We start from the raw sequence: 144179 nt of genomic DNA on the forward strand, positions 1-144179 counted from the left end.
AAGGAAGGGACAAGGAGAGGACCCTCACCCCATGCTGCAGACTCCACTTTGGGGCCAGTGGTAAGTAGGGGCTGCAAGGCCTAGATCAGAACCAGGGAAGACATTTGGGAGAAGAACAAACCAGGGGGCTTTACAGAGCCCAGCAGTTCAGGCTCCCCGGGAAAAGGCCCAAGGTCACTGAAAACCATCTGAGAAGAAATTTCCAGGCCCAGGGAAGATCTGGGGTACCTGGACTAGAAGGAATGTATCTCATGTGGTCTTCTTTTGCATTTTCCTGGATACTGATAAGGTTATCGTCTTCCTATGCTGATGGACTCTATATGTTTTCTCTTCTGTAAAGTGCCTCTTCATATTTTTTACCTATTTTTCTATTGAACTGTTTGACTATTTCCCACTCCCTCCACTTCCTGATATAATTGTGATTCTAGTCATTTGACACTTGGATGTTACTTATACCTTTCCCAGTTTGTGGTTTGTCTTTTTAGTTTTTTTAAGGTGTCTGTGATGAACTGAGGCTCTTAAATACAACGTAATTAAAATTAAGAATCTTTCATTTTATGGTTTGTGCTTCTTTGTATTTTCTTTGAGAAATTCTTCCCTACCCTAAGGTTAAAGAGATATTTCCTCACATTTTCTTCCAGGCCAATGTCCCACCCACAAGCATACTGATGCTCTTATTCAGGGCCCTGGGCCCCAAGGCAGGGAAGGGCAGCTCCAAACATGCCAGCTTCCCCCATGTATGGGGGAGACCACCGTGTAAGGGCCCTGCCCCGTCTTAGGGGTGCTGTTCCTGTAAACCTGCACAACTGTGTGCTATAGCCCTGGATGCTAGCCCCTGGGGCACTGGGCACAAACTGTGGCTCCTGTGCTACTGCTGACCCCTGCTTAGGGGCAGCACAAAAGCTGCCAGTGAGCCTGAGGCTCCAGGGATACGCAGGGAGGTAGAGGCAACACATCCCAGGCAGCCTTGAGGGCCCGGGGTGCTGTGTCCAACTGGGGGTGCTGGCAACACTGTGACCAGCACGGAGCTATCTGCTCACCACATGCCAGGATCTGCCAGGGACCACCTCACAGTGACTGACAAACCCTCCTGTCAGGGCACAAAGCAGGGCTTTGTTGCGCTGTGTTAGCCTGCTCCTCCCAGGGCAGGGCTTGGGCCAAGCTGGTCAGCCCAGGCCACCTCAGACAATGGAGCCACAGTCGGGCCTGGGCCAGCAGTGGAAGTCAATGTGGAGAATGGCAAAGAAGCACAAACTCCTGGCAGCGGCCAGGTCCACACACGTCTTTTGTGAAGGCAGGAGGCGGGCAGGGCGTGACTGAGCAGAGGAAAATGGGCAACTTGAATCTGTCAAGTCTGACCAGCGCCCAGGCCAGCTGCACAGACACCTGCCTGGGCCTGATTTTCCTGTTCTCAGTCTCCCACATCTGCCAGGAGGCACTTGATACATATTCAATAGCTGTGGCCTCTGAGCCCACTTCTGGAGGACATTCTTAGGCAGTGAACTGAAGAGAAGCTCAGAGGAAGCCTTTAAAGGAACACAAATCCCTCAGCCTCTCCTTTCTGTGGAGGGGGTGAGGCTGGTTTTCAAAGGGCCCAGGGAATCATGACCTGTGGGTCTAACCACCTCAGGTCCATGTCTGGGTTCTCAGAACCCTGCTCTCAGAGAGGAAGAAGGGGAAGTCAGGCTGAGAAAGCAGCCAGAGGAGAGAAGTAATACTGGGGAACATGGTATTTAATTGTATTTAAAAATACCAATACCAAATCAAGCACTAGCAGGGACTTTCTTTTTAGAAGATGCTGAATTAAAATTTTGCATCTTTCCCCACCAGAGGAGCTCAGCTTGGTCTACTTCAGTGGTTCCACTTGAGCAGCCCCCCAGGCCTGGGTCTCACTTCTGCCTTCATGGTTGGCCTGCTACCTTCCCCACTTCCTGTCCCTGTGCCAGTCCCCTCTTCACTTGCCCATTATGAGACGTCTCCATACCAGGGTCTCACCACAGACTGCGGTTCCAACTTCGAGTATAAAAATTCCTGTTAAAGGTCAAAGTATTTCACAGACCCCACCCCACTATATTGCACTTACATTGAGCATCCAGTGGGTGAGAAACAATATAATGATTTTAAAAAGAAAAAAAGCTATGAATTCAGTAACCATATTAAATGAAACTACATTTTACTTATGACAGGAGTATCTAGACTTTGAGAAACAACAGTGCATAGATGTGCAAAGTATGTTATTTATTCAGTGTGCGTGTGAGTTTGCAGACCGCTCACAAGTTCTCTAGGTCCTTGAAGTAGGGTCCAGTGGTTCAGGGCGCTGTCTGCGGTTTACGGATCCAGCTCCCCAGGGCTCCTGGTAATAACATGGACTTGGCTTAGGCTGTCTGCTGCTAAACAAGTTCTTGTCAGTCCTGGCCTTGGCTGGAAAACTGGTTGGAATCAGAGGTTCTTCACCCCCTTGGAGTGAAGCTTTAGAAGTCTCCCCTGAAAAGTGTGTTTTGCAACCCAGAGCCCTGGGGACCACTTACGGTATCATGGACCCCATGTGGCAATCTTTCTGGATTGAGAGTTCTCAGAAGTTCTGATTCTAAGAGTCTATGGTTATTTGCTTAGAGCCTGCTAGACTTTGATTCCCTGGGAGAGGATTTTTGGGGGGCTAGAGGATGTGTCTTCTCCTCCCTGTCTACCACCAAGTGTGTGTAGTCAATGGTGACTGTGAAGAGTATCATGGCACCACCTTGTGCTTCTGTACTGAAACTGCACCTTCTCTGGGGTGAACTCAAGTCCTTTCATTACCTGTCCACCATCCCCTCCCCTCCCCCACCTTAATTCTCTGATCTTGTTTCCTACCACCCCCCTTCACCTGCTTACTCTGATTTAGCCACACTAGGCTTTTTTTGTGTTTTTTAGGCTCCTTGTGGAAACCCTGGTGGGGTAGTGGTTAAGTACTATGGCGGCCAACCAAGAGGTCAGCAGTTGAATCCATCAGGCGCTCCTTGGAAACTCTGTGGGGCAGTTCTACTCTGTCCTATAGGGTCGCTATGAGTCAGAATCGACTTGACGGCAGTGGGTTTTTTGGTAGGCTCCTTATACTCTTGCCTCAGGGCCTTTGCAATGACTGTTCCTGCTGCCTGGAGGTCTTGTTCTGAAGCTGCTTGTAAAAAGTGCAGTTTGTACAGTCATATGTTAAGAATCAAGAAATAGAAAATGTTTTATGAAGATACTTTTAATCTCATTTGGATTAAATTGAAAAAATATCAGATGATTACATTAAATCTTTTTTTTTTTTTTTTTACTTTAGAGTGACTTTGGGAAGATGTTAATGAAGATTATAGAGGGCATATTAGTCAGCTTTCACTAAGTTTTGCTGCAGTGATAAACAATCTCAAAATCTCTGTGGCTAACAGCAACGACAGTATTTATTGCTCAGGTTATTTATGTGCCAAGGATCAACTGTGGCTCTGTTCCATGAGTCTTCTTCATTGCAAGATCTAGGATGAAGGAGCAGCCCCTATCCAACCAATCAGTTGACTCTGTAGGACAGAGTGGAACTACCTCATATGTTTCAAAGGAGCAGCTGGTAGATTCAAACTGCCAGTCTTTTCATTAACAGTCAAGCTCTTAACAACTATGCCACCAGGGCTCCATAGGTCATGACACTCTCAGGGTAGAGGGAAAAGATCAATAGCAAAACCACTAGATGGTGCTTAAAACTTTTGCTCAGGTGTAGCATGTTTCACTGACCCAATCAAGTCAAAGCCAAGCCTAATGTAAGTGGGGTGGAAAAATATAATCCTTCAAAGAGGTAGGGAGCAAGTAATTGGGAACAGTAATTAATCTACCATGGAATGGGAGAGCTAAAAGCCTCCCCTGTCCCCAAGCACTGCCACGTGTTTATCAGACAATGTGGGCTTTCAAAACCAGGACCTTTGTAAGTGATGTGCCATATAACTCACCCTCTTTAAGCAATCTTGAGTGTTTTTTAAAGCTGGAACTGTGCTTGTTATGAGGGATCAAGAAGTTGGGGTAACAAAGGCCCAGTGTCAGTTAATTGGGGAAAAGATACCCTTTTTAACAAATGGAGCTGGCATAACTGGATATCCATTTGAGAAAAAATTAAACAGGACCCATACCTCACACCATGCTCAAAAACTAACTTCAAGTGGATCAAAGACCTAAACATAAAGACTAAAATGATAAAGATCATGGAAGAAAAAATAGAGACAACGTTAGGAGCCCCAATACAAGGCATAAACAGAATACAAAATATTACCAAAAATGATGAAGAGAAACCAGATAACTGGGAGCTCCTAAAAATCAAACACCTATGCTCATCTAAAGACTTCTCCAAAAGAGTAAAAAGACCACCTACAGACTGGAAAAGAATTTTCAGCTATGACATCTCCGACCAGCGCCTGATCTCTAAAATCTACATGATTCTGTTAAAACTCAACCACAAAAAGACAAATAACCCAATCAAGAAGTGGGCAAAGGATATGAACACACACTTCACTAAAGAAGATATTCAGGCAGCTAACAGATACATGAGAAAATGCTCTTGATCATTAGCCATTAGAGAAATGCAAATTAATACTACGATAAGATTCCATCTCACTCCAACGAGGCTGGCATTAATCCAAAAAACACAAAATAATAAATGCTGGAGAGGCTGCGGAGAGATTGGAACTCTTATACACTGCTGGTGGGAATGTAAAATGGTACAACCTCTTTGGAAATCTATCTGGCGTTTTCTTAAAAATTTAGAAATAGAACTACCATACAACCCAGAAGTCCCACTCCTCAGAATATACCCTAGAGAAATAAGAGCCTTCACACGAATAGATATATGCACACCCATGTTTATTGCAGCTCTGTTTACAATAGCAAAAAGCTGGAAGCAACCAAGGTGTCCATCAACGGATGAATGGTTAAATAAATTATGGTATATTCACACAATGGAATACTACGCATCGATAAAGAACAGTGACGAATCTGCGAAACATTTCATAACATGGAGGAACCTGGAAGGCATTATGCTGAGCGAAATTAGTCAGAGGCAAAAGGACAAATATTGTATAAGACCATGATTATAAGATCTTGAGAAACAGTATAAACTGAGAAGAACACATACTTTTGTGGTTACAAGGAGGGGAGGGAGGGAGGGTGGGAGAGGGTTATTTACTGATTAGTTAGTAGATAAGAACTACTTTAGGTGAAGGGAAGGACAATACTCAATACACGGAAGGTCAGCTCAACTGGACTGGACCAAAAGCAGTTTCCGGGATAAAATGAATGCTTCAAAGGTCAGCGGAGCAAGGGTGGGGGTTTGGGGACTATGGCTTAAGGGGACTTCTAAGTCAATTGGCAAAATAATACTATTATGAAAACATTCTGCATCCCACTTTGAAATGTGGCGTCTGGGGTCTAAAATGCTAACAAGCGGCCATCTAAGATGCATCAATTGGTCTCAACCCACCTGGATCAAAGGAGAATGAAGAACACCAAGGTCACAAGATAATTATGAGCCCAAGAGACAGAAAGGGCTACATGAACCAGAGATTTACATCAATCTGAGACCAGAAAAACTAGATGGTACCCGGCCACAACCGATGACTGCCCTGACAGGGAGCACAACAGAGAACCCTCGAGGGAGCAGGAGAACAGTGGGATGCAGACCCCAAATTCTCATAAAAAGACCAGACTTAATGGTCTGACTGAGACTAGAAGAATCCCGGCGGTCATGGTCCCCAAACCTTCTGCTGGCCCAGGACAGGAACCATTCCCGAAGACAACTCATCAGACATGGAAGGGACTGGACAATGGGTTGGAGAGACATGCTGATGAAGAGTGAGCTACTTGTATCAGGTGGACACTTGAGACTGTGTTGGCATCTCCTGTCTGGAGGGGAGATAGGAGGGTGGAGAGGGTTAGAAACTGGCAAAATTGTCACGAAAGGAGAGACTGGAAGGGCTGACTCATTAGGGGGAGAGTAAGTGGGAGTATGGAGTAAGGTGTATATAAGCTTATATGTGACAGACTGACTTGATTTGTAAATGTTCACTTAAAGCTCAATAAAAATTATTAAAAAAAAAGAAGTTGGGGTAGGAGGGCACTTAGGTGTAAATGTTACAATGTGTAACTGAGACAGGCTTCAAGGCAAAGAGGCCTAGTTGCAGGTGGGTTACACCATCAGGGGCGGGGCCATCAGCAATTGGAAAGCAGAGGAGCTAATGAATCTGCCAGGGCATCTTCTCACATTCAAGGGGAACTGTGCCCTTGAATGAAGGAGCCAGGAGCCCATGCTTCCTTCATATGAATAGCCTTATGGGGAAAGGAAGGCTAAAGTGTTGTAGAGTGAAAGCCACCTCTATCTATAGAAATACCAGGCTCTCTGCCTCCCCAGAGCTGGACTGGAGCTGCCACCACTCAAAAGCACTGCAGCAATGGGGGAATGGATGGCCAAGCTCAGGGACTTTCCCACATGGACCCAAAAAGCCTCTCTAGTCCACAAGAGGGAGGAAGAGGGCTTCTGAGTGCTATTAGAAGGCTTCAGGAAAAACAACAAGGAGAAGCAGAGGCCAGGAAGAAGGAGAGGAAAGAAGGGGACATGACGTGGTGGGTGTGGCGCTCACCCCACCCCAGGCTTCTTGGCACAGCGGCTTCCTCCTTAAATGAAGTGTCTTCTCACCCTCCTAAAGGAAGCCTCCTCCCACCTGAGCCTCTTCCCAGATCGAACATTCGAAAGGCCCACCTGGAAGACTGATGGGTGATTTGCTTCCTCCCCTTGAAAGATCCCTTTCCTCAGCCACAGGAAAACAAGTTTCAAAGTTGATTGGGAAAGAGGGTGGGGTTCAGATATGGAAAGAATGAGGAGGGAACAGATGGTGCCTGCTAAAGCGACCAGATTTTTCCCCCAGTTAATCTGGGAATGACCTAATTTACATAGTATTTGCATAAATTTCCATTTCAAATTAAAGCTGTCCTAACTTCAAGTGTACAGGAGAAAATAAATGTGATCAGGCAATCTCCCTGTAATTGAACTCAAGCTGGTTGGGCTGACTTCTATGCAATGCAAGTCAGGCTTTTAAACCCTGGCCGAGGAGAAAGGAGAAAGTCAGCTTGCCCATCCATTAACACGAGGGAGGCTAGAGAGAGACCCCTCTCTTCACCACTCACATTCAGAAAAGTTACCACAGGGGTTTGGACCAGAGGTGTGGGGAAGCAAGGAAACTCAGCTCTCCACTGTTCTGCTACTTCCATTGTGGGGCCTTTTTTAGGAACAACCAAAATTAGGGATGCAACAGAAAGAGCAAGGACTTTCTCCTGAAGTCAGAGTGGCCTCACTAGCATGTCAGAGAGCAAGGGGGAAAGCTGGCATCTGGCCCAGCCTCTTCCCTGCACAGCAGACCCAGCACTCATGTGGAAAGTGGACTGTTCTTGTTTGCTCCATCCCCACATCTTCCAGGCTACATAGCTTCCCAGTCACTCATTCTGTCTGGCAAATCACAACACACATAAGCATATGTGCATGTACAGGACATGCGCATACGCTTGTACACACACACACCATGGGGATTACCTGGCCTGCCCAGTCACAATCTGGCAATAGAAACAGTGGAAACCTAGGATATGTCTGTCATCTTGACATACCAAGACTGTCCGTGTCACTGGAAGTCCCAGCTCAGGGAGAATTCCCAGGTTGGCTCTGGTTCATGAAATGTCCAGACTCTTCTGTCTAGTTCTTGGACTCGTTCAGATCCCAGAAGGTGCTGGGGCAATGAATTCTAGGGCTGGTCAGATGGGGACAAAGCCAGGGCTGGAGGTGAGGATGGTGTCATGCCCTATAGAAGTCACCCAGTGAAGTGCTGGCTGCTTCGAAGGAAGCTTCCACCAAAGATGAAGGAAGGCCAGTGGCCGGCCCTTGCTCAAGGAGGTCTGACGGGTCACAAGTGGTCTTGAACATAGCCCTTCTGCATGGCCTTCTGCTGAACTGTCCTGTGTCTTCAGACCCTGAGTCTCCCTCCCTCAGCCCCACTGACCTCTCTGCACACACCTCTCTGTTTCCCCATCCCCTTCAGCCCAGGGAATAGTTCAGCCTAGACAACAGAGGTGGGGGGAGCCTTTCTCTCTAGCATGATGTTCCTCCGAAACAATTTTATTTTTTGCTGCGAGTCCTCAAGGCCACTGTGTCACTGAACTCAAAGCTAGAAAGGGTCCCTGACCCCCAACCTTCTCTCCACAGAGACAACAGCACAGAACAGCCCAGCTGTTTAATTAGGAGTGGTGGGATTTTCAAGGAGAGGAGAGGGGGAAAGGACCAGGGGAAAAAAAGGCATTCATTAATATTTCCAAAAATTGTCTTTGCCACATACTTTGTTGGAAAATAATACTCCAGATGGAGACACAGTGGCACAGTGGTTAAGCACTCAGCTGCAAACAAAAAGGTCAGCAGTTCAAACCTACCAGTCACTCTGCAGGAGAGCGATAGGGCAGTCTGCTTCTGTAAAGACTAAAACCCGTTAGAAAAAAAAAACCCCATGAGTTGATTCTGACTCAGTTCTACTCTGTCCTATAGGGTTGACATGAGTTGGTCTCTACCCTGCTGCAATGAGTTTGGTTTATGGTAATGCCCCAGAAGTCATACAAACCTAAACGCAGATGGAAAAAAAGACTAGAGAAAAGTGTGGCTATGAAGACAAGAAAGGGAAGAAGGTCAAACGGAGAAGACAGACTTCAGTGATGGCTAATTTTTTCCACAGCTGCAACCTCTGAGCCCCCGGGCCAGGCCACGCAGGGCCTGAGAGTGGTCGGGGCCTCTGGGCAGCTCACTCAGGCCTCTGGTTAAGGTGAGTTAGTTCCCCACACAGCCTTTGCCATCTTCAGCATAGGAAATACCAAGCTGTAAGCCAGCGGTCAGCAAACTCTTTCTGTAAAGAGTAAGACAGTAAATAATTTAGGCTTTGCAGGCCACCCGGTCTCTGGGTCACAATACCCAAGGCAGCTGTTGTAGCACAAGAGCAGCTACAGACAACATGTAAATGAACTGGTGTGGCTGTGATCCAGTAAATACAGACAGTGAAATTTGAGTTTCATGTAATTTTCGTATGTCATGAAACTATTATTTAGTTTAGTTTAGTTTTTTTTTTTTAAACCATTATTAGCTCATGGGCAGAACAAAAACAGGCAGTGGGCTGGATTTGCCCGCCAGACCATACTTGGCTTTAAGCAAACCCAAAGGCAGAACATTGGGTCTTCATAAATGCAAATTAAGAGTTGACTGACTTGATTTCTAGGAGAATTTACCTTAGTGATATACACAGAGGGTTCCTTGAGTACATCTAAAATAAAATTTGATTGTAACTTCTTCCTGCCACACACAGTGTTTCCTTGCTTCTTTTCCCTCATTCACAGTTTTTCCAACTGACATTTGCCATCCATTTTGTTGGTGGTGTTATTGGGTGTCATCAATTTGATTTTGGCTCATAGTGGCCCCCATGTGACAGGGTAGAACTGCCCCTTAGGGTTTTCTAGGTTGTAATCTTTACGGAAGCAGATCACCAGGTCTTTCTGCTGAGGAGCATCTGGGTGGGTTCAAACCACTGATCTTTCGGTTGGCTGCAAAATTCATGAATAGTGCTTTAAATAGAAATAGAGATATAGAATAGATAGAACAGAATAAAAACATAACAGACGTCATCACTTATAAAGGTTGGTAATGCCTTGTAAAAACTCTTACGTATACACTTATATACCTACAAAAATGTACTGGATTATAAGGTAATATATTTTTTTTATGGTGAATCATGATGACAAATTTGAAAGCCACTGCTCTGATGGATACTGGGAAAGAGGGGTGTTGCATTTTCATTCCTCCTCAATTGTCCCCCAAGTCTCACATTTCTCCTCTCTGCCCCTGTGCCCCTGTGTGTTTCTTTGCTGCTGGGGACCCAAAGTCAGTTGCCCTCACAGTGATGCTCCAGCAGACGGGCACCAGTGAGGGTTGAAGACAGGCAGGCCACACCTCACCTCACTGTTGCCTCCCCTCATTCCCCACCCACCACCCCACATCTGTGCTCTTCACCCAGCTCCTTGTAAATAGAGTGTCTGGTGTATAAGAGATGCTCAGCAAAGATGTGTTGAGTGAATGAACGACTGAATCCCAGGCAGTGGCACTGCATGTGCAAAGGCCCTAAGATATAAGGGAGCAAAGCACAGTGCCAAATGAAAAGGAACGCAGAAAAAGAGATCCTAATGGCGCTCCCCTAGCCACAACACCCGGCCGACGCTTACCAACACTTTGTTAAGGGCTTGGTCAGGTTTTTAGACAAGACACTCTCCTCCCCCCTAGCCAGAGAGCAAGGGTTCATTGTCTCAGGTACATGAGCTACATACAAACTTTTGGAAGAACTCACTTTTGGCATGAAGACAGGGACATTTATATTACAGAGATACCAGTTATCTTAAAGGCCACTTGCTTCGGAAAGGTATGGAACTGTACTCTAGCACCCTGGGATTATTCATTTCCATGGGTCTTTGAGAGAAGTCAAGCAGGCAGTGAGGAACTGAGTGCTGAGGTCACACGCAGGTGCCCTGGGCCAGGGAGGGGCTTTCAGAAGGACTGTCCCAGGAGTGTCTGACAGAAGCAGCATAGCCCTTTTCCTTATGCGGTCACCACTCACAGACATTATCCCCCATGGATGCTCTCCAGTGGCCCCGGAGCCCCTTCAGGAGCTAGCTCTTCCTTGGCGTTGTACCTCTGCACCCGACGGTGGGTGGCATTCATGGTGCTACTCACAGCCACTGAGGCCCACTGGCCCAGAGCCTGTGGTTCTAGATGTGCCTCTGAGCTTAGGCACAAAGGTCATTGGGCCTTTGTGGTTCTTGTGTGATATAGTGGCTGGAGGCGGTGCCTGCACGGTGACTAGACACCTTGTTCAGGGGTCCTGCTCTCATGGCTTTCCTCTCCCATGCACCAGGTTCAAGACAATTCTGTGAAATCATGTGGCATGTGTTGAGGAGTAAGCTCTGTGGGGAAATGGGTGGTAAACTCATAAGGCCGTGAGAGTACAAGAAGAAAAAAGAAGGCACAAGTTTCCCGTTCTGACATCATTTCTGGAATCGGGTGAACTGGGCCTGCAGTGGAGGTCTGTATTCCCCTCCCTTCCCGCACAAGTCTCCATTCTATCGGGCGGGGAACCGCAGAAAGCAGCCTGGTTGGGAGGAATGCACAGCTGCTTGTCTCCAGGGAGAGGGCGCTCTGGGACTCACGTTTCAGGTGTAGTCTGGGAGGTTGCAGTGCTCCCTGGGCATGGATGGGGAGTGGAGAAGTGGGCCCCAGTCCCAGGGGAAGGTGAGCATGGTGCAGTTCCTCCTGCTGCGAGAGGGGGCCTGGGCCCAGCCAGCTCACTGTTCAAGCAACCAGAGAATGCTCCCCAGGCAGCCAGTCCTCTGCCCTACCCCACGGCAGGGAAAGCTGCAGGGCCCTCGGCCTTTGGATCTGCCTCTGGCTCAGCTCTCTGACCAGTGAGCCTGATATCTGAGGGTCTTTGATGTGCGCCTGGGTGCTTCAAGATTTTGAAGGATCTGTTGTGTATGCATGCTAATTGCCTAGGTCAGGAATGTGTAGCTTGCACAATGAACTGGGCCTCTAGGATTGTCTAGATAATGTCACTAGACCCATGGTGGCCTCCCAGTGTGCCCTTGGGGTGAACCCTGAAAAAGAAAGTGAGAGTGGAGCCACCAAACTCTCCCTTCCTATCTGCGGAGAGTTTTTGGTTGCACTGATTTGTTCTATTTTATATTATTTTTATGAAACAAACATCTGGTGCCTAGGTCTTCATACATGCCTCTCCAGTCCTTCTTGGGGTGTTGTGCCCCCTTCCCTCCCCATCCTACCTTTTAATTTGAATGTGAGCTTGATGAACACTGAATAAATCCGCAAAGATGCTGTTTTTAATGTGGCTGAACAGGTGTGTTTCTGAGAAAATATGCTTGAACGGTAACGTCACCCAAAAGGCACAGTCAGCGCCTCCTACCCAGCAAGACCTCAAGACAAAACACGTGGCCCCCAGCATCTCACCAGCCATGGAGTCCCTGGAGGAGAGTGCAGGGCAGCACCCTCTCTGGGGAAATTAAATAGGAGCCCTGGGTTAAGCTTCCAGCTGCTAATTGAAAGGTCAGTGGCTTGAACCCACCCAGTAGCTCCTCAGGAGAGAGACCTGGTGACTTACTCCCATAAAGATTACAGCCTAGAAAACCCTATGGGGCAGTTCTACTCTGTCACCTGAGGTAACTCTGAGTCAAAATTGACTCGATGGCACCTAAGGACAACACGCCACCACATCTCACTTCAGGATCCACATCCTGATGGTGCTTCCTCTTCCTTCCACTCTCCTCTCTTCCTTATGCGGCACCCTTAGCCTACCAGGTACTGTGCTAAGGACTTTGTGGTCCTTCAACTAGGAAGAGGCAGCCTGACCTCGCATTGCCACAGACCAGTCCAGTGCTGGGAAAATAGTCTGTGCGCAACAATTTTCATGGACTGAAACCAGGGATAAAGTTCTCAAGTTCCACCCTAGCCAAGTTCAGAGCTTTAGGGCATTCTGGGAAAGGCAGGGCAGGCCAAGGAATGGTCAGCTGAGCCTGGGTTGACTCATCCTCAGGGTTAGAGAATTTGTCCCAGTTCTGAGACTCCCAGTTTGAGACTTGTAAAGACTCAGTGAGGTGGCTTTAAGGCAGCTGGAAGCTGGAGCAGCTACCCAGGCTGGGTTTGCAACCCCCCAAGGACTGTTCCTGAAGCTGTACAGGTAATGGGGACCTTGGCCAAGGCACAAACAGCCTAAATCTGCCTGCTGGGCTCTCAGGACAGGTGTCCTCCTAACAAGCAGAAGGCTCCCTTGCATCTCCGTCAGAAACAAGGTGGTGTGGGAGCAAGAACGAACGCCCCAGATTTTGGTTCTAGCGTTGCTCTTAGTTAGCTGGGTGACCTTGCTCTCTCTGGGCTTTGGTTTCCTCACCTGCATGACAAAGAGTTTGAAGCAGATGATGGAAAAGCTCTTTGCAGAATTAACACTCCATGAGAGTTTTCTCATCTCTAAACTCTGCCCAACCCACATCCTTGTTACAAGGATTAGATTAGATGAGGTGTGTGAAAGCCCTTTGCAAACTGAAAGTACTGTGTACATCAGCCTGTGAGCCCTGGATCTGCCTGGGGCAGCCCCTCCCAGATACTGTGTTTAACAGATTTGCCAGCTCCTTAGATCAGTGACTTCACGAAAACCGGGCTGAAGCCAGATTAGGTCTCTTGGAGCCTGGATTTGGGAGCCTGTCCTGTTGAGCCACTTTCTCAGAACCAGGTAATGTTCACAGACCAGGTGGTTCCTCCCCAATCCCCATTCCCAGCATGTACCAGAACAACCTAGCCACGTGACATCAAATGGCAAATGCCCTAAAAGAAGACCTCAAATGCAAGAGTTGTGGGTTATTTACTCCAGTCCTTCCTCCAAAGCTCAGCACACTTGGTGAGTGGCCCAAGTGCAGATTTGCGTGTCCTAGATGTGCACAGCCTGGGCTATCTTCTCTGTGGGACCTGGAGAGGCAGGAGGAATAGAGTTAGGGGAGAATCCCACTGGGCCCAGCTATGACGTTTCTGTTCTACTCACGTGGAAAGGCCCAAAAGTGCAAGTGGTCCCACCAGGTCTCTAGGAAAAAGGTCTGATGACATCCTGCGGAAATCCCACCTAGCTAGTAAAAACATCAAATATTCACTGAGTTCTTATGCCCACCACCGGTCTGTCGGTTTGTTGTACTGTGATAGCTTGCATATTCCTATGATGCTGGGATCTGTGCCACCAGGATTACAAATACCAGCATAGTCACCCATAGTAGATAGCTTTCAGGGGAGCTTCCCAACTAAGATAGACTAGGGAGAATGACCTGGTGATCTACTTCCGAAAATTAGCCAGTTAGAACCCTATGGATCACAACAGAATATTTTCTGATATAGTGCTGGAAGATGAGCCCCTTAGGTTGGAAGGCACTCATGAAGATGGCGCAGGACTGGGCAATATTTCATTCTGTATACATAAGGTCGCTATGAGTTGGACGGTGACAAACAACAATAAAAATTGATAACTTCCACAGAGACAGCCAGTAAGTGTGAGGTAGGAAGAATAGAGACATTGAAGGTAAAGTAAATGCTTGACAATTATTATCATCCCCATTCCCATTATTATCAGGATTTGATTTTATTGCTTATAAAATAGGAGAAAGGACCAGACACACCATCATACCCACTACTCCTGGCTAAGAAAAATGGCCCCAGTCATAGCCCCCCAAGAAAGGCAGTGTCTCTCCAGGCTGTTCCTCATATAGAATTTGCTGTGTTTTTGTCGTATGACCTACACCCTCCTTGACCACATGTCATTGGTCAGGGTTGGGTGCCTCGCCCAGGACCCCATCCACAAACTGGCTAGTACTGATTAACGCAGTGACCTCAACCAGCTAGGACCAGATGAGAATTAGAACTGGCAAATAGACCAATCTAATTTTCTTTCTCTCTCAGGGAATTCATTTTGGAAATAAACAGAAAACGAGCCAGTTGGTAGCAGAATGAGAATCATGAAGCTACATTTGAAAGAGAAGATGGGAGTGAAGTGACTTGAGTCACTGATGTCAGAGCTCCCAGAGAAGTGGTTCTGAACCCAGATGCCCCCGCACACTGGCCAGCAGCGCATCCCTCACAGGTGGCTGCCACGTTGGTTCTGAACCCAGATGCCCCCGCACACTGGCTGGCAGCGCATTCCTCACAGGTGGCTGCCACGTTGGTTCTGAACCCAGATGCCCCCGCACACTGGCTGGCAGCGCATTCCTCACAGGTGGCTGCCACGTTGGTTCTGAACCCAGATGCCCCCGCACACTGGCTGGCAGCGCATTCCTCACAGGTGGCTGCCACGTTGGTTCTGAACCCAGATGCCCCCGCACACTGGCCGGCAGCGCATTCCTCACAGGTGGCTGCCACGTTGGTTCTGAACCCAGATGCCCCCGCACACTGGCTGGCAGCGCATCCCTCACAGGTGGCTGCCACGTTGGTTCTGAACCCAGATGCCCCCGCACACTGGCCGGCAGCGCATTCCTCACAGGTGGCTGCCACGTTGGTTCTGAACCCAGATGCCCCCACACACTGGCTGGCAGCGCATTCCTCACAGGTGGCTGCCACGTTGGTTCTGAACCCAGATGCCCCCGCACACTGGCCGGCAGCGCATCCCTCACAGGTGGCTGCCACGTTGGTTCTGAACCCAGATGGCCCCGCACACTGGCCGGCAGCGCATCCCTCACAGGTGGCTGCCACGTTGGTTCTGAACCCAGATGCCCCCGCACACTGGCTGGCAGCGCATCCCTCACAGGTGGCTGCCACGTTGGTTCTGAACCCAGATGGCCCCGCACACTGGCTGGCAGCGCATCCCTCACAGGTGGCTGCCACGTTGGTTCTGAACCCAGATGGCCCCGCACACTGGCTGGCAGCGCATCCCTCACAGGTGGCTGCCACGTTGGTTCTGAACCCAGATGCCCCCGCACACTGGCTGGCAGCGCATCCCTCACAGGTGGCTGCCACGTTTTGCTCAAGGTGGAGAATGTACCTTTTGTCGCAGCTGGAGATCTGTATTGTTATAACAGTGCTTGTCGACAGAGTGTTGAGAGGAGCACTAGCTGTAGAATGGGAGACAACCCGATGCAGGTTGGAGGGGGAGGTAGAGTAGAATGGCAAGTGTGTCCCAACAGAACCGTGGGCTGCCGAGGATGTTTGACAACTTAGTCTTTGGGTATGAAAGAGCGCAGCTGGGGCCATAAACAGCTATCCTCAAATAAAGACATGCGTTGAGGAGTAACCAAGTGCATAGTATGATAAGTAGAAATGTAATGTAATCCCTTTTAGGGTATGCCGATAATGTAGTATTTGAAGATGTGCCATTGTATTAGTTGGGACCCATCTGATTTCAAGTGACAGAATTTCAGCTCAACTAAGGAATTTGATGACTCTCATAATTGAAAAAACCTAGGGATAGAATTGACTTCAGTCATGTCTGGGTCCAAATGTTCAATATCATCAAGAATTAGTAATTCTCTTTTACTCTGCTTTCCTTCAAGCTGGATTTATTCTTTGGGTGGCAGGCTCTTCCCACACATGGCAAGGCAGCCACGATTGTCTTCTTGTCTTCATTCTTCATACTTATCCGCACCAGTTTAGCAGCCTCAGCATTTGTGGCATGTATCCATCCCGGACCAGTCACAGGAGCCAGTGAGAAACGGCAGCCTGATTGGCCTGGTCTGGGTTGTGTGTCCAGCTCTAGATCTAGGACAAGAGTTCAACTCCAGCAGAACACAGAGCATAACAGTGGAGAATGATCGTTACCTGAGGGATGTTGGTCAGGCAATAACAATAGATACTCATCTTGGCTGCAAACAAAAGTTTGAGTACAACCTCTCTGGAGCAAAGATCCTTCTGCTCCTCACGCTGACCTCCTGTACCTGCCTTGAATGCCTAATGACTTTCTGCTTCCAGTTTCCATGAGGCCTGGCTGTACTGTTGTGACAGGTTTATCAATCAGAGTTCTTATTTACAAACACAGGAGTCCCTGGGTTGTGCAAACATTTAAAGTGCTAGGCTGCTAACCAAAAGGTTGGAGGTTCAAGTTTACTCAGAGGCACTCAAAAGACAGGCCTGGTGATTCAATGCTGAAAAATCATCCATTGAAAACTCCATGGAGCACAGTTCTACTCTGACACACGTGAGGTCACCACGAGTCACAATCAACTTGTTTATTTTTGTTTATAGACAACAAAACTCACCCTGGCTTGTTTATTTTGAAAAAGAACTTATTGAAGGATATTAGAGCCTCACAGAGTCTCTGGCAGGGTCAGAGAATTGTGCTTGGTGCTCCACAACCATGAACAATACCCAAATCTCCACAAGTCTGGTCACAGGCCTGACTCCACTGCCTTCAGATCATGCTACTGTGAGCACCTCTGCCCCTGCTGCTCAGTGACCCTCTGCCACGATCCGGCCCCATCACCAGCATGCAATCCCATGTAGCAGCTGCTCCCCTGCTTTTCACTCCACCATACTAAAGTCTGCTGTTGGCACATCCAGTTGGCAAAGCCTGGGCCACCTGCCTGTGTCCCTGCTGCAGATGAGGCCGGGAAACTGAGTTCTGATCTCTCCCCTGGCAAAGTGGCAAATTTCCCTAGTTCAGAAAGACCATTCAAATGATTCTGGGTTGCCACCAATATGACCCACATCCACTACGCCATGTCTCAGAGTCAAGTCTTCTGCCCATCCTGGGCTCTGGAGAGACTGAGCAATGGGGCCAGGGCTCTTTTTTTTTTTCCTTCTTCTTCACATTATTTGGATTTTCTTAACTATTTGTGTATGTGTGTGTGAGAGAGAAATACATAGGTAACAAAATATTTGCCATTTCAACAACTTTCACATGTACACTTCAGTGACATTAAATATATTCATCATGTTATTCAAACGTCATCATTAACAGTTCTAAAATTTTTCTATCACCCTTAACAGAAGCTCAGTGTTCCCTCCTTCCCGCCTACCACCAGTAACCACTAATAAACTTTGATCTCTATATACTTATCTATTCTAGATACTCAATATAATTGGGATCATAAAACATTTGTCCTTTTGTGACTGACTTATTTCACTCAGCATAACGTTTCCACATGTGGCCTCAGAATAAATCTTGAGTCTCTGGTCTCCGCAAGCAAAGGAGCCCAGTTAACACAGCATGATTTGGCCAACATAATTTGGATCAAATTTAGCTTGGTTGCAGTTTCTTTCCCAGCAAGATTGGCCCACAGAAGTTCCTCATTTCTTGTTTAAAAGGAACGTTTCCAGCGGGGCTTTTGAGAATGCCTGTAAAACATGGAGTCTCCCAGAGAGTGCCAACCCAGAGACATTTAATAGGCCTTTTTACAGAACCCTACAAATTCCACACTGGGATACCGTTTAAGCACAGATCGCACCAGCCACTGACAAAAAGCTTACTCTTTCCAGCCCCTCAGCGGGGGGCTCCCCAGCAAGGGTCTTCCTTGTCTGATAAATTCCCTTCGGCAGCAGCGGCAGCAGCAGCGCTTACCAGGGCTTTCTATTACCTGGCCTTCCTCTTGTGGCTTCCCACTGGTTTTTCAGGAGTAGTGAGGTCAATCAGTAAAGAAATAATTTTTGAGCATCGACTATGTCCCAGGCATTGTGCTAAAACTGGAGATGCTGAGTCCCAAGGGAGCTTTCAGAAAAGCAAATCAACCAAAACCTAAGTGAAATGAGGAGAGGAAGGTAACAAAAATGTTAAGGTGCTATTATTCTGAAATGGATGCATATTTTCCATTTTTAAGCAGACTTATTGATCAGGTCACTGTGGAGGCTGAAGTCTTTGACTTAATATAGAAGTATGATCATTACATTTTCTAAACACGAAGTCTGACAAAGACATGTCTCTGATTGAGGAATTCATTTGTGTGAAAGCCAACCGAAGGCATCACCTTTAAATATGCTTAGTTACATTTAATAAATAGAATAAAATCAGGGGAAATAATGACCACCTCAGAATATCTAGACAGCGCAGAGTTCGTTGGATACACATAACGGGCTACTGTAAAAAAAAATATATATATATATATATATTTTTTTTTTTTCCCCAGGGTAAACAGCACAAGTCCAGGCTTTGGCCATTGCCCCCTCCACGCCACCCCCGGAGAAGTTTGGAACTCCCTTCAGGATATTGGCCTTTTCCACAAAGGAGGACGTGGACACCCATGCAAAATTTGGGCCTTGACAACAAGAAAAAAGGAGAAAGTGTTTGCTCTAACCTCAGTATTCCGTTCAGCGTAAGAACGTCGCCCCGTAGTCCACAGGCCACTCCATTTCCACGCAGGCAGCAGGTACCCAAGGTGACCACTGGGTGTCGCTGTGAATCCGTGATAGCGAGGCCGAGGAGTGCCGGCACGCAAGAGCTCGGTCTGTTTTCAATCAACACGTTGTAAGTTTTTCTCCCAGAGGCCCCAGGGGTGTGCTAGGAATTTTTATTTCTTGAGAAATCCTGTGATTCAGCTGCCCTTTTTTTGGCCCAGCTTGAAAGAATGAAGGCTGTGCTTGCTCTTTCCAGCACCCCCCCCCCCCCCCCCAGCCAGGGAGCTCCCAGGCAAGGGTCTTCAGGCCACCGGCCGCAGAATACCCCCTGCCTAATCCTTGCTTGCCCCACCCTTTCCTCGTCTTCATTTCCCGTTTGTCTTTCTCTCCCGGTGCCCAACGAAACCAAAGAGCTCCCAGCTCATCAGTACAAAAGTCCCCCTGCTGGAAGCCTCCTCAAAGCCAGTCTGAATTTCAAGGCCCCAAAACCAGCTGCCAGATAAACCAGCTTGCAAAGCTGGGCCTCCTTTCCCCATCTGATACTGGCCCCAGACTTGCCCTCTTCCTCCAAAGCAGCCACAAGATCAAAGGCAGTGTTGGGGTGGGAGCAACAAGAGGTGGTGCTCTTCCACCAGGAATTTCAGACCCTAGTCCTGGCAGGTTGTTGTTGTGTGCTGTCGAGTTGATTCCCATCCATAGCAATCCCATGTCCCAGGCTGTGCTATTTATGGGAGCAGATTGCCAGTTTTTTCTTTCGTGGAGAGGCTGGGAGGGTTTGAACTGCCGACTTTTCGGTTAGCAGCCAATACTTATCCCCTGAGCCTCCAGAACTCTTTACTGTACACATGCCATTGCCATTGAGTCAATTTCAACTCATAGCAACCCTATAGGACAGAGCAGAACTGCCCCATAGGGTTCCCAAGGCTGTAATCTTTAAGGAAGCAGATTGCCACATCTTTCTCCCACAAAGCAGGTGGTGAAGTCAAACTTTCAGTTAGCAGCTGAGCGCCTAACTACTGTGCCACCAGGGCTCCTTCACTAATATTTTTATTACTAGTGTAACTATACTTTGCGGGCAGTACTGGTTCAGTGGTAGAATTCTCATCGTCCATGCTGGAGACCCAGGTTGGATTCCTAGCTGATGCACCTCAAATGTAGCCACCACCTGTGTGTCAGCGGAGGCTTGCATGTTGCTATCATGCTAAACAAGTTTCAGTGGAGCTTCCAAACTAAGACAGACGAGGGAGAAAGGCCTGGCAATCTACTTCCTAAAATCAGCCAATGAAAATTCTATGCATCACAATGGTCCTATCTTGTACATAGGGTCACTGTGAGTCAGGGGCCAACTCAACAGCAAGTAACAAAAATGGCAATAGCTATACTTACACTAACACATCAACACACACTTGACCAAATGAAGGCACAGAATTTGGGACTCTTATTCTCTTGAGCCTGTGGCAAGATGATATGTCAAGGAGGCAGGACTTTGTTCAGAGATGTGAAGTATCACCACTGACTAGAACCCCTTTTTACTTATGTCAACAATGATAAAGTTGTTCCAAACTCGGCTGGACTTTGTCTTGGTCAATAGCCATAGCTGCCTAGGCAAAACACCATGGTAGTGACTTTGGGACCTTCCAGGAAAAGATCACTTGCGGGTGGAGCTGGCTGCTCACTCTTTCCTCTCGCAAGTTTTTTTTTTTTTTTTTTTTGGTGCTGCACTCCCTGATTTCCAGCTAGCACGGTGCTGCTGTGTTTTTTTTGTGGGTGGCCACAAAGTAGAATGCTGACTATGGGTGCCCTGCGGCTTTCTCCACAGCCACTGAGGCCAGGTACACTGGAATGCTTGGGGTAAGGTGGGAAGAGTGAAGCAATGGTGTTTTACCAGAGGATTTCAGGATCACTGGAAGATAAATGCCAAAAAGAGAGGCATGCCCATACTCCACCACCCATCTGTCAGTTTGTTGTACTGTGGTGGCTTGCATGCTGTCTTATTGCTGGAAGCTATGTCATCTGAGTGTCAAATGCCAGCAGGATCACTCATGGTGGACAAGTTTTAGCAGAGCTTCCAGAGAGGCTAGAAAGAAAGGCCTGATCATCTGCTTTTGAAAATTTACCAATGAAAACTTCATGGATAACCACAGAACACTGTCCACCTTGCTTGCTTTGGACACCTCATCAGGAGGGAACAAACACTGGAGGAGGACATCATATTTGGAAAAGTAGAGGGCCAGAGAGGGCATAGGAGACCCTCAGTGAGACAGGTTGACATTATAGCTGCAACAATGGACTTGAACATGCTGGCGATTGTCAGGATGATGCAGGACTGGCCAACACTTTCTTCTGTTGTACATAAGGTCGCCGCCATGAGTCAGTCAGCTCCATGGCAGCTGATGACAACAAATGCCCCTACTGGCCAACATTAGTCATCACAGTCCCTTCAGCTGAGTGACCTGGATCTTGGTTACATCTTTGGAAAAACATCTTTGGAAGGCTCTTGAAAACTCACAGCCAAGTTGAAACTGTTTTCTTTGAATAGCAGACAGGTAGGGAATGAGTGTAGGACAGGGAAAAGAAGAATCTTTGCCTTTACAGGACCCAAAGCTATGTGTGCTGGGCTTGGAGGGCTGTGGAAGGCCTGTGGCTGTTTCAGATCTCAACCCAAGCCACAAAGGAAAGGACGCTATCAGAGCACATCTGCTGGTTCAGAAGCTGGTATTAACTCTGCGCCTGTGAAAGTCTGATTCCTGCAGCCAGAGAGGCCTTGAATTTTCAGGGAAGAGAGCTATTCAGCCAGAGGATCCACCTGGGGGTTGAATCATCTGACATTTTTTCCTATCAGAACACAGACCAAAGACCATAGCTAAGATCTTCCCGCATAGGCTCGGAGGTGACAGACCCAGATTGGTGTCCTGGATCCTGACTTGTGAGTGAATTTCCCAGTCTCTCCTACCCTCAGCTTTCTCATCTGTAAAATGCAAATAATCAGACATTCTCAAATTAGTGCTGTGAGGATTAGAGGTTGCAGAGGTAGAGTGCCGGGCACATGTCAAGCTGGCAATTGCAATCCTGAGGTCCGCAGGTGCCAATCTGTGGACTGCTCAGGTGCAGAGGAAGCTGCCATAAGGAAGCTTGGTGATGTCACATCAGTAGACCAGCTCTCCAGTCCATGCCCAGTCTCCTCACTTGGAAGCTGGCAGGATCCTGGGAAGGTTAAATGCCCCGCACAGAAACCTGAACCAAGGGTGCCCCACTTGTCTGTTTTAAAAGACTGTTCTGGACCCCTGGTACACCGCTGGTGGGAATGTAAAATGGTGCAGCTGCTGTAGAAAACAGCATGACAGTTCATCAAAAGGGTGAACACAGAATTACCATATGACCCAGTAACTCCACTCCTAGAGGTATACCCAAGAGAAATGAAAACATATGTCCACACCAAATCTTGTGCACGAATGTTCATAGCAGCATTATTCGTAAGAGCCAGAAAGTAGAAAGAACCCAAATATCCATCCAGGCTTGATGCATGGATAAACAAAATGTGAGATAGCCATACAATGAAACATTATTCAGCAATAAAAAGGAATGAAGTTCTGAGACAGGCTACAACATGGATAGGATGAACCTTGAAAATAATGCTAAGTGAAAGAAGCCAGTCAAAAAAGGCCATCTATTGTATGATTCTATTTATACATAATGCCCAGAATAGGCAAATACATTGAGACAGAAAGTAGATTAATGGTTTCCAAAGGCTTGTCAGGGTGGGTGGGGGATGACTGGTAATGGGCACAGAGTTTCTTTCTGGGGTGATGAAAATGTTCTGGAATTATGTAGCGGTGATGATTGCACAACTCTGTGAATATACTAAAAGCCACTAAATTTTATGATATATGAATAAAATTCCAAAAAAGCTTCTGTTGAAAAGGAAAAAAAAAAAGTCATTTATCCTGACAGTTGGAGTGGGCACTGACTGTGAATGACCAAATGAAATGGACGGTGCGGGAGTTAGGTCTCATGAGCTGTGCCTGTAAAACAGATTAACCGGTTTCCCACCCTCACCTGTACCTGTTTCTGAAGAGGCCACTGAAGCCACAGGCTGTTCCCAAAGACTGGAGGAATTAAAAGCCTTCTGGGCATCCCGGGAGCCTAGAGCTTGGGCAGTGGGTGCCAGCCTCCCAGCCCTGGGCAGCCTCATCTAGTGGGCACCACACTAAAGAGTCAAGGCTCATAAGCATGCTTTGCATTGGTCTCAGGCTTACAGGGATCCTATTTTCCAAACCAAAATTTAGGACTGATCATTATGGTTTGGATACAATATGATATACCATTTTAAGAGGTAATTGTCTCCAAAACTCTGATCACAAGGTTCCGGTTATCTAGGACACACCCGTCCTGTTTGTTTCCCTAAGCAGACACACTTCCTAAGAACTTAGAGTCTTTTGAGAGTCACAGAGAGCAGTTTTCTTCCTTTAACTCAGGTCTCATCCTGGTGAAAGGCATTGTGGGTTAAAGAATTTAAGTTTACCTGAAGAGTTTGGTCTTTATCCTTGGTTTCTGAGAGACAACCTCTAAAATCCTGGAATTTCCCCAGTGTTTAAAGTGTCCTTGATGAGGCCTCCAGACCATACCTGAGGGTTTATGTTAATGGATACCTCTTGGGTGAGGGCTGGGCAGGTCAGAAAGACCCACTAAATGATATCAGCTGACCTCAGGGAAGGGGACATGATTCAATGAGGTCCCAGTAAAGGCCCTGGACATGAAAGCTCCGTGCGCTTCCTAACTGGTGAAAGACATCTATACATGTGAGAGGGTAGCATGTCCCTTTTTGGGAGGTGGAAGCTCTGCATTGGGAACCCTCCCAGACTTCACCCTATGTATCTTTTTGCTGTAATGAAACTGTAACCATAAGTATAGAGCTTTCCTGAGCTCTGTGAGGAAACCCTGGTGGTGTAGTTCTGTGAGTGCTTCTAGCAAATTATCAAACCTGAAGGAGTAGTGGGAGCCAGGAGGTAAGAACTGAGGGTTTGTGGGGACCCCAATTTTGCAGCTGGCATCTGAAGTCTTGGGCAGACTTGGCAGTCTGGAGGATCGTGCCTTTTAACTTGTGAGGTCTGACCTAGCTCTGGTGGTTAGGGTCAGGGAAGAAGGGCTGCATGTGTGGTTGGAATAGGAGCTGATATAGTTAGAAATAAGTTGAAATTGATCAATATATCTGGTGTCAGAGAAGTGGGCTTTAATTTCTATACTGGCATTTAATCAGAATGGTACTTTTTCAGGTTTATAGTTAACATAATGCATTGCTCAAGATGAATGAGGTGCCGGCAAACCTTTTAGCAGTAGAGCATGGGAATCCAGACCTAGAAAACATGTCCAGGCCTGCTTCCTTGGAGGATTGTTTGGAATCTTGACAGCAAGTTCAGTGGGACAGAAATATTGAAGGGTTCTCCTTACTCCTCCAATACATTCATGTGCTCACATATAACCACCATCCCCAGATCAGGCTTGGGTGGTCATACTCAGGAAGAAATGTTCGGTGTTATCTAAAACAACTGTATCTGGTATCTTCCACTAAGTTACAGTTTGTTACCTTCCAGTGAGGGATTGGTGCTGGTCGCTATACCCTGCTGAGGCATGCTTGTCTAATATGGAACACAGGGCCCAAGAGAACTCAGGACCTCTTTTCTATCTGGGGGACTCCTTCTAAAAGGGGTGGTAAGGTTTCCAGGAAAGGAGATGCCAGGCCTGGTTTAATTTATTTTTTGGATAGAACATGTAAGGAACCAAGAAACAAATAGCATGACCTAGGTTCTGGTAGCCCAGGATGGAGGTGGAAATAAAACCCATTGGGATAGCATATCAGTATGCTGCATTCAACTGTAGCCAACAGAATGTAAGCACCACAAGGGCAGAGATTTTGGCTTTTGTGTTGATTAATGAATCCTCAACACCCTGCACCCAGTGGATGCCCCATCAATAATTATTGCATGAATAGGAGGTATAAACATACATGCTAAGTTTGAAAAGAGTAACACCAAGTTTCAGTAGTGATCAGTTTCAATGCCCATTCATTTTGTCGCTTAATTTTCTCACCCTCACAAAACACACTAAATAAAAAGGCAAACAATAGAACCACAGACGTGAAAGGGGGCTCTGAAGAGCTAGAGTGTAATTTATCAGGTATTGTTTGGAAGCAACAAGCGTTTTAACAAGGGCGACAGAGAAGTGGATCCTGCTTTCTCCTCAGCACAAAATTTGTAAAACTGAAACTTCAGAATTTACAACACAGTTTTAAATTCTTCCCCAATTATGGGTCCTTACCCTGGTTGTCGGAAACCCTGGTGGCATAGAGGTTAAGTGTTACGGCTGCTAATCAAAAGGTTGGCAGTTCGAATCAACAAGGCGTTCCTTGGAAACTCTATGAGGCAGTTCTACTCTGTCCTATAGGGTCGCTATGAATTGGAATCGACTTGATGGCAATGGGTAACAGGTAGGTAGTACCCTGAATGTCAAAAAGAACATTTCAAGATCTATCCTGAAGTACAACCCTGTCAGTGATAGGATAATATTCATACACCTGCAAGGAAGACCAGTTAATATGACTGTTGTTCAAATTTACAAACCAAACGCTAATGCCAAAGATGAAGAAATTGAAGGTTTTTACCAACTTCTGCAGTCTTAAATTGATCAAACATGCAGTCAAGATGCATTGATAATTACTGGTGATTGGAATGTGAAAGTTGGAAACAAAGAAGAAGGATTCGTAGTTGGAAAATATGGTCTTGGCAATAGAAACAATGCGAGAGATTGCATGATAGAATTTTGCAAGACCAAGAACTTCTTCATTGCAAATACCTTTTTTCGACAACATAAACAGTGACTGCACATGTAGACCTCACCAGATGGAATACACAGGAATCAAATCGATTACATCTGTGGGAAGAGACAATGGGGGAGCTCAATATCATCAGTCAGAACAAGGTCAGGGGTTGATTGCAGAACAGACCATCAATTGCTCATACACAAGTTCGAGTTGAAGCTGAAGAAAATTAAAACAAGTCCACGAAAGCTGAAGTATGACCTTTAGTATATTACACCTGAATTTAGAGACCATCTCAAGAATAGATTTGATGCATTGAACATTCGTGACCAAAGACGAGATGAGTTGTGAGACGACATCAAGGACATAATACATGAAGAAAGTAAAAGGTCGTTAAAAAGACAGGAAAAGAAAAGAACAAAATTTCACAATCTGAAACTTCCTCTTGAATGTAGAGTAGCTAAAGTGAATGGAAGAAATGATGAAGCAAAAATGCTGAACAGAAGATTTCAGAGGGCAGCTCAAGAAGACGAAAGAAGGTAAACATTGAACAGGGAAAACATTGAACGACACAGGAAGCACCAAAGAAGATGGAAGGAATACACAGAGTCACTGTACCAAAAAGAGTTGGTTGACGTTCAACCATTTCAGGAGGTAGCATATGATCAAGGACCGATGGTACCAAAGGAAGAAGTCCAAGCTGCACTGAAGGCACTGGTGAAAAACAGGGCTCCAGGAATTGACAGAGTACCAGTTGAGATATTTCAACAAACTGATGAAGCGCTGGAGATGCTCACTTATCTACGCCAAGAAATTCAGAAGACAGCTACCTACCTGGCTGGCTAACTGGAAGAGATCCACATCTGTGCCCATTCTAAATAAAGATGATTCAAAACAATGGGGAAATTATCACACAATGTCATTAACATCACACAAAAGTAAAATTTTGCTGAAGATCATTCAAAAACAGTTGCAGCAGCACATCAACAGAGAACTACCAGAAATTTCAGCCAGATTCAGAAGAGGATGTGGAACCAGGGATATCATTGCTGATGTCAGATGGTTCTTTGCTGAAAGCAGAAAATACCAGAAAGATGTTTACCTGTGTTTTATTGACTATGCAAAGGTATTTAACTGTGTGGATCATAACAAATTATGGATAACATTGCAAAGAATGGGAATTCCAGAACACTTAATTGTGCCCATGAGGAACCTGTACATAGATCAAGAGGCAGTTGTTTGAACAGAACAAGGGGATACGACATGGTTTAAAATCAGAAAAGGTGTGTATCAGGGTTGTATCCTTTCCCCATACTTATTTGATCTGTATGCTGAACAAATAATCTGAGAAGCTGGACTATATGAAGAAGAACAGGGCATCAGGATTGAAGGAAAACTTGTCAGCAACCTGCGTTATGCAGATGACACAACTTTGCGTCCTTAAAGTGAAGGGGACTTGAAGCACTTACTGATGAACATCAAACGTTACTGCCTTCAGTATGGAATACACCTCAACACAAATATCCTCACAAATGGACTAATAAACAACATCATGATAAACAGAGAAAAGATTTAAGTTGTCAAGGATTTCATTTTACTTGTATCCACAATCAATACCCATGGAAGCAGCAGTCAAGAAATCAAACAATGCATTGCATTGGGCAAATCTCCTGCAAAAGACGTCTTTAAAGTGTTAAAAAGCAAAGACGTTACTTTGAAGACCAAGGTGCACCTGACCCAAGCCATGGTATTTTCAATTGCCTCATATGCATTTGAAAGCTGGACAATGCATAAGGAAGACTGAAGAAGAATTGATGTCTTTGAATTATGGTATTGGCAAAGAACGTTGAATATGCCACAGACTGCCAGAAGAATGAACAAATCTGTCTTGGGAGAAGTACACTCAGAATGCTGCTTCAAAACGAGGATGGGGAGACTTAGTCTCATGTACACTTGGACATGTTATCAGGAGAAACCAGGCCCTGGAGAAGGACATCATGCTTGGTAAAGTAGAGGGTCAGTGAAAAAGAGGAAGACCTTTAATGAGATGCTTTGACACAGTGGCTGCAATAATAGACTCAAACATAGTAAGGATTGTGAGGACTAGGTAGTGTTTTGTTCTGTTGTAAATAGGGTGGCTATGAGTCAGAACTGATTCAACGGCACCTAACAACAAAAGCAACCACCCTGATATATTTGTCCCAAGTTTGGGATGAATTAGAATCGGGAAAGTAAACATTGGCTACAACAAATTCATGTGTTTAAGGTCTGGTGAGAAGGCATTGGCGGTTCAGTAGTATACTTCTCACCTTCCATATGGGAGAACTAGGTTTGATTTCCAGCCAACGCACCTTATGCACAGCCACCAGCCACCTGTCACTGGAGGCTTGCGTGTTGCTGTGATGCTGAACAGGTTTCAGTGGAGCATCCAGAGTAAGATGGACTAGGAGGAAAGACCTGGCAAATTACTTCAGAAAATCAATGAAAAGCCTACGGATCGCAATGGTCCAATCTGCAACCCATCACAGGGGTGGCATAGGACTAGGCAGCGTTTCTTTTTGTTGTGCACGGGGTTGCCATGAGTCAGGGCCCAAATCGATGGCAGCTAACAACACAACAACAAGGCCTCGAGAGAAAAATGTGAGAAATTTTTCACAAATTCACAAGGGTTCCTGGCTTCATTTTAATCAGATAACTTTTTTTTTTTTCTCCCAAACCTGGTAAATGTTTAAACTGAATGGTCTCAGCTCTAATCCTCAGTCTTCTGGATTTCTCCAAATCAAATAGCGAAGGATGCAAAAGGAAAGAGGGTACAGGTTTTCTCTCAGTCATAGCCTCCTTGCCCCTCTGCTCCCATTTCTCGGGCTCCTGAGGGGTGGAAGCTCCTCACATCTTGGGGCTTGGAAGATGACCAGCTCTTCCTACCCATCAACAGGGAAGACTCTGGGCTCTTCAGACAGACTCCAGCCTTCAGGAAGTTCCTCCTTGCACCTAACTTAAATCTCTTCTGGCCGTTAAACACTATTCTTTCTTGCCCTGTCATCACTGGAGAAGGAAAAACAGCTCTTTGCTGCCCTCCTTTTAATCATCCTTAATGGGCTTATAAACAGTTATTAAGTTATTCAGCCTTCTCTGAGCCTCATTTTACTTGCATTGAGGCTGAGAGCTTCTCAGGAAGGCATTTTACTCAGGGCCCCACACACTAAAAAAAATAACTAGCTAAGTCTTAAATGGGTAATCAGCCACTTCGCCCACTTTAATCTGTACAAATGAACAGCTCTGCCTCCTTTTGGAAAATTAAACCCATTCAAGGGAGGTCCCCGGTAACCTAGACTTATTAATAAATCATATCTGATCTAGGCCAGGATGGGGCATTTTTTCAATGCTTCTTTTTCTTGAGAGAAGTCACGTGGGTGCACAGACATACAACAAACAAGCAACTGCTCTCTCCAAAATTCTTCAATTGCAGGACGGACCCTGCCCACTCCCCCCACCCCCACCCATGGGCCACTGTTGACCTGTGAGTTCTCATCTGTCTCCTCTACTGGGAAGCAGGTGCTGATCTAATAGACTCTCACTTTGTCCCTTCTTGAGGTTATTGGACTGTGTTATAGACTGAATTGTGTCCCCCCAAAGATATGTTGAAATCCTAATCCCTGGTTCCTGTAAATAGGGTCTTTGCAGATAAAATCAAGTTAAGATGAAGAAGTCATTAGAGTGGGTTCTAATCCCATGTGACTGGTGTTGTTATAAGAACAGGAGGAGAGACACAGATACAGACATACAGGGAGAATGCCATGTGACGATGGAGGTAGAGATTGGAATGACGCTTCTAGAAGTCAAGGAACACCAAGAATTGCCAGTAACAACAGAAGCTCAGAGAAAGGCATGAAACAGATTCTCCCCTAGAGCCTTCAAAAAGAACATGGTGCTGCGAACACCTTGACTTCAGACTTCCAGCCTCCAGACCTGTGAGAGAATAAACTTCTGTTGTTTTAAGCCACCCGGTTTGTGGTAATTCATTATGGCATCCCCAGGAAAGTAATACAGGCTAGGCTTGAAGCTGCTGGGGAGAAGACAGAGGGCTAAAGTGAGGCAGGCATTGGAAAGTTTCATTTCCTAGTTTGTCACTGTGCTGTGTATTTTCAGCTCATGGCTCACACCAACAGGTGAAGGTCCTGGTTTGGTACAGCTGCCCACTGTGTCTTCACTCAGATCCCGTGGTTTCTCTAATCACAGGAATTAGGGAAGAAGTAGGGCAGAGGAGTTGAAAGGTTAGTGTTATTTTAGCTTTCATAAAAAGAGTGATGTCCCTCACGAGACTGGCTAAAACAAAAAGGACTGGCAATCCAAGTGTTGGCAAGGCTGTAGAGCAGTTGGAACTCTCAGTCATTGCTGATGAAAGTGTAAATTGGAACCACGAGTTTGGAACTCTTTGGCAGTAGCCAGCAATTGCTCCAGCAATTTCACTTCTAGGTATATGCTCAGAAGACATGAGTGTCTTCCCAGAAGACATGTACAAAATTATACGTGGTGTAATTCGTAAGAGTAAGAAACTTGAAGTAACCCAAGTGTGTTGTTGTTATGTGACGTTGAATCAATTTTCCACTCATGGTGAGGCAGTAACAGAGCAGAACTGCCTCGTAGGGTTTTTCTAGACTGTAATCTTTATGGAGGATCCCTGGTGGTACAACTGTTTTAAGCATTTGGTTAGGCTGCTAATGAAAAGATCGGCTGTTTGAACCCACCCAGATGCTTGGCAGAAGAAAGTCCTAATGATTTGCTTCCATAAACATTACAGCCAAGAAAACCCTATAGGGCAGTTCTACACTGTCACCTGGGGTTGCTACGAGTTGAAAATCAACTCAATGGTACCTAACAACAACAACAACAAATCTTTATGGGAGTAGATGGCCAGGTTTTTCTTCCATGGAACTGCTGGATGAGTTTGAACCACCAACTAGCAGCTGAGTGCTTGCACCACAAGGGCTCCTTAACCCAAGCGTAGAATGGATAAATCATGTTATACAATGGAATAAGATGTAACAATGAAGAAGACTGGAGTATTACTATATACGCAGATGAGTCTCACTGAAAGAAAGAAGCCAGACACAAAAGAGTACATTTTGTATGATTCCATTTATATGAAATTCAAGACAGGCAGAACTAATCTATGATGATAAAGATCAGAATAGTGGATGTCTCTGGAGCAGAGTACACATATCATCGAGCTGAAGACCTTAGATCTGTACACTTTATTGAATATAAATTATACCTCAATAAAAAAGAATAAAAGGTATGTATTATGTTTTCTCCTTCCCAGATATAAAACTCATTATTTATTCATTCATCCATTTTTCTACTGTTCTGCTACTTTTGAGAAAGATTCGAGGTGACTTACAAAGGTATAGATTTTATGTTGCTGAACTGAATTTATAAGTGAAGAAATCTGGGTGATGCTGTTTCTCAAACCAGAGGCGAGGGTAGGCCTCAGCTGACTGGAGCTTCCTAGCAGTCAATGCAAAGAAGAAAGCATGATTCTGCATCCAAAAGCTAACAGTCCAGCTGGTCAACAGAAGCACAGCCAGTCCTGAGACCTGAGAGAAATTTCTACCGTGCAGTCTCAGAAAAAGGTGACTGTGTGATCACAGTTTTAAGGGTTGTCAAACATCCCATCTCTGCGTCCCTTTAGCCCACATTTTCGCATCTACTCTACTCCCACCCCTGCCCTCATAGAATTTGGGGTGAGGCAGCACCCTGCTGGTAGTCAATGCCTCTCCTCTGTCTGTGCTGTGGGCCTGGCCACCAGACACCATTTACTTTCCCGGGTGTGGTTTAGGGGAAGCCATGCTTGTGGGGGTTGAGCTTTTGTTCTTGGGGGTGCCAGTATTGCCATCCTCGCTTCTGGAACCTACACCTGCATCCTCAGCCTGTCCTTTCCCACTCAGCCTATCTCCTTCCTTGTTGGTGGTCCTCAGTGGCCCCATCCCCTCACCAGCAGTGACCCTGTGAGTAGTAGTTCCCTGGGGGCTGGATTCTTTCCATTTTGGCGTTTCAGTTAATGGAGCTTTCCACTTCCTGGCTCCAGTTTTTGAGTTGAATTCATATATTTTCCCAGTTACTAGAAAGAAAAAAAACAAGGGCAATCACATAAACCAGGAAATTCAATGATTCTTCCCCTCTTCCATCTCCACCCTGCTCTACTCCCACTCCCAAGCAAAGATGAAGCATGCTAGAAGGTATGAGTAACTGAGAGATAGAACGCAGGCTACTGAATAGCACAAACAATCTTCACCGGCCTGCCCTTTCCATAAAAGATAAACTAAGGCAACTCAGGTAGCAAACATCAGGCCTGTCTGGACAGAAAAGTTTAGGAGAGTCTCCTGGCCATCTCAACTGCTAGGTGTGAAGGAGATTTACATCTTGAATTCCATGCGAGCTTAGGATAAATTAGGCTCAGTATCTAACGGGATTGCCAGTTACTTTCTGACTTATTTTGTTATAAAAGGCCCCTGAATCCCTGCTCTTAAAAGAATTCACCATGTGAGGAGAAAAAGAACTTGGTTTTTATTTACATTCAGTTAGCTTTGTAGACACAGGCGCACAAATCTGGCCCAAGTTGAGATGATGCGAGGGACCCATTTTTATTGTGTTGAAGCCAACAGATGCTAATTGGTGTGTTTGTTCACATTAGTCCAGTTGGACCATTTCTTTCTTCCTTTTTCCTCCTCTCAACAACACAAACCCAGGATAACAGCCTCTCAGGTCCCTGAATGTCACCCAGGAAGATCGAGTTTCAGGTGAGCCCATTTGTGCCCTCCCATCCAGCCTGAGTGGCCTCTCTGCTGCGGATCCCACCAGCACTTATGCTAATGTGGGCACATTATGGTAACAAGTACCTAATAATAGAGGGAAATTTCATTGCAGCGGCAGCAGCAGCCTCCCTGGAAAGGAGCCATCCTTCAGAAGAGGACCAGAGCGTTTTGCATATGAGACTGGCAGGGAGCCAACACACTTGCCTCCTGAATTTGGTTTCCTTCCCTTTATTCACATCTATAATTGAGCCTTTGTGAGCAGAGGGATGTGTGTAAAGGAGCTAAGTTTGGAGCTGATTTCACAGGGGTGATGAGAACTCTCAGAAGCCAGCTTCACCTTATGTTCCTCTTGCTGACCAAGAAGAAATTCTTGGCCATGATCTAGGGAAAAAAGAAGCCAAACTCGCCATTTCTCGGTATCTCCCGCTACCAATTAGATGGTGTTACTTGCACTCAGGGGTGTGGGGTGGCCCAGAGTGTCCCAGTGAGCAGGAAAAACTGCATGTTCTTGTGTTCACAATTCCCTAAATTGGTTCATGATTTAGAAAGGGAGGTAAGAAACAGGCATGATCCTTGAGTGAGAGTTTTTAAGGGGAAACTTGCTGAGGCCTCACACACACTCACACTCAACGTCTTTGCACATCTGCACGCCAGCCGTGCTCAGAGCAGGCCTCACCTTGTATTTCAACCTACAGTCCACACTGTAGGTGCAATGTAGCCAAACTGATTAACAAACTGAGTTAAGAGCAGGAAGCTGGATGAGGTCTTCCGTGACTCTACCAGCCTGGAATATGAAAAACTAAGGATACTTCCTTATGGATGGCATTGCCACTTCCTTACCTGGGTCTATGGCTTCTCCGTCAAAGACTGTGTTCATCTTGATTGTTTCCTAAGGTGAAGAAAAAAGAGCATCAAGCACAACCCCACACTCCTCCTCCCAGGCAAGGCTGCTCTCTCTCACAGGCCAAGTTTCTTTCTCATAGCCTCTTGACATTTATTTATTCAACAAGCACTGTGCTAGATGCTGGGGACACAGTGGTGAATAAAGTAGGTGTGGTTAGTGCCTGCACAAAGCTTGCAATCAAGTGGGAGCCGCTGACAAACAGGGGCTACAATGCAGTGGTAAGGCTATGATAGGGGGAACCTAGGAAGCTATGGGAGCGTGGGGGAATCTAATCCAGACTTGGGGGTTAGGAAAGCATCCTGGACAGAAGGGAGAGTAGAAGTGACATGCAACCCTGGCTAAGATCCACATTACCAAGTGGAATCACTGTCAGGCAGACTTGCAAAGCAGGCACAGCTGAGTACCCATGTGCTCCCACCTCTGGGCCCTGGCACCCCTGTCCTCTCCAGCTGTCTCCCCTTGCCTAGGCCAGTGCACTGTTGCATGTGAGCCTGGCCTTCCTCACCTAAGCTCTGTGCTCCTGACCTAGTCCTTCCCCTGATCCGTGCTCTATGCCACACTTCAGGACCTAGTCTTTCCCTAATGTATCTGTCCCCCATTCCCATGAAAACACACTCTTCTGTCTTATGGGGCCAAGGTCAGATTGTTTAGTACCCTGATAAGGAAGGTGTCTGAGGCTCAATGGGGCCTTTCAACTCCCAATTTTACCATATAAATGAGCACCTACATACTTGCCCATAGCTGCTCGACTCAGAAGAGACAGAAAATGGGTATTACTGGGGTTTCATCCATTTGATCAACTAAGTAGTACCCCATTTTATATTGTCATGGGATTTCTTTATTTAACAGATTGATATCCCATAATTCTAAGGTGGTCTCCGAATGGCATCACCAAGGGTACTTGCCTTAGACAGTAAGGCCCAGGAGAAGAGATTGCCTCTTCCTCCTGTTTGTAGACTGACTAGGACTTACAAGCACTTATGTGATGGGTCTGAAGCATACCTTCCAGTGTACTGGATTGGCCTCCCCACTGTGCATCTCATCCCCGGAATTCACGGGTCTCAGATTACAACAAAGCCTTACTCTCAGGGGGTGGGGAAGAGCTGGAGGACTCACCTTTAAGTCTGTCACTTCCCAGTGGTGATTGGTTTCAGTAAAAGGAAAAAAAATATGGGAATGGGGTACAGAGGTAACTCTCCAGCTATCCTGTAACACTTTGCATTTGTGTGACACTTGGCAACTAAAAATATTTTCCCACCTGTCACCTCAGGGCAGCTGTCTTCACTCCCATTTCACAGATGAGGAATCTGAAGCTCAAAGAGGTCAGGATTCCCCAAGGTCATCTGCCTAAGTAGGTGGAGCCAACCCTGGGCCTGGGCCCGTAATCTTTATCGTTTTTCCTCAAGGTTGTGAGAGAGTGAAGAAAAAATAAATCCCACTGAAGGCTGAAGTGCCAGTTTTAGTCTTTAAGCTCCACTTCCCCCAACTTATGCTGCTAGAGGGCTGGTGCAGATAATAAACACCACTATTCAATATTTATGAAACCCAGTTCTTTTGCAAATATATCAGCAGACATGTTTAGTAGAGGGAACAAATTCTATCAGGGCCTCGTCACACAGCAATCTGTTCCGGTGGCCAAATACCAGCATCTCCCTGAATAATAAGTGCCTCCACAAGGCTGTGGCAGGGCCTGTTTGGGGGAATAGCACCTCCCACCAGCCAGCACCCAAGCAAGGGGCCCCAGCGCTGACCCACTCACCACCACAGTGGCTCTCTTTGTTGTCTTCATTTCTGCAGAGAATAGGACAGGCAGAAGTCAAGCTTCCTGGACACTAAATAACCTTAAAAATTCTACCCCCACAATGGCACTTCCCCTAAACAGGCTTTCAACTCAGTCTTGCAGACACAGCAAAGAATTTTCTGTCTCTAGACATGATTGTTGACAGCTTGCCATCTCAGAAAGAAAAAATATATACATACATATATACACATACCTATATATATACATATATATACATATACACATACACACATATACACATACACACACATATGTATATATGACAGATGTTCCCTTATGGAGCCCTGGTGGAATCTACCAGCCGCTCCCTGGAAACCCTATAGGGTCGCTATGAGTCAGAATTGACTCCATGGCAACGGGTTTGAGTTTTGGTTATATATATATATATATATATATATACACACACACATACAAAAGAGCCCTGGTGGCACAGTGATTAAGCACTCAGCTACTAACTGAAAGGTCGACAGTTCAAACCCACCAGCCACTCCGAAGGAGAAAGATGTGGCAGTCTGCTTCCGTAAAGATTATAGACTGGTTTGGTTATATACATACACACACAGTTGAATTTTTTTTTTTACTCTTTTTTCAGCTTATTCTTATTACTGGGCATAAGGAAATTAATTTTCAGAAGACTTTTTAAGAAAGAAAGATTGGGTTGATACATTTCACCCCAATGTGGGGATTTTTTACATCTATTTTCTAAGCCTTTTTAAAAAAGTAACTGGGATTGGAGATAGTTTGTGACAATCAAATTTATTAAAATAACAGTGTTCAATATGATCAATAACCATTATAAACAAAATGTTACCCCTGCTTAAATGTGCCTTGTGCACGTTAGACACACAAATACCTGTGGATGGAGTGGTTAGAGCATGCTTTTCTTAAACCCACTTCCTACTTCCTTGTCCTGTCTGCCCACAGCCTGGGGTCTCCTCCAAGCCACGATTGCCGGGGCAAGGTCATGGAGATCCAGGTCACAGCGCTCTCAGGCCTGAAGCTATTCAGATGGGTCTCGTTTAATTCATCAACTTTCCTGAGATCACCCAGCTCTCCCAGATCACCGTCTGTACCCAGCTCCTTTTTCTAACAAACCCGGTCTATATAATTTGTGAAAATGATCAAATCCATTATAACCCGAGAATCAAGTGTTGTTTGTTCTTTAAAAAGAGGAGACTGAATGGGTTGGAGAGAGATGCTGATGAAGAGTGAGCTACTTGTATCAGGTGGACACTTGAGACTGTGTTGGCATCTCCTGTCTGGAGGGGAGATAGGAGGGTGGAGAGGGTTAGAAACTGGCAAAATTGTCATGAAAGGAGAGACTGGAAGGAGGGAGTGGGCTGACTCATTACGGGGAGAGTAAGTGGGAGTATGGAGTAAGGTGTATATAAGCTTATATGTGACAGACTGACTTGATTTGTAAACTTTCACTTAAAGCACAATAAAAATTATTAAAAAAAAAAAAAAAAAGAGGAGTCTGTCCAAGACAGAGCATAAATTGTCCTCAGGGGAGGTCACACCCCTCTGTGCGCAGCAGTGAGTATACACCATCGTGGGGTGGATTACCAGTAAGTAGGGTATGCACAGGTTTAATTGTGTTTACCTACTTGGGTTTCAACACATCGTTGATGTGGTGAAAGACAGGTGAAATTGTACACTACAGATTAGTAAATAAGCACAAGTAAGCCCATGCGTACCTTGCTTATTGGATAATCTATGTAACACAGGTTGTGTTCAACACAAGAGCCCTGGTGGTACACCGGTTAAGCACTTGGCTGCTAACTGAAAGGCCAGCAGTTGAAATCCATCAGCTGTTCCAAGGGAGAAAGATGTGGCAGTCTGCTTCTGTAAAGATTACAGCCTTAGAAACCCTACTCTGCAGTTCTACTCTGTACTATAGGGTCACTATGAGTCAGAATCAACTCAACACCAATGGGTTTTCTGGGTTTGGTGTTTAACACATGGAGAATGCTTGATTCCTGTCCCACTTGGTGTGGAACTGACCTCTGGATGCTTAAATCAAACTGACTGGATACGGGTAGGGCTAAAATTAGGGGTCTGAGTGGGCCAATGGCACCAAGCACCCCACCCTTCCCTTTCTCCTGCTCCGCCATCCACTACTTCCTTCCAGCCACTGAAAACCTGCCAAGACGTGATTATTCTGGTTCTCTGCCCAACTGGAGCCCTTTAGGCTAGTACAACAGACCAGGCAGAACAAACAGAGATAGCAGGCCCTGTACATACCTCCTTTCTTCACCCTATGGAAAAAAAAAAAGAGAGAAAGAGATATTAATTAACCTGAAAGTATTTGGTCCTGTGGTACCCACACGAAAACATAGGGTCCTCTGAGCAGCTGTGCTCCTTGGGCTCCAGGTGTGGATGGATTACCCAATAAGCCAAGCATGCACGGACTTAATTATGCCTACTTACTAATCTGTAGTGCACAATTTCACTTGTTTTTTATTGTTGACGTGGTGAAACCCATGTGAAATTGTGCGCTACAGATAAGTAAACAATTAGGCCAGTGTGTACCAAGCTTACTGGTTAATCTGCCCTTGTCAGGGGTTGACTGAAAGACAGGGCAGGTGTGAGGCCAAAAAGAAGGCTAGGCAGATGGATTCTGGGTGCCCGACCCTGCTCCAAAAAGAACAGTTCCATCGCTATTGGCTTCAGACAAGAAAATTCTGGGGGTTTGATGAGTTTAAAACCTATTGCTTTATGGAACTTCAAGGAAATGTATTTTCTCTGAAGATGACAGCTAGTGAGGACAAAATCAGTTGTCATCAAGTTGATTCTGACTCATGGTGACCCCACGTGTGCCAGAGTAGAACTGTGCTCCATAGGGTTTTCAGTGGCAGAAGAAGATCACCAGGCCTTTCTTACAAAGTACCTCTGGGTGAACTTGAACCTCCAACCTTTCTGTTAACAGCCAAGTGCATTAACTGCTTGCACTACTCAGTGAGGGCAGGACCACCCCCCTCAGATTTCACCAGCTATGCTTCCTGCCCTTCCTCTCTCCCTGGCAGCCAGCGAGCAGAAGGCCTGGCTCACAGAGCGGAGTTCAGCAGGTTTGCAGGGACCTTGGTTTCCTGCAACATGAAGAGCTGGACTCATCTCCAGGGCCCTTCCCATGGTAATCTTGGATTCTATAATTTTATGACTCCATTCTTTTCTAACTGACAAATGTTGGCTGTCATATATTACAACTAATTTCCAGAGAGGCCAGGTCTGAGCCTGAATACCTCACTAGTTTCTTTTAAGTCAGCCACGTTGGAAACAATTAATATTTAGAATTTAAGATAAAAACAGCTAGGTTCAAGGTGCATATTTACCACTCAGCCATAAATTGCATTTGAGTTCCAGTGTCTGTTGGATTACTTCCTTTAAGAACTTCTGCCCAAAACCCATACTGAGCACCACCATCCTTACAAGCTTAAGCGGCACTCTTCTGGAGACAATTTTTTTCAAATCAATTTGCAAGTAGAGCCCAAACAAAAATGCCTTTTTTTATTTCAGCAGATGCTCAAGGATTTCTTACCTTGAAGTCAAGGTTGCCAATAGCAACAACTTCCCCAGTAAATATGGCAAAATGCAATGCACATCTCTGTGCTAATACCTTATGCTTTTATACTGTCTTTCATCCATAGATTTTAAATGATTTGACAGTACTAATCTTCACAATACCTTTAAAAGGCACATGACTCTTATCACTCCTTTTCCCAGCGAGAAATTCTGAAACTCAGAGGTTCTAATACCACAAGATACTTGGGTGTAATGCCAGACTTGGAATCCAGAATCCTAAACCAACTCACACTCAACTGTGAGGAATAATGTAACAATAAAAATAATGGCTGTAGCGTCTAAGTATTTGCTATATATATATATAAGGGAGAGTCTCTGAGTGGTATAAATGTATAACATGCTTAGCTGCTAACCAAAAGGTTAGAGGTTCAAGTCCACCCAGCCTTGAAAGAAAGGCCTGGTGATCTACTTCTACAAAATCAGCCACTGAAAACCCTATGGAGCACAGTTCCACTCTGACACACATTGGGTTGCCATGAGTCAGAATTGACTCGATGGCAACTGGGTAGATATATCTCATTTTTATGTAAATAACGTGCGCCTTCTACGTTTGTTTGCCAACCGTGCCCTCCCCGTGAGGTATTTTCATAAGCGTGCTATGTTTTTTTTTTTTTTCTCCTCAGCAACATGTAAAAAAAATTGGCATAGCAGCACTTATGAAAATACTTCATGGGAGGAGGGCGTGGTTGGCAAACAAATGAAGCAGTATATCGAGAAGACTGTTAAGTGCTTTACTTGCATTTGCTCATTTAATGGCCTAGTTTTATAAATAAGGGAATTGAAGCTCACAGAGGTTGCCACGTGCCCAAAGCCACATGCCTAGAAAGCAGTAGAACCAGGATCTGAACTCAGGCTCATAATAAGAGCTACTGAGAATCTAAAAATATGGCTCTGGAGGCAGTTTGTAACAGTATAGTGCTCTCTCCACTTCACTCTAGTACCTCACTTCAGCCAGTAAAAGACACTCCATAGACTGTCACAGTAAGAGGCATATTAGTGAGCAGGTGAGAGTAGGAGGGAGAGAAAATGCACCTCTGTTTCAACCCTTTCAAGAGTGAGAGATCATGCCACTTGCAAAAGCACAATGATTATTTAGTCACACAAAAGCCCAATTGAGTCATTGGAACCAAAAGCTTAATTCCATTTTTTATGCTTTTTCTGACTCCATCCAATCTTTTAAAAATCCTGCAAAAAAGGGGCACAGCATATTCTATCACTGCTCACAACAAGGCTTTACATAGCTTTTCTCCATGGCAAGGTTCCCCAAGGGTAGGAGCCCCCATTTCACTGAGAGTCTATCAAGGACAGGGCAGGTAGCCAGGGGAAGCCAAAAGAATTGTTTCATGGTCCAGCAGGTGATGAGGAGCGGACATCAGGGCCAAGGGAAGCTGAGATTCCTTCCTTCATATCTTCTTTTCATCCCTTCACTCCAGGCACCCTACCCTTTAGAGGAATACTGATTCTCCATCTTTCCTTCTCCTGACAAAACTGAAAACAGTGTACTAAAGGAAGTGATGGAAAGGGTCCAGCTCCCTGGTGACTTACAGAGGTTTCTTGTCCTTCCTGGCCTTGCAGGGGCAGTGTCTGTAGATGGCTTTGGCCAACAGGATGATCAGGGACACCAGGAGACCCAGAAGCAACATGGAGCCCAAGGTGATGACAAAAGGCACATACCACGCTGATGAAGAATACATGTTTTCCCTCTGGATCAGGTAGGTGATCCTGGGCTTGAATGATAGAAATGGAAAGGGTGAGTGGAGTGTGGTAGCATTGAGACATCCAGTATTCCCCCATATTGAGTGTTTACGTCTACTCTGTGTTCTTGCTCTATAAGGTGGACATCTGTGTGCTCATAATTTTTGCTGCTTCAGCCCATCACCTGACCAGTTGTCTTTCTAGACATCCATTAGATCAAAATCCAGAATATTTAGGGAACTGAAAAGCAACTCCAGGCCTAATTTCATCCTCTTTCTTCTCTTTCCCAAACACTACAAATGCCATTGGCTTTTTCTCTGCCAAAACATGGCATAACCCAGGGACTAATATAGCAATTGTCTCTCACTGGGAAGGCATGAGCCATGAAAGTTGTTTTTTTACACCTTGTAGGTTTTTCAGTGTTCACTCAACTACAAGCTGCCTCTGCCAGAGGAGTGGGCTGATATCACAGTGAAACCTCAAGTTCAGCATCTGCTTCCCAGGGCGGGAGACAGACAAACATGTTACAGAGATTTCAGAATTGGGGATGTCATAATTGGGTCATGCTTTAAGCCCAAGAAAGGTGGCAATTCCTTATTCAGGGGGCCCTACAGGCTCTACTATAACCAAAATCTTTAGGTTACCGTACGCCTCCATTCATTGGGGTTAATATTGATACAAGCAGAGGGGCAGTAAGCATTAACCAGCTTTTGGTAAGACTCTGAGAAGCAGAAGTTGGCCACCTTTCACAGGTGATTTTATAAGGTTCTGACATGTTTCCTCTGTCCTTTTGCAAGTATGGGGCTGCTGACCAGGGGTGCAGCTTTCACAAGCCAAGCGGAGGAGAGGGAACAAAAGAGTTAGCATAAATATAAGCCAGTTCCTCCAAAGAGCAGAGGAGATAATCCTGTTGTCAGAGTCCAAAACACCCTTTCCTTCACACTGATTCTGTTATGGCACCTGTTATTTCCTTCCTAACATTTACCACGATCTGTAATTATTTTACTAACTTGCTTACTTCTTTATTATCTGTCTAGCCCTCTAGACCAGTGGCTCTCAATCTTTAGCCCATATCAGAATCTCCTGGATGCTTTATTAAAAACACAGATGGCTCTGTCCCACAGCCAATGTTTCTGATTCAGTCAGTCTGGGGATGTGGTTGGGTTCCAAGGTCCTTCCCTGGAGGTCATGGTGATGATCATGGTTGGGTGAGGAATAACTTTAATAATCTGGGTAGGTCTGGGAATTTGCATTTTTAACAAGCTCCCAGGTGATGCTGATGCTGCTGGTCCACAGAACACGCTTTGAGAACTACTGACATATATTAAAAGCTCCATGACAGTAGGGATCATTTTTGGCTTGTTCGCCAAAGTGACTGGCGCATTATCACCATTAAATCAACATTTGTGGATTGAATGAATGAATTTTTTTGGAGCGGAAGTCAGGAGTAGGAAACAAAATGATGCATGATGACTCTTCAAAAAAGGTGGGAAGCACCTGGTAGCTATCTGCTTTCATGGTCATTGACTAGCAATGGCTCTTAAGACCAAGCAGAGAAGGGGTTGGGAAGGTAGCAACTGGCCATATGCTCATGAAAATTAGTTCCTGTGCCACCAGCACCATAGGAGGTCAATGCCTTATCTATCACAAGTCCCTGCACAAACACACATTCTTCATTACCAGAATAGGAACAGTCCTATGAGTTCAAGGTCTCATTCAGTTCTTTATCTGCCACCCAATGACTACTCTGATCCAGCCCATGGTTGCCATCCCCAGCAGCATCTTGACACCTCAGCTCTTTCAGTCCATCCCACATTTCCCCTGTGTCAAAGGGCTTCATCGATTTAAATCGCAAGAGAATGTGGTTGGGGATTCGGGGACCAGAGACTTACCCTGGGGGTTGTCGTGATAATCGTGGTTGGGTGAGGAATAACTTTAATACTCAGTGTCACTGTCCCTGTTTCAACAAGAGCCTTAGCCTTCTTCCATCCAGACAGCAAGTTGTCGTCAGTTATGTAGACAAGCAGCTTGTAGTCCCAGATCTTATCAAACCTACCAGTATAGTCAAAGCGAGATGCAAGCAACAGGTGGGAGACGTTGGACCCAGCACTGGGTGAGAAGGTAAAATGATTATTGACATTGCCTAAAAGAGATTTGATACAAGGGTGTAGGGAAAAGGAAGAAAGGAGAGTAAGAAATAATAGTTTAGAAGAAAAGTACATTTGATCTTGTCCTCAAATGTCCACACCTAAAACGTACGCTGTGTTTTAGATATACAAGGGCTGGGTCAGTGTTATATACAGGTTTTAGCTGCATCTGAGATTTCACCCTTACAAGGAAATTCCTGCTTGCACCAGTGTGGCTGACGATAAGAATGAGAGTAGGAAAGTATGACAGCACACCTGTCCTATGAGAATTGGCCGCCATCTGGCTGAACATCAGGCAGAGAGATTCAATAGTCCTGCTGCAGCCCCTTCCAGCCAATCTTTCTCCAAATGGCATTTACTTAAGTAACCACATGCTAACTTAAACTCAGATAAAAGAGTGGACAACAGGAGGGTAGGACGGGCCACACACCCAGCTATAGACCAAGTTCACACCATGCATTCCATGGTGGCTGGTCACACTGATTACAGATGTCCCTGGGGTCCCCCAAAAGAAGGTGCCTCCTGCTTTTCAGGGATCCTGGCCCCAGGTTCTCCTGTATGTGCACACACATGCACACATATGCAGAGTTCTGTTAGGTCTCAGGGCTCACAGCTCACAGCTCAAGGAGCCTGGGGCAGAGAGGCTGCCAGCCTAACCACGTTCTTGCTCATTCCTCCAGCGGCTCCAGACTCATTACCGACTGAAAACCAGTAAATGGAGCAGGAGATGATGCAATTTTTACTCCCTTAGCAGCGAAGTGCACCATCAAGGCCTTAGGGCTCTCACTATGGATTATTTCCATCTTCAGCAACTGCAGTCTCGAGGCAGCGTCTGCCCCTGGGTTTTGTGACACAGACAGCTTGAGAGGCTTCCTACTGCTTGAGTTCCTGCTCTGCCAGGGCTCAGCAGGCGGCCGGGATGGATTTTACTCTTTCACGTGGAATTGCTCTGCTTGTTTGGGTTTAAATCTCTGGCCCCAGCGCTTCATCAGATGAGCTATTTTGGTCTAATTTCCATTGAGAGTGCTCTCCCCCCACCCCCCAACAATGGTATATTTTTAAAGAGAGAAAATGAATGAAGCGGAAGAGAATTCCTGAGGACACATTTCAAAAAGCACTTCATCTATTTAATCTATTATTACCCAGAGAGAGGACTGGGATTCCCTGCCCCCCATTACAAGCTTTCAGGAAAGGAGGTGGTTGAGGAGTTGAACTAATTTTTTTTTTAATTACACTCGTATGATTTGTGAATCTTTGAACTACTCTGTGTAATTGGGGGGGGGGTCACCATCAATGGGATTCATCCTTCCTCTGGCCTTTGGGCAGCCCTGTATGGGTGCCTGGGAAGAGTTAAGTGAGGACAAGGTAAAACCAAAGAGGAAGACTGGGGGCAGAGGAATCTTTAGACTCCTCACCCCAGCTTTCCCCATTCAACACACCCCCCACGATGGACACTGTGTGTGAGCACAGACCTCCACCCTATTCTCTCTAAATAGCTACTAAGGCCTGAGACACCAGGAATCCTCAAGAGCAGTGTCCAGGACTGTCGAAGCCAAGTATTGTACCTGGGCCAATAGAGTAACGAAAAGATCTAGGGCTGGAATCAAGGTCAGTGCACGTCAACTTGAAATTTTGAATATTTGTGCCAACTTTCAGATCCACTGGGATGGTCAGGAAAGAAGAGTTTGGGGTGCATATAGGTTTTTCATCATTTTCTTCAAGGATGTTCACAGTAACCTAGAGCAACAAGAAGGTGGTCATTCTCAATAGCTAACACTTATCAAGGGCTTACTGTGTGCCAGGTACTGGGCTAAGCACTTTTCCCTGGATTAGCTCATTTAACCTCATATGAAAGAGAATAATATGATTATTCCTTTTATAGATAAGGAAACTGAGGCTTAGAGAAGTTAGGTAATTGACCTAAAACCATACAGTTGGTAAGTGGCAGAGCTGAGATTTGAACCCAGGTCTGCCCTACTCCAAATCCTCTGCCATTCATTTCTATATTCTGTGTGGGTGTGCGTAGTACATGATTACATTCACATATCGCACATGCCCTCAGACACATCAGCTCATCCCCAAATGGTGCTGAGTTGTTTCTCCTGTAATGGTTACGAATTTATGGTGACCCATTACACTTTCTTTCTCACTGCCCTTGTGAATTGGGAATTCAGATTTTAACTTTGGAATATAGTGTGATGGTTCTCAATGTAGCTCCACATCCCTGGGCCACATTCCAGACTAAATACACTAGACTCTCTGGAGGTAGAGCCCAGGCATTGTGATTTTTTTTATGTTCCCCAGATGATTCTAAAATGCAGCCAGCGTTGGGAATCACTGGGATAGAACAAGTCTGTCTGGCTGAGGCAGGGTCTCATCTGTAACCTGGGCTATTAGTTCTGCACTAAGCCAGTGGTGCTCGCCGGCCACAGCCAGAGGCCAGCCTTTTCTCTTTCACGGCTGTCTCTTTTGCCTGGTGAACTGGAATATGGACTGGGATGGCTGCCAGCACAGAATCACATACTGTCAGCCTCGAAAGAGACTTATGTGATCATTTAGTTCATCACCCTTTTTAAAGCTTATGAATTTTGAGTCGTATTCATTCTACCTTTGATATTTGGGGATTGCAGCTATTTCTGAGCCCAGGGATAAAATGAAATGTTCACTCTAGTTAGCTCCCAAAGTGAGTCTACTCATTTTCCTCAAAAAAAAAAAAAAGCCTAACAAGCACCGCAGTTATCTCTGATGTAACACACCCTTCCCTCGGCTATCAATGCCAAGCCTCTCACATCATGAAAGACATCATCCCATTAATTCAAAGCAAGTCATCACATGAACTGGACTCTTTGGGCATTGGGTTATCAACTGAATCTCCATTTAAGAGATAGAGAAATTGGAACACGGAGATAAACATTGCTCACATCCCAAGAAAATTGGGATCAAAGTTGAGAAATGAACTCCGTCTCCTGATTCTGAACCAGTCTTTCTCTACATCGCACAGGGCTTCCTGCTAAGAGTTCATTTTACCGTCATGCTTTTTCACTTCAATAATGGGAAAGACCCAGAAATAGTTCTGTCTGGGTGGCTTTCCCATTACCCTCAGCTAGTCCTGGTCGCTGACAGCATTGCCCTGTTAAACCCTTGCTTCTCAAAGAGTGGCTGCAAACCAGCGGCATCAGCACCACTTGGGAGCTTGTTAGAATGCAGAACCTTAGACATCAGGCATTCTGAATCAGAATCTGCATTTAACAAGATTCTCAACATCAAAGGTTGAGAAGCAGTATAGTGCTGCCTTTATTGTTGTTCTTAGCTGCCACTGAGTTGGCCCCCAACTCATGGCAACCCCATGCGCAATGGAACAAAACACTCCCCGGTACTGCACCAACCCCATGGCTGGTTGCAGATGGGACCGTTTTGATCCATCGAGTTTTCATTGGCTGATTTTCAGAAGCAGATCGCCAGGATTTCTTTGTCTATCTTAGGAATCTTTGCTGAAACCTATTCAGCATCATAGCAACATGCAAGCCTCCACCGACAGATGGGTGGTGGCTATACATGAGGTGCGTTGGCCAGTAATTGAACCTAGGTCTCTGGCATGGAAGGCGAGAATTCTACCATTAAACCACCACTGCCCTATAGCACAATGTTAACCACATCATTTTAAGATCTACTCCACCCTTGTGTGTATGGGGGTGGGTTGAAACAGGACAAAACTTCTCTCGGGGGGAAATGCAGAGCTATGAAACCACCTCACTTCTGGATAGCATGCATCTCACCATCAGCACACTGTGAAAGCAAAGGGAGATATAAAGGGCAACAAGAGGACACTTGTCCCACAGAGTGGCTTTTTGGATTCAGCAGATAGTCCAATGTCTGGTCATCAATCTCAGTGCTTCTCCAAGGCCCCCACAAATATGGATTTACAGACATCAACCTTCACTTCCTGGGCACTTCTACATGTCCAGTTGTGCTGCTCTGGACACCAGTACTCATTTCCTGTCACATCTGCAGGCTGTGCCCTATGAAGGTTCCTATGGCCACAGCCAAACACCCTGAGGGTGCCAGAGCAGAGTGGCCTGAAGTCAGAGGCCTGTGTGAGCGTATCAAACAACAGCCGCACTCACAGTGACTGAGCTTGTATCCTCACTGTTGGTGGCCTGGATTCTGAGAATATAGGTGGGGGTGGTTTCATGGTCCGCTTTAGTCACTAGCTGGAGTTCTCCTGTCTTGGAATTAATCCAAAATATGTTTGGCTGCTGGAGGCTGGCCCCTCCACTGGAGATGGAGTATACAATGCTGCTCTGGGGGAAGTCCTTATCCGTCGCTTGTACCCATCCAATCCGGGCTCTAGCTGGAGGAAAAGAATATATCTGAGATTTGTACTGCTTTGGGGGGTGGGGTACAGGAACAGACAACCTACTTCACTACCATCCCCACTGCCAGAGGGGAATGGCTTCTGGAGGCCTTTGTGTTGTTTTATAGGTTTTATATTTTCAATTCCATTAAAAAAAAAAAAACCATTGCCATTGAATCAGTTCTGACTCATGACGACACATGTGTTACAGAGTAGAACTGTCCCACAGGGTTTCCAAGGAGCGCCTGGTGGATTCAAACTGCTGACCTTTTGGTTAGCAGCTGAGCTTTTAACCACTCTGCCACCAGGGCTCTAAATGCTAGTAAAGAAGAGAGAAAATGTCTTTATTTTGTTTTTAAATGAAGGGAATCTGGGAATGGGGAAGCTTTATCTTTTCTATTTCAATTCTCTGAGTGAGCTGGATAAAAATAACAGTGGAGACCAGGAGAAAAGTTAGGCTACAAATAGGGAGGATTAGATGAATCAGGCAAACAGACAAAGCAGCAATCAGGGGTTTCTGAGAAATGCACTCTAATCAACAGTTTTGAAAATCAAGACTTCACCTGAAGGGCTCCTCAGCAGTGAGGACAATTTAAAAGAAAAATAAGGGTTGCAATAAACACCAGTCAGCTATGAATCACTGTGCAAAATACCATGCAGCACCTCTGAAAGGGAGCTTACCGCTGCAGAACCAGGGCTTCAAACTGGTTCGTTCTGGTTTGACCCCCTGCTGAGAATTTACATTTCCACCCCAGATACACTGATTCAGAATCTATGTTTTAACAAGATCCTGGCTGATTTTTGTAAGAGTCGATTGGGGATCTTGTTAAAATATAGATGTATACATAAGAATCACCTGGGAATTGTGTTAACTATAGGCATAAACATAAGAATCACCTGGGGATCATGCTAAAACTGTAGATTCTGATTCAGTATATCTGGGGTGGAACTACATATTCTCAGCAGGCGGTTGAACTGGAACAAACCAATTAGAAGCCCTGCGCAGAACATGCGTCTGGATGAGTGAGTCCATCAAGATCAGTGTGGTCTGTGTCTTAATTTGTTACCTACCTGACATTACTTCTGACACATTAAATACATAGGATGGCCTGTCAAAGACAAGAGGAAACTCATTTTCTGGGCTTGTTAGGATATAAATGTAGATGCTATCTAAAAACAAAAATAGAAAAAAAAATTAAATCTCAATATTCTATTCTTATTCGTTCATTTACTTTTTCAACGTTTCTAAAGCATTTTATATGTACCAGTCTCTGGGTAAAATATTGGGGATACAAGGTGAATAAGACAGGGTGGTCCCTGGCCTCAAGGTGCTTAGGGTGTGTGCACTTTGATAAACCCAAGCACAGGGCACTATGGAAGCCAGAGGAGGACTGGCTTCCAGGAGGAGGTACACGCTGAGCCTTACAAGGACAGTTATACCAGTTGCTGCCAAGTTGATTTTGACTCATGTTGAACCCAAGTGTGCAGAGTAGAACTGCCCACCACAGGGTTTTCAAGGCTGTGACCTTTCAGAAGCAGATCACCAGTCCTGTCTTCTAAGTTGCCTCTGGTTGGGTTTGAACTGCCAGCCTTTTGGCTTGTAGTCAAGCACTTAACCACCCAGGGACTACAAGAACAGTTAGTCAGGCAAATGGGGCCAGAGGTGGGGATAGGGTAGGTGTTCTTGGCACACACAAAGATATCAAGGTATAAAACAGCTTAATGCACTCAGGAGAACTACAAGGTGTGTGGCCTAATTGGGAGGAAGTGGGTTTAGAGGGGAGTGACTGGAATTGAAGCCAGAGAATTAAGTAGGGGCCAGATGATCAAAGTCCTTGTGTGTGAAACCAAAGTGTTTGAACCTGAACTTGAAATCTATGGGGGGCACTCAAGGGCTTTAAGTAAGGAAGTAATATGATGATATTTGCATTTCCTAAAAATATCACTAACAGAAATGGGAAGGATGCATTGGAGAGGGACGAGACAGAGGCAGAAGGACTCTTACGAGACTGTTCGGTGTTGTAATTCAGCCAAGAAAAGGAGGGCCCTGCATTAGAGCAGTCGCAATGGGGTGCAGAGCAGAGATGGGGGGAGGTTCTTGAGATTTTAGGAAGTGACACAGAAGAAAGGATTGATTAAATGTGCTGGATGCAGAAGGGGGAGAAGACTGGGATGACTCCCAAGTGCTTGGTTTTGTCGAAGTCTCCTTTTAAACACCAGTTTTTCTACTACCTAACACAGTTAGTTGTTGCTACTCAAGAAGATGTCTCATGAAATAAATCAAAATGGTACTTGCTTTTGTAGTAAGGAGGGGCAACATCCTGCACTTGGATTATTATGGAGTATTTATTGCCGGACGCCAGGCTACTTGGATTTTCATAATCTAGATCACCAATCAACTAGATTAAAACAGAGATATTAAATTATACAGAATAGACAATCTAATTTATTACACAGATAAAGACATTTTCATATACTGTTAGCAAATGTGTAAATTGACAAAAACATTCTAGACAGCATTTTATCAATATGTATAAGAAGCTTTAAAAAGTTATACCCATACCTTTGCTCATTGCCGAAGAACTTACTCTAAAGAATTTATCAGGAGAGGGGGTTTCTGTACAAAGATGGTCATGAAGTGCTATTGCCCAACAGCAGTGACTCACAACTTCAGGCTAGTTGAAGAAAAGTAGGATATAGAATCCTATTTGCAGGGATGTTTTCACTACTTAAAATACTTATGCACACTTAGAATACATGTGCACGTATGTATAGAATATGTGTAAAATACATGCATAGAAAAAGACAAGAAGGAAATATATCAAAATATTAGCAATGCTTATCACTGGATAGTCATGCTTTTCTGTGTTTTCTATATTTTCTGCAAAGAACATGTATTAATTTCCTAAAGTAAAAGAAAATAGGAATTATTTTTCAAGAGAAACAATGAATAAAATTGGTAAGATTTCCTTGGGGAGTGAAAGAAGGCTTGGGGAGGAAAGTGGAGAAGGAGGTGGGGTGAAGGGATGGGTGAAGGCCTGCTTCACTCTTCTCCCTGAGGCTTTATCTCTGGTGCAAGCCACTTTGGAGACCCCCCAACCACCTTCCCTACCCTTCCATTTTCCTCTGCTCCTTCCCCACCACACCTCCAGCAGGAGCCCTGTAAGTAAGTGTCTCACACAAATCAATGAGGCTGCCTGTATGCCCACCCTCTTCCAACTCTGCTTTTGCCCTCTTGCAGTTGCTGTGTAGGGGTGGTCTACCTAGACACCCTCATTCTCTCATTTGGATCTCCAGCATTTCTGTTGTTATTGTTACCTGCCATCAATTTGGCCCCCAACTCATGGCAACCCAGTGCACAACTGAACAAAACACTGCCCAGTCCTGTGCCATTCCCATGATCAGCTGGGGATTGGACCATTGTGATCCATCAAGTTCTTATTGGCTGGTTTTCTAAAGCAGATTGCCAGGCCTTTCTTCCTAGTCCATCTTAGTCTGTTCAGCATCATAGCAACACACAAGTCTTCACTGACAGGTGGGTGGTGGCTGCATATGAGGTGCACTGGCAAGAAATCGAACCCAGGTCTCCAGCATGGAAGGTAAGGATTCTACCACTGAACCACCAATGTCTCACCCAGTGGGTCTACGATGCTGAATTTATGGAGACACACTCATGGTTCTGGCCCTGCTTTCTCGGACCTCACCTCTTTATGGGCCAGGAATGAGCACTCAAATAAACAAAAGTGCTTAAGTCACTAATGTGACTGCAGAGGCACACTAAATAGGAGTGCAAACTGTGAGCCATCCAAGAAAGAATCCAGTCCTTAGCACCCCAGGCATAATTGTGCATAACAAACAAGGCCTGGAACCTGGGTAAAATAAAGAGGAAATGGGAAAACAGAGTCACTACTAAGTTTGTCAGTTGCCACCGCTCTGACGGGGAGTTACCTTGGAAATTTCTCTCTGTAGGGCAGCAAATGCACTACGCATGTTAAACCAGCTTCCCCATTGCCCTTTAAATGACGCAATGACCGTTAACTGACCACAATTTTCCCAGAGCCAGCTGGATCCTGTAAAAATTTGCTGCTGCTCCCCACTCCAGATGGCGTGGTGAAGTTGAATTTGTTGTTCGGAGCTTCGCTGTCATTATCAAGGCAGGACTTGTTCAGGTCCAGAAGCTGGGTCCCCTTGGCTGCTCTCTCAGGCACCATAATGCTGGCAGAAAGACATGATTCAATATTTTCCCCCAACAAATGTTGACCAAATGTTGCTTCTGTCTTGGCCTGGTCACCTCTACTTTAATTTCATTTCAAAGCAAACCCATGGCTGTTACAATAACCTCCCAATGGGTCACCCTGCTTCTGTCCTTGCCTCCTTGTAGACTATTCTTAATACAGCAGCCAGAAGGATCCTGTTAAAATATTACATCAAATCGTTCTGTCTCCTAAGTCCCAAATAGTTCTTCCTTTCACTCGTCATAACCTTGACCCATAGGATCCTACACAAAATCTCTCCCACTCCCAGTGCCTCTCTGACCTCATCTCTACTAGCTCTTCTTGCTCACTCTGCTCCAATGACTCTGGCCCCCTCGTGTTTCTTGACCACCACCCAGCTCTGGCTTCTGGGTCTTTGCACTTGCTGTGGAATGCTTTTCCCACAAACAGCCATATGGCTCACTCTTTTGCTTTCTTTTCGACAGCAGTGGGTTTTTTGGGGGGTTTTGCTTTCTTTAGTCTGTAATCAAACATCACCTCAGTTAGACCTTCCCTGGCTACCTTATCTAAAATGTCAACAACCCCTGCTCATTGCTTCCTCTCCTCTTCCCATCTTTTAAAAAAGAGTTTTAGCACTTACCATTTTCTAATATACTACATATTTTACTTATTTATCTTGTTTATTGTCTGTTCCTCTCCTTGAAGGTAAACTCCACAAGGGCAGGGAGTTTTGAGTGCTTTGCTCTTGGAACATAGTAGGCACTCAATAAATATTTGTTGAATGGATGAATGATAGTTTGTGAAAGTAGAACAGTAGTGAAGAAAAACATAAGAGCAATATAAATTTGAGCTCTGCCTGCAGAAGTTTATAATCAGGTTAGAGAAAATCCCTGTACCCCTACATCCCTCAGTCCCCATGCTTTGAAGATTGAGAGTTCCTCGACTTGTGTTCTAATGGCTTAAATATCACAGGAGGGTCTCCTAACCCCCTGGTATCATTCATTTAATAAAGGTTTACTAAGGATTGAATCTGGAGGTCCCAATAACCCACGGTATTTTCAATCACCTTATATGCATGTGAAAGCTGGACAATGAATAAGGAAGGCCAAAGAAGAATTGATGCCTTTGAATGACGGTGTTGGTGAAGAGTATTGAATATAGCACAGACTGTCAGAAGAACGAACAAATCTGTCTTGGAAGAAGAACAACCTTAGAAGCAAGGATAACGAGACTTCATCTCACATACTTCGGACATGTTATCAGGAGGGACCAGCCCCTGGAGAAAGAGACATCATGCTTGGTAAAGTAGAGGGTCAGCAAAAAAGAGGAAGACCCTCAATGAGATGGACTGATACAGGGGCTGCAACAATGGACACAAACATGGTAATGATAGTGAGGATGGCGTAGGACTGAGCCGTGTTTTGTTCTGTTGTATATAGACAGGGTCGCTAGGAGTCAGAACAACTCAATGGCACCTAACAACAACAATCTCAATTGACCCCAGTGTCAAGGCAAATAACACAAATGAGTAGAGCTGTCCCCAGACTTAGAGCCTTTCGGTGCAGCTGACGTAGCTGATTAAGACCTTTAGGCTTCAATTCATTTTGAGGGCCTTTATCATGTCTCTAGGCTTCAGTTTCTCCACTATAAAATGGACATAAATCATGTCAGTTAGCTTTTGCTACATAACAAACCAGCCCAAAACATAGTGGCTTAAAACAATAAGCATTTATAATTTCTCACAATGTTATTGTTGGTCTGTGCCGTCAAGTAGATTCTGACTCATAGCAACCCTATATGACAGAGTAGAACTGCCCCGACAGGGTTTCCTAGACTGTAATCTTTACAGAAGCAGATCGCCAAGTCTTTTCTCCCAAGGATCGTGGCTGATGAGTTTGAACTGCTGACCTTTGTGTTAGCAGCTGCGTGCTTAACCATCGTGGCACCAGGTCTCTTTTTCTCACAATACTATGGGTTATCTGGCAGTTCTTTTGGTGCTAATCCAAATGGGCTGGTCTCTCTGGTCACCTGGTAGCTCGACTGGGGCTGGGTAGTCTAGTATGGCCTCACTTACATGTCTGGTGATGGAATGGTGGTTGGTCTCTGCTTTATGTTGTCTCTCATCCTCCACTAGGCTAGTACGGGCTCTTCACAAGGAGGTCACAGTGTTCCAAAAGTGACAAGAGAAGGCAAGTTCCAACATGCAAACACTTTGCAAGTCTCTGCTGTGCTGCCTTTATGAATGTTCCATTGGCTAAAGCAATTCACATGGTGGGAGAATAATCAAATCTCACTTCTCTGCTATCCAATGCATTGACCAATTCAAATCGATTTATTATCAATCCTGTTTCCATCTGTTTCACTTCTGTTCTGACACCAGCCACACATGCAGCACATCTTCCTCTGTCTCAGAGCCAGGTCAGAGCTCACAAGTTAAAGGGCACAGTTCTCCAGACTGCCAAGTCTGCCCAAGACTTCAGATATCAGCCACAAGCTTGGTGGTTCCCTATAATACCCTCACCTCTGACCTGTAGGATACAAATCTGGAGATTTCCAGAACCCCCTCAGGATACTAGCCATAAACTCAGGGGTTTCTAGACTCCCCTCACTTCTGACCTGCTGGCTTCCACTACTCCCTCAGGTTTGATAATTCTCCAGAATGACTCACAGAACTCACAGAAAGTGTTTGTCTTATTTATCTAGGGCTGCTATAACAGAAATAACACAAATGGATGGCTTTAACAAAGAGAAGTTTATTCTCTCGTAGTTTAGAAGGCTAGAAGTGCAAATTCAGGGTGCCAGTTCTAGATGAAGGCTTTCTCTCTCTGTCAGTTTTGGGGGAAGGTCCTTGTCATCAATCTTCCTCTGGTCTAGGAGCAACTCAGGCACAGGTACTCTGGGATCAAAGGATGCATTCCACTCCCTGCTTTGCTTTCTTGGTGGTAGAAGGTCCTCCTGTCTCTCTGCTCAAGCCTCTCTTTTATATCTCAAAAGGGATTGACTCAAGATACAGCCTAATCTTGTAAATTGAGTCCTGTTGATTAACATAACTGCCTCTAATCCTGCCTCATTAACATCATAGAGGTAGGATTTACAACATATAGGAAAATCACATCAGATGACAGAATGATGGACAATCACACAATACCGGGAATCATGGCCTAGCCAAGTTTATACACATTTTGGGGGGATACAATTCAATCCATGACAGTGCTATACTTAGGATTACAGCTTTATTATAGCAAAAAGGATACAAATGAAGAAATGCATAGGACAAGGTCTAGGAGGGTTACCAACACGAAGTTTCCATGTCCCAAAAAGGGATGCACTACTCTCCCACATGCATTGATGTCTATTACCAATCAGGAAGCCCATAAAACTACCATGTCCAAAGCTTTTATTGGGGCCTCATTACATTGACATGACTGAATCACACCCTCTTCCCCTGAGGTTGGCTGATATCACATAGTGGGTCTTTCTGGCCCCACCTGAGTCACCTCATTAGCATAACCTGTCAGGTCTAGAGCCCTCTTAGATAAGAAAGATACTTCAATCACTGGCAAAATTCTCAGGTTTTACAGGCTATCTCTCAGGAACCAAGGATAAAGACCACATTCTTTGGGTAAAGTTGAGTTCTTTACTCCACATATGGTCAAGCCAAGTTTCAAGAAGTAGAATGATAGACCCTACCTCTTTATGGGAGGAATGGCCAAATTGCATTGCAAAAGGATATATATATATAGACAGGAAAGAATGTATAGCTATTTTTTTTGCCACCTACCTCAATCATACCTTGCCTTGGGCAGAATCTCTTACAGAAAATATATTGTGGCTGCCATGACAATGTGCCTTGCAGACCTTCAACTAGAGGAGTGTAATCGACCATGGTTCCAACTGCTATGCTCTGAAGTCCATGGCTGTTTTTACACTGAAACCATGTGCCAATGACTGGACCTGGCAGAGACGCTAAGGCAGGTTTATTCCTGTCTTCTGACAGCTAGTTAACTTTGGCTTGAGGACTTCCCAATGGCCTTGCTGAACTTTCCTTAGGCTGCATCAGTCTAGAACATGCCTGTCCACATTTCCTCCCTCTTTCCTTCACTCAGGGTCAGACCTGCATGGTGGTCTGATAACTCTTCCAGCCTTATAGAGCTCTCTCCTCATTTTCTCCCACAGCTAAATTAAATCCTTGCACATTTAATCCTGCCTTGGCATCTGCTTCTCAGAGGACCCAGACTAACATGTGTTGAGTTCTTCAATCCTTGTACTATCAGCTCTTTCTGTGACCAAACTGTGCTCCCTTCTACCTTCCATAGGCTCTCTAATGGCAGCTAAAATGCTCAGCAAATGTCGAGCAAGCAGGACAGCAAGGATGGTCTTGGGCTTCTGAGAATGATAGGGTTTACTCCCTGGAAAGAAGTTTTCCTAGCAGGTGTAACTGAATCTCCACAACAGCTCACTGGCACAGATCACCTGTGTTTCAGAAGGATTGGAGTTGGAGCATTTGCATTCCTGCCTTGATTATACAATGTCCTGGTTACATTGGTAATTACTTAGAGTTGTTGTTATTGTTAGTTGCCAACAAGTTGGCTCCAAGTCATGGTGATCCCATGTACAACAGAACAAAATGTTGTTTGGTCCTGTACCGTCACTGGTATGTTTGAGTACATTGTTGTAGATAATTGTGTCAATCCATGTCACTGAGGGTTTCCCTTGTTTTCACTGATCCTCTGCTTTACCAACCATGATGTCTGTTTCTAATAATTGGTCTTTCTCAATGACGTGTCTAAAGTAAGTGAGTCAGAGTCTCACCATCCTCGCTTCTAAGGAACATTCTGGCTGTATTTCTTAGAGTGTTGTTGTGTGCTGTCAAATTAATTCGGACTCATAGGGACCCTACAGGAAAGAGCAGAACTGCCCCATTGGGTTTCCTAGGCTGAAATCTTTACAGGAGCAGACTGCCAGGTCTTTACTCCTGTGGCGTGCCTGGTAGGTTCGAATACAGACCTTTTGGTTAACAGCTGAGTACTTAACCATTGTGTCACCAGAGCTCCTTTTCTTAGTGTACCAAAACCAAACCAAACCCATTACTATTGAGTTGATTCTGACTCATAGCGACCCTACAGGACAGAATAGAACTGCTCCATAGGGTTTCCAAGGAGCGGCTGGTGAATTCAAACTGACGACCTTTTGGTTAGCAGCCAAGCTCTTAACCACCATTGGAGTAAAAAATATATATATATATCATTTATTAAATACCAACTCTATCCTGTATCATAACATGGATTTTAAAAACATTTATCTTTAATATCCTTATCTCCAAGAGGTTTGTATGCTTATCCTTATTTTACAGATGAAGAAAGAGTGGCTCAGAGTGGCTCAAAGCCCTGTCCGAGAAAGTGGGTTCATCCACACATGATTCTTTATTGGCTATGTTGGTGTCACTGTAAACTTTATTAAGTTCCTTCACAGAATATCCAGACCCACATTGGGCTGAGGAAGCCACGAGGCTGCAACATTCAAAGAACCTAGAGTCCTGAAGCCAGACATTCCAGGCACTCCAAAAGAGGGCTCACACTTGGCTCCTCAGGGCTGTGTGCCTTGTTCTTGTATTATTCCTAGACACTTTAGTATTTCTTCCCTAAACAAGTAACTTGGAAAACCACACCCTCATTCATCAGTCCCTGCCTCAACGGCCAATGCCCTCTCTCCCTGCCATCTGACCACCGTTTCTCCCCATGCAAATGTGACCTGGCCCAGCTGCATTCTCAAATGGCCAACCTTCTCTGCCTCTTGCTCACAAACAGCCTGTGAAGCGAAGCACCTGACAATTTATAACCAGTGCGGGTGGGACTGTTAAGAGCCTTTGATGCCTCCATTGGGCTGGGGCTCATTCATCATCTCAAGAAAGCCACAGGGGCCTCCTCGACCAGTAGTAAAGGCTGTTTTAGTCTTTGATTCGCCGGCATGCACCAGCAGGGACAACAAGGGGCACTGCCTACCTCCAAGCTGGCCTCCCCATGTCTGGTGCATTGCCACAGCTATGAACAGAATCAGGCTGCCTCTGCCACCCATGCTTCTGCCAGTGCACAAACTCAGTAAGAGGGGCCTTTGCTCAGGACCCCTTGAAGGGACAAGTGTTGTCAGAGAACTATGGCTGCCTTGTTCCTGTTCTTATTTTGTTTTGTTTTTTTTCAAACCTGCTCCTTGCTTCCACTTTGGCCTGATGAATAACCCAGACCTGGTGTGGTTTGGGATGCAGGAGGAAGGAAGGGTGGGAGGATGGTGGGCGATGCAGGGTCAGGTTTTCTCAGCACCCACAGCATGCAAATGAACCAAGGGACACGCAGGCTGGGTGTGTGGAGTAAAGATGTCCAGTTCCTGTTTACCGAGGAAGAACCCCTTTGTTGCCCTGCCCCACACCTGGGCTTTCACAGGGCCACTGGGAGTCACCCTGGCTGGAAAAGCCCAGAAGAGGGACTTGAATGTAGTTTAGAATTATCTTCAGTTAATCCAGTGACTTGGTGCTGGCCTTCAGCGCTGTCATGAGCAGGACCCTTTATGGGCTTGCCTGAATAGCCTGGGGCACTGGAAATATGATTTCACCAGCTAGCCCTGGCAGCCACTAACCTAGTGTCCTGAGAAGTCATAGAGGGCATAATCAATGAAAAACCCTTAAAGCTCAACAATAAAAAGAAATAATCCAATTTAAAAATGAATAAAGGATTTGAATAGACATTTTTCCAAAGAAGATAAAGAAACTGTCAACAGCAAATGAAAGCATGCTCAACATCATTTCTCATTAGGGAAATGTACTTCAAAACCAGAAGTGAGATACCACTTCACCTCAGCTACTAACCGAAATGCTGCAGATTCAAATCTACCCAATGGCTTTGTGGGAGAAAGACCAGATGATCTGCTTCTACAAAGACTATGGCCCAAAAAACCGTATGAGGCGGTTCTACTCTGTCACATGGGGTCACTATGAGTCAAAACTGACTCTGTGGCATCCAACAACAACAACAACAACGTGAAGCAGTCTGCAAACTCAACACATACATAGGGGACTTCTGGCCTCAGGAAGCCAGAGTATGTACTTAACATATGTGCACTGAAGGGAGAACACTGACGAGGAAGTGAGACAGCAGTGCTCTCTAGTCCTAGGTACCCACAGTTCTTACTCCTCAACTCTCAGTGACCCTCTCCCATCTCTCAGGACAAGGCAACAAAGAAGGCAGAAGCACCTAGAAAGGCAGGACCCAGTAGAGGAATTTCCCAGGATGCACTGGAGTCACACAAGGAGTGCTAGCACAGACTTAGATTTTCAAAGAAAATCAAGAGTGTGCTATGGATTAAATTATTTCACCCCAAAATATGTGTTGTAAATCCCCCCCCAAAAAAAAAAACACCTCTATGCCCATGGTTATAATCCCATTTGGGAACAGGTTGTCTTTGTTGTTAATAAGGCAGGATTAGTATAGGGTGTGTTTTGAGTCAGTCTCTTTTAAAATATAAAAGAGATTAAACAAGGGAGCAGAGCAGAGATGGGGGAAGAGAGGTACCAAGCCACGTGAAGATCGTCCAGGAGCAGAAGCTCAGAGACAAGGACCTTCCTCCAGAGCCGACAAAGAAAGAAATCCTTCCCCTAGAGCCAGCACCCTGAATTCGGAAGTCTAACCTCCTAAACTGTGAGAAAATAAATTTCTGTTTGTTAAAGTCATCCACTTGGGGCATTTCTGTTATAGTAGCCCTAGACAACTAAGACAGAGTGGCTCAGCACACCATCTCTACTCTATCTCCAGGGCCCAGACTTCTGGTAACAGAGGGTGGGTTCCGTTCATGCAAGTAATGGTGGGGAGTCACCATCCTAACTCCCCATAGCAACCATCCATACCCATCTAACAGACTCTGAGGGCCATGAATGCTTAGGGCTGGGGTAGGAATCTATTACATGGTCAAAGCTATTGTGACTTTATCAGGGATCCAGCAGGAAGCAATTTAAATTGCTAAATCCTCCAATTTCAGGAGGATTTAGCAAAAAGACTATTATAAAGGTGCATACAGAGTGTATGGAAATCTCCAGGGATGGTGCAATACCTCAGAGCCAGTAAGAACAGGACTCCCTTACCACCTCCATGCCTGATAGCCTTTGGAGGGAGAAGTTTCTGGAACTAGAACCCGGGGACAGAGAGCGCTGTTTGGAGAGGGCTACCTAATAGGAACAGAGATCTTTGGGTGGTGGAGGGACAATAACCTGGCAAGGGCCATACAGGGAGGGAGCCAGAGGGATAAATACTCTGACCTCTCCTCTCCATTCCCCCAATCCCTTGTCCATCGAGGTTGCCCATACAGGTCAGCCTTCTGGGGCATAGAGCAGGCTGGGAGAGAGTGGAAAGAGGATTTGGAGGGGCAAATGGGATGTGCCCAGAACAGAGTTTAACTCTGTTGATACCAGACTCAAGGCCACACTGATTCCCTAGCATGATGCTGGGCATATCAGTTGGGAGAACAGGGAGACATTCATAAGCATAATAAAGGAATTTATATTTCTATTGCTTTCCCTGAGAGTCCCTGGGTGGCACAAATGCTTAAACACTTGACTACTAGCTGAAAGATTGGCAGTTCAAACCCACCCAGGGGTGCCTTGGTAAACAGGCCTGGTGATCCGCTTTCAAAAGGTCACAACTTGGAAAACCCTATGGAGCAGTTCTACTCTACACACAAGGGGTCACTATGAGTCAGAATCAACTTGAGTATAGCTAACAACAATAACAACAATTGCTTACCCTAGACAATCTATTCCTTTGTATGGTCATACTATATTGATTGGGCCTGTGTCCAAATTCATCCAGAATTTTAAAAAGGCAACTTGTAAAACTAGTCAAAGATAAACTCAGAAGGAGACTCTCCACTGGGGACATCCAAAGCTAATAACTTCTCTGGTCTTCAGAGCACTGTCTTGGCAAGGCTCGCTGCAGAGGGGGCTCCCCCCAACTCCCCTGCCCACTCCCACTTCCTCTCTCTCTCACTCTTCCCCCAAGTGGAGGCGCCACTTCAGACTCCCATTAAACTGCAGACTGTTACAAACCACAGAGAAGACGTTAACCTGGGGAATTATTAATCTTGTGGTTTTTGATAAAATAGTAGAATGACAATACTGTTTCAAAAAGGCATATTAACCCACAATCACAAGGGGCTTTATTTTTAAATAACTGTGAATAGATTATGAGGCAAAGAACAGGTCAAAATATACAAAATAACTCACATCCTATTTTTATCTGTGTTTTTCCCTTCCTGTTGCCCTTTGTATGCAGTTAAGTTACATAAGGTGAATTGGATGTTTTGTTTGGTTTTACGTAAGTATTTGGTTTGATATATTCATAATTCTGATAGTGTGATTCTCTGGGGGTACCTACTTACTAATCCTGAATCTGAAGCATTTATTATAACTAACGGCATGTCTGGCCACTGGTGGTAATAAAAAAAAGGTACAACCAGAGAGGGTCTAACAAGTCCCTGTGGTACTTTTCACCAACAGAGATGACCATGTTCTAATCAAAAAAAAACCAAACCTGTTGCTGGCAAGTCAATTTCTGACTCATAGTGACCCTATAGAACACAGTAGAACTGCCCCATAGAGTTTCCAAGGAGCGCCTGGTGGATTCAAACTGCCGACCTTTTGGTTAGCAGCTGTAGCAGTTAACCACTATACCACCAGGGTTTCTGACCATGTTACAAAAAAAAAAAAAATGTTACAGAGGGGAGCAAAATAAAAATTATTTTTTAAGGGAGTAAAAAATTGGAGGAGAGAAAAGAAAATGAAAGAGAAAGAAGTAAAAGAAATGATGAAAGGAAAACCTATGTATAAAACAAGATGGTTTAAATCTACTTATTTTTGTGAGCGATTTCCCCAAATTCCTATAATTCTTCAGCTCCTCCTGAGAATATACCAGAGAAGCCAAAGGGTCAAGGGGCACCAGAGAAGTAAAACACTCAGCACAAGTCTCAAAACTAGAATACCTGAAGGTGAACTTGATACAAGTGGCAGGGTTGTCATTGATGTCTTCCACAATGAAGGTTATCTGGATGCGATTCTCCTGGCCCCCTTGGGGTCTATCCTTCACCAGAACTTCCAGTGAAATGGTGGGATTTTGTCTTAATTCACGTGCATCTCGGTCTAGCCTGTTGGCTACTTGGATTGTACCAGTCACTGAGAAGGCAAAGGTTAGAATATGAACCTTTGAAGAAAAATGAAGAGTATGGGTATATGGAGACTTGGGGAAAACTGGAGAAGAACATTCTAATATAAGGATTGGCTTACAAAGAGAATATCTATAAAAATATGACTTAAAAAAAAAACCCATGTAAGTTCCTGAATTAGACATTTATTGGGGTATCAGGATTGTCTCTCCTAGAATTATTCATCCCAAACCTCAGTCTTGGGTCCCTGGAAGGAGCCCTTGTCCAGAGCTGATGGCTGGTAGATACCCGACTCCAGCTTGACCTGCTGATTCTCTTACTAGAGAATTTGGAACTAAGTGTCATAAGCTGGATCATCAGTAGCTGAGTTGGGTAAATGGCAGAGCTATACGTCAAAGGCCAGAAGCCTAGCTGCTGAGGTCCCTGGAGGTGCCTGTGCCCTCACAGTTTCACTCTTTCTTATGAGATACCCAGTAACACGTTGATAAAGTTTCCCTGCCTTTTTAAAATTTTTCATTAGGTCAAGTTGCCTTAGTGTCTGTTACTTGCAACCAAAGAGTCTCAATAAACATACTCCAAAAAATACTGTGCTTTTTAAAAGCTCAATTTTCCAATATTGGGGTGAACAGAATTCTAAACCATGGTTGTTCAACCCTGCACTATCAGCTGGGTGAGGTCCATGATGCCAGGGCACTAGGAAGTTTTCAGCTATTGCCTTTGCCCTGTCTTCCCTGGGAACAGGTATCATTTGCCCTAAAGCCTATGGGGCAAATACTGCCTTGCCTTTCTGGGATTATCCAATGATACCACCTACCACCACCAGTTGCCATAGAGCCAGTTCCAACTCATGGCGACCCTGTGTGTGTTAGGGTAGAATTGTATTCAATTCTATGGCTGTTTTTTTGGAAGTAGATCACCAAGCCTTTCTTTCTGGGTACCTCTGGGTAGACTTGAACCTCCAAACATTTGGTTAGCAATTGAGCACTTTAACCATTGGTGCTACTCAGGGACTCCTCTCTAATGCTGGTGTTGTTGTTAGGTGCCATTGAATTGATTTTTTGACTCATAGTGATCCCATGTGACAGAGTAGAACTGCCCCATAGAGTTTACTAGGCTGTAATCTTAACAGAAGTAGATTGCCAGGTCTTTCTTCTGTGGAGCCTCTGGTGGATTTGAACTGCCAACCTTTCAGTTAGCAGCTGAGTTTGCACCACGGGCGATCCTTTCTCCAACTCTAGCCTCCACAAAATCAGCAAGGGAAGGCCTCCCAGGAAGAAGATCCCTCTGCTGTGCAGCAGCAGTGTGTAAAGTAAAGTCCTTTTTGGTGATATGACTGGGATTTATGTAGGTGGTATAATTTGTAGTGGTTAAGAGGGCAGGCTCTGAAGTCAGGTGGCTTAGGTTAGTATCTCTGCTTCGTAATGTATGAGCTGTGAGACCTTGGACAAGTCATTTAACCTGTCCAAGTCTCTCTCTAAGCCTCGGTTTCTGTTATGGAGTAAATTATGTCCTCCCCCAAAAATGTGTGCCAACTTGACTAGTCCATGATTCCCAGTATGTATGACCACAATTTTGTCATCTGATTTTCCTATGTGTTGTAAATCCTACCTCTATGATGTTAATGAGGTGGGCTTGGAAGCAGTTTTGTTAATGAGGCAGGACTCAATCTACAAGATTAGGCTGTGTCTTAAATCAATCTCTTTTGAGATATAAAAGAAGGAAGTGAGCAGAGAGACATGGGGGACCCCCTACCAGCGAAAAAGTAGTGTCAGGAGCATAATGTGTTCTTTGAACCCAGGGTCCCTGCACAGAGAATCTTCTAGACAAGGCGGAGATTGATGACAAGGACTTTCCCCTAGAGTCAACACAGACAGAAAGCTTTCCCCTGAAGCTGGTGTCCTGAATTCAGACTTCTAGCCTCCTAAGCTGTGAGAGAATAAAATTTCTCTTTGTTAAAGCCATCCACTTGTGGTATTTCTGTTGTAGCAGCACTAGATAACTAAGACAGTTTCCTTATCTGTAAAATGTGGTTTATACCAGTTCAGTGGATTGTTGTGTTGAGGACTTGAGATGGAATGCCTATGAATCACTCGGCACAATGCCTGGTATGTAGGAAGCCCCCAGTGAAAGATGGCTATTACAGTAGGGAGAAACTCTTGTCTTCTCTGCACTGAGATGTTCAGATGGGAAAATAAACTACCAGCAACTCAGCAGTTTTACCTAGATCTGCATTGTCCAGTATGGTAGCCACAAGTAACATGGTTATTCAGCATTTGAAATGTGACTAGTCCGAATTAAGATTTGGTGTAAGTGTACAGTACATACTGAACTTCAAAAACTTGGCACAAAACAAAACAAATTATAATATTTTGGATATGTTGGGTTAAATAAAATGCTTTATTAAAGTTCATTTCACCTGTTTCTTTTTACTTAATGTGGCTACTAGAGAATCTAAAATTACATACATGGCTTCCATTATATTTCTATTGGACACTGAAGGTATAGATCCCTCAAGGTATCCTCAGGATAGTTAACCCATCAGCATTACATACCCATTTTCCTCAAAGGTGAAGGGTGATTTAGCTGGCAATGCTGGGTCCCATTTAGTTTCCCCAACCCCCATGCCAGCTGCTTTTAATACAGCTATTACTCTGATAAGGAGTCCTGGTGATGCAAGAGTTAAGCACTCAGCTGCTAACCGAAAAGGTTGATGAAATCCACCCAACGGCTCCTCAGGAGAAAAACCTGGCAATCTGCTCCCATAAAGATTACAGTCTAGAAGACCCTATGAGCAGTTAGTTCTACTCTGTCACGTGGTGTTACTATGAGTGGAAATTGATTCAACGGCACCTAACAACAACAACATTATCCTGGTAACTAATAATGGGCCCTAGACAGAAAAACTTGCCCCTGATCAGGAGACAAATAAAACATTTGTAAAGCAATCCAAGTGGCTGCATTAAAAGATGCACACATACGTGTGTGACGTACATTGATTTATCATAAAATAGTTGTTAATAGTTGTAATGCTGTAAAGGAGGCAGCTGGTAGAACCTTCATCATCCGGATCCTCAGCTGTGATATTGGCCACGATGGTCCCTGGACTCAGCTCCTCCCGAATTCTGTATACTCGTGTTGGGCTGGAACACAAATATAGCAGCCGCAGTTGATTTTCAGGGGCACCAGAGGATGGAGTCTGGGAGGTGGGAATTTTGGTTAGTGCTAAATATAGCGCTGAGCTGTTTAAGTTGCATCAACATGTTCTGAGGGAGAACTCAGCAGCTGAAAGGAGAGACTGGCGTTTGTATTTCCAAAGATCACCTCCCTTTGGATGCAAAGAAAGTGCCATGCTGTGACTGCTAAGATTTACATCGGCTGGCTGTGGTTTCTGACTCTATGTATGCCTGGTGCTGTTTCAGATCAGCCTTGGAATTAATATTTTTTAAAATAAGGATAGTTGGCCAATCCAACCATCTTCGCTTCTTCTCCCAGTTCTTGTGCAAAATGCTTCTGAATTCTTAAAAAACTCTACCCAGGTATAATGCCCAGAACTACAGACACCCTCCCTTGTCCCCCAGTCCACATTCTGTGACTGCTACCAGAAGCTGGATAAACGGTAAACTGTCTCTATTCTAATGTCTCTGTTTGCTTTTTATTTTCTTCCTTGTCTTTTCTTCTTCTTTTTTTTTCTGCTTGAGGAGACAGAATTTATGCACAAAATTGTACACCTTCCCGAGCTGCATTAATCATGAGGTCAGCTGTCTGAACGGAGGAATAAGTCCCCCTGGCAAAGACAAGGGCAGAACTCTGTCCTCCAAGGGTGACCTCTTACAAGATAATCTCCATCATCAGCTTACTCGTCTTCCTCAGATCCCCACTGCCTTTGGAAAAGCGGACAACAATAAGACAGGTAATTGAGTAAACTGAGGAATTTTGAATGCACCAAGGGAAGTTTATTGTTCAAAATAACTCTGCAGGAAATCCTTTTGCTAAAGGAAAATAATTTCAGTGGAGTAAATAGTCACCTCTAATTTACTAGTTAAGGAGCCCTAGTGGCACAACTTTTAAGCACTTGGCTGCTAACCAAAAGGTTGGCAGTTTGAACTCACCAGCTTCTCTGTGGGAGAAAAGACCTGGCAATCTGCTCCCGTAAAGATTACAGCCTAGGAGACCTTACGCAGCAGTTCTACTCTGTCACATGGGCTGCTGAGTTAGAATTGACTTGACAGCACCTAACAATAGCAACAACAATTTACCAGTCTTTTAAGTTTGGATTTTCCCATGTGGGATCTTTTTTAAGAGGGGACATACAAAACCTTGGAGTCCCTGGGTGGTGCAGTTAATATGCTCAGCTACTAACCTAAAGATTGGAGGTTCAAGTCCACCCAGAACTGCCTTGGAAGAAAGTCCTGATGATCTGCTCTCAAAAAAATCGGCCATTGAAAACCCTGTGGAGCATTGTTCTACTCTGACATACATGGGGTTGCCAGGAGTTGGAATGGACTCCACAGCAACTGTTTTTTTAATATCAGACCTCAAATCTAAATCAATTTCCTGAGGAAAGGGAGATGTGAGAGGGAATTTCAAATTCCCTCTACAATTCCAAAGAAGGAATGTGAGAGCTCCACACCCTGAGTCAGAAGCAGACAGAGAAAGGCTGCAATCAGGCCTTTGTCTCCCTCCTCCTTCCCCGGTGCTCTTGTTTGGATCCTGGACCTGCTGCCCGCTCCCCTCCCCCATTTATGAGGTGATTTTCTGTTATTCTATGCCATTTGTTGGGGGAGAATAATCTGTTCAGCCTGAGAGGACATCCCAACGGGCTGAGTCTCTCACCATCCAGAGGCCCACCGAAGCAGGCCTATTAATGCATTTACTTACCTGGCACACCAGGAGACTGCTCCAACCTACAGTGGGCCGCATGATGCTGCCCACGGAGGGGTCCAGGAAGAGACAAAGAGGAAAGAAGGGTGTAGTTTCAGCTCTTGAGGCTGGGCTCGGCCTCCTGCCCTCACATCCATTCTATGAAACCTCCTGCTTCTAATAGATGACATTTGTTGTTGTTGACAATGTACACAGCAGAACACCACACCAACTGAACAATTTCTACAGGTACAATTCAGTGGCGTTGATTACATTCTTCAAGTTGTGCAACTATTCTCACCTTCCTCTTCCAAATTGTTCCTCCAGCATTAACATAAACTCACTGCCCCCTAAGCTTTCTACCTAACCTTTCAAGTTGCCATTATCAACTGGATCCCATACAGATAGTTTTTTTAAAGGGCACAATGCTCAAGGCAGACATTCTTTACTAGTTAAGCTTTTGTTTGGTTTAAACAAGACTTCAAGGGATATTTTCAGTTTAGGGTTTAAAGATTATCTCTGGGCAATAGTTTTAGGGGTTCATCCACCCTCTATGGCTCCAGAAAGTCTGGATTCCATAAAAATATGAAAACCTGTCCCGTATTTTTCCCTTTTTGATCAGGATTCCTCTCTAATAGATGATATTTTCTCTTTGACTACTTTGGGTTCTAATAACTTGCAACAAAGAGGTCACTGAGACTCCAATATTCCCTCTGCAGCCTTGCCCAAGCTGCTCAAAGTGTGACCTTGGGACCAGCAAAACCAGCATCACCTGGCAGCCTGTGAGGAATGCAGATCTCAGGCCCCAACCCAGACTGAGTCTGGACCTGCATTTTAACAAGGTCTCCAGGGGGACTTTGTTTGAGAAGAGTTATTACAAGGAATTGCTGGAGGACACAACCATGGGCTCCCAGCCTCTCAGAAGATAAAGAGGACACCTCAGGAGGAAAGTTCCCTTTCTCTCACCCTCTTCCTACCCCCTATGACAGTGGTTCTCAGCTGAGGGCAATGATGTTTCCCAGAGGACATTTAGCAATGTCTGGAGACATTTTTGTTGTCACAGCTGAGTTGGGGGGTTGCTAATGACATCTAGTGGGCAGAGGCTAGGAAGGCAGCTAAATATCCCACAACGCCCAGGACAGCCCTCCTGTCCCCACAACAAAGAAGTAAAACGTATACAGCTCAAAATGTCAAAGTGCCAAGGCTGAGTGATGGCTCTGAAGGTTCATCACACTCATACCAGAAGCTCCAAGGAATCAGATCCCCATGAAGGGGGCTGGTCAACCTACTGGTGACAGCACTGTTCCTCAGGTAAAATGGCCTCTCCTTGCCCAACCTAATATCACAACTGACAGAAGCTGAAATTTTTGGTTTACTTGGTCTTGGGATCCAAGATCCAGGTATGTATAAAATATCTTTCAGCATTAAAGTGTCACCCTCAGGCCATGGTTAACAACGATTCAAAGTGCAGTGAAGTCAGGGCAGGGTAGCCACCCCAACAGGACAAACTCTGATACCACTTACAGCAGTCCTCTGCATACCATCAGATCACCAGGGCCTGGGTGAGGGTGACAAGGCTGATGGCCATACTCCTGGGGGGGTTGTAAACCCTGGGTGACTGTGAGCAGGCCTGTTGCTATAAATGAGTATTCAGTAAGTGCATAAGTAAGACACTGTACCAGCCACCAGGTAGAGAAACGCTGTGAGTAAACACAAAAGAAATGGACAAGAGGGGAGAGAGACCTACCTACCCAACTGTAAAAGAAAGTGCTCTACAAGAAGAATCTTTGTCAAAGGGGGGAAAATGTGGAACAGAATTCCAAATTCCCAGACTCTCTGGAGCCATTGAGGCTGGATGAACCCCCAAAACTGTTGCCCTGAGATAACCTTTAAACCTTAAGTCAGAAAATGTCCCCTGCAGTCTTGTTTAAATCAAACATAGGTTAGCTTATTCAGTAAAGAATGTTTGCCTTGAACATCATGCTCTTTTGAGAAACTGTATGGGATCAAATTGACAACAGCAACTTGAAAGGTCAGGTAAGAAGCTTAAGGGGGCAGTGCCTTCAGGTTAATGGGAGAGGAACAACTCAGAAAACAAGGGCGAGAATGGTTGTACAACTTGAAGAATATAATCAATGTTGCTGAATTGTACATATAGAAATTGTTGGATTGGTGTACATTTTCCCGTGTATACTCTAAACAACAATAAAGAAAGAGCAAGCACTGTACACACACAGAGAGTAAATATAAGTCAGGAACTGACTTATATTTTTTATATGTAAGCGCTCAAGAATAATAGCAGAACTCTAGAGTACACCTCATGAGTCCACAAAGCCCATTCTTAGAGGGTACTGAAATATGCAGTGTTTGTCTCCACTCAGGGATAAAATAGTTAGCTGGTCACTCAGGTGATGGACTCTGTCCAGGGGGATGGAGTCTAACAGGTCTATCTCAAAGCAAACATGAGAACCAGAGAGTTCCAGACAGGCATTTGCGTGCCCTAACAACCAGCCGGGGTCAGGATCTCTTTCTGTTCAGGTCAATTGCTTTATTTTGGAAGACTCAGTGCAAACCAGATGCTTTACAAGGTCTGCCCCTTGGGAGAACTATTATTTTTCCCTTTGCAATCCCATTAACCTGATTTCCCACCTCACAGCCTGGGGGTGTGGGGAGGGATTGCAGAATGCATCTGCTCCAGCCCACATGCATCACCCTCTGCTGAGGGTTACTGATGAAATCAGCAGTGACGTGTGGACCTATGCCTGACCCCGCATCCAGGCTGGGATGTCACAACTATTTATAACCCACCTGGACTGTGCACTTGGAGGAACTGTCAGCACAGGTGCACTGTGCCACCCTTTTGAGCATAACTTGGCCATGGATGGTAATGGGAAGCATTACCTGTGAGTTTGCTTGCTGATGTTCCCTCTATTTTGACCCCAAGCAACTGGGCTTGTGTTAGCATCAGCTAGCAACTGGGCTGGTGTTGGACTGTACTAGCATTCAGAAGTTTCACAATTGTGGTGTGTTTGCCAAGCAGCCCCAGAGATAGCCTGGGAGTGGGGTAGCCTTAATCCCTCCTGATCTCAGAATACTTTTGCAAGCATTCTACTTATTTCATCCCTGAGTGGTGCAAACGGTTAAAGTGCTCAGCTGCTAACTGAAAGGTTGGCAGTTCAAGTCCACCCAGAGGTACCTTAGGAGAAAGTCCTGATAATCTACTTCCAAAAAATCAGCTGCTGAAAACCCTACGAAGCACAGGTCCACTCTGACACACACGTGGTCACCATACATCAGAGTCAACTCGGTGGGAATTTATTTCCACCTAGCTCTGTGGCCAAAGGGCTTTTTGTTGGTGGAGTATCTTGCGCTGAATTTGTTCATGACCATTAAAGCAGTTAACCCTCAGGCCAGTGATTTTGCCATTTTTCTTGGCACTGGCTCCTGAGCCCATTTCAGGGACTGGGAAAGGTAGAGTCTCCATGACCAATAGTCCGGACTGTCTACAGGGTCAGTTGCTAGCTTAGAATCCATCTTCCCCTCCTAAATCCACATCTACAACAGGCATGGGTCCCCCTTTGTGCCTAGTTCGGTGCCCCTCCCACCAGGTGTACCTTCCCTTCTGCTGGACATAGAAGCTGCCATGGATAGCCAGATCCTTTTCCCAGCTCTGCCATGCTGGAAGAACCATTAGATCACCCACAGTGGGCAGGCCCATCAGGATGGAGGCACCATCTAAAGTGACCTCTCTGCAGTCCAAGGATAACATTCCCAGAGTGAGCTTTATGGAGTCTTGTCTGATGATGTGCACCCTAGGGTTCTGCTATTGTTAATGTTATTAATGTTGAACAGTTTCTTATGAAAATTTCCAGTTGCCGTCAAGTAATTCTGACTCATGGTGACCCCACGTGTTTCAGAGGAAAATTGCCCTCCATATGGTTTCCATGGTTAAGAACTTTCTGAAGCAGATCACCATGCCTTTTTGCGAAGGTGCCTCTGGGTGGACTTAACTGCCAACCTTTTGGTTAGCAGCTCAGAGCGTTAAGTTTGCACCACCCAGGGACTCCATTGTACCAGTACCTGGCTGATATTTACTCTCCACACGTGCACAAGGGCAAGCCGAGCACCAGGGACATCATGTCAGGCCCCCACCCTTCACCCCACCATACATAATCCCACGGTGCATGTGAATGTGGGGACAGGGGGTGGCATGGGGAGAAAACATGGAAAATAGAAGTCCAGAGGTCTGGATAAAGGACACTGAAGATCTCACGTCTCATATTGCTCCCCTAGGCCAGAGCAAAGGGCATCTCCCACTCCTGTTCACTGTGTCTGAGGAGGCTCGGCTGCCTAAGAAAGCTGAGCCTGCAGCCCTCGGAGCTCTGCATGCTCTCAGGCCTACCTGGTAAAGCGAGGAATTTCATCATTGATGTTCAGGATGTTCACCTGGAGGGCTGTGGAGACTTTGAGGCCTTGGCTGTCTCTCACTTCCACAATGAGATAGTGACTGTGAGGGAAATATTCCAAGCAGGAGAATTAAACTTTGCTCACAATACCTCAAACTGCAGTGGCAGTAGTAAGGAAAGAATGTATCCCCATTCTGTCTATGCCCACCATATGCTCCTGCAGAAGCCAGGCCTGTTATGTCCACCCTTCTTCTCTAAAACCCACTCCTCCACCTCAGCTGCCATTAACACCACCATTTCACTGTGTGGCTGCTTGTGCCAGCCATGGTACACGTCCTGTCCCCTTCATTTCTCACAATATCCCTGCAAAGTACAGATCACACCCATGCGAGGACACTGAAGCGCCAAGGGATTAACCAGCCCTAGTTCTCACAACTGGCCAGAGCCGGGATTCAAACCTGGCTGACTTTAAAGCCTGTTTTCTTTCCAAACCCTGGCCTTTCCTCATCTCTTTCCTCCGAGGCCTGCTGGCCTCCACCCTGATGCTTTAATATTTGTAGGCACTTGGCTCTATCAGCTGTCACAGTCTCAGTGCCACCTCAAACCAGACTGGGCATCTGAGGCAATCCTACAGATAATTGGGAGCCCTTTCCCATTTGGGGTTCCCATGAGTCAGAACTGACTTAACATCAGCTGGTTTTTTTTTTTTTTTCTTTTCTTTTCACCCCACACCTTGGCTCTTGTTAACTGTAGATAAAGATTTTGGACAGGGAGAGAGGTCTTCCAGGTAATTACCTTATTCCCTATTTTTCTTTGGGGCTTACTACCCCCTAAATATAACAGGAGGACAACAGACCTCTCAGAGCCACCCAAGCTGCCCCCATGTTGCACTGGGCCTGCTCCTTCATGTTTTCATTGTTGTTCAAAAAACCACCCAGGAGAACTTCAAGCAAGGTCATGCAAAGGCTACCTGTTGTTTCCTGCTTCAAAGTCAAATTCTGTTGTTGAGAAGAGGGTACCACTAGCAGACATTCTGAAGCTCTTGGAGGGAGAAATCAGGAAATACTAAAAAACAAGAAAAAGAATGTAACTGTTAAAGAGAATAATTAATAACAGACATATTACTTTGATTTTAAGGTTTTTCTTACCCACAAAACCAAGTATTAATCGTAAAAAAATTCCTGACCCCAAATTAATCTTGCCAGAGGCTTTTTTCTTGCCTCCAAAGTTGCTGATTTTTTACTTTCCTGTTCAAAGCCAGGTTTACTTAATTTATATTTCAAAAAGTATCATGGCTGCAGATAGGTGGAGGGACAGAGACCACCTTGTGACCTGGTATCAGTTGATCACAGCATAAAGAAAGGGAAGGGCAGGGTTCTACCAATCATGTTAAGATTAGCCAATGGTTATCTTCTATTCTTCTCCCTCCTCTTCTCTTCATAAGCTTCATTGTTCCTAGCCTGCTTAGAGTCGCTTGCTTTTTTTTTTTGTTCGGAATTAGAATGGTCTCCTTATATGCATATAGAATAGCTGCTCAGAATAAACTTTGTTTCAATTACTTTGAGATTTATTTTTAACATAACTAAGTCAGCACACCTGTGCACCTTTCTCCAGGAGACATGTTTGCCTGGTTCCCATTTTATGTTCTTGGTTCATTAAACTTTCTTTTTTTTTTTTTTAAATTAATTGTGGTAAATATGTATGTAACAAAACACTTGCCATTTCAACGTTCATCACACGTACAGTTCAGTGACATTATGTTTATCAGGTTGTTCAAATCATCACCATTATCCATTTCCAAATTTTTCATCACCCTTAACAGAAGCTCTACATCCCCTAAGCAATGAGTCCCTTTTTCCCCTCCCTCCTGCCCTCAAACATTCTTGATGCATCAGGATGAGGCCCAGTGGGCAGGTCTCAGACTTAATGGTTCTTGAATCACCAACTTTCTGGATCTGTTTGTTTGATCCTCTAGCCCTGACTGGCCACACCCTGAGAAGCTGGTCATTGGGTCCTGCTTCAATCACAGAAAGCAAATAAAAAACCCTCCTGTCTAGGCAGGAACTGCTTCCAAGGCCATTCTCCTTGTCTTTTTCACTGTATTCTCACTTGTGCTCCCTTGGACAACTTCAGTCTTTAATTCTAAGTCTTTTGATTCTAAGTCTTGGCTTTAACCAAACCAAAAAAACTCAAACCTGTTGATGTTGAGTTGATTCCGATTCATGGTGACCTCACATATTACACAGTAGAACTGCCCTCCATAGGGTTTTTTTGGCTGTAATCTTTAGGAAAGCAGATCACCAATCCTTTCTTCTAAGGTGCTGATGGGTGAGTTCAAACTGCCAACCTTTAGGTTGGTAGTCTAGCCAACGCTGTTTAAACACCTACCATGCATTAGGGACTAAGACTGATACTAAGGTGATTAAGATATGTTTCAACCCTTAAAGGAACTTTCAATATAGTGAGGAACATAAATGTACACAAACATCATGCATTGAAATGATGGAAGCGGCAAGTGTGAGCTGACAATGAAACTTAGCAGGGCATAGAGTCTAAATTGGAGCCTAGTTTGGGGATATAAAACATCTATTTTTAAATCCTATCTCAGGTATGTGGCCACTGGTAAAGCCCTTCCCACGTTTTGGGAGTTGAGTCTTTTTGTAGTCCTTAACTTCTAGCATCTAGGTTAGCTCTTTTGATGGCACCCTGCCCATCACCACTTGCTCTGATAGGCACCCACAGGTCTATCTGTACAGCCCACTAGGAGCCAGCCCCTAGGAGGACCATCCCTGTCCTGTCCAAGGAAGCAGGGGGAGGACCTGGACCAGAAGAACTGGTTCAGGTTCTGGTCCTCACCACAGCGTCTTGGACAAGTCCTTTCCTTGCCTATAACTTAGGGATGATAATACCAATTGCTCCACAGTGTTATTGTGAGCATTAAATGAGAACACACACGGAAAAAACCCGAAGGGCTACAGCACAATTTGAGGCTTATGTGTTTATATCCATTTGTTCCAAGATACTTTAAGGTGAGAACCCTTTAAGCCAAATCCTTCACAGTTGAGTCGATTCCGAATAATAGCGGCCCTACAGAACAAAGTAGAACTGCCCTGCCCCACAGGGTTTGCAAGGAGCGCCTGGTGGATTTGAATGGTCAACCTTTCAGTTAGCAGCCGTAGTTCTTAACCACTACGCCACCAGGGTTTCCTTTAAGGTGAGAAATTTTCATTATTCCCCCCTGGGATGAGGGATGATATGTCATCAAGAACTTGGATCTCTCTGGATCAGATAATCAGAGGTGACTTGGCAACCAGAACCACACCCCCTGAAATCTGAATCAAAAGAAGTGCTGACCAAGGTTTCCAATCCAGCAATTTGCCGTGTTGTGATGGCAGCTGAGCTCCCAGAAGAGGGAGTACGCAAAACAGATGAAAGGTTTCCTTTGGGGCCAGTATAAGGTTTTAAAACCATTTTTTAAGTTGTTACTTTCTGTTTATTATTTAATAATTTCTAGGTTTAACGAACATACATTTTATATAAAAATTGGGAAATACAGAAAAGTATAAAAAAGAAACTAAATATAAATCACTTGTAAAATCCTATCATTTTGATGAATAGCCTTCCATTCTTTTCTGGGCAAACATACAACCTCTAAAAAAAATTTTGGATGATGTCCTAATCAAAATGACAATATCTTTTCATTTAAATCATCCTTGAAATTTATTTTTCAGCATGGATAGGTAATGATGGCACAGTGTTCTACTATAGGAGTTTACTTTGCTAAACTTGCTGGTCATTTAGGGGTTTCTACCCATTTTTTGAGAGGAGATATTTGGGTAATACCAAGGTGGACCCTTCTCTAGCCTCCCAAATTGTACAAGCACCTTGACAGCACTCAAAGGTGCAATGTTTAAATCCCTAAAAAAAAAAAAACCCTAGCCCCCATCAATTCTCCAGCCCACTTCTAGGACAGCAATTGCCTAGGCCTGCAGCTGCCTACACATGGAGCAGTTGTCTTTGAGTGGATCCTTCCCTGAAGGGAAACCTCACAATCATGGATCAGTGGCCCATGCTGGATGTGATGGAGTGACATGGCTCTGGAGACCTGAGAGGGGCATTAACTATATGCACCTGAACCGAGCTATATGTACCTTCCACGTGTGTTCTGAAATGCACTAGATGGGCCCCAGCTCTGGTTGGTCCCAAGCACTTGAGTGCCAAGATCTTGGGATACAGAGATGACAGGCCCTGCTCTCCCTAAGCTTATGGTCAGCTCAAGGAACTGACAAATAAGATGTGGGAGAGATGATCTGAGAAAGATAAATAGATGGTATGACGGGAAGAGAGGAGGAGGAGGACTTTAAGACCTACCTGGGAATATAAGGCTCACAAAATGGAGCAGTAGAGTTCAGCACTATGGCTCTGGGGCCAGATTGCCTGACTTTGAGTCCTGGTTCCACCGATTCCCAGTTGCATGAGCTTGCGCAGTAAAGAGCAGTAACAGTAGTACATGCCCCACGGGGTGATCATGTGAAGGGCTCAGAACAGTGCCTGGCACATGGTGAGCCCTCAGTAAAGGCTATTGCTATCCTGTTAGTATGTAAGCTCTATGAGGGAAAGGGCTTCATTGCATTCACAGTTATATGCCCAGTGCCTGACACGTAATAGATGCTCAATAAATATTTGTTAGTGGTTTAGTGGTAGAATTTTCACCTTTGATATGGGAGATCCAGGTTTGACTTCCACTAATGCACCTCATGCACAGCCAACTATGATGCCGAAAAGGTTTCAGCAGAGCTTCCAGATTGAGGAGGACCTACTTCCAAAAACCAATCGCTAGAAACAGATCGCAATGGTCCGATCTGCAACTGCTCACGGGGCTAGCGCAGGAGAGCGCAGCACTTCATTCCGTGGCATAGGGTTGACCTGGGTCGGGGGCTGACTCAACGCAGCTAAGCGCAATGAATGATAAACACTGGGGTTTTCTTCTTGCTCATTTCCTGAGTGAGACCAGCGTTCCCACCTTAGAGACTCTTCAACAAAACAGCAACAACCAAAAACCATCTTGCCAAACATTTTTTTAAAATGGTTGGATGTAGTAATGTTAGACTTGGCTACTAAACCTCCAGTTCTGCCTACAGTGTCAACAACTTACAGGGAGGAAAGAAAGAAAAATAGTAACAGATAGAAAGAATGTGGAGAACTGCAGAATTAGGGGACGTGGGAATTTTCTTTTTTATTGCTATTAAAAGGCTGATTTCCTGGAATCCTGATTTTTTTTTTTTCTTTTAGTGCCAGGCTAATCTCTTTTATCCCTGAACTTACAAGCTTGTGTTAATGGGAATAGCAGTTTTATACTTAGAAAGGAGATAATATCCATAGACTAAAAATATTGGGTCATGTGGCCATTTGCCAGCAACTCAGTAAGGCTTTCTGTAAAACCTGGCATTCTCTCCTCCTTTTAAAGGCTTGTTTAATCAAAGCTGCTCCCCTGATATTCATTCTTGGAAAACAAAAATTAAATAGAATGAAAAGCAATTGCAGCCCCTTTCTGCCCCAGTACTGGCTAAGAAAAGTCCTGAGTAATCAGATCAATTCTACTAACAAATGCTTGTCAAACAAGCTCTCTGGTTTCCCTGCTGGGAATATTCCGTTACCACCACCCTGGGGTTTCTCTCTTTGCAGTCCCGTCGCAGCCATGGTTTGCTCCGGGCCATACAAGCCTCCATTTGGAAGACAAGAGCCCATACTTCCTGCCCAATCCCCCTTTATTGCACCACGGTGTAGGCAGATAGGAGGATGAGAGGAAGCCGTCCTAGCTTCCTGAATCGTCAGGATCCCTGGAGAGCCACAGCACCTCTGACCAGGCCTCTACTACAGTCTCAGGGGTGGGTCAACCTGTCCTGGCTTTGCATCCATCAGTCACTTTCAGGCCCAGGACAGAAACAAGCAAAAAGGGTTCAGCCCCCTGTCTCCTAGAGGAGAGATCAGCCAATTTCCAGGCCACTTTTGGCCAAGTTTCCAGAGGGAAGGAAGGATTCTTATTTTTCCAAAGTCCGGGGCATACCAATGACTCTCCAAGCCACGGAGTGGTGGTGGTGTTAGTGGTTGTCTTAGTTGTCTAGTGCTGCTATAACAGAAATACCACAAGTGGTGGCTTTAACAGAAATTTATTTTGTCATAGTTAGGAGGCTGGGAGTCCAAATTCAGAGCGTCGGCTCTGGGGGACCACCTTTGTCCCTTTTCAGCCTCTGTTCCTCAGCAATGTTCATGTGACTTTGTATCTGTTTTCCTCCATCTCTGCTTGCTTGCTAAATCTGCTTTTATATCTCAAAAGAAATTCACTGAAGACACACCCTACACTAATACTGCTTCATTAACATAACAAAGAAAACCCTTGCCCAAATGGGATTATAGTCATAGGTACAGGGGTTAGGATTTACAACACGTATTTTGGGGGGACAAAGTTCAATCCATAACAGTTGCCATCGAGTCAGCTCTGACTCATGGTGACCCTATGTTCAAAAGAACAAAACGTCGCCCGGTCCTGTGCCATCTTCATGGTTGTTGTCATGTTTGAGTACGTTGTTACAGGTATTATTTACTGCCTTCCAGCCTAGTGGGCTCGTCTTTCAGCACTCCATCAGAAAATATTCTGTTGTAATCCATTAGATTTTCGTTGGCTAATCTTCGGAAGTAGATTGCCAGGTCTTTCTTCTTTGTCAGTTTTCCTCTGGAAGCACCACTGACACCTGTCCACCATAGGTGACCCTGCTGGTATTTGAAATACTGGCAGCATAGCTTCTAGCAGGAAACCCTGGTGGCGTAGCGGTTAGGTGCTACCGCTGCTAACCAAAGGGTCGGCAGTTCAAATCCACCAGGTGCTCCTTGGAAACTCTATGGGGCAGTTCTACTCTGTCCTTTAGGGTTGCTATGAGTCGGAATCTACTTGACAGCAGTGGGTTTTGGGTTTTAGCTTCTAGCATCACGCAAGCCACCATAGTACAATAAACTGTCAGTCGAGTGGTGGCTTGTCTAAGCCACCGAGTACATGCCCACAAACCCACTCAGAGGGCTAACAGAACCAACCATAGCTGACAGAGAAAGAAAGCCTTCCCCTACAGCTGGCACCCTGAATTCAGACACCTAGCTTCCTAAACTGTGAGAAAATAAATTTGTTCGTTAAAGCCATCCACTTGTGGTATTTCTGTTATAGCAGCACTAGATGACTAAGACAGCATAGAAAGGGATGAATGGGAGTGGGGGTCAGGAGACCTCGGTTCGCACTGGAGTTACCCAGCTCAGGAAGAGGTCTCAGTTCCCTCCCTCATCTGTGAAACAAGAGACTGTTCAATGGACCTGGAATGTCCCAGCCAGCCAGGACCTTTGATAGGGTCAGGTTCAGAATACGACAATCACTTTATTCCTAGGAAGACTTCTTGGAGCCAGAGGACAGACAAGAGCAAGATGCAAGCAGTGAAGAGAATTACTCCCCTATTGGCTCTCCTGGTAGCTCAGCTAGGAGCAAGGTTATTGCTCTTTTAATTTAATCCTTTGTCTGGTCTGCTGAAGACAAAGCACATTTCACTTTATGCAAAAGTCCTTCCCTAATGGAAGGGCCAAGAGAAAGCCCCTTAATGGAGGAATTGCCGCACTAGATCACTTTGCCTCCAGCTGCGACACTGATTAACGTCCTGAGAGTCTCCAAGGAGGCTCAGCTGCAGTAAGCAGTCACCGGGACCATTTCCAAGCAGAGGGAGGAAGAAGGGAGCCTGGGAGTTGAATGGAAGGAGGGGTGGTCTCATACAGCCTCCTTCAGAAGGTGGAGTTGGGGGGGCAGCCCAGAGAAGGGATGCCAGGAAATGTAATTATTCACATGCAGATCCCTGTTTGCATCTTGGTACTGTGAGCCCACCGCTGACACGTGCCTCTGAGCCCTGCTCCCATCACAACATAGAAGGTGCGTGGGGACAGGGACCTAACGTTAGCTGTAACCCTGTGCCCTCTGATACAGGAGCCAGTAGCCACGAGGACATGTGATGAATGAGCCATTCAAAAGGTGCCTGGTCTGAACAGAGATATGCTGTGAGTGCAAAATGCATGCCAATTCTGAAGACTCAGTATGAAAAAAAAGAAACTAAGATACCTCATTAATCATTTTTACGCTCACGATGTATTGAAATCATAATATTTTGGATATGTTGAGTTAAATAGAGTGTATTATTAACATTAATTTCATCTGTTTCTTTTTATTTTTATTAATGCAGTTAAGTGCTCAGCTGCTAAGTGAGAGATCGGCGGTCCGAACCCACTAGCTGCTCCACAAGACAAACATGTGGCGGTTTTTTTCTGTAAAGATCACAGGCTTGGAAACCCTATGGGGCAGTTCTACTCTCCCCTACAGGGTCACCAGGAATCGGAATTGATGACAGTGGGTTTGGTTTTTTTTATCAGGACATTTAAAATTACATATGTGGCACTCATTTGTGGCTTGCATTGCAGCTGTATTGGACAGTGTTGGTCTCAACAATGTACAACCACATGCTTTCAAATTTTTTATTTTTAAGGAAGCGAGCAAATATTAGTGGTTTCTGGATTAGCCTCTATTTTACAGGATCTGGAAACCCTGGTGGCGTAGTGGTTAAGTGCTACGGCTGCTAACCAAAGGGTCAGCTGTTCAGATCCGACAGGCGCTCCTTGGAAATTCTATGGGGCAGTTCTGCTCTGTCCTACAGGGTCGCTGTGAGTCCGAATAGACTCCACGGCAACGGGTTTCGTTTTTTTTGTTTTGTTTTTTACATGATCTGTCACCTAATTTCACTTCGTTAAACTGGAACTAGTTTTTTTTTTTAAGCTGGATAAGGGTCGCGGGCTTTGTCATTTTAAATGAGCTGGGGTTTCAGCACATGCCCTAGAGCTGTTGTGTAAATTATCCTCCAACCCCAGCTGCTGTCCTGAGCAAGGTGGCTTTAAGACACCAGGCAGGAATCTGCATTTTTCAAAGCATCCTAAGTGTGTTCTTATGCAGGGGCCTGGATAACATCAGAGAAACACTCATAAACCAGCACCCGCAGCCTTTCTGAAGAGAAGAGTCACCTGGGGTATTTGGCAAATATGCAGATTCCCAGGCCCACTCCAGGGCCACAGAAGCCAAAACTTTAAGAGAGGGATTTGTGAGATTTGGGAGCCAGCATCTTAAAGCCAATATTCTCAAACCTAGGTGCACATTAGATCACCTGGGGGCTTTAAAATCCTGATGCCTGGGGCACACCCCAGGCCAAGTATCTCAGGCTATTAGGGCGTGGGGCCTCAGCATATGTATTTTTTAAAGCTCCCCCTATGATTTCAATTTACAGCCAAGGTTGATAAGCACTGGTTCAGTCAATAGCAAATTAACCAATCCTCCTTCTACAGTTACAGAGTATGTCATTTAGTGCCCCCAAAGCACCCAGAATCTGATTTCTAAGTTCAAAGACCATAATATACTACTTCCTAGACTGGTAATATCTTTTTTCTAGTCTGAGAAAAGTTCCTTCTAGATTATGTTCCCTGCTTCTGCAGGCTGGTTGTTGACTTTCTGTGCAGCTGTTAGTTCTAGCACAGGTGCTAAACACTTTATTAACACTTTCTGCTGCAACTTTAAGCACCCCTCCCCCCCCCAAAAAAAACCCCAACTCCTAAACCCACTGCAGATGCCCCAGCAGCCCACCCACTGCTCTCAGGCCCCTTTTGATGGCTTCACATTTTCTCTTAAAAGAGCAACACCTGCTACTATGCATTGATAAAGAACAGTGAGGAATCTGTGAAACATTTCATAACATGGAGGAACCTGGAAGGCATTATGCTGAGTGAAATTAGTCAGTTGCGAAAGGACAAATATTGTATAAGACCACTATTATAAGAGCTTGAGAAATAGTTTAAACTGAGAAGAAAACATGCTTTCGTGGTTAAGGGGGCGGGGGTGGGAAAGGGGCATTCACTAATTAGATAGTAGATAAGAACTACTTTAGGTGAAGGGGAAGACAGCACACAATACAGGGGAAGTCAGCACAATTGGACTAAACCAAAAGCAAAGCAGTTTCCTGAATAAACTGAATGCTTCAAAGGCCAGCGTAGCAGGGGCAGGGTTCTGGGGACCATGGTTTCAGGGGACATCTAAGTCAACTGACATAATAAAATCTATTAAGAAAACATTCTGCATCCCACTTTGAAGAGTGGCATCTGGGGTCTTAAACTCTAGCAAGCAGCCATCTAAGATGCATCAATTGGTCTCAACCCACCTGGATCAAAGGAGAATGAAGAACACCAAGGTCACAAGGCGATTACAAGCCCAAGAGACAGAAAGTGCCACATGAACCAGAGACTACATCATCCTGCGACCAGAAGAGCTAGATGGTGCCCAGCTACAACCGATGACGCTCTGACAGGGAACACAACAGAGAACCCCTGAGGGAGCAGGAGAGCAGTGGGATGCAGGCCCCAAATTCTCATAAGACCAGATTTAATAGTCTGACTGAGACTAGAGGGACCCTGGTGGTCATGGCCCCCAGACCTTCTGTTGGCCCAAGACAGGAACTATTCCTGAAGCCAACTCTTCAGACATGGATTGGACTGGACAATGGGTTGGAGAGGGATGCTGGTGAGGAGTGAGCTTCTTGGATCAGGTGGACACTTGAGACTATGTTGGCATCTCCTCCCTGGAAGGGAGATGAGAGGGTAGATGGGGTTAGAAGCTGGCGAAATGGATACGAAAAGAGAGAGTGGAGGGAGAGAGTAGACTGTCTCATTAGGGGGAGAGTAATTGGGAGTGTGTAGCAAGGTGTATGTGGGTTTTTGTGTGAGAGACTGACTTGATTTGTAAACTTTCACTTAAAGCACAATAAAAATTATTTAAAAAAAAAAAAAAGAGCAACACCTGTTGCCGCTGCTTCCCTTCATCTGAAAGGGTAACACCTACTCTATGAGGTGTTTTTAAAGGGGCTATGACCTTAAAAGGAGCCCTGGTGGTGCAGTGGTTCAGAGCTTGGCTGCTTAACCAAAAGGTCAGCAGTTGGAATCCATCAGCCCCTCCTTGGAAACCCAATGGGGCAGTTCTACTTTGTCCTATAGGGTCGCTATGTGTCGGAATCAACTTGACAGCAATTGAGGTTACTTAGCGTGACCTTAATCCCTCTGTATACTTTGAAAATATATAGAAAAGATGGAGATTGAAAAATAACTGTTTTCCTTCAGCTCTGAGATTCCATCTACTTTGTCCCCACTGTGTCTTATACAAACTTTACAGCAATTATTATATTGAATCAAAATTGCTCGTTATGTGCATGAGTATCACCCATCAAGACTGTAAACTTCCTGAGACAAATGTGCCTTATTCATCTTTGTATCCAAATAGAGTGCCTGGCACATAGCAGATGCCCAGTAAATGTTGAAATGAGCTACATATGCAAGTGAGGTCCTACACTTCGGTTGCAGACCTAATCCCCATCCAGAATCCCTTTTCCTCTGGTCACACCAAGCAATAATAGCCACAGGACACAGTTCTGGTAAATGAGAAGTAAGCAGAAGTCCGCTGGTACAGCTTCCAGGAAAGTTTTTGTTTTCCTGCCCCAAAAAGGACTAGACTGACCTGGCATTCTCACTTTACCCTTTACCCCTGTCTGCCCTCTTTCTCTTTCTTCTTCCTGCCTAGAACTCAGACGGAAAGCCTGGAGGTACAGCAGCCATCTTGCAACCATGAGGTAAACAAAAAGTGAACAAAGTTAACATACTCTGGATGGAAGAGTAGTTAAGAAGAGCCCAGGTTCCTGATAGCACCATTGAGCAGCTGCTCGGAACTGCCTGACTCTGGACTGCTTTGTCACTGGAGAAAAAATAAAATCTCATTTCTGCCGCTGTAGCTGAGGATGTTACTGAAAAGTATGCATTGAAAGCATCTAGCATTGTTCCTATGGCAGTGGCAGTTCAGAGGTAGAACTCTCGCCTTCCATGTGAGAGACCCGGGTGTAATCGATTCATGGCCAGTGCAGGTCATGTGCAGTCACCACCCATCTGTCACAGGAGGCTTGTGTTTTGTTATGATGATGAACAGGTTTCCGAAGAGCTTCCAGACCGAGACAGACTAGGAAGAAAGGCCTGGTGAACTAGTTCAGAAAATCAGCCAATGAAAACTCTACGGATCTTAGTTATCTAGTGTTGCCATAACAGAAATACCACAAGTGGATGGCTTTAACAAAGGGAAATTTATTTCCTCACAGTCTAGAAGGTTACAAGTCCAAATTCAGGGTGTCAGCTCCAGGGGAAGGCTTTCTCTCTCTGTTAGCTCTGGAAGAAGGTCCTTGTCCTCAATCTTCCCTTGGTCGAGGAGCTTTTCAGGCTCAGGGACCCCATGTCCAAAGGATGTGCTCTGCTTCTGGTGCTGCTTTCTTGGTGGCATGAGGTCCCCCACTCTCTGCTTGCTTCACTTCCCTTTTATCTCTTAAGAGATAAAAGGTGGTGCAGGCCACACCCCAGGGAAACTCCTTTTACCTTGGATCAGGGATGTGACCTGGGTTAAGGGTGGTGTTACAATCCCACCCTAATCCTCTTAACAGAAAATTAAAATCACAAAATGGACGACAACCACACATGGCCTAATTGAGTTGATACACACATTTTTGGGGGGACACAATTTAATCCATGACAAGTCCAATACCCAAATGACCATGAGGCTGGTGCAGGGCTGGGAAGCATTTCATTCCGTTGTGCATGAGGTCGCCAGGACTTGGAGCAGACTCGATAGCAGCTAACTACAAGCATCGTACCTAGTACGAAGCAGGGACCCAGTAAGTATTTCCGTAGTCATTCACTTACTCGTGCAAATATTGACATGAATGAATCCTGAATGAATGAGTGAATAAGGGAGTGAAGGAATGACTTTCTGGGCAGAAGGATCATCTTCTAATAAAAAACAGACTCTTCCCTAACTTTAAGGTGTGTCCAGTCATCTTAAAACAGCTTTGTTTCAGACCCTGTAGACTACACTGTGCTAATCCTAGAGTTTATGCTCACTTCCTTCTGTTCGAAAAGGTAGTACTGTTGAAGCTGCAAATTGTGCAGCCAACTGTAGAAACAGCCTCCCAGTGTTACCAATTTACTGAGTGTCCTATTTCAATATTCTCATCTCTGTAAGGTGTTTGCAGGAGTATTGCCTGCTCTAGTTTTGTTCTGAGGCATTAGCTTCCTTTCTTTCTCTGCTCAGCTTCATTGAGTGCACTCCAGCCAGCCAAGCTAGGAGCTGAGACGTCCATGTCCAAGGACAAGCTAAGAGGCTAGCGTTCAGTAGTGACAGAAGCCCCTCTGTAGCTCCATTAATAAAACTGATTAAAAACGGATAGAAGCAAAATCAGCTTTCTCAGACTGAACCGGGAGGCAACTCTCCAGGACCCAGTTTCTTTCCCTATGGCCAGGAATTCCTGGGACTTTTTTTTTTTTAAACGTGGCTCTGAGCAGCTTGTCTTCAACTCTTGAAGAGGGTGTGGTCCTTGCCATAGACCCACATCTTCAGTAAATTTTCGTTGAACTTGATTGTTGTTTCAGCTCAAGTACATTTATGCTTGCTTTTAAAATAAATATAGGTGGATTTTTATTAGCTTCAATCAACAAAATATCGAGCAGTTTTGAAACGCTGGCACCATGCTAAGTGGTTTTACATCCATTATCTATTTAATACTCACAACACCCCTACTGTGGTAGGTGCTGTTATTATTCCCATTTTACAGATTAAGAAACTGAAGATCAGAGAGATTAAGAACTTGTCCAAAACCACACAGAGCTACAAATCCAGTCTGGTGTGTCTGTCTCCAAAGTCCCCTTACCTGTTCCAACCATTCTCTATGCTCTATTCTTTGAAAGTGGACAGCATCTTTCCCCTATTTCCACTGCCCAGGCCCACCATGCTGAGATACCAGGGCACCAGGCTCCTATGTCAAAGCCAATCTAGGCAAGTACCTCTTCAGGTTAACAAGGAGACTTACACTGAGGGGTATGTTTCGGCTTGTATCTTCTGGATCAAAGGCCTCAACCTGGTAAATGAATCCTGGGTTTATTCCTTCTGCAATGTAGAGCTCTAAACCTATAGCACCGTCCAAAGTGGAATAGGAAACATTTTATTAGATGAAAGCAAATAGAGAAATCCAACACTGAGGCAGCCATACACATCCAAAGGCAGCCAAAGATATTGGCATTGTGGGAAAGAGGGAAACAACATTAAAGGTCATAAGTAAGACCACTAGCCAACTTGTGTGAGTGTATCTACTCACTCATGGGCTTCATAAATAATAGGGCTGGCCAAGGTGGTATCAAGTCTTCATTTATTTCCTCCATCGAGAAATGACCTGAGGTACTGTGTTTACGAGGGGGGTAGCGGGGAAGAGGGAGGTAATAAGGGAAGAGAGTTGGGAAGCAACCACAGAGAAAAGTCTCCAGTGTGAAGCTGGGCCATGTTCCATGTTCACTCTGATGTGATAAATTCCTCCTAAGGTGACATCTTAAAGTGCCCCTGGATCTCAGTAGAAATTAGTTGGTTGAATAAGAGTCCCCAGGTGGCGCAAACAGTTAATGCACTTGGCTGCTAACCGAAAAACTGGAAGTTCAAGTCCACCTAGAGATGCCTCAGAAGAAAGGCCCGGTGATCTACTTCTAAGAAATCAGCCACTGAAAATGCTATGGAGCACAGTTCTACTCTGATACACATGGGGTTGCCATGAGCCGGAATTGAAGGCAACTTTTTTTTTTTTCATGCTTTCATTCAAAGAAATATTTACTGAATTCTCACTATGTGCCAAGCACTGATCTACACACTAGGATACGGTAGTTCACAAAACAGACAAAACCCTGCTCTCATACAGACAATAAAATAAATAAGTAAAATGTCTGTATATTAGTGAGAACTGTTATGGAGAAAAATTAAGGAGTGTTGTGGGATGCACGATGAGTGATTAGGAAAGGCTCCCTGAGGAGGGAACACTTGAGTTGAGATCCTTAAGGAAATGAGAAAGAGCCATGGGGATACCTATGGAAGAGTCAGAGGAAACAGCAAGCATAAAAAAATGCTGAGGTAAGGTCCCATCGACTCCAACTCATAGCAACCCTGTAGGACAGAGTAGAACTGCCCCCGTAGGGTTTCCAAGGCTGTAATCTTTACAGAAACAGACCGCCACAGCTTTCTCCCACAGAGCGGCTGGTGAATTCAAACCACCAACCTTTCAGTTAGCAGCCAAATGCTTAACTACTGTGCCACGAGGGCTCCTTGAGGTATGGTCATGCCTGGGGTAGTCACCTGTCAGCAAGGAGGCTAATATACTGGAGAAGGGGGAGGAGTGAGGGTGAGATGGGAGGGTTAGAGGAGAAACGGTGGCTGGGAAGCTCTTGCCAGATCTGATGAGGCCTTGTGGGGATTCTGACTTTCCCTGTGGATGAGCTGGGAAGTTCACATTGGGTTTTAAGTACAGGAATACCATGATTTCACTGGTGTTTGGACAGAATCCCTCTGGTGCTGTGTGGAGAATAGACTGAAGGGAGACCAGTTAGCTGGTTGTGTGGAAAATCAAATCTCACTTCTCTGACACGAAATATATGTTGAACAATCCAAATCAACTCATTATCAGTTCTTTTCCACTTCTGACACCAGCTGTACATGCAGCACTTCTTCCTCTGACCCTAACCACCCAGAGCTAGGCCACACCTCATAAGTTAATAAAGGGCGCAGTCCTCCAGACTGCCAAGTCTGTACAAGACCTCAGATGCCAGCCACAAGCTTGAGAGTTCTCAAGACACCATCACTCCTGACCTGATGGCTTCTGAGTAGTGGTCAGAAGTGATGGTGTCTTGAGTTCAGTAATTCACTACAACGGCTCACAGAACTCAGAAAGTGCTATACTTACGATTACAGTTGTTATAGCAAAAAGGATACACGTGAAGAGACTCATAAGGCAAGGTGTAGAAGGATTCTTAAGGTGAAGCTTCCATGGTCCAAAAGAGACGTGCTACCCTTCCATGTACATCAATGTCTGTCACCAACCAGAAAGCCCATGGAGCTTTCAAGTCCAGAGCTTTCATTGAATCTCATTATAGGGTACCATTGATTGAACTATGCTCCCCTCCTCTGAAGTGGGAAACCCTGGTGGCGTAGTGGTTAAGTGCTACGGCTGCTAACCAAAGGGTCGGCAGTTCAAATCTGCCAGGCATTCCTTGTAAACTCTATGGGGCAGTTCTACTCTGTCCTATAGGGTCGCTATGAGTCGTAATCAACTTGACAGCACTGAGTTTTTTTTTTTTTTTTAGTTTCCTCTGAAGTGGTGCTTTTTTCTTGTCTAGCTAGCACACACCCAAAAAGTACTTCATTAGGCCTCATCAAAGACACTTCAATCACTGGGGAAATTTCAAGGTTTTACAGGAGATCTCTCAGCGACCAAGGACAAAGACCAAATTCTTTGGGTAAAGTTAATCCCACACCAGTCATTGCACTAATCCAGGTGAGAGATGATTAGTGGCTTGGACCATGGTGGTAGTGGTAGATATGTTGCTGAAGTGTCGGATTCTGGATATGTCAATATTTCCTAACGGATTTGATGTTGGATGTCAAAGACAGAGAGGAGTCAATGATGACTCCAAGGTTTGGGCCCAAGCAACTAGAAGGATGGAGTTGCCACTAACTAGTATGGGAAAGGAATCCCTGGGTGGTACAAAGGATTAACACGCTCGGCTGCTAATCAAAAGGTTGGCAGTTCGAGTTCACCCAGAGGTGCCTTGGAAGAAGGCCTGGTGATCTACTTCCAAAAACCAGCCATTGAAAACTCCACGGAGCTCAGTTCTACTCTGACACATATGGGGTAGCCATGAGTTGGAGTCAACTTGACAGCAACTGGTTTGGCTTTTTTTATAACAGGAGAAGCAGATCGTGTGGAGGTGCAGAGAGTCAAGAGTTTGGTTTGAGGCCATGCTACATTTGCAATGTCTGTTAGACATCCAAGAGGAAATGTTGGGTGAGGCAGTTGGATATTTGAATCAGAAGTTCAGGAGAAAGTCTGAACTGGAAAGACAGACTTAAGCATTGTCAGCATATGGACTGTCTTCAGAGCCATGAGCTTGGGAGAGATCATGTAGGAAGTTACGCTATATTCCAGTATCTTATATTGTCCCTACTCTGTAGCAGATCCTGGCTCACAGAGCCCATAGGGAGACTGAACAAGCCAGTCAACAGACTGCAGTATACAGTGATAAGCCTATGATGGGCTTAGCACAGGTTCCTCCAGAATGATCCACTTGAGGCCTCTGAGCCTCAGTTTCTTCCAAAGGGCTGAGAAAGCACCAAGAGAAACCATGAATATTAAGGCTTTGTGAATTATTGGGCGTGCTGGGCTGGATACATTTCATTTGTTCCCTGCTCATTAAGCAGCTGCCTTTTCCAGAGAAAACATCTGCTTGTTTATTTACTTTCTCTTTTTCTCTGTCCCCCGGGCTCTTCCCTGAAGCCACCATCTGGGCTGCCTTGCACACCCAGCATATCTTACCTTTCGCCAAGTTGCCTAGAAAGTGAGGCGGCTCATTCACATCTGTTACCTGGACGGTGAGGACCTGTAGGTCTGTGACACCAACATCATCCTTCACATAAATCTGCAAATCAAATATGTTTGGTCCTGTTTCAAAATCTAGTTGTTCCTTCCCACTGGTTACAACCTAGAACCAAATGCAAAATTATTATTAACCATGTGAAAGAAGATCTGTTTTGCACGCATATATTTTGCAAAGGGATATTAGTAGGAAGGAAGCAACCGTATCCTGAAGACCACCTTTCATTCACTGTTGGAGGACCCAGTTGCTTTACTGAAGTCCTTCCAACACAAGCCCTATGACGCTTCACTAAAGGGACTCCTGAGGGTGGTGCTGCTTTTCATAGGAAAGAAAAATATTCAGAAGACATCCTGCTGAGATTGACTGGAGATGGAAAGCCTGAGAATTTAAAAACCCACCACTCTTGGGTTAGGCTCCTAGGCAAATCTCTTAGCTATGTTGAATTTATGTAGATTTTCTCATCTTGAAGAACAGGATGCTGCACTTTTCCGGGACTGCCATTAAATTATATCTTGACTTATCATTCCATTCTAATTTTCCCAAGGCAACATCTAAGAATAAACAACAGAAGAGGCACAGGATACATCTGCATAATGAGGAATGATATGTACTTACATCGACAGACCGTTCACTTTTTGGTGTGCCTTTCCACACATTCTCCCATTGTCAGGAAATCCTGTTCTCTGTACTCCAAGTGTTTTAGAGATGTGACTGAGGGGTAGGGGGTTGGAGGTGGGGAAATGCCAAGAATCAGGGCCAGAGAGACTACATCAGAATCTAGAGTTGTTGCTAGCAGGAACCCCAGTGGGCAATGATAGGAGACTCCTGCTGAGGTTAACTGGAGGCCAACCTGAGCCTTAGAAAGGGTGGTGGGTTCTAAGGCCTCTCACTTCTAAATGCACAGCCCAACTTAGCCCCCAGAACTCCCAGAAGGCTCAGAGCCCTTTGGGACATCAAGGACTAAATTTCATAAATGTCCTTAATTATGCTGATAGAATGTTTTGGTTATTAATGCAACTGGAACCAGGAAGAGAGACCTTCAGTGTTCTCCTGCAGTGAAGAGAGCACCTGGTTCTGATCCTCTTTCCTCCACTGAACTTCTGTGTGGACTTGGAAACGTTGCTTCTCCTTTCTCTGATTTTGTTTCTATGTGAATACAACTAGGAAAATAATTCTTGTCCTAGTTAAACAGCTGAAGTGTCATACAAGATATCACAATGAAGAGCTAGACCAGGGTTCTATAGAAAAGCAGGGAGAGAAAAGACCATTGTGATAGGCTTCATGGAGGAGGGGGTGGATACTGTGTTTGACTTTGAAAGATCTAAATTGGTTAAGAGAAGGGAGATGTGGAATGAATATGTGCACTGGAGGGAGAATGTATAACAGGAGGAGGGCTGGGAGGGAAAAGGGGATAGTCTTGTCCCCACCAATGAGCAGGATCAGCCTGGTATCTACAGGAATGCAGATAACTGGACTCTCTGCTTTGCGTATGGTTGGTGAGAGGAAGCACCACGTAGGGGTCAGAGCACAAATGCAGCACCCAGGCCGCCTGGCTTCAAAGCCCAGCCTTCCCATTACTTAGCCTTTTCCTGCCTCTGTTTCCCTATCTGTAAGTGGGGTTAGCAATAGCACCTACTTTATAGGGTTATTGTGAGGATTAAACAAGTTAATCCATGGGAAGTACTTACAACACTGTCTGACACTGAGCAAGCACTAAGCCAATGCTGACTTTTATCATTATTACAACAAAACAACAACGACCCATTGCTGTGGAGTTGATTCCAACTCAAAGAGGCCCTACAGGACAGAATAGAGCTGCCTATCATTATTAAAAACCAAAAAAAAAAAAAAAAAAAAACCCAAACCCAGTGCTGTCGAGATGATTCTGACTCATAGCGACCCTATAGGACAGAGTAGAACTGCCCCATAGAATTTCCAAGGAGCACCTGGCAGATTTGAACTGCCAACCTTTGGGTTAGCAGCTGTAGCATTTAACCACTATGCCACCAGGGCTTCCCTATCATTATTAGGTTGCCAAAAAACATGTAATGAAAGTGTGTCCACCAGAAAAGTCTCCTCAGTCATGATAGTTTATTGTTTCCTGATTTATAGTTTCCTGCTAAGCCTGAAGCCCTCTCCTGAACCCCAAGCCTGAATAGATCCCTTACCACAGTATCGCCTACCGTCAGCCCCTTCTCCTTGGGAACTAGCTGTAACACACTAAAACCAAACAAAAAACCCATTACCATCAAGTCGATTTTGATTCATAGCAACCCTATAGGACAGAGTAGAGCCGCCCCATAGGGTTTCCAAGGAGCAACTGGTAAATTTGAACCACCAGCCTTTTGGTTAGCAGTCATAGCTCTTAACCACAGTACCACCAGGGCTCCTGTAACACACTAGAGGAAGGAAATGTTGCTACTGTTGTTAGGTACTGTGGAGTCAATTCTGACTCATAATGATCCCATGTAACTGCCCCATAGGGTTTCCTTGGCTGTAATCTTTATAGATGCAGATTGCCTGGTCTTTCTTCCAAGGAGCTACTGGGTGGATTCAAACTGCCAACCTTTTGTTAGCAGCCGAGCACTTAACGGTTGCACCACCAGGGCTCCTAGAGGAAGGAAATAAAACAGTCAAAAAGGATCCAAAATGTTCTATCTTGGAACCAAAGGAATTGTTCTATCAACATAAATGGAAAAATTATTGTTATTGTTACCATTATTTATTAAATGTTTACCATGTGCCAGAATCTTGCCAAGCCATCTGGTGGAGTATTTCGTTCAGTCATCACAACCACCATAGGTTGGTAAACATCTCCCCATTTCCCATATAAGGAACATAGGTCGAGGGGATGGGTTGGCAGGGTAGGGGGTGGCACTCTTCTAAGGTCACATTGCTGGAGGGGTGATGTGTCAGTTTGGTTTCCAGCCATCAGCCTGCAGAGCTCACACTCTGAGTTTTGGTGAAAGACAGTAAGGATGGTTTTCAGCATGTAAAGCCCGAGGTCATTCTGGACAAGGCTGAGCAAATGGCCAGCTGGGCGACGTGAGAGGCAATTGGCAAAACTGGCAAGCCAAGGTCCACAGTGCTCCAGACAGGAGGTGGGAAAGGAGGGGAGCCAGGCTCAGAGATGGCAGATCAAAAGGAAGAGGACACATGCTTCCAGGGGACCTTGGAGAGCTCGGTGGCCGTAGGCCTGTCTTCACAGCTGTGAAACTACAGCTCAGCAATCACTCCTCCCTGGCTTCTCAGAACAATCCTTGGTGCTGCTCCAAAAGAAACCCTTTGACTACTAATTAGCCATCGGTGGCCAAATATGGCTCTGGCTTCTTTCTTGCTAGGTAATAGAAGCCAGCCCAGTGTGGGAGTTATGAGCAAGGGTCTGGGGCCAGCCTGATCTCAAATCCTCATTCCACCACCTTCTAGCTCTGTGAACCTGAGCAAGTTGCTCAACCTCTCTGTGCCTTGGTTTACCACCTTTAATATGCAAATAATAATAGTACAGCAATACATAGCATTGTTGTATGAAATGAGTAAATTCATATAAAATATCTAGGGGAGTAGCTGCCCATGGTAAGTACTCCCTAAGTGTGAGTTGTTATCATTGTTATTATCATTACTCCCCTTCACCCCCCAGGAGTCTTCAACACTGTGTCCCAACACAGGGAGGCATGGCCTCTGGCGTGATTTGGAGTTCACCCTCAGAAAGCCCTGCATGATTGGGTCCCAAGCCCAACAATGAGGAGACCTCTGAGTCGGAGACCCAATAACCTCATCACTGTACTTGTCATTCTCCAGGGTGCCAAGGTTACCCAAGGAGGGGGCAGGCTCTGACATGATCCAAAGATGGCAGGAGTGGCTCTTATGAGCAGTTTGGGCTGAAGAATAGGATTTTATTGGAGGGGATGGTTGATAAGGTTGGGTAATGTCTAGGGAAAGGCGGCCCATTCTTAAGAACAACTGTAGGACTTGCGAACACGTGCCGCATCCTAACACCAAGACAGGGTCCAGGCAGCTGCACTGAACACTTGAGCCTAGATTAGACTGAAGGACTAAAAAATTTGCCATTTCTAGGGATCAGGAAGGAGCCCCGGTGGTACAATGGTTAAGCTCTCAGTTGCTAGCTAAAAGGTTGGCTGTTCAAAACCCACCAACTGCTCTGTAGGAGAAAACACCTGCAGGTGATCCATTCCTGTAAAGATTACAGCCTGGGTAACTCTGTGGGGCAGTTCTACTCTGTCCTATAGCGTTGCTACGAGTTAGAATCAACACGATAGGACACAACAATGGGGAACAGGAACGGGAGGGAATTCTTTTGACATATACTAAACCAAAATCAAACCTAACCCATTGCTGTAAAGTCAGTTCCGACTCATAGCAACCCTGTAGGACAGAGTAAAACTGCCCCATAAGGTTTCCAAGGAGTGGCTGGTGGATTCAAAATGTCGACCTTTCTGGTTAGCAGCCAATCTCTTAACCACTGCACCACCAGGGATCTGGCATATGCTAAGTGCTATTGATAGCAAGCAATTGACAAGGCTTATAGGAACAAACACAGAGCAGTTGTTAATGAGGAAAATCTTCCTTGATTGGAAGCCCTGGTTGAATCACACGGAATGTTGGAAGGGCAAGTCCTATAAAAAAAGGATTTGGGGGCTCAGCAAAAAGCCAAAGGTGCACATGGCCATATAGGAGACAGAGGCTGGGAGCTGAAGTCAGAAGCCCTGAGTTAAGTTCTTATTTCATCCTTAACAAATCTTGTCTTTCACAAATCAATTACCCTTGCTGTCACTTGGCTTCTCTTATTTCTAAAAATATAAATAAAAATGTTAAGATGATAATATCAGGGTTAGTTAAAAAAATCAAGCGATCAGGTATATGAACGTGCTTTGCAGCCTTTATGCAAATTTGAAGCATCATCATCATCATCGTCATGACCTTCATTAGAGGCAATATGTCATAGAGGTTAAGAATGAGAGCTCTCAAGTAGAAACAGCCCAACAGATGAATGGATAAACATGTGGTATATCCATATAATGAAATATTATTCAGCCATAAAAAGGAATGAAGTACAACTGCATGCTACAACATGAAACGGTCCTTGAAAATACCGTGCTAAATGAGAGAAGCCAGTCACAAAAGACCACATATTATAATACAGTGCAGCATATTACTTAACATGGCCCTTCTAGCCATAGGGTCGCTATGAGTTGGAATCGACTCGACGGCACTGGGTTTTAGTAGCCGTAGTCTTTGTAACTCCCACCAAATGACTGGGTGGGACTATGCAAATGAGGTACTTGTGGCCCATCAAGGGGATTGTATAGCTTGCTAATAATGTAAATAAGGTGCATGGCACCCTTGCAGGGGTAGGACTGTGCAAATAAGGAATATGGGGATTGATCAGTTTCACCATTCCACTAGGCTTAAAATGAGCCATCCCAGAGGCAGAAAGGGAGAATCTCACCACCACCAAGAAAGAAAAGCCAGGTGTTAAGTGTATTCTTTGGACCCAGGATCCCTGTGCTGAGAACCTCCTAGATCCAGGAGATGGGAGAGAGAGAGCTGCAACACCAGAGATGGCAAGAGATGGCAAGAAGCAGTGGCAGCAGAAACAGGAGACTGGCAGGAGATGGTGCGGTGGGCCCATGGAGCAAGAAAGCTGAGAGCCTTTAGGGCAGAAGGCTTGCTGGCGTGGAGTAGAGTGCCTCCAGGCACTTGTCGGAGCTAGGCTTACCAACCCACAGAGCAAGAAAGCTGAGCACCTCCAGGCTGAGGCTTAGTGGTGGAGAAGGGTGTCTCCAGACACTGATCAACTGAGTTAGAAGAGCTTTGTAACATTTACCTAAGCAAGGCAGAGCCCAAGGGGCCAGAGAGAGGTGTGCCTATTGGCATGGCTGAGAAGAACTTGCTCTAATGGAAGAACTGTATTCTGAGCTTTCCTGAACCTGGATTGTAACCTGTTGCTTCCCCCAAAACTCCATAATCATGAGTACTATGAGTCCTGTGTGGCCACTGTAACTAATTATCAAGGAAGGAGAAGAGAAGGAGAGAGTGCTGTGGGAGGGACGGTTCGTGTCAAAAGTGGTAAAAAGGTGGAAGAGTGGAGGCCTGTCTGACCTCCACTTCACAGAAATCAGCCTTGGGCTGTTGACCTTCATTCTTCTTCCGCCTTATAAAGTTACAGGAGGTCAGATGCCCCTGTCTACCACACCACTTTATATTGTATGACTCCATTTGTATGAAATGTCCAGAATAGGGAAAACCAGAGAGATAGAAACAAATTAGTGGTTGCCAGGGGCTGGGAGAAGGAAAAATGGGTAGTGACTGCTAGTGGTTATGGGGTTTCTTTTTGGGGTGGCGAAAATGCTCTAAAATGAGGTAGTTGCACAACTCTGTGTAAATATACCAAAACCACTGAATTATCTACTTTAAAAAGGTGAATTTTATGGTATGTGAATTATATCGCATTGAAATTGTAAAAAAAAAAAAAAAAAGAATGAGCTTGACTGCCTGGGTTCCAATCTCAACTTAGCCACCTATTAGCCATGCAACCCAGGACAAATGACTTAACTGATCTATGCCTCATTTTCCCCATCTGTGAAAAAGGGGTAATAATACAACACAATCATTGGGTTGTTATGAGGATTAAAAGGGTAAATGCATGTAAAGCACTTTCAACAATGTCCAGCATATACTAAGTGCTACATAAGGGTAAGCGATTGGCAAAGCTTATAGGAACAGAAATGCAGCAGCTGTTAAAGACAAGCTAGACATCAAAAGAGCAGGTAGACGGGGCAGCTGAGTCACAGGTCCAGCATGTAGGGCCTGGGAATGTAAACCAGATGCTGAGGTGAAGACTGGCTGAATGTGCATTCCTCATATACCAGAGGGCCCAGCCCTGGGGGAAGGCGGGGAGTAGGGAATGAGAAGTCCAAATGCCTGGGCTCTGGCCCTCAAGTCCTGATTTCTGCAGGTCTGCTATGGGACCCAGATATTTGCACTTTTGGAAAGATTCCCTGGAGGTTGTGATGATCAGCCAGGTTTGAGAACTCCTAGCACATACCAAGAGGCAGTCATTAGAACAGAACAAGGGGATACTGTACGGTTTAAAATCAGGAAGGGTGTGGTTCAGAGTTGTGTACTTTCATCCTACTTATTCAGTCTGTGTGCAAGGAGCCCTGGTGGCACAGTGGTTAAGAGCTCAGCTTCTAACTAAAGGTCAGCAGTTGGAATCTACCAAGCTGCTCCTTGGAAACCCTATCGGGCAGTTCTACTCTGTCCTATGGGGTTGCTATGAATTGGGATTGACTCGATAGCAATAGGTTTGGTTCTGGTTTTTGGATGCTGAGCAAATAATCTGAGAAGCTAGACTATATGAAGAAGAATGGAGCATCAGGATTGGAGGAAAACTCATTAACAACCTTTGATATGCAGATGACACAACCTTGCTTGCTGAAAGTGAAGAGGACTGGAAGCACTTACTGATGAAGATCAAAGACCACAGCCTTCAATATGGATTACACCTCAACATAAAAAAAATCCTTACAACTAGAGTGAGAAGCAACATCATGATAAACAGAGAAAATATTGAAGTTGTCAAAGATTTTATGTTACTTGGATCCAAATCAACACCCATGGAAGCAGCAGTCAAGAAATCAAATGATGTTTTGCATTGGGCAAACCTGCTGCAAAAGACCTCTTTAAAGTCTTAAAAGGCAAATAAATACGTCACTTTGAGGACTAAGGTGCACTTCACCCAAGCCACATTATTTTCAATCGCCTCATATGCATGTGAAAACTGGACAATGAATAAGGAAGACCGAAGAAGAATTGATGCCTTTGAATTATGGTGTTGGCGAAGAATATTGAATATTCCGTGGACTGCTAGAAGAATTAACAAATCTGTGTTGGAAGAAGTACAGCCAGGATGCTCCTTAGAAGTGAGAATGATGAGACTTCATCTCACGTACTTTGGACATGGTATCAGGAAGGGTCAGTTCCTGGAGAAGGTCATCATGCTTGGTATCATGGATTGAATTATGTCCCCCCAATAATGTGTGTATCAACTTGGTTAGGCCATGATTCTCAGTATTATGTGGTTGTCCTCCATTTTGTGGTTGTAATTTTAAGTTAAGAGGATTAAGGTGGGATTGTAACACCACCCTTACTCAGGTCACCTCCCTGATCCAATGTAAAGGGAGTTTCCCTGGGGTATGGCCTCTACTACCTTTTATCTCTTAAGAGATAAAAGGAAAGAGAAGCAAGCAGAGTGGGGGACCTCATACCACCAAAAAGCAGCACTGGGAGCAGAGTGTATCCTTTGGACCCGGGGTCCCTGCACCTGAGAAGCTCCTCGACCAGAGGAAGTTTGAGGACCAGGAATCTTCCTCCAGAGCTGACAGAGAAAGAAAGCCATCCCCTGGAGCTGTCACCCTGAATTTGGACTTTTAGCCTACTTCACTGTGAGGAAATAAATTTCTCTTTGTTAAAGCCATCCACTGTGGTATTTCTGTTGTAGCAGCCCTAGATGACTAAGACACTTGGTAAGGTAGAAGGTCAGTGAAAAAGGGGAAGACCTTCAATGAAATGGATTTACACAGTGGCTGCAAAAAGGATCTCAAACATAGCAAGAATTGTGAGGAGGGCACAGTGTTTCGTTCCATGGTACGTAGGGTCGCTATGGGTCAGAACTGCCTCGATGGCACCTAACAACAACAACAGTACGTACCTCAGGGAAGAAGCAGAACCTGGACCAAGCAGGCCTGGGCCCACTGGGTCTTAAAAGATCCCCAGGGAATTGGGGGGTAGGACCACTGGCAGAGCTGATAATAATTGCAGGAGGTTCCTATACCAGCTGAGGAAAGGGGTGGGGTGGGGGATGCTAAAGTATAGGTAGGTTCTCATACCTGGTCCCTAAAGACATCCTTGGAAAATTTCAGGTTGTCAGTGGAAAAGAGCTGGCCATGGAATAAACAGGGTTGTCATGCCTAAAGGGAATGCCAACTTTGAAAAAGACTCAAATGACAAAGTAGAAGATAGAGCGACAGTGGCATGGCTCTTGAATGTGAGTGATCAGGTCTAAATCAACTAATAGGAAGCATTCACAAGGTAAGGGTGGACATTTAGACTTACGTTTTTTATTACGGTTTTTTGTCCTCCACATTAAGTAGTTTTCTCTTTGATCTCCTTCCGAAAAAAAAAATCCCAGAATCATAGAAAAGCAGAATCATCAGACACCAGTTCTTCAGGGCCTGGCTTTCGAAGACATCAGTACCCAAACTATCCCACCAAATACTGTAGTTACCATATGCACACCTAACACTTGACGTCCTGTGTCTTCTAATCATAAAAAAAAAAAAAAGCATAGTGTTCAATTGGACTGGGTTAAGTGGGAAAAAAGGGCCTAAAGGCTACAGGGACATCTAGCAGAGAGAGCTCTAGGATATCCCAAGCAGGACTTCTGGATCTTAAAATAGGAGAGGTAAACCTGAGGCTCCCATCTACCCTTGTCTGCAGGAACACCTATGTGTTGACAGCGCTCATGTGGAGTAAGACACTGCTGCTCACCTCAAAGTCGGTGCCTGACAGCCCATTCACCTTGAAGGCCTTAGTGAGGGGGCTCGAGTTGATTATCAAGGGAAATCCTGGGATCACAGGTGACAGTGATGCTGATAAATTCACGGCAAACTTGTATACTGCAGTCTCTGGTGGAGAATTCTCTGCCACGTTGCTTGTAGCTGGCAAGTGGACTAAGTGCAGCGCTTCTCTCTCTGGATTTCAAAAGGATGCAAAATGACATGAACACCAAGCCTTTTACTGGGTACAGGGACTAAACAGTCTGTAGCTACAGCATGTAGTTCGGAGCAATGACGTGACCTGGTCACTCCCCAAGAACACTCTGCCAGGTGCTGGAAATGTGAATGCAAGATCTTCTGGGAGCCAAGAGAACAGCCACCACCAAGCAACCACGTAATCTGCTTCTGCAATTCAGTAACTACAGCTGCTGCTTTTCTCTTGATTCCCTGCTTCCTTCCTCTTTTCTCCCAGTCTGTGGGGAGAGGCAGGGAAAGAGAAACAAGATGCCCTAGGAGACTGACACCCACTTGAAGACCCCAGTCTGGTAATGACATCTTCTCTTACAAGAGTCTGGTAGCTTACAAGAGTTTATTTTCCTTCTCTGTGTGAGTACTTTATTCATGAGGTCATCTAAGAATTGAATGGGCATGACTAGAAAGCCCCAAAATCTTGGTAGATCTCCTTACTTCATTGGTAATCTCAGGGACAATGATTTGCTATTAGTGGATACTATGGGCATCATGAGGAGCCCCGGTGGTGCAGTGGTTAAACTCTTGGCTGCTAACCAAAAGGTAGGCAGTTCGAATCCACCAGCTTCTCCTTGGAAACACGATGGGGCAATTCTACTCTGTCCTGTAGAATCGCTATGAGTCAGAATCGACTCAACAGCAACCGGTTTGGTTTTTTGTTTTATTGCCATCATGCAGGGGGTCAACCCACACTTTTTAGTTGATAGGGGAACTCCCGTTTCACAGGGGAGGAAATGAGAGGCTCACGGAAGGCATGTGAGTTGCTTTGGGCTACATTACAGACAGGGAATCTTATAATTTAAGAGAAAATACGTTTCTTCTAGGAAAGCCCTGGGACCATTCCAAGGTTTCCATGATACTCTGCGAGACTTTCCCAGGACAGAGGAGAGCAACAGTCCATGATCTTTCAAACCTCCACAATGATGGTTACCATTTATTCAACATGTCCAGTGTTCCAAGTAGTGCACAATGTTAAATCCTTCATCTCACTTGCTCCTCAAAACAACCCTCCGAGACACGTATTAATGTTATCACTTTACAGATAAGAAGACTAAGCTTACAGACACACAGTTAACAAATCACAAAGCCAAGATTGAAACTAGGTCACATATAAAGGCTGCGTTATCTCCATGTCTTCATATATGCTGTTCCTTCTACTTAGAATGCCCTTCCTCCCTGAAGCCCCACTTGCCCAAACGCCTATTCAAGGAATCCTCTAAATTTTCAGACTATTACACCCATTGCTGTTGAGTTGACTCCAACTTATAGCGACCCTACAGGATAGAGCAGAACTGCCCTATAGGGTTTCCAAGGAGCGGCTGGTGGATTCGAACTGCCAAACTTTCGGTTAGCAGCCGTAGCTCTTATTTACTGCGCCACCAGAAATCCTACTAAACTATTATCCCAAACAAAGTTTGCATATTTGCAGTTTAGATCTATTTACGTTGTACTGTAGTATTTGTTTACTTGTCTCTCCCCCTTGTTCATTTTTGAGGGGCACACGTGTCAGTGCACTTTGAGATACTCACATTCCAAGCCATAGGACTTGCAGACTTCTGCTACCATCTCTACAGCTTTCCAGTCCTGGTCACCACTAGCCACTGGGGACAAAACCCCCTGGTGGGAGGAGGCACAGGGGTGTGGTGGGACAGTAGAAGGGTCTGTCCTACCAAAAGATGTAAAATTTCTAGAGGACAAACAGTAGAAAATGTTGGGTTTTTTAAAAGGATGTTTTTAATTTCAATTTGAGAGTGGGGGAAGACCGGGGGAGTAAATGGAAATGTAAAAAAAATTGAAATAAGCACATTATTGATACAAACTTTCAGAAATCTAGTAATTTTCTTTAGTTTAGATACTAAAATGCATTATGCATAAGTTATTTTTGCTGGCAGAATTATCAAGTTTTATGGACAAGGACAGTGCAAAGACTTAGAAATATCAAAACAGTTGATGTTTAGAGTGATGGAAATATGAATAGATTTTTTTAATCTATTAAAACTGACTTTAATATTATAGCATTCTTATGATAAATTAAAACTAGGAAGGAAATAGTATGTTTGCAGTAGAGACAAAAAGTTCCCAAAAATAGTTTTTCAAAATGAGCACAATAATTGATTACCTGGGTGGGTTGGGTTTTTCAGGCATAATTCTCTTACATTCTCTTTCCCACAACCGAAAATTGATAGGCCGTCCCCCTTGAGTTGTTCATGAGAATGTTTCCTCACTGTTGAGCAGGACAATGACAGCCACAAGCAAAATGAAAGGCTGGCAATTTGTCTCAAAGGACCTGCACCTTCTTGCCCATACATCTCTCTTCCTGGTGACTTGTGTCCCTTCAGTCAAGGAGAAAGGAAGCCCTTACGCATATTTAAGCAAAGATATAACTTGCTGCTCAAGTATAGTTCTTCTCAAGAATAGCTTGGGACAAGGTAGTCAGGTAAGAATACAGTAAAATAAGTACACCCACTCCTCACTTTTCGATATGGTTAGGTTCCAAAGACCAGGTTGTTATACGAAAATCAGTGTTACGTGAAAATGGTAGATGATCACATCAGATCACAAAATATTATGTAGAACACATATGTCCCTCTGCCCCAAGAAGTGGAAAATATAGGTGGTGTATATGACTCACTGGTCATAAAAGGTTTGCTGCCAGGTGTACATTGTTAATGCTTAAAATAGTCGGATGGTAGATTTTTTACTATTGTTGTAAATGCTAAATGTTGGATAATAAGACAGTCGATAAGTGAGGAGTAGGTGTAACCACTCGCGTTTACTATGCATGGGTGGCTCACTAGGCATTGTGCTAGGTGCTTTACCGCCTGATCTCATCCAATCTCAGCTCAATCCTATGACGTAGATATTGCTGTTGCTGTTTCACACATGAGAGCGAGGAGACACAGAGAACTTAAGTAACTCAGCAAGTGGCTCTGATGGGCCCTGGCTCACCTCATCTCCATCTTGGAGATAAACCGACTGCACGTACCAACTGTAGACAGTTGATTGTTCCCTGCTTGTTGTGTGATCGTCAATCTGTGATGTACTGTGGTTATTCTATGACCTCGGAACAGTGTAGCAAGATGGCACTAGAAGTTGGATCCTCAACCTGGCTGTTAGATCTGGGTGATGTGATCTATAAGAGGCCATTTTTTGGAATAACATAAGAGAATTGTGCTGGAGTATTAGCTTGATGTGGGCTTGGTTATGAGAGGCTTGCTAAGCCTCCACTAAGGGCTTCCACAACCTCACCCTGAAGGCAGACGAGTGCAGCCACCAACCTTAGTTGTTTCATCTGGGAGCGGGGAAGGCTAGAGTAGCTGTGTTCCCCAAACATGGCCCAGCAGACAGATCCTGGTTTGCTTTGTTAGAAACATTACCCTTGATTTTGTTGCATTAATTGTTACTTTGATAAGACTCTTGGGTCTAATCCTGAGGAAGTACTGGCATTCTAATCCAAGGCATCTGACTCCAAGGATAGGGCTCTTTTCCAAGCTCCGTGCTGCCTCCTTATATGTATAGAGCTTTTCATCATCCTCCTTGAATGGTCATGTTTTGCATGGCAGTGAGGGAGATATTTTGGGAATAGAAGCAGTTCTATCCAGTCTTCTCAAACCACTTGTGCTGGGAACTGCCCACTCCACGGATGAATAAAGCCAGACTGTATCCTTAGGTATGTCCTTCCCACTGGAGATGTTTGCTCTTCTTCTAGTGGCCTCTCTCCCCAGAGAGAAGGCATGTGTGCCAGGGTCATACAACTCAATCCCCAAAACTTTAAGGTAGACACCCTGCGGATACTAATAAGAAGAAAGGTAGCCAAGCTAGGACCTCCTGGCTCTTAGTTCAATGCCTACTTCCTCCAGGTTCCTCGCTATTAAAAAATACTAGTAGTAGTTGCAGCAGTAGCAATAACAATAATAAGTGGCTATAGTCCACGCCCTAAAAATAGAGCAATGAATGATATGCAAAATTCATGAAGTTGATGTTCAACCCATTCAGTACATAGGTAAGTAAAAGGGGCATGCCCAAAGCCACAGAGATGATCTGTAGCAGACAAAATGTTAGATGCCAGGGGCCAAGTCTCCCTAAGTCACCACCTGCTTTTTTTCCAAGACTGGTCTTCCAAGTTTCTTTGATGGTCTGAGTGCTGGAGAGAAAGACAGAGGCTTTAATGGAATTTAACTTACACATGCATCTTAATTAAGAACCAAATTAGGATTGTTTGAAGCATACACTCTGAAAATGAAACAGCACGCAAAAGATTTATTATCGGTCACTGCACCCACTGGAACATCTTGCTTGTGTTTGAGATCTGGATGGATGATGTGCTAGCTTGTTGCCCTCAAATCCCAGCCTTGCCAGAAATGGACCAATGCAGCCTCCTCACAGGAGCCTGTAGTGGAGTAATTAAGGTCTCCACAGCCCCAGTTTCAGGGAGGAAGATGACTACCCTGAGCCCCGGCACCAAAAGTGATGATGTTGTTCAAGGTCCCTCCACAGGGTGTAGACACTCTAACCTATCTCTCTGCATTCAATGCCCAGAAAATTATTCACCTGAGACATCACTTAATAAATACCTCTTCATTCTCTCCAGTAACTAATCAAAACGGTAGCGAATGAAATCACGATTATTGTGAAAAGAGCAAGGAATTTGGAATCAGAGCCCTTGCTTCAAGTCTTTGCTTTGCCACTGCTTGACTTAGACCTTGAGCTGGTCTCTAAATTTCTTTGCGGCACCTGCTAACTCTCTCTCTTAGGACTGTGGAGCTGCACTAACAGTGGCTGTTAACCAGGACTTAATTGCCAAAGAAGACTCACAGGACCCAAAATGCCAGTGCTTATAAGTTGGCAATTCACTACAGGAAAAGGACTGAGCATAGTGACAGCATTAAAGTGAGCATATGCATCATGGCTGAAGGCTACCTCCTAGCAAGGGATCCCGGGAGGCCAGGGGCAGACTCCCGTTGTCGTCCCTTCTCTAAGGGCCATGGCAGGATGCACTTGCTCTCTCAGATCAGGAACTACCGATGATGTACACATGGAATACCTTGGATCCAGGGACCCCAAAATGGAACCTCCACTGGGGTTTCCTATATTTTTCTGGTCACATAGGCATATTCCTTCTACGTAATCAGCCTCAATAGCAGAATCCACCAAAGGTCTCACTGAGACCAGCTGCAAATCATCAGTCTCGCTGTTATCAATAAACAATGATTACCAGCTAGTATACTCCACCCTGGAACTCCTCAGACCCATGGTTACAAAGCAACACTATTAATCGGTATGCTTCATGCCTTGACCAGGGGTCAGTGCTGGGCAGGAACTTTAGCAAAACAACTCAGGAATTAACTCTCACAACACCTGTGCCATATAAGAAAATGCACATAGTTAATAAAGTATCATAGAATGCCGTTGTTTCAGTATATGCAACTTCCTCTTATTTCTTTAATTTCCATGATGGACACCATCCTGGATGGGATGTTCACCTACTCCATTTGGGGGGTTTAGGGAGGATGATCCATGCCAGGCAAGGATAATAGGAGGGAGACTTTAATAGGACACAGAAGAAACAACAGGGACTCTACCAGTTAGTCTGTAATTTTTTTCTAACACTGTCTAGCAGAAGACCAGGCCCAGATGAGGGGCTTGAAGAAATTTCCTGAAGAGACCCATCATGGTCTTATGGATGCTACTCGGTGGACATAGGATGATATGCTTGCTACATTTTCATGTTCCTGCAGATCTTCTAGCTACCAGTGAGTCCTTCTTTCATTAAACATCCTGACATTTTTCATTTTCCTGTTGTTCTTGTTGTTACTTCCCAGTCGAGTTGTTTCCGACTCATTGTGACCCCATGTGTGCAGAGTAGAACATAGGGTTTTCAAGGCTGTGACCTTTCAGAAGCAGACTGCCACGCCTGTTTTCCAAGATGCCTCTGGGTGGGTTTGAACCACCAACCTTTCAGTTAGTAGTCCAGTGCTTAACCATTTACACCACTTAGGGACTCCATTTCCTGAAAGAAATACAAAACTAGTTTCCTGGAAATTTTCTGAGAATGCAGATAGCTTCAGTCTACAGTGAGTTTGAATATGCTGAAGACAAGGGTAATCCCACCCCAGACTTTCTGCTAGGTCCTCCATCTTCTGTGCATTCTGTCTGCATGCTCCTTTGGTACTTAGGAGACTAGAAGACTCTTTTGTCTGAACTCTTTTGCACTGACACAGTTGGGAGTCTTGTCTAGTTTATGTTCTTGTGGGGGTCTTCCTTTGTAAGCCATTGTTGGAATGGAACACTATAGTTTCCCAAAGAGAAACCATTACATTTCTCTCATCTTAATACAGAGCGGAAAGGACAGAGTAAAAGCTAATGTAAATTTAAATGCCAACACTAAACAGTCAGAAAGTATAAATTTCTGCATTTGGGGAGTATCAGTAAAGTGAAAAAACACCAGATCCCCAAAAGGATGATAATCAGCAAATATTGGATATCCTCTGTATGTGTGGCACTTGGGGCCGCAGAGCAAGAAGAAACACGAGACCTGTTATTGCAGGCTGACATTCTAATTGAGGGGGTAGGTCAGACACATAACACATGAATTATAGTACAGGTAGTCCCCAACTTACAACGTTTTCAAGTTATGACGCTTGTTTGTTTTCATACATTTTATCATTAGTAATATGTACTACATACAATCTTGCAGCGTGTGAAAAAAATCATCCTTATGGCAAGAACACTGAATTTAGAACTGGATATCACTAATGTGGAACAGCTCAGAGATCACAAGGAAGGGGAATTGACAGATCAGGATTTAATGGATTTTGAAGAGGAAAGAAATGCTGAAGAAAAAAAATAATGAGGAAGAGGATGGAGAGAAGTTGTCAAACATTTTTTACATTGAAAGGGTTATCTAAGTTTTTCTAAGCTAAATCAGGGGCTTCAGTTGTTGAAAACATGAACCCAAATGCTGACGCTTTGCTAAAGTTGATAGGCAGATTTGGGAAGCAGTGAGATGTTACTGAGAATTACTTGAAGAAATAAAAGGGCCATACAGACAACTCTCACTAATTTTCTGACTAGAAACACTATCCCTATTCCTAGGGATAATCCAGATGATCCAGAACCTTCCACAAGTGGAGTTGTTACTGCAACTGACAAAATGCCAACTCTTCTTCGTTGTTAGAGTAAATTTTTATTATTGGTGTATTTTTTAATATATGTACGTATTAAAATACGTCTCTAAGTTTATATGCAATGTTTCCAACCCCCCAAAACAAATAAGATTGTATTTATAAAGATACTGATAATAAAAGGCAATAATAATGAAAACTAAAAAAATTAAATAAAATGAGGCATTTGGCTTACATTAAAACCAATTTACAACAGAGTCCTCAGAACCGAACCCCATAGTAAGTTGGGGACTACCTGTATAATAACTCATGCTACCTTTTGTTGAACACTTACTCTGTTTTAAGCATTGTACTAAGCTCTTGGCATGCATTCGATGGTAAGCCAGCCAATAAGAACTCTGGGGTGCAGAGGGAAGAGCACTCACCAAGAGTGAGGACAATTCAAGAAGCCCCCAAGGAGGAAGTGGGACTTCGGGTGGGCCTTGGAGGAAACACAGGATCAAATACGAGGAAAGAGGATACTGTGGGCATATTCTTTCATTGAAGGTTATGATGGTGAGGCCTGTTTCCAAAACCCTGAAGACAAGGTTAAATATAAAAAGCAATCAGCATTTCGGTCCACGTTTTCAAGCAACTGAAGCCCCTGATTTAGTTTAGAAAAAACTTCAGCTATAAAATTCTTTGACATCTCTCCTTCCTCTTTGGCTTTATTTCTTTTTTCTTCAGCATTTCTTTTCTCTTCAGAATCCATTAAGTCCTGATCTGTCAATTCCCCTTTTTCATGATCTCTGAGCTGCTCCACATAGGCAATATCAAAAAAGTGTGGCTGCCACTCTAGAGTCCTCTGTAACCCTGGCGTTTGAGAGCAAGAGTAATGGTCATCTCAGCTTCTCAAAAGAAGACGAAAGAGAAGCACAGTCAGCATCACGGCAGCCCTTCCAAAAAATAGGATTTGGCCTGTTGAAGCAAAAGCATGGTACAGGATGCGGATTTTTTTGGAAGGGAGGGATTATAATGTGTTTTTATAAGAAATCTCAGAATTAATCTGTAAGTTTAACATGATGGAATTCTATATATTATGCATATACTACCTATTCAAAGATAAAATTTAATTTAAAGAGCTTAACTTCAATAATACAAGTGGACATAAACAGATCATCCAAGATTCTTGGGTCCCTTTAATAAGGAAGAGGGAGGGTAATAAGCACTTGGTTGAATCTTTGGCCCTTCTATCAGAAGGTATTTTCTTTGTTTAAGACTAAGACTGTAGCCCGTCAGGACCTCAGTTTACCCACAGGATGATTTGCCATCCTCAAGCTGTCCTACAAATTTTCAGAAAAAGGCCAGAATCTCCACAAAGACCAACCTGACATATACCCAAAGCTCTGCTATAGAAATTATTTCCCCAACCCTAGACCTTTGAAGGACTTCTAGCACAGGACAGTTAACGCAGAGGGAAAGGAAGTCTATAGCAAACATGGGCTAGATTGTGGTTCTTTAGGCATCCCTCTTCTCCAGGGTACCCCTCCCCCTGCCCCCAAGGGCTCCCTGGAGCCATACCACCTCACTCCTTGTTGCAGGTAAACCAACAGTTGAACAGGGCCCCCCAGAGTCATCATGCAATGGCACATGCAAACAAGCAGGCCAAGGGATGTTCCAAAGTTAAAACCAGTGGCAAAATGGAGTTCCTACCTGACACAGCACCCAAGAGAAGCAGGAAAATGACTGCTTTCTGCATATTTAAGAGTTCACTTCTGTGTGAGCTTCCAGCATATTATCCGGGAGCTAAATCCAGCCTTACACCCAAAGTTTATTCCAGATGCCACTCATCTTCCCCTTCTGGTTTGTTGCCAGGCAATAAATCTAACAAAACTCTGGCAGTAACTAAGGGAGACTCTAAACACCACGGGACTGTTTGTTCTTTAATTACCTGCTTCTGTGACTTCTTGGTACTTGAGAGGCTTCCCAATCTGTCTCAGGCAGCTCGGGGTCCATCTTAAAAGTCCATATCCACTGTGCATCCCAACAGAGAGCTCCAAAAGGGAAGTCAAAAGAACAAAAAAAAGAGCAGACACTGAAATGACTGTAAAAGCTGCTGATAGGTATAGCATGTCCACGGTGGTCTTAATAGCCCTGTGGTCTGGCATGATGTCATTCCAAGAAGCAGGGATGGGGAGGTGGTGATTTTTCTGCTACCCTGAATGGTTGAGTAGGACTCGAAGTTGAAAACTAACTGGCATCTGTTCTCAGGAAAGGAGCCAACAGTGAGTCCAGACCCCTCCTCAAGGCAGACTCAGCAGGGATAGACACCGCCCTTCAACTTATCCATACCGCACCCCACACCCACATCCCTCTAAGAGATCTGTGGAGAGAGATAATTGAAGTGGCAAGGTACCCGTCCACTGAGGAGTGATGGGATGTGGCCAGTCCCTCCAGGGCATCTGCTGGCTTGTACAATGCTTTTATGCCCCCACGCACCCCAAGCCAGGCACAAGGCTTGGTGAGTGAAACACAGGCTGAATTTCAGCCTTTCCTTAGAGAAGAGAAGGATCAATGGTAGGTCAGAGAGAGGATGGTGGTGGAGCAGCCTGTCGTTTCTGTGTAGTGCAGTAAAAATAACAGTGGATACAAGTAGCTAGACATGGGCCATCTCTCCACTCCTCTCACTCAAGAACTGCCCATAAGAAGAACAAAGTGGGAGGCTTCACACTACTTGATCTTAGAACCTATTATACAGCTACAGTAGTCAAAACAGCCTGGTACTGATACAACAACAGACACAGACCAATGGAACAGAATTGAGAACTCAGATGTGAATCCATCCATCTATGAGCAGCTAATATTTGACAAAGGGTCAAAGTTCATTAAATGGGGAAAAGACAGCCTCTTTAACAAATGGTGCTGGCATAACTGGATGTCCATTTGTAAAAAAAATGAAACAGTATCCATACCTCCCACCATACACAAAAACTCACTCAAAATGGATCAAAGCCCAAAATACAAAACTTAAAATGATAAAGATTATGGAAGAAAAAACAAAGACAATGCTAGGGGGCCTAATTCATGGCATAAATACAATACAAACCATAACTAACAATGCACAAACACTAGAAGAGAAACTAGATAAATGGAAGCTCCTAAAAATTAAACATTTATGCTTATCAAAGACTTCACCAAAAGAGTAAAAAGAGAACTTACAGACTGGAAAAAAAATTTGGGGGTACAACATATCCAACAGGGGTCTAATCTCTAAATCTATGGAATACTTCAATACCTCAATAACAAAAAGGCAAATAATCCAATTCGAAAAGGAGCAAAGGATCTGAACTGACACTTTACCAGTGAAGACAGTCAGGTAGCTAACGGACACATGAGGAAATGCTAGAGTTCATTAGCCATTACCAAAACCAAACCCAGTGCTGTCGAGTCGATTCTGACTCATAGCGACCCTATAGGACAGAGTAGAACTTCCCCATAGAGTTTCCAAGGAGCGCCTGGTGGATTTGAACTGCCGACCGTTTGGTTAGCAGCCATAGCACTTAACCACTACACCACCAGGGATTCCCATTAGCCATTACAGATATGCAAATCAAAACTACAGTGAGATACCATCTCGCCCCAACAATACTGGCACTAATCAAAACAACAGAAAATAACAAATGTTGGAGAGGTTTCGGGAGATTGAAACTCTTATGCACTGCTGGTGGGAATGCAAAATGGCACAACCACTTTGGAAAACGATTTGGCGCTTCCTTAAAAAGTTAGAAATAGAAATACCATATGATCCAGCAATGCCACTCCTAGGAATATGCCCTAGAGAAATAAGAGCCATCACACAAATAGACATATGCACACCCATGTTCATTGCAGCACTACTTATGCTAGCGGAAAGGTGGATACAACCTAAGTGCCCATCAACAGATGAATGGATAAACTAACTATGGTACATACACACAACGGAATACTATGGAACAATAAAGAACAATAATGAATCTGTGAAACGTCTCACAACATGGATGAATTTGGAGGGCATTATGCTGAGTACGATAAGTCAATCACAAAAAGACATATGCTATATGAGACCACTATGATAAAAACACATGAAAAGGTTTACATGCAGAAGGAAAAAATCTTTGGTGGTTATGAGGAAAGGGAGGGAAAAATACTAGACAACAGACAAGTGGTAACTTTGGTGAAGGGTAAGACACAGTACACAATACTGGGGAAGTCAGCACAACTTTACCAAGGCAGTCATAGTAGCTTCATAGACACATATAAACTCCCTGAGGGACCCAGTTACTGGGCTGAGGGCTGGGGACCATGGTCTCAGGGGACATCTAGTTCAATTGGCATAACATAGTTTATAAAGAAAATGTTTCAATTCCTACTTTGGTGAGTAGCGTCTGGGGTCTTAAAAGCTTGTAAACGGCCCCTAAGATACATCTATTGGTTCCATCCCGTACAGAGCAAAGGAGAATGAATAAAACCAAAGACACAAGAAAAAGATTAGGCCAAGGGACTAAAGGATCACAACTACCATAGCCTCCACCAGCCTGAGCCCAGAAGAACAAGATGGTGCCCAGCTACTACCACCAACCACTCTGACAGGGATCACAAGACGGAGTCCCGAACAAAGCGGGAGAAAAATGTAGAACAAAATTCAAATTTAAAAAAAAAGAGCAGACTTACTGGTCTGGCAGAGGCTGGAGGAACCCCCAAGACTATGGCCCCCAGACATTCTACTAAGTCAGAACTGAAACCACTCCTGAATCCCACTTCTCAGACAAAGATTAGACAGGCCTAAAAAACAAACAATAACACAGGTGAGTAATCAATCAAATATACGAGACCAAATGGGCAAATCCTGCCCAAAAGCAAGATGAAAAGGCAGGAAGGGGCAGGAAAACCAGACAAATGCACACATGGAACCCAGGGTGGAAAGGAGAGTGCTGTCACATTGTGGGGATTACAATGTCACAAAACAGTATGTGTATAAATTTTTGAATAAGAAACTAACTTGAGCTGTAAACTTTCACCTAAAGCACAATAAAACTAAAAGAAAAAAGAACTGCTTGCTGGAGGAGACAAACCTGGTAGCCCAAGGCTGGTGGCAGCAATGGAGAGGGTAGGCGTTGAGCCAGATCCTCCCTGTTAGGGAAGTTACAAAAGGAGGCCCACAGGCCCTCTGAAGACCATACCTGTGCCCGGCAAGTGAACCAACGTTTGGCACCTGTTTCACTGATGTGACAAATGGCCAGTCAGTAGGAGCCAGAGAAGCCACAACAAACAACACAGATGGACAGCAACAAGGGCCAGCTAACTGGAGACACTGGTCTCTTTTCTTCTCCTCCTTTCCTTCTGTTTACCCTAGGGGAGGATCCAGGCCTTGAAGGCAAAGGGGGCGGGGCATCTCCAAGGCAGATCACACCCTCACACAGGCTCCAAAGTTTCAGAGTCCCAGCCTTAGCTGTATCAGCCTTAGGTAAGTGTGTGCAGGAAGGGGAATGTCGGGAAACAAGATTTAAGTCAAGTTTCAGATACAGACTTTAAAATGTCCTGGACTTTGAAAAACTGAAAGTGACCAGAAAGGAAGTTGTCATTAAGGAGCAAGAAAAAGAGATTCAACATTTCATTTACTATGCCCCTGAATTGAGACTGCTAAAATAAACAAAAACTGTTGCCATTGAGTTGATCCTGACTCGGTGACCCCATGTGTGTCAGAGTAGAACTCTGCTCCTCAGGATTTTCAATGGCTGATTTTTCTGAAGTAGATCACCTTTTTTTTTTTTTTAGATCACCAGGCCTTTCTTCTGAGGTACCTCTGGTAGACTCAAACCAGCAAAATTTTGGTTAGCAGCTGAGTGTATTAACTTGTTTGTAGCACCCAGGGACTCCCTGAGACTGCTAAATACCTAGTTATATCCCCTTCTATGCATGAGGAAACTCAGGCTTGGAGAGGTTGAGTGACTTGCCCCAGGTCAAGCCACTAGTCAGTGGCCAGGCTGGGTTTCTGAGTCCCCTGCTTCCCTAGCTTAGGGCCACAAGGCTGTCTTCCTTTCCAGCCCACCACACCCAAATATCTGCCAAGCCCCTTCTAACCTCTCCAATGCCTCCTGCATCTAATTTTTCCAGTTTTTCTGCTACCGCCCTGTTTAACTTCTAAACAGGTGCTTGCTGTTCACCTGGACTGTCTCAACAGCCTCCAATTCACGCTACAGGGTAATTTTCCAAAAATTACTGCCACATAGTAGGTGCTCAATAAACACTAGCTGAATAAATAAACAACAGTTGCCAAGTTACCAATTCTCACCTCTCAGTTTTTCCTGCCATATTAGTTACTGTAAATAATCCATTTCATGATGCATAATTAAAGCTGAAGTGATGGCTCAGATTAAGTTATGGAAAACGTCAGAATAATTAAGCCTTCGAATTAAAAAAATTCACATCTGTTTAATTTTCATCCTGGCTGCACAACATCTTTCATGTTGCCCTGTTTCTACCAGGATAGCGAGAGAGTCTCCCCTTCCTTCTCCCCAATTCCTATAAATACAGCTTCTGTTTCTAGCCCCTGAGGTTGTTTCTGCCATTGCAATAGCTCGTTCATCAGCTCATGACTCCTTCTGAAAGCATGTGGTCCTGATCAGTGAGCCAGGGGCACAGGATCACACAGAGGTTGAGGGGGCCCTGAGGACCTCCCTACCTGCTTGTTCCCTGATCTTTGGCATGCTGAATCCTACAGGTTCCCCCGAGGTCCCAGTAGTGTGGGATGGCTCACAGGTGGGCCAGCACCTTTGGGGCAGGCACCCCTCCAGTTTCACATGGAAGACTTGAGGAGCCTTCTCCCCTTTTATGTCTGGTCAGCAACGGTTCAGGCCCTCAGTGTATTTAAAGGGGCTTCACTGTGCTTCCACTGTTGCAGGTCTGATTTGCTAGCAATAAAGTTTTGTTGCAACATTCGGTGCCTATGGCTGGATTGCTGTTATTGCTGTGGGCTGTGGAGTCAATTTTTGACTCATAGTGACCCCATTTGACAGAGTAGAACTGGCCCCATAGGATTTCCTAGACTGTAATTTTTTTTAATCTTCACAGGAGCAGATCACCAGATTTTTCTTCCACAGAGCTGCTGGTGGTTTCAAACCACCAACTTTCCAGTTAGTGGCCTAGTGCTTTAACCATTGTGCCACCAAGGCTCCTTGGTTGGATTGTTAATAGTCTACAAACCCTTATATAATCTATAATGCACTTGAAACATTATAAACTTAAAATGAGAGGTAGAAGCCCGCTGTAAATGTCCAGGAGTTCAGCTCCTCTAGCAGTTCCACACTATTAGTAGGTTGGGCAGTGAATCTCATCACTGCGTATCCTTTACACCTGTGGGGAAGCTCTGCCTATGGTTCACATTCATCCTGCAAGGGAACTATGGGCCTTCACGCTATTGTTGTTGTTAGCTGCCATCAAGCTGCCCTGACTCTGGTGACCCCATGCACAACGGAACGAAACACTGCCTGGTCATGCTCCATCCCCATGATCGGTTGCAGATCAGACCACTGTAATAGACAAGGTTTTTGTTGGCTGATTTTCAGAAGTAGGTTGCCAGACCTTTCTTCCTGGGCTTAGCCTGGGGCTTAGTCTATGCTAGTATTTGGGGTACATAAATGAATAATTTTGAGGAGCTAACAAAATAGTTTGAGTCTCTGATATAAGCTCCCAGTGCATATCTGTCCTGCTGTTGAAGAGGGAAACAGAACATGCTCTCATAAGTATTTTCCTAGTATATCTTTTTCTCTCTCTTCATTCTCATTTCTGTGAACATTTTTAGGTATGGTTCTTGATAAATTATATCTTGTGTGTTTTTAATTCAACCTGAATCCCTTTCTTTCAAGAAATAAATATTATTTGCATCATTGTGATTAATGATGTATTTAGCTTCATTTCTACTCTTCTGTTTACTATTAACCAATTTTTTCTTTGAAATTTTTATCACTTTTTCTGATTTATCTTGTATTGACATAGTTGTCATTTTTCCTTTTCTTCATCCTCTATTAACATTGAAGTTCTACTTTCTATTTCTATTCTTTTTGTGATTTACATTATTTTTGAGATAATTTATAACTTTATATATTTTTAAATTAAAAATAATAATTTTTTTTATCTTCCTCCTCCCAAAACAAAGAGCTTAGCTAGTTTTTAACTTCCCTCTGAAACATCCCTCCTACTTTCTAGGTTATACAGAATTAAGTTCTTCTCTGTTTTTAAACATACAAAAAAAACTTTTTTTTTTTTTTTTTACTGTCAATACCGATTTATACTTACTGAAATAATTTGCATGTTTCTCTGCACTTCTTTGCTTCTTGCATCTCAGTTCTTTTTCCTAGATTCATTTTCTTCTTATTTACATCCTTCAGTAGTTCTCTCAGCCAGAGTCTGTCGGAATTAAGTATTTTTAGTCTTTGTGTGTCTGAAGATATCTTTATTTTATCCTCACTTGTAAGTAATAATTTAGCTGGGTATATGTCTAAGTTGACAGTTATTTTCCCTCAGCTCCTTGAAGATATTTTCTCCTTGTCTTCTTGCATCTATTCCTACTCATGAGTAGTTTGCTGTTAGTCTGAATGTTGTTTTTATTTTTTGTTTTGAGAAATCTGTCTGTTCTCTCCAGTAGCATTTAAGGTTTTCATTTTATCTTTGTCGTTGTTAGGTGCCATCCAGTTGATTTTTGACTCCTAATGACTCCATGTGACAGAGTAGAACTGCCCCCTAGGGTCTCCTAGGCTGTGAGCTTTACCAGAGCGGATTGCCAGGTCTTTCTCCCTCGGAGCCATTGGGTGTGTTAGAATTGCCAGTCTTTTGGTTAGCAGCTGAGCATTTAACCGTTGCACCACCGAACTTATTTTATCTTCCTTCTATGATCTTTATCATTTTAGATTTTATATTTAGGTCTTTGATCCATTCTGAGCTAGTTTTTATGCATGGTGTGAGGTATGGGTCTTGTTTCTTTTTTTTGCGGATGGATATCCAGTGATACCAGCACCATTTGTTAGACAGACTGTCTTTTCCCCGTTTAACTGACTTTGGGCCTCTGTCAAATATCAGCTGCTCATAGGTGGATAGATTCCTTATTTTATCTTTAATGTCTACAATTAAAAAAAAAAAAAGTGGCCATCAAGTTGTGTGTGTCAGAATAGGACTGTGCTTCCTAGGCTTTTCAATAGCTAATTTTTCAGAAGTGGATTACCAGAATTTTCTTCCGAGGAGCCTCTGGGTGGACACAAACCTCCAACCTTTGGTTAGCAGCTGAGCATATTAACTGCACCACCCAGGGACTCCAATGTCCTACAATTACAAAGTGTAATTCTGTTTTGAGACTACAATATTGGCTGTTCTGTGAAAGGCCTGTTATAACTTCCTGTTTTCAAAAGTATAAGTTGACAACTGTTTTTTAAGCTCATATGGTTTATTGCCAACTGAAAAAATGTCCATTGAGTATATAATAGTATTACTATCAAAGATTGTTTTGTTGCATTTTCAAAACCATAGGCATAAATAGATGTAATAAAAGTGCCCATAAATCAGGGGTCCTGCTGAGTAGTGTCAGATAACCACAAACCTACAGTTTATATGAAGCGTAACTTTAAAATGACAAATTCACAAATAACAAATAAAAATATTTTTTATGATTTTATCATAATGTCTTATAAGTATTTTTGTTTTTAAAAAACTGATTTCCAAAGGGAAAATAACCTAATTTTCAAAGCAATTAATAATAGAAGTTCTTGCAACACAAAAAGTTGGAGTTATATTTGTTTGGTTTGGTTTTGCTTAGCCTTGAGAACTTAACTAGGATTTTCTCCTCCCGTCCCTTTTTAATTAGTGTGCTCTCTTAATGCAATTAAATATTTCAATTCACAAAAATAACTTACTATGCATCTTTTCAGAAACATATTATCCCTTAATATGAGATTCTCCTGTTCGTGCATGTGTGTATGTTTCTGTGAGCGTTTGCATGTTTGTGTAGGTCGTGGGTAAACCCACATTCAAAAATGAGTTCCACTTCAAGCAGTTGGGCTTTAAATAGCCCTCTTTTCTCCTGTGGGTCCTCTATAACCTGATTTAAAGCCTCTGCTATATTAAAAACTAGAAAAATTCTTGTCTTCAGAGCTCCTAACAGATCCACCTTTCATTAAAAGTTTAGAGTCTTTCTGGACATCTGGTTGACTATGCTCATAGGAGTTTTACTAAAAAATGCAGAAAACTGTGTAGAACCATAGAATTTTAGAGCCTGAAAGTACTTTAGAAATCTAGTTGAGTGCTATCCAAGCTTTGCATTTTCTGGATAACAGTTTAAATGACTTGTCCCAACTCACAGAGCTAATCAGTAGAGATCCCTGGAAGGGATACCAGGCCTCTGAATGCTCAGCCCCACTATCTTTCTTCTACTCTAAAAATGTTGGCAATAATAGTAAAAAGAACGACCACAGCAGCAGTACCAAAAAACCCACTGGCATCGAGTCGATTCCGACTCATAGCAACCTTATAGGACAGAGTAGAACTGCCCCATGGGGTTTCCAGGGATGTAAATCTTTACGGAAGCAGACTGCCACATCTTTCTCCCAAGGAGCAGCTGGTGGGTTTGAACTGTCGACCTTTAGGTCACCTAAGTGCTTTTAACCACTGGCTACCAGGGCTCCACAGCAGCAGGAGCAGCAGTAAATGACTAATATTTGTATGTTGCTTTGCAGAAAAGCACTTTCACATGCAGATAACGCCTTCTGCTATGATTAGTTTATTGACCATCACTTAGAACTTGCCAGTTAAGCATTTCAGGCTGATGCCTCCATCTCTCCAGATGATGTGAAAATATAGATGTTCTGTCACAGAAATCTAGCTGTAGAGGACAGTGGCCTGCTTAGTAGGCAAAACACCATGCCTGGACAGGGTCCTAAGGGAGGGCCTGCAGAGTGGGAGTGGATGGTCATGGCTGTTGTCTTGGGGCTGATGTAACAAAATACTACATACTGGTGGCTTTGAAGAATAAAAATTTATTGTCGCATAGGTCTGGAGGCTAGGAGTTCAAATTCAAGGCACCACACAGGGCCATGTTCTCTCTGTCCACTTTAGGGAAAGATCCTTTCTTGTCTCTTCCAGATTCTGGTAGCCCTGGGCATTTTGTTTGTTTGTTTGTTTTTGGCATTCCTTGGCTTTTAGATACATCTTCACATAGCAGTTCATCCTGGGAGACTGTCCCCTCTTCACCCTTTTTATAAGACACCACTCGGGAGAGTTTAGAACCTGCCCTTCTCTGACATGACCTTGTTAACTTAACTGATCACAAAGAAAAATCCTATATCGAAACGGGGTCACAGTCACCAGTACAGGGTTAGGACTTCAACATACCTTTTTGGGAGACACAATTCAATCCATAACAGTTGCTATTACAGCACTCCCCAGGGCACGGCATATGGGTGAGTTTTCACAGGTCCCCATGCTTTGGCGAGGTCTGATCCAGGAAGATGATGGTCAGGGAGAAAGAGAAGGTTCTGACAGCAGGTGATGAAAAGGGCCCCAGACCTCAAATGTGTATGTGAGTGAAACTGTATGTGTGTGAAGGTGTTACCATGAAATGACTGGTTTGTAAAAGTGTGCATCTCTTTGAGTGCTGGCTGTCTGCAGAGGAGATGCCCTACGTGATTTTTCACTTATGATATAGTTAAAAGTGGTGGTATGCCTTTGGAGAGGTGGGTGGTGTGGAAGGAGAAGTACAGGTTTTGCAGTTTATTCTAACTCCACAGACTACCAGCTGTGTACTCATATGAATGTTAACTTCTCCAGAGTAAAAAGATAATGAGAAAAAGCAAATGGGGCTGATACCTGCCTCACCTATGTTTGCAGAGGCGTCTTGTCCAATGTAGGAGGAAAAATTGACTAATGGATATGAAAGAAAGTTAATGTTGACTTTGGGAAATCAGTTTACTTGTCTTGAAGCTTAATTTTTTCCAAAACCTGTTGCTCTTCTTGAGAAATTTGCTACTGGAGCACAGCCAAAATGGATGGATGATGGGAGTAGATATTTTGGCTGAGAAAAGGTAACACGATAAAAGGAGGAGACAGGCTGCTGCACTCCCAGGAGAGGCCCAGCTGTGCTTCAATCTTTTCTTCCAAGAAAAATCTTCCTCTGGACAGAGAGAGCAGAACAGACTATGAAGAAGAAATTGACTCCAAGATAACGAGAAATGACAGGGAGAGTGAAGCAATGATGCAAAAACTGTCGAAGATCGCTGGGGGAGGGAGAAGCTGGGCAGATATTCTGATTCCAGCTTCTGCAAGGAAGCACAATGTTGGTCCCCTGCCACATTATGGGTGTTGGGTGCACATAGAAAAGAAATTGGAAGCCAACATGGGTTCACTAAGAACAAGTCTTGCCAGGCCAATTGAATTCAATTCATTTAGTAAATACCTATTGTTGTTGTTGTTAGGTGCCATCGAGTCGATTCTGACTTATAGTGAGCCTATGCACAACAGAAGAAAACACTGCCCGGTCCTGCTCCATCCTTACAATTATTGTTATGCTTGAGCTCACTGTTGCTGCCACTGTGTCAATCTACCTCGTTGAGAGTCTTCCTCTTTTCCGCTAACCCTGTACTTTGCCAAGCACGATGTCCTTCTCCAGGGACTGACCCCTCCTGACAACATGTCCAAAGTATGTAAGACGCAGTCTCACCATCCTTGCTTCTAAGGAGCATTCTGGTTGTACTTCTTCTAAGACAGATTTGTTCATTCTTTTGGCAGTCCATGGTATATTTGATATTCTTCGTGAACACCACAATTCAAAGGGGTCAGTTCTTCTTCGGTCTTCCTTATTCATTGTCCAGCTTTCACATACATATGATATGATTGAAAATACCATGGCTTGGGTCAGGCATACCTTAGTCTTCAAGGTGACATCTTCGCTCTTCAACACTTTAAAGAGGTCCTTTACAGCAGATTTACTCAACGCGATCCATCTTTTGATTTTCCTGACTGCTGCTTCCATGGCTGTTGATTGTGGATCCGAGTAAAATGAAATATCTATTAGGTACCTGCAATGTACCAGACATTGTTGTAAGCACTGAGGATACTACAGAGAACATCTACTTCTTGGAGCTCTTCTGGCCTGCTACTTCATACGTAGCCCATCCTTCCTGGTCACCAAGATATCTTTCCAGGTCTCCTGTACTCCTGTCCACGAGTGGCATCCTTCTGATATGGTGTTCCCTTGAGCTGGTCCCAAGTCTCCATGTGCTTGCTCTCTCTCAGACATCTTTTGTGTTTCACTCAGGGCCTTGGATATTTTCATATGGCCACCCATACCCATTCAGGGATACAGGAAACTCAAGAGTAGCCTCTGGCCCCATTATGTCATGCCGCCATTTCTATTCCACTGTTGATACAAAACAATGGATCAGGCTTTTGGTCTCCCTGGAATTTATCCAGGAAGCAAGGCACAGGTCCTCTCCATTCTTAGATGCCCAAGCTTAAAAGGGTTTTTTTGGTGTACCCCAACAGACACACCCACATCTGTGAGCTGGCTAACGTGGAGGGACTGGAAGGAGGAACAACTTCTGTGCTACGTCTCTCTTACTACCTCTTCAACTCTCTTTACGCAGCTTCATGCTTCCTAAGTCATTCAATATTTTGCCTATAAACCAAAAAAAAAAAAAAAACCCAAACCCGTTAAGTCGATTCCAACTCATAGTGACCCTATATAGCAACCCTTTAGGACAGAGTAGAGCTGCCCCATAGAGTTTCCAAGGAGCGGCTGGTGGATTCGAATTGCCAAGTTTTTGGTTAGCAGCTGTAGCTCTTAATCACTGTGCCACCAGGGCTCCCTACCCAACTTAGAGGGCTTTACCTATTGCCTTGGAAGTGGAGGAAGATACATGGATGGAAGGAAGGCAGGGAGAAATGGCTGCTGCCTACTCACATCATCTTTCAGATGGCTTTCCTGACTTATGTCTAGATAGATAAGAAGATTTCAAAGAGCAGCTCTAGAAGACAAAGTAGAATATTATAATGAACTGTGCAAAGATCTGGAGTTATAAAACCAAAAGGGAAGAACATGCTTGGCATTTCTCAAGCTGAAAGCATTGAAATAAAAATTCAAGTCTTGAGTTGCAATATTGAAGGAGTGGTTAAAGAGCTCAGCTGCTAAACAAAAGGTCAGCAGTTCCAATTCACCAGTCATCTTTGGAAACCCTACCGGGCAGTTCTACTCTGTCCTATAGGGTCGCTATGAGTTGGAATCAACTCGATGGCAACGGGTTTGGCTTTTTTTCTTTTCTTTGGTTTATAGGCAAAATATTGAAAAATTCAGGAAGCATCAGAAGTAGATGGAAGGGAGGCGGGGCCAAGATGGCAGACTAGGTGGACGCTACTGCGGATCCCTCTTGCAACAAAGACTCGGAAAAACAAGTGAATCGATCACATACATAACAATCTACGAACCCTGAACAACAAACACAGATTAGAGACGGAGAACGAACAAATACGGGGAGGCAGCGATTGTTTTCAGAGCCTGGAGCCAGCGTACCAGCCAGCGGATTTTCTGGAAAAACTAGTTTCCCAGTGATGGCTCGGAGACAGCAGTCCATATCAAACCACATAAAGAAGCAGACCATGACAGCTTCTCCAACCCCCCAAACAAAAGAATCAAAATCTTTCCCAAATGAAGATACAATCCTGGAATTATCAGATACAGAATATAAAAAACTAATTTATAGAATGCTTCAAGACATCACAAACGAACTAAGGCAAACTGCAGAAAAAGCCAAGGAACACAGCGATAAAACTGTTGAAGAACTCAAAAAGATTATTCAAGAACATAGTGGAAAAATTAATAAGTTGCAAGAATCCATAGAGAGACAGCATGTAGAAATCCAAAAGATTAACAATAAAATTACAGAATTAGACAACACAATAGGAAGTCAGAGGAGCAGACTCGAGCAATTAGAATGCAGATTGGGACATCTGGAGGACCAGGGAATCAACACCAACATAGCTGAAAAAAAATCAGATAAAAGAATTAAAAAAAATGAAGAAACCCTAAGAATCATGTGGGACTCTATCAAGAAGGATAACTTGCGGGTGATTGGAGTCCCAGAACAGGGCGGGGGGACAGAAAACACAGAGAAAATATTTGAAGAACTCCTGACACAAAACTTCCCTGACATCATGAAAGACGAAAGGATATCTATCCAAGATGTTCATCGAACCCCATTTAAGATTGATCCAAAAAGAAAAACACCAAGACATATTATCATCAAACTCGCCAAAACCAAAGATAAACAGAAAATTTTAAAAGCAGCCAGGGAGAAAAGAAAGGTTTCCTTCAAGGGAGAATCAATAAGAATAAGTTCAGACTACTCAGCAGAAACCATGCAGGCAAGAAGGGAATGGGACGACATATACAGAGCACTGAAGGAGAAAAACTGCCAGCCAAGGATCATATATCCAGCAAAACTCTCTCTGAAATATGAAGGCGAAATTAAGATATCTACAGATAAACACAAGTTTAGAGAATTTGCAAAAACCAAACCAAAGCTACAAGAAATACTAAAGGATATTGTTTGGTCAGAAAACCAATAATATCAGATACCAGCACAATACAAGGTCACAAAACAGAACGTCCTGATATCAACTCAAATAGGGAAATCACAAAAACAAAAAAAATTAAGACTAATTAAAAAAAAAATAATAATACACATAACAGGGAATCATGGAAGTCAATAGGGAAAAGATCACAATAATCAAAAAGAGGGACTAAATACAGGAGGCATTGAACTGCCAGATGGAGAGTGATACAAGGCGATATAGAACGATACAAGTTAGGTTTTTACTTAGAAAAATAGGGGTAAATAATAAGGTAACCACAAAAAGGTATAACTCCATAACTCTAGATAAAAGCCAAGAAAAACGTAACGACCCAACTAACATAACGTCAAACACTATGAAAATGAGGATCTCACAATTTACTAAGAAAAACGTCTCAGCACAAAAAAGTATGTGGAAAAACGAAATTGCCAACAACACACATGAAAAGGCATCAAAATGACAGCACTAAAAACTTATTTATCTATAATTATGCTGAATGTAAATGGACTAAATGCACCAATAAAGAGACAGAGAGTCACGGACTGGATAAAGAAACACGATCCATCTATATGCTGCCTACAAGAGACACACCTTAGACTTAGAGACACAAACAAACTAAAACTCAAAGGATGGAAAAAAATATATCAAGCAAACAATAAGCAAAAAAGAAGAGGAGTAGCAATATTAATTTCTGACAAAATAGACTTTAGACTTAAATCCACCACAAAGGATAAAGAAGGACACTACATAATGATAAAAGGGACAATTGATCAGGAAGACATAACCATATTAAATATTTATGCACCCAATGACAGGGCTGCAAGATACATAAATCAAATTTTAACAGAATTGGAAAGTGAGATAGACACCTCCACAATTATAGTAGGAGACTTCAACACACCACTTTCGGAGAAGGACAGGACATCCAGTAAGAAGCTCAATAGAGACACGGAAGATCTAATTACAACAATCAACCAACTTGACCTCATTGACTTATACAGAACTCTCCACCCAACTGCTGCAAGATATACTTTTTTTTCTAGCGCACATGGAACATTCTCTAGAATAGATCACATATTAGGTCATAAAACAAACCTTTGCAGAGTCCAAAACATCGAGATATTACAAAGCATCTTCTCAGACCACAAGGCAATAAAACTAGAGATCAATAACAGAAAAACTAGGGAAAAGAAATCAAATACTTGGAAAATGAACAATACCCTCCTGAAAAAAGACTGGGTTATAGAAGACATCAAGGAGGGAATAAGGAAATTCATAGAAAGCAATGAGAATGAAAATACTTCCTATCAAAGCCTCTGGGACACAGCAAAAGCAGTGCTCAGAGGCCAATTTATATCGATAAATGCACACATACAAAAAGAAGAAAGAGCCAAAATCAGAGAACTGTCCCTACAACTTGAACAAATAGAAAGTGAGCAACAAAAGAATCCATCAGGCACCAGAAGAAAACAAATAATAAAAATTAGAGCTGAACTAAATGAATTAGAGAACAGAAAAACAATTGAAAGAATTAACAAAGCCAAAAGCTGGTTCTTTGAAAAAATTAACAAAATTGATCAACCATTGGCTAGACTGACTAAAGAAATACAGGAAAGGAAACAAATAACCCAAATAAGAAACGAGAAGGACCACATCACAACAGAACCAACTGAAATTAAAAGAATCATTTCAGATTATTATGAAAAATTGTACTCTAACAAATTTGAAAACCTAGAAAAAATGGATGAATTCCTGGAAAAACACTACCTACCTAAACTAACACATTCAGAAGTAGAACAACTAAATAGACCCATAACAAAAAAAGAGATTGAAACGGTAATCAAAAAACTTCCAACAAAAAAAAGCCCTGGCCCAGACGGCTTCACTGCAGAGTTCTACCAAACTTTCAGAGAAGAGTTAACACCACTACTACTGAAGGTATTTCAAAGCATAGAAAATGACGGAATACTACCCAACTCATTCTATGAAGCCACCATCTCCCTGATACCAAAACCAGGTAAAGACATTACAAAAAAAGAAAATTATAGACCTATATCCCTCGTGAACATAGATGCAAAAATCCTCAACAAAATTCTAGCCAATAGAATCCAACAACACATCAAAAAAATAATTCACTGTGATCAAGCAGGATTTATACCAGGTATGCAAGGCTGGTTTAATATCAGAAAAACCATTAATGTAATCCATCACATAAATAAAACAAAAGATAAAAACCACATGATCTTATCAATTGATGCAGAAAAGGCATTTGACAAAGTCCAACACCCATTTATGATAAAAACTCTTACCAAAATAGGAATTGAAGGAAAATTCCTCAACATAATAAAGGGCATCTATGCAAAGCCAACAGCCAATATCACTCTAAATGGAGAGAACCTGAAAGCATTTCCCTTGAGAACGGGAACCAGACAAGGATGCCCTTTATCACCGCTCTTATTCAGCATCGTACTTGAAGTCCTAGCCAGGGCAATTAGGCTAGACAAAGAAATAAAGGGTATCCGGATTGGCAAGGAGGAAGTAAAGTTATCACTATTTGCAGATGACATGATCTTATACACAGAAAACCCTAAGGAATCCTCCAGAAAACTACTGAAACTAATAGAAGAGTTTGGCAGAGTCTCAGGTTATAAGATAAACACACAAAAATCACTTGGATTCCTCTACATCAACAAAAAGAACATCGAAGAGGAAATAACCAAATCAATACCATTCACAGTAGCCCCCAAGAAGATAAAATACTTAGGAATAAATCTTACCAAGGATGTAAAAGACCTATACAAAGAAAACTACAAAGCTCTACTACAAGAAATTCAAAAGGACATACTTACGTGGAAAAACATACCTTGCTCATGGATAGGAAGACTTAACATAGTAAAAATGTCTATTCTACCAAAAGCCATCTATACATATAACGCACTTCCGATCCAAATTCCAGTGTCATATTTTAAGGGGATAGAGAAACAAATCACCAATTTCATATGGAAGGGAAAGAAGCCCCAGATAAGCAAAGCATTACTGAAAAAGAAGAAGAAAGTGGGAGGCCTCACTCTACCTGATTTCAGAACCTATTATACAGCCACAGTAGTCAAAACAGCCTGGTACTGGTACAACAGGCACATAGACCAATGGAACAGAATTGAGAACCCAGGTATAAATCCATCCACGTATGAGCAGCTGATATTTGACAAAGGCCCAGTGTCAGTTAATTGGGGAAAAGATAGTCTTTTTAACAAATGGTGCTGGCATAACTGGATATCCATTTGCAAAAGAATGAAACAGGACCCATACCTCACACCATGCACAAAAACTAACTCCAAGTGGATCAAAGACCTAAACATAAACACTAAAACGATAAAGATCATGGAAGAAAAAATAGGGACAACCCTAGGAGCCCTAATACAAGGCATAAACAGAATACAAAACATTACCAAAAATGATGAAGAGAAACCCGATAACTGGGAGCTCCTAAAAATCAAACACCTATGCTCATCTAAAGACTTCACCAAAAGAGTAAAAAGACCACCTACAGACTGGGAAAGAATTTTCAGCTATGACATCTCAGACCAGCGCCTGATCTCTAAAATCTACATGATTCTGTCAAAACTCAACCACAAAAAGACAAACAACCCAATCAAGAAGTGGGCAAAGAATATGAACACACATTTCACTAAAGAAGATATTCAGGCAGCCAACAGGTACATGAGAAAATGCTCTCGATCATTAGCCATTAGAGAAATGCAAATTAATACTGTGATGAGATTCCATCTCACACCAACAAGGGTGGCATTAATCCAAAAAACACAAAATAATAAATGTTGGAGAGGCTGCGGAGAGATTGGAACTCTTATACACTGCTGGTGGGAATGTAAAATGGTACAACCACTTTGGAAATCTATCTGGCGTTATCTTAAACACTTAGAAATAGAACCACCATACAACCCAGAAATCCCACTCCTCAGAATATACCCTAGAGATACAAGAGCCTTCACACAAACAGATATATGCACACCCATGTTTATTGCAGCTCTGTTTACAATAGCAAAAAGCTGGAAGCAACCAAGGTGTCCATCAACGGATGAATGGGTAAATAAATTGTGGTATATTCACACAATGGAATACTACGCATCGATAAAGAACAGTGACGAATCTGTGAAACATTTCATAACATGGAGGAACCTGGAAGGCATTATGCTGAGCGAAATTAGTCAGAGGCAAAAGGACAAATATTGTATAAGACCACTATTATAAGATCTTGAGAAATAGTAAAAACTGAGAAAAACACATACTTCTGTGGTTACGAAGAGGGGAGGGAGGGAAGGAGGGAGAGGGTTTTTTTATTGATTAATCAGTAGATAAGAACTGCTTTGGGTGAAGGGAAAGACAACACTCAATACATGGAAGGTCAGCTCAATTGGACTGGACCAAAAGCAAAGAAGTTTCCGGGACAAAATGAATGCTTCAAAGGTCAGCGGAGCAGGGGCGGGGGTCTGGGGAACATGGTTTGAGGGGACTTCTAAGTCAACTGGCAAAATAATTCTATTATGAAAACATTCTGCATCCCACTTTGAAATGTGGCGTCTGGGGTCTTAAATGCTAACAAGCGGCCATCTAAGATGCATCAATTGGTCTCAACCCACCTGGAGCAAAGGAAAATGAAGAACCCCAAGGTCACACGACAACTAAGAGCCCAAGAGACAGAAAGGGCCACATGAACCAGAGACCTACATCATCCTGAGACCAGAAGAACTAATTGGTGCCCGGCCACAATCGATGACTGCCCTGACAGGGAGCACAACAGAGAACTCCTGAGGGAACAGGAGATCAGTGGGATGCAGACCCCAAATTCTCATAAAAAGACCATACTTAATGGTCTGACTGAGACTAGAGGAATCCCGGTGGCCATGCTCCCCAGACCTTCTGTCGGCACAGGACAGGAACCATCCCCAAAGACAACTCATCAGACATGAAAGGGACTGGTCAGCAGGTGGGAGAGAGATGCTGATGAAGAGTGAGCTAATTATATCAGGTGGACACTTGAGAGTGTGTTGGCAACTCTTATCTGGAGGGGGGATGGGAGGATAGAGAGAGAGCGAAGCTGGCAAAATTGTCACGAAAGGAGAGACTGAAAGGGCTGACTCAATAGGGGAAGAGCAAGTGGGAGTACGGAGTAAGATGTATGTAAACTTATATGTGACAGACTGATTGGATTTGTAAACGTTCACTTGAAGCTTAATAAAAGTTAATTAAAAAAAAAAAAAGGTAGATGGAAGGAATACATGGAGCCACTGAACCAAAAAGGATTGGTCAACGCTCAACCATTTCAGGAGGTAGCATATGATCAAGAACCTATGGTACTGAAGAAGAAGTCCAAGCTGCACTGAAGGCACTGGCAAAAAACAAGGCTCCAGGAGCTGATAGAATACCAACTTAGATGTTTTCAATAAACAGATGCAATGCTGGAAGCGATCACTCATCTATGCCAAGAAATTTGGAAAACAGCTACCCGGCCAACCGACTGGAAGAGATCCATATTTGTGCCCATTCCAAAGACAAGTAATCCAACAGAATGTGGAAATCATCAAACAATATCATTAATACCACACACAAGTAAAATTTTGCTGAAGATAACTCAAAAATGACTGCAGCAGTATATCAACAGGGAACTGTCAGAAATTTAAGCTGGATTCAGAAAAGGACATGGAATGAGGGATATTATTGCTGATAGGGTTTTTATAAGATGGATCTTGGCTGAAAGTAGAGAACACCAGAAAGATGATTAAAAAAAACCTGTGTTTTATTGACTATGCAAAAGCATTTGACTGTATGGATCATAACAAATATGGGTAACGTTGCAAAGAATGAGAATTCAAGAACACTTATTTGTGCTCATGCTGAACCTGTACATAGACAAAGAGGCAGTCATTTGAACAGAACAAGGGGGATACTTCGTGGTTTAAAATCAGGAAAGGTGTGCGTCACCATACTCATTCAATCGGTATGCTGAGCAAATAATCTGAGAAGCTGGCCTATATGAAGAAGAACTCGGCATCAGGATTGGAGGAAGACTCATTAACAACCTGCGATATGCAGACGACACAATCTTGTTTGCTGAAAGTGGAGAGGACTTCATTGAAGTACTTACTGATGAAGATTAAAGACTACACCCTTCAGTATGGATTACACCTCAACGTAAAGAGAACACAATAAAAAAAAACTAAAAAAGAAAACTAAAATTCTCATAACTCTACCAATAAGCAGCATCATGATAAACAGAAAACACTGAAGTTGTCAAAGATTTCATTTTAACTTGGATACACATCAATGCCCATGGAAGCAGCAGTCAAGAAATCAAACAATGTGTTGCGCAGGCAAATCTACTGCAAAAGACCTCTTTAAAGTGTTAAACAGCAAAGATGTCATCTTGAGGACTTAGATGCACCTGATCCAAGCTGTGTTTTTTTTCAGTCGCCTCACATGCATGCAAAAGCTGCACAATGAATAAGGAAGGCCGAAGAAGAATTGATGTCTTTGAATTATGGTATTAGCGAACAATATTGAACATACCATGGACTGCCAGAAGAATGAACAAATCTGTCTTGGAAGAAGTACAGCCAGAATGCTCCTTAGAAGTAAGGATGGCAAGACTTCATCTCATATACCTTGGACATGTTACCAGGAAGGACCATTTCCTGGAGAAGGACATCACACTTAGTAAAGTAGAGGGTCATCTAAAAAGAGGAAGATCCTCAAAGAAATGGATTGAACCACAGTGGCTACAACAATGGGCTCAAACATAGGATTGTGAGGGTGGCACAGGACTGGGCAGTGTTTTGTTCTTTTTTTTCATAGGGTCACTATGAGTTGGAACCAACTGAAATGCACCTAGTAACAACATGCCTGGATAAGGCCTTCTGAAACCAAGGAATTTTGTGTCTTTGTTGTCCTCTGTTTCTGCACTGTTTGAATTATGGAAAGCCATTCAGTGACAATGATGTGTCTGAGGATGTATGTTGGAGAACATTCCATTAATACCACACATGTTATCATATTCCAGGATTGCTGTTATGCCAATAAGCACCATTTTATAATCCCACTAGCAATGTATGAGGGTCCAATTTCTCCACATCCTTCATATAAATTCTTGTCTCTTTTAATCTATAGGCTTCCCCTCTATCTTTTTTTTTCCCTATTGTAAATTGTTATTTGTTTGTTTAACTGAGACATTTTCCCCTCAATTTTCCCATTGTCTGTATTTTCACGATTGCATCCCTGTAATGTTGTTTAAAATGGTCCTATTTTCCTTGTATTTCCTGTTAATTACCCCATCTCAACTAATCTCCGTTCTCCATTCCCTCCAGCCATCTGGCTGCGCATGGCTTCAAGGATACCAAGCCCTTCCTGGCCCAGGGCCTTTGCACATGCTGTCTTTCTATTTAAAACATCCTTCCTCTGCATTTTCCCATCACATTTTCCATTTCAACTGTTTAAATGTCTCTCTTCAGAGAGACCTTCCTTGACCATCCACACTTGGGCAATATCCCTCAACACACCCTCATTCTCATCACTCATGGTTTCGTGATTTTTTTTTTTTGGTAATTTCTTTTTCTTTATTTAAAAACTTCAGTATTTATCATTAAGCTGAGTATCCCCAAAATACTGGATTATCTCACAACTTCAAACATAGCTGAAAAAATTTGTAGACATTTGCTTCTATGTGCTAAGTACTTACTATATTCATGTCTTTGTTCTCACCATTTTATTCGTAGTTCTTATTACAAGGCTTGGAAACCCTGGTGGTGCAGTCGTTAAGAGCTACTGCTGCTAACTAAAAGGTGGGCAGCTGGAATCCACTAGGTGCTCCTTGGAAACTCTATGAGCAGTTCTACGCTGTCCTATAGGGTTGCTATAAGTTGGATTCGACTCAACAGCAATGGATTTTTTTGGTTTATCACAAGGCTTCTTCAGTAGGTCTTTCTTTGTGAGGTCATTAGTTTACAGCCCATCAGATTGTGAGCTCCGTGAAGGGAGGGACCTGTCTGGTTTGTTCATGACCATATGCCCAGGGTCAGTTGCAGCGCCATTAATTTGTTTAATAAACAAACGAATCAACCTGGGCTCAAACCAGTAACAGAGACTCTGTGTAGCAACCCAGTCTCTAGATCCCAGATGGAGGCTATTACAGAGAAGACAATAATAAACGAACCACCAATTGTGAGCACATGAATCAATTAAAACCATGTTTACATTTCTTTATCAAACATAATCACTTAGTGTTTGATTTAAGGTCAGGTTTATTGTTTGCAGTTGCTATTGCTCATCAAAAATTGATAGGAACTCCACAAGCTTAAATCACTTGATTATCCGGGCAAGAGGTCTCTCCTTCCTCCTCCAGAAGGGAAAAGCCAGAAGGCACCAGTTACTCTCATTTTTTCCTATGCAGACCCTGATGCTCAGATGGTCCAGGAAAGAGTCTTGCCTAATCACAAGGTAGGTGGTGGCAGAGCAGGAGACATGTGGTCTTTGGCTCTGGACTTACCTTTGAACCCTGGCTTCCCTACTTGCTTGCTTTGTAACTCTGCGGAAGTTACTTAAAATCCCTGATCCTGTTTCTTCACTGTAAATGGGAATAACAGAGTCATCACCATTGCAGGGCTGATTGTAAGAATCAAATGAGATAATCTTTGTGAAGTATCCAGCCCTGACACATAGTAGGTATTCAAAAACGGCATTCTGGCGCTCCACAAAGGGTTACTGAGCACCTGTATCATTGTGTTATTACTGTCTCGGGTTTTATACCGTATGATTTAGGGTGTTTTTCACTACACCACAATTGCAAATAAACAAAAAAAAAAAAGACATTTTTTGCCTTGAGTTAAAAAATTATTATCTTTTACAAAAGAACTACAAACAAGACCTTAGTTGATGAATTTTCTGTTACTATCGTTGTTCAGCCACTTTAAATCTTTTTTGGAAGTTGCTGGATATTCATTACAAATTATAAATTAGACTTCTTTCCCATTTATAATATAAGCTATGACATCTAAATATAGATAGTGATAGAAACAGAAAGATTATAGTGATCTATAATAATAGTAAAAGCTAGCATTTGAACAGTGCTTTCCATGTGCCAGACATAGTTCTAAGTGCTTAATATGTAATAGCTTGTTGAATACTCACCATAACGCTATGGGACAATTGTACTAATCTTAACCCCATTTTAGAGATAAGGAAACCAAGGCACAGAGAAACTATTTGCCCAAGGTTACATACACATCTAGGAAGTGACAGAGCCAGGATTGAAACCTGTGCAATTTGGCTTCTGAGTCTGGGCTCCAGATCGCTACACTGGCCGGCCTCTCTGTTCCAACTATCAGACAATACAGAACATCCATGTACATAAATAGTGTACGCGTCCTCTTCAATAGAATGGTGCTCCGTCTCCTACCACATCATCATCCTTATTCCTACGCCTATGTTCATTGGAATGAAAATTGAAAAAGGCTGCCTGGGTATAAGTATGACAGAAGGACCTACAGAGCTGCGAACTCAACCTGAAGGGGTTTGTTTATCTTGTTATTTTGTTTGTTTGCTGTTACAGCAAGAAGTCCTGCTGTCTATCACTGAGGGAGTGGGTTGGGCAGGGGTTTAGTCATCAGGAAGGAATGTCTGGGGTCTAGGCACTCCTGGCCCTCAGAGGGAGGGGAGCAGGCCCTTCGGTGTTTTAATCTCAGAGATCTCCCTAAAGGGCCACCAGTACCTGCCAATGAATCATCTAGCTGACTGTGAGAAAAGGGGGCAGAATGAGTGCTTTGTGGGATTTGTTTGGGAAGATAAAAAGAACCCCAGCCCCTGGGGGGTCCCTCGGAAAGGCCTGGGGAGGGGATTGTGAAGGCAGACTACTGGGTCAGCCAGACCAGTACCTCTGAGGCAAGAAGATCTTAAGAAAGATGGCTGATCCAAGAGCCATGGGGCCCATTTCCCATTCTCACAGGCCCATGGGGTGGGGTGGTGGAGGGAAGGCCCATGGCATGTGGAATCACCACCCACAGTGCTACCAGCCTGGACAGATACCTGGGTGGCAACAGGGACAGCAGCAGCAATGGTTGCAGGGCAGCAGACTGAGAACATGGACCTCCCCAATCACCAGCAGGGTTCTGGCAGGCTTCCTTTCCTTCCTTCCTGCTCTGTGTATGCCCCTGGGATACATGAATGGAGGTGGAGAGGCTGCAAGTGTGTGTCTCACCAGTCTTGGAGGGGTTGGCTCCAGCCAGTTCTAGGTGACATAGTTGTACCCTGAGTGTCATGGAGAAATTCATACCTGAAACACAATGGCCCTGCTTCCCAGCTCTCCCACCTCCACTCAGTAGAGAGGCCAAATGCCAACAGAGCATGTTAGGTCAAGAGGCCAAGAGCATGTATTGCCCCAAACCAGGGGCTGCCTGTTATCTCCCACCGTGAAAAACAAGTACAGCAACATTTCATTTTCTCAGCCTACCTGAGAGGAGATTAAAAAGCACCACTGTCAAATTCTCATTTCAGAACGTTCTGGTTCTCCACTTAAGGTATTATAACAAGACAAAAATATGCACAGCTTTCAAAATTTGCTGGAGTTGATCCTCTTCGTGATGTTGTAGCACGGTTCCTGTTCCAATTTGTGTTTCTCAGAGGTTCCTACTATATATAAAAAAAAATATGCAAATATATATACGCATGTATATATATCTATATATACATGTATATTTAGATATTTTGGGATACGGATCTGAGGGTCCATGGAGACCTTGCAGGCTTGCCAGTGACAAAGATCTGCCTTAGGGTCAGAGTTCCAGGAGCAAGGCAGGACTGGAGGAGTTAAGAGGTAGCATGATCAAAAGGAAGAGCGTGAATCCTAATTAAGGAGAAATGGCAGAGGTGAGTGCTAGAGAGATGGTCAGATTTTAAGGAAGAAGTGGGACTATAAAGAATAGGTCACTTGGGCTCAGCACCCAGGAGATCAGAAATAGGTGAGGACAAGGAGAATGAGATGAGTCAGAGTGAAGGATCTGGGTGGAGGCTGTGAGCAGAGTAAGGTGTTGGGGCTTGGTTATAAAGGAGGTTAGCTGTGGTGATGAGCAGTGCTACTGGCTTAATAGCACAGCACTGGACCTCATGGCACTTGAGGTACCTGCCAGGGCAGCTAGAATGAGGTAAAACAGAAGAAGAAAGTTTCTGTTCAGTGCCCTCAGTTTGTCCATTTTTGGACATTTATCCACCATGCTTTCAGGAGAGAATACTCTAGCAGATACTTTGATCTAATTATTCATTTAAGTTGTTGAGTTCCCTAGTCCTGTGAACTTAGGAGGGGAGAGGAAGGAAAACAAGGGTTTTTGCTCAGGTTTCCCCTATTCCTACTCCTAAAAAGCAGTCCTGGGAAGGAGTAACACAGTGTTTGCCTTTATTTCTGAGTCTTCAACTTGGCAGTGCCCTCTCTGCCTGAGGTGTCTTTACTTTCTGCCTTTCCTCTGACTGAGGGATAAGGGCTCTGCCCCTATTAAAGGGATACAAGGCAAGGGGGAAAGAACTATGGAAATGAGAGCAGCTCTTCTGGCCTGCACAGGGGATGCCCCTTCTCTGCTCGTAGCAGAAGTGACCACCTCCCGCAGTCTGGACCCGGGACTCTGCTTGCCTCACTGCTGTGTCTCATAAGGATGCTCAGCTGACGAGATGAGTCCTTGAGAAATTCTAAATGCTGCAAACAAATATGAAAGGAAACCCTGAGAACAACATGAGGTTTCTACATACTCAGGTTGGAGTACAGCTCTGCCTTCATGAGTCAAATGCTTCAGTTGATAGCTTATGCTGATGTCTAGTTGTTACAGTTGGGATAGAGGCTAGAGTTTCCTCACGGAGTTCACAACAGAATAGGACTGGATGTGAGCTACTTGACTCATAGCCTTTGACAATGTGTGGTCTGTGAGGGAGAGACTACGCTATTCTATCCACGTCTACTGGGTGGTACCCAGAATTGGTGGAAGTGGCCATTACTGAGGAAGTAAATTCTGACCTCCTTGAGTTACAACCAAGAGGTAGAATTTATAGAAGACAAGATTTCAGCAAAAGACAACAAGAATACATTTATGAGCTCAATCAAGGAAGCAACAATATGTGTACATTTGAATATCAAAATCTGAACACATGACTTTTAGCAGTGATTCTTGAATTGGTTTATTGACTATACATGGTGAGCAATGTGCACTTGTGCATGCACACACACACAGAAACACATACACAAGGTCATGCATATAAGGGAATTTTCTGGTAAGATGCCACATTACCAATAAACAGGATTTGGGTGTACACGCCAGACATGCTGGACATAGCCTCCCCATGTGCATCCTCTTCTTGGGAACTTGTCCTTCTACAGAAGCTACAAGGAGGAGCCTCATTTACCTGACTCAAACCATATTCTTGGCCACAGATGATTGAACCACCTTGGCCAAGAAAGCCAAGGAGCCCCAGGTTATGGGCAGGGCTGAGCCAGTCATATTTCCTCATTCTTTTTTTCTCTCAAGACACTGACCTAAAATAAATGGAGACTACACCATGGTCAAATGACGATGGGTGCTTCAAGGTTATTGTTATGGATTGAATTGTGTCCCCCCAAAATGTGTGTAAACTTGGCTAAGCCATGATTCTCAATGGTGTGACTGTTCACCATTTTGTCATCTGATATGAGTTTCCTATGTGTTGTAAATCCTACCTCTATAATGTTGAGAGGTAGGATTAGAGGCAGTTATGTTAATGAGGCAGAACTCATTCTATAAGATTAGGTTGTATCTTGAGTCAATCTCTTTTGTGATATAAGAAAGAAGCAAGCAGAGAGATGGGGACCACACACTACCAAGAAAGAAGTGCCAAGAGCAGAACATGTCCTTTGCACCTGGGGTCCCTGTGCTGAGTAGCTCCTAGACAAGGGGAAGATTGGTGACAAGGACCTTCTCCCAGAGCTGACAGAGCTGGCACCCTGAATTCAGACTTCTAGCCTCCTGGACTATGAGAGAATAAATTTCTCTTTGTTAAAGCCATCTACTTGTGGTATTTCTGTTATAGCAGCACTAGATAACTAAGAGAGTTATGTAGAATCAGGACTGGGGAAGTGTGCAATAAGTTAGTGGAAAAAGCAGAGAGAAGCAGGGAAAGTTTGAGATCCAATATCCCCTCTCTGAGTGGTTCAAATAGCCTTCATTGTCAACCTTAGTGTCTATTAGGTCAAAATCCTTGTATTCTTACAATAAACCCCCATTAAACTCAAACTAAAAAGCCATGATGGTGCAGTGGTAAAGTGCTCAGCTTAACAAAAAGGTTAACGGTCCAAATATACCAGTTGCTCCATGGAAGAAAAGACCTGGCGATCTGCTTCCATAAAGATTACAGCCTAGGAAACCCTATTGGGGCAGTTCTACCCTGTTATATAGGGAGGTTATGAGTTGGAATCAACTCGACCGCACACAACAACCACACACTCAAACTACTTTGTATAGGTTTCTGTTCCTTCCAACCAAATAATCCCTAAGACAGAGACAGTAGGCGTCAAAGACCCCAAAGACAGGCATACCTGAATGAAGTTGTTAGGAAGTCTGTGATTTACTTTAAAATACTTCAGCAAGGAAAAGTCAATGATATAATGTACGTGCTGGTTCCTTTGAGCTTTTACACAAAGGGCAGTCGGTTGCACTAATGGAAAATTCCACACCAGGGATAGATAGTATTTTATCAGAAAGGCAGCTACCTCAAGTGCTCCTGTGATCGATGTCTCAATGAATACCTAAAGCTCTGTTAATCAGCATAGTGTATGTCAGAAATGGACTTTAATTGTTGAAATTAGTTAATTGTTAATAAGTGTGATGAATATTAGAAATGGACTCTTGGTGAAAAAGCTATTCAAGATATGTGGATTGGCTAAAATATCTTAGACATGTAACATTCTTCACTGTTACATGAATAGTAGACACAGAGCTGCGTAGCCCAGATTCTTCATTAAGGAAGGACTTCCTGCCCAGCTGCCTACTCCTTCAGGGGTAGCCTCAGTTGTAGAGAGCCACCTCGCCGAGGTCACCCTACCTGGGGTGGCCCCTATCCATTGACTGAGCCAGGTTGGGGATAAAGTCTTGGCCATTTTGACTCAACACAAGACTATAGAACTCCACAGTGGGTTGGTTGAGGCTTTGTCAGATCTGCACCACATTGACTTTTCCCTTGGCCCAATTTGGATTCCTTCCCCTTTATTTCACAGGGATTAATCCCTAATGAACATTTTATACCACCTGCTTCCAGAGAACCTGACTGGTCACAAACAGAGTGAAGGAAACCATGGTGGTCTATAGCACATGCCCTTAGGGATGGCCCGTGAGGCTTGGTCCCATAGAATCCAGTGTCCACTCGTTGGTTAGGAGAAGTTCTTGTTGTCTGTAACCCAGTAAAAGTGTAACAGAATCCTGCCTCTGGAATGCTATTGCCTCTGCCACAAGCAAAACACTCACGTAAGGTGGCAAGAGCTCCTATGAGGATGGAATGCTGGGACCTCACTGAGCTTACTGAACAATTTGTGTAAGCTATTTGATCTATTAACAAAACAATCTTTTATAAATTTCTATATGCATGGCTAATTTTGTTAGGAGATTTGCTTTCTTTACAACCTGGAGCAAAGTTGTAGGTAGGGCAGTAGCTCACCCTCATTTACCTCAATCTTTTTTCAATGATTATCATCTTCTATAAAAAAAAAAAAAAAGAACCCAAAATCTGTGCTGTGAGCAAACTGACTTAGATCAGTACACAATAATGCGATACGTGGTTTAGCTTTAGCTCAGGACTCTCACATGGTTTCCCCCTCATTTCACTCAGGTCTGTCTGTTCAAATGTCACCTCCTCTGACCAGCCTTCCTTGATGACCCTGTTTTAGCCAATGGTCAACATATATACGCACCTTATACACACTAGCCATTATCTGTCACTATGTCCTAATTCTGCTTCATTCTTCTTATTGGCACTTATCAAACTTGAATTATATTTAGTAATTGTTTTTGTTTTTCTCCTCCACCAGTATGCAAGCATCATTAGGGCAGGTCCTTTGTCACTGTTGTCTGGACCTGTGCTGGACATAGGTTAGAAGTTAATCATCGTTGATTTGAATACACGAATGCACCTATGCAGAAATCTACCTCAGTCAGGTCACAGCTATGGAGCACTGGGGATTTAAGGCACAAAAGAGGTGTTTTTAAAAAAGTGACCAGCAGTCAACTTCTGACCCTGCAACTCTGCCTTGCCACACTTTTCCCCTTGCCATCCCCACCCTGTTGAACATCTTGATTCTGGTTTCTTTGCCTAAGCTTACCTAAGTTCAATTTCTGGTCCCATAGAAACAGTTCATCTGACCAGCCTGGTTGAAGCAGAAGTTCAGCAAGTTGGCTTCTCTGTCAAGCAGTATGTTTTGACTCTCCTTTGGCCGCTGGGTGTGCCTCACAGGAACTGTGAAATACAGTGACAGGCTACTAATTAAAGGGACAGGGCCTGGGGAGTGGGGGTGTTTGCTAAGCAGAAAGAGTGTGTTCAATAAATTGATAATGCAAACAAAACTCAAGAGGAGGATATTTTTAGTCCACAAAGAAGAACACGCTCTTTTCAAACACAACTTAAGTAGATACGAAGCAGCTATTTATCTACCAAAAGTACTGATACGTCTGATACAGATCGTTCTTATCTATTCAGTAAAGCAAGTCTCCATACCAGGCAGTAGTTTGTAACATAAAAAAAAAAAAAAAAAGTTGTAGCAAATATTTGCAAAAAGAAAGAAAGGTATTTAATTTTAGCTAGATCCCTTTTTCCAGCATTAGGCTGAATTAAGTTTTAATTTTCAGCACCAACAAAAACAATAGAAATGTCTGTGGCCCAATTAGTAGTAATAGTAGTAGCAGTGATGGTGGTGATGGTGGTAGTTACAGTAGTGATGGTGATGGTGGTAGTTACAGTAGTGATGGTGATGGTGGTAACAGCTACCACTGGCCCTTACTATGGGGCAGACCCTGAGAGATGAAGTGTTGAGGCTCCCTCTTCCACAGATTTGGCTTCAATCTTCTCATCTGCAGGAGCTTGGGTTTCACAGAATGTGCTGGGATTGGCAGCTGACCTTCTGTCAACAGGTCCTTGCCTCTGCTGAGTTTAAACCCAGAATCAACCCAGTGCCGTCGAGTCTGCTGAGTTTAGATTTGGGGAAATGTTGCCCTCTAGTGCCCCATAGGAGTCTTAGCTCTTTAAGCAGATAAGCCTGTCTCCCTCTGTCTACCCACCCCTCAAACTTCCCAGAAAAGAGGGCAGGCATACCACAGGCCAGACATGGTGAGCAGGAACCATGGAAATGTCTCAGGAAGTTGTTTTGTTTTTTAAATCCTTTTTCTCTACACAAAATGTAAAAAGTGAAAGAGCTAGATAGTGGCAAAGAAATAGCAATAGAATTTAAGATTTAGTAATCAGTTAACATTAGCTGTGTACAGCATACTAAACTCAGTGAGGAACAAGCAAAAGAAATTAAGGATAGCTCTAGATAACAATAGTGAAATAAGTGAAAGGAGTTACTGGTACAGGTATTTAGATCAATAGCTCACTTGCCTTTTGGGTCATCTTCTTTCTGAACTTCTCATGCCCCTTCAGATGACCTACCTGGATTTATTCCTCAGCCCACCAACCTGTAGACCTTCCCACCTAAAACAACCAACCTATTCTCTCAACTCTATCCACTTTGCTTTCTGCAGTAATAGCTAGCTAAACTGATCTGCTAATTTATACTCTATGCTTCTTGGCCTTCCCCTCTCAGGTAAAAGAAGTATATTTTTAATGGAAACCTTCAATGACTTAACAATGATTAGCTAATCTATAGATTACTAAGTGCCAAGTCAGGCTGGTAGGGAGATGTTCTAGACAGGAAGCATTTTATAATATTTCTCAAATCCCAGGCCTACTCAATCTTAAACCATGACCTTCTGTTTCATAGTGTATATAGCTTGATTTGGATTTATAGCTATTCTCGTTATCTGCAATAGTTATGTTCTCTAATGTCACTGTGAACATTGGATTAGTGAATACTGAGCCATAGCTCCTAGAAGAAATACAGGGTTAGATTCCTGTGAGCCTCTGGTCACAACATTTTCCTTAACCAATCAGTACATAACCTTGTTTTATTATGTTTCTGTTTAAAGACACTTTAATATATACCGATGATTCATTAACATTGAACTCACAGCCAATAGCACTATAACTCATGCCTGAAGTTTATTTAACACACTTATTTTCTCCACGAGGCACATCATAGCCTTCTTCTGCTTAGGAAAACTAGACAGCATTTCAATACTATAGTTGGGGACAGAATCATCAACAAAAAGCATAAAAATTCAAAAACGAACAAAATGGCACTAAGTAGAACATGAAAAGGATACTTGTTTGAAACATGAAGGAAGATCATCTTGTTCAGCTTCAGCTGGGAACATGCACGTTGGGCAACTCAAATTTTTTGCTACTTAGCACACTCACAAGTGACTGCAAAAGTGTGGGAAATATAGATTTGGGGCTTAAAATATATTTTAGTGAGTATGCAAGTTTGCAGATATGGACTCTGTGAATAATGAGGATTGACTGTATATATTCATTTAATACCAGTCTCCCCAGCTAGTCTGTTAGCTCCATAAGAGCAGGGACCATGTCTGTTTTGTTCACTGCTAGTGCTTAGCACAGTGCCCAACACACAGGAGTACTCTGGTGAATTCTGAAGAGAAAAATTAGAGCCCATTTTGGGTGCTATATGGTTTAGAGAGTGGAGACTGAGAAGTGAGGCAGACCACACCAGCATTGTCGGTTCAGAAGGGACATGAGACTTCATCCAGTCTCATGATTTTCTAATGGTTTGACCCCAGAGCCCTTGGTTCATTCAAAATCTTATGCTCAAGCCCCTGCACCCTTTTTCATAAAGTCCTTTTCACTGTCCCCCCACCCTCTCCCTCTGGGCCTGACCAGGCCCTAAAAAGGCTCCAGGGAGCACTGTTTGAAAACCACTGATCCAAACCTTTCATTTTATGGAGAAAGAACCCCACAGGAGCTGGAAGAATACGGAAAGGTGACAAAGATAAGAGACAAAAGAGAAAAAAAAGTGTATGTCAGAGAAGTAAATTGCATAATTACAGCTCCCCACTGTAACTCAAGAACACCCATCAAGATTTGTTCTCCCTCATCCAGGAATTCACAGTAAGAAACGTACAGCCCGGCCTGGAAACCAAAGTAGCCTGGAGAGAATGTCAGGGCATGATGAAGATGATGAACCATACTGGCCAGGCCTGGCTGCTTTGGTGATTGTGGCTGAAGATGGAGAGGATGTGCCTATCGTAAAGGGTCTGTCTAGGACATAGTAGCCACGTTAAGACGTTGAGGACAAAGGCTTTTTTGTCCTTTGCCACCCGTGTGGCAGTGCTTTTCTGAGCAGCTCTCATTATAAACCCCTGTCCTGCTAAGATGGGTAAACTTGGCAGCATTTGAGATCTGCCTTGTGTCTTAACTATTTCTCAGTTGGTTTAGGTTTGGCAAAACCCCAAATGCATTTTGCCAAGCACTCTTTCCCTTAATTTCTAATCCCCTGGGTAGCTGAAGGGAAATTTCATCCATATGTTTCTAAGTCATTTACTCTGAACTCATCTTTTGGTAAAAGAAATATGTTCTCAAGTCAGCATAGTACAGAAAATAGAAAATGTTTAGGCTGAAATGGGTCATGCTTTCTTTGGGAAGAATTTCCTGCATTTTATGAAGAAGGAGGGATGGAAAGCAACATTTCCTGTTCCCATATTCCTTCCCCTTTCTGCATGGTTTTGTTTTTTTGCTTTTAAAGTTTTCTTGAAAGCTTTATTTTACAAAGAAGTTGATGAATGCCATATATGGATGTAAGCAAACTGTGGATTTGTCATTTTTTTGCTAATTCCCATTTTTAACATAAGCTGAAAAAGAAGCAATAACTGAACACATACTAATTGCGGATGCCCAGCAGCCCAATGAGACAGACATTATCTCACCTATATGGAATCTAAGGCAGAGCTTCGAACCGGTTCATTCCAGTTCAAACCTCTGCTGAGTATTTGTGTTTCACCCTAGATACACTGAATCAGAATCTACATTTTAACAAGATCCCCTGGTGATTCTTATGTATAATAAATTTTGAGAACCACTGCTCACTAGTGGTTCTTAGAATTGGTCCCTAACCAGCAGCATTAGCATTGCCTGTGAACTTGTTAGAAATGCAAATTCTCAGCAGAGGTTTGAACCTGAACAAACTGTTTGAAGCCCTGATCTAAGGAGCCTTAGTGGCACGAACTATTAAGCGCTCAGCTGCTAACTGAAAGGTTGGTGGTTTGAACCCACCCAGCCACTCTGCAAGAGAAAGACCTGGTGATTTGCTTCCATAAAGATTCCAGCCCAGAAAAACCAATGGGGCAGCTCTACTCTGTAACATGGGGTCATTGTGAGTCAGAATTGACTCTACGACACCCAACAACAACATAAGGAATCTGAGACTTTAAAATATTAAGTAATAAAGGCATGTACTTAGTAGGTGGAGTTCTGACTAGATCTGACTCACAAGTCTGCATTAGATCCTCCTGGCCATGCTTATTCTCATGCACAGCGGGGATGCCCAACACATTTCCAGTTGGCAGTCATCCTGGAGCTAAGAATGGATTCTGGCCAGATGCTTTTTGTAAAGTGGACAGAGACTAGACTTGGCACTATGCAAAACACTTATCCTTCTTTTCGCTGCTTCAGAAGAGTTTGGGACCCTGCCTTAATCACTCTGAGATGGCACACACAGAAATTGTTGGTCTTGGAACTGAAGTATTTGACATTACTAATAACGATGACAACCCTCTAGTATAACTACTAGTTTACAGGAATTACAGTTAATATAGAAACATGTTAAGTAATACCCTGAGGGTGCAATCAACAAAATCCAGAATGTTGAAAATTCTATAAGACAAATAGTCCGGTTCCTTCAATAAATAAAAAATAGCAAGGGGGGAAAAAATCAAAGGGTGAGGTAGCTTATAGATTATAAAAGGCAAGACATATGAACTGAATGCAATATGTGGATCCTGGTTCAAACAAACCAAATACAAGAAGAAATTGTGAGATGATCAAGCAAATTTGAGCACTGTCTGAGTATTTTATAATACTAACAAATTTTTTTTTTTTTTTTTAGGTGTGATGATGGTGTTGAGATTGTTACGTGAAAGAGGGGAGATAAAGAGAGAGAACTTATTGTTAGAGATACATACTATTTACAGATGAAACAATACGATACCTTGGATTTGTTTTAAAATAATCCGGGATGAGGTGGGGAGGATGGTTGCAACGGTGGGGGGTACTGATAAAAGCTGATTGGGCACATGTGAACGTCAATAGACGCTGGTGATCGGTAAGAGGGGCTTATTATGTTAGTCATACAGCTTTTTATATGTTTGAAAGTTTCCATATTAAAATACATTTTTAAAATTATTGTCAAGCTGCCAGGTGTTGAGGTGGTCAATTAGGACAACAAGCCAAACTGAAAGTAACAATCAAGCCTTTATTTATTGTGCTAGTGTAAGCAAGAGGAAAAATAAGCACCAGCTGCCCAGTGTTCCATTCTTTCCCATGGAATGGCACCAGCAAAGGGTCAGGTGGCATGCAGCGCAGGTGAGGGAATATCATTGCCAAGGAACCCTGAACAAAAGGCACCTGCCTTTTTATGGACCTGGAGGGCTGGGCAGAAGGAGAGAGGGAAGGCTTAGGAGTGAAAAATTACTGAGTCAGAATGGAAAAAAGTGCCTGAACCAAGGTCCCCCAATAAAGAAGCCTCTCAATGGAGGCTTCTGGGAATGAACATGGCTGGTCTTGGTGGCCTGAGTCCTTGACTGGAACCCCCTCCAGAGACTGCAATGCGCTGGCTGTGCACCAAGTCTGGTTGGGGAGGGCGGCCTCCCCACATGGGGCCTACCAGGGAAAGCCTTGTGATGGTTCATGGTTGGGCCTGAAAGATCACACATAGGATTTTGGCCTGGAACCAGGACCCTCAAAAATGACGATGAAAGTTATCCTAACTAATTTATATCTCTCCTTCTCCCACACTGTATCTTTCTTAATCTTTACAACAACTCTGAGTTTCTGGCATGAACATGCTATGTGTTGTAGTGGTTGTTTCAAAGAAAAGGAAGGAAGGAGGCAGGGAGGGAGAAAAAGAAGAAGGAAAAAAGGGAGATGGAGGAAAAAAAGGAAAAGGAAGGGAAGCTGAAACAATGGAGAAGTAATTTCTCAACAAAAAGAGCCAAGTTCTTGAAGACTTACGTCCTAAAATGCATAGAGTTTACGTGGGCTCAAACTTGATATCTCAATTCCCCAAGGCTCAGCCTGTGGAGCTGAATTGTAGGTGTGGGCCTGGGTGGTAGAACTTTTCAAAGGTGAAGCATATATGGTTTTTTTAGGTTTCTATCAAATTGAGTGGAAATCGAAGTTTTGACAGTTCACATGAGCAAATTCAGTATCAAGCATGGATTCTCCCTGGCACGGACTTCATGGAGTTCTACTTAATGTTGACATTTTAAAGGTACTCTGAATAATTCGTACCATAAAGTATATTGGGCACCAAGAGGAGTGAATACTTATAAGATTATTGTTTTTTTTTTCTAAATTAAAACTTCCATATATTTTGTTTCCTAGATGAAGTTACTGAGAAAAACAATTTTGAGTGGTCTTAGGCTGATGGTAAAATCAATATTCACATAAAAATGAGTAAGAACTTTAAATTAGATGTGTAATGCCACATATTTTCTTTTTAACTTTTTAAAAAACTTTTCAACTTGAATTTTGTTTTATTTTTATCGTGCTTTAAGTGAAAGTCTACAGTTCAATTCAGTTTCTCATACAAAAACCTATACACACATTGTTATGTAACACTGCTTGCTCTCCCCACAATGTGACAACACATTCCTTCCCTCCACCCTGTATTTCCCGCTTCCGTTCAGCCAGCTCCTGTCCCCCTCTGCCTTCTCATCTCGCCTCTGGATAGGAGCTGCCCACATAGTCTCACGTGTCTACTTGAGCTAAGAAACACACTCCTCACCAGTATCATTTTATGTCTTATGGTCCAGTCTATGTCTGAAGAGTTGGCTTTGGGAATGATTTTAGTTTTGGGTTAATAGAAAGTCCAGGGCCATGGCCTCTGAGGTCCCTCCAGTCTCAGTCAGACCATTAAGTCTGGTCTTTTTTACTAGAATTTGAGTTCTGCATTCCACTTTTCTCCTGCTCCATCAGGAATTCTCTGTTGTGTTCCCTGTCAGGACAGTTACATTGGTGGTAGCCAGGCATCACCTAGTTCTTCTGGTCTCAGGCTGATGGAGTCTCTGATTTCTGTCTCTTGGGCTCATATTTTCTTTGCCTTTGGTGTTCTTCATTCTCCTTTGCTCCAGGTGGGTTGAGACCAAGTGACACATCTTAGATGGGTGCTTGCTAGCTTTTAAGACCTCTTTTTAACTTTTTAAACGGGCATTTTCTAAATTACTCAAAATAATATGTCTTCCCATGACACCCATCACCAAACTTCAACAATTGTCAACAACAATCTTGTTTCATCTATGCCCTTCCTTCTGCCACCTCTGCTGGGTTTTTTTTTTTTTAATCCAGGCATCATTATCATTTTATCTGTAGAAACTCTGCATGCGTCACTTCCTATTTCAGATTCATGGATTAATACATGAGCCTTAGATAGATAAGGAGAGTGAAGAGCCTACCCAGAGATAACCAGAGACTTGTGGATTCGGAGGTAGGTGGAGACAGGCAATAGTAGTTGGCAGAGGCTGCAAGGAAGAAACACAGCAAGTACTCAGTAACCGCTGCAAATGGCAGATTGGATGCCCTGAAGACCATGTGCAGATGGCTATAGTTACAGTGAGGACACTTGTGCCTTGTGTGTTCTCTGAAGGGACTTTCCTATCTGATGTCCAGAACGAGGCAAGGACTGGTTATGGAAGAGAGTGGGGAGTGCCTGATTCTGCCGCTGCAAGTGCCAACTGGTGAGTGTCACCTCATCACCCTGGCACTGCCAGGGAGAGCACCGTGCCAGGAGAATCCATGCTTGAGATGCTGAAATTTGCTCATGTGAATTGTCAAAACTTCTATTTCTACCTGATTTGATAGAAACCTTTCAAAACCATGTTATACACA

The 144179-nt window shown here is 43.9% G+C and overlaps 2 protein-coding genes across 2 annotated transcripts; both read right to left on the reverse strand.

Annotated features, from left to right (window-relative positions):
• Positions 1 to 13550: 13550 nt before the first annotated feature.
• Positions 13551 to 15593, reverse strand: LOC135232301 (keratin-associated protein 5-1-like). The gene is made up of 3 exons (XM_064290399.1): positions 15535 to 15593; positions 14743 to 15488; positions 13551 to 13588 (listed from the first exon to the last, which is right to left on the reverse strand). The coding sequence occupies exons 1-3, from the start codon at positions 15591 to 15593 to the stop codon at positions 13551 to 13553; spliced, it is 843 nt and encodes a 280-aa protein (XP_064146469.1).
• A 14919-nt stretch (positions 15594 to 30512) lies between these two features.
• CDHR3 (cadherin related family member 3) lies at positions 30513 to 100950 on the reverse strand. The gene is made up of 19 exons (XM_064290400.1): positions 100944 to 100950; positions 97892 to 98094; positions 88261 to 88426; positions 84724 to 84821; positions 71682 to 71776; positions 70708 to 70812; positions 64437 to 64585; positions 61266 to 61455; positions 51075 to 51246; positions 49324 to 49430; positions 48103 to 48197; positions 46802 to 47028; positions 44243 to 44414; positions 42423 to 42673; positions 40381 to 40562; positions 37498 to 37511; positions 35212 to 35243; positions 33389 to 33437; positions 30513 to 31854 (listed from the first exon to the last, which is right to left on the reverse strand). Exons 1-19 carry the CDS (start codon positions 100948 to 100950, stop codon positions 31550 to 31552), a joined length of 2619 nt encoding a protein of 872 aa, XP_064146470.1. The 3' UTR covers positions 30513 to 31549.
• Positions 100951 to 144179: the final 43229 nt, after the last annotated feature.

This window comes from Loxodonta africana, chromosome 8 (genome assembly GCF_030014295.1).
Source record: "Loxodonta africana isolate mLoxAfr1 chromosome 8, mLoxAfr1.hap2, whole genome shotgun sequence".
NCBI classification, from domain to species: Eukaryota; Metazoa; Chordata; class Mammalia; order Proboscidea; family Elephantidae; genus Loxodonta; species Loxodonta africana.

Bases quoted from the DNA above. Each gene is read 5' to 3' on its own strand.
- LOC135232301 (XM_064290399.1), bottom strand. From the start codon at position 15,593: ATGCGCTGCCAGCCAGTGTGCGGGGGCATCTGGGTTCAGAACCAACGT. The intron at 15,489-15,534 runs GTGAGGGATGCG...ATCTGGGTTCAG, and splicing joins AACCAACGTGGCAGCCACCT to AACCAACGTGGCAGCCACCT. The intron at 13,589-14,742 runs GTGAGGGATGCG...CTGCCTCTCCAG, and splicing joins AACCAACGTGGCAGCCACCT to GTCCCACAGAGAAGATAGCC.
- CDHR3 (XM_064290400.1), bottom strand. The intron at 88,427-97,891 runs GTGAGCAGCAGT...ATTTGGTTCTAG, and splicing joins TGTCAGGCACCGACTTTGAG to GTTGTAACCAGTGGGAAGGA. The intron at 51,247-61,265 runs GTATTCTAGTTT...TCTTTCTGCCAG, and splicing joins TGTATCAAGTTCACCTTCAG to CATTATGGTGCCTGAGAGAG.